We start from the raw sequence: 114,734 nt of genomic DNA on the forward strand, positions 1-114,734 counted from the left end.
TGTTGTTGGCACATAGCTTAACAAAGTCTTCTGTGAAATTTTTCTCAAGTGAGCTCAAAACAGCCATGCAAAGTACAGCTGTGTGTGTTATAAGTTTAACCCCTTAACATTTTTATGTCCCGCCGGCGGGATATTGCATACTTCAGGGCAAATCTGGGGTTTTCCTCAGCCCCCCTTTATATGTTATATACTGTTGGAAAGCTAAGGGTCTTGCGATTCCAATGATGTATGTATTTTAAGAAAAGATACAACTCCAACAAAAACGGTCCAGATACGTTGGTAAGGGTCCAGTAAATGTGCTCAAGTAAAATAGTTAGTCTACAACAAGTCTTTCGCCCACAAAGACACAAAGTCTGCAGCGAAAAACTGCCTTTTGAAATGTAATAATTTGTGTGCAGGACATATTTTGATACGATTTTTAACTGTCCTTTTAGGTACATGGGGGGAGTTGACCTTTCAGATGGTCTGATAAGATACTTGAAGGTCTTGCACAAAACACAGAAGTAGACTTTCTTGTTCCACTTCATGGGCATTGCTTTTGTGCATGCATCTTGCACAAAGAACATGGTGGAAGCAGAGGTGAGGTTCCTTTGCACCAGAAGGCATTCAGGGAGACCTTAGCCTTGGAGTTGGCAGAGACGGGGTCTACCACCTCAGTTGAGCCTGGGCCATTTCTTGCCAGTCATCACAAACCTGTGAACATATCAGGATGCAGCACAGCTGGATACTTGAGGTGCAGACACTGCCAGACAAAGACTCCTGTGAAGTGTGCCACATGTGATGTGCCTCTATGCTTTGTGCCAGGCAGAGACTGCTACAATGATTAGCATGTTGTCAACAGGAAAAAATGTCAATACAAATTGTAAATACTGTTCAGTGTGGTTTGCTATGTCATTATTTATCTATATAAACTAATTGCATTTAGACCATACTATTTGTTTGGACTTTTATTGTATGCACAAAGCTCCGGTTGTAGACCAAATGTGTTTGTGCTTCCGTAGCTCTTTGTCAGTAATTCTCACAGAGGATCTGGATGTGGGATAAGACAGTCCCAAGTGTAACCTTTCATTAGAGCCCAAGATCATGACTGTATGTTGAAGCGTTCAGGAATGGCAGCCTTTTTTCCCAAAGGCACTTCAAATGGCACAGCTTTGGCACAGCTTTGGCACAGCTTTGGCACGCCTGGTCATATCCTTAGAAAAACCTGTACAAAATACTTTTGTTGTATTACAGTCAAATTTAAAAGTGGACTAGGTAAGACTTCAGGCTGTAGTCCCATTGTGTTTTTCAGTCCGCAGCCCTATGCTAAAGTCACTTTTAAGACACATACTTAGGAAGAAAAATTGGTAGACATAAAAATCCATCTCTTTCACTGTATTCAAGCTCATATTACTCTGTGACAGTAGCATGTACCGAGATTCTGACTGTTGTAGATGAAAATTCAGAGTGTTCTCTTTCAAAAGAGACCTCAACCAGCCCTCTACTCCAAGTGGTTCAAGTACAGCTTTCAATTTACTTTGGGTATGCTTTTTTTAGGAGTTACAGGCAAAAATTGCCCACCTGTTAAGGGGTTAATCACATTGTGTTTGTCTATGATTGTTTTCTATATGAATAATTATTGTAGATTATCCTCTATGCTGATGGGTTGATGATGTACGCATCATCCTAGCAGCCTCATTACAGAATGTGTTACTTTTTTGCAGCTGTGTCCGTATTATTCATTGTCACCGCTACAATTTTACATAATACATTTATCAAATTAATCTGGACAGGCATGGATGTTAACTGCAATTTGACTTGTAGGGGAATACAATGGTAAGGAGATAATAAGCTGACCATGCACTCACTATACAATTTCACTGACAGCAGAAAAGATGCTCTGCATTTTATTTTCTATCAAATAATCACTAAAAGAGGGTTGAAAATAAAATCAGGTTGTATCAGGAAGCTCATATGTGTCACAGCCAAACTTAAAATGCAATAAGGAAATGTGTTTCACATTTCCTGCATGATTACTTTCCCTGTTTCCTGTTTCTGAAATGAATTCAGTACAACATGGATGAAAATGGGGGCAAAATTAAGCAAACAAAACATTGGGAGAATTAAGTTGAAAGCATTAAGACATACACAGATTCAGGCCCCAAACCACAATCCATGGCGTTGAAATATTTGAAAGTCAAATAAAAAGCTCTCCATCCCATTCCTACAATACCAGCGAGAATTCGAGGCAAACATGTGGTTCCGGGGAAGGTTGGAGGGCGAGGTCTGAAAGAGGGAGTTTTGGGACTATGTTATGATTAAATGTTTCATGACATGAACCATGACCTGGACCTGGCTACAGCACGAAGAAAGTGATCCAATTGTTATTTCAAAAGTTTTCCCTATGACTCTCAAGATACACTACCGCACAGTGTCAGTGTTCAAAATGGAGGCAGATTTCTTTCAAAATATACCAACGTGGCTTCCAGGGCCCGAAATGTCTTTATAATATCCAAGTTGGGATCATATCTATGGAAATCTTTACACCTCTGACAAATGAGTGCAATAATTAAGGCTTGAACCTCCCTATTGTTGAGCCCCAAGAAAGTCAAGAGTGTTAGCTCAGGCATGTGATGACTGGCTTTCACTAGCAGGGCGATGAGATCCAGATGTCTGGTGTTTCTGCTGCCTGAATGGAAGAGGGCACTCCAGCTCTTATGTGTGGGTAAGTTCTGTCTCGCACACCCCAGAAGTCCAATAATCAGCTCTTCTAAAACAGTAGTTAAAGCCAAAACAAATCAGTGAACAGGAGGGAATCTGACAGCACCTCTTCAAGCAGTCATGTGAGATTTGTATTTGAAAATAAACTACCGCATATCAGGACCTGGACTCTGGCAGATTTATAAGGATTTGATATAGACAAACTTCTCTGCGTGACTACTATGTTCTTTTTTGCTTTTAAGCTTCATGCTTCTTGGAATATTTATCAGGTTTCAAGTATCATCTAATCAGAGCTTGTATGCAGGTTAGAGTGTCTTTCATCAACTGCAATGAGAATGGATAAATAGATATAAAAACATATATAAATAGATATATATCTACTGTATATATATATATATATATATATATAAGCTTGTGCGGCATTGGCTATGACGGTTACACAATAGACAATGAACACCATACTGATATTACTACAAGAAGAATGAAAAGATAATGAAAGGTAATTTTAAGCTCTAAAAAAAGGCCGTATTGATGGCAATGGCTACCTGGTAAGGTCAGATCATGTCATTAATGGTAAGTGGTTTCACTTTGTGTGTTCATCTGAAACTCGCAATATTAGGTAACTGAGAAATTTGGAATTTCATTTGGAAGCAGTCAGTTCAGAAGAAACAGAGGTGTTGGTGTAAACATTAATACATTTTCATATCCCTGATGTTTCAATTAATATTATTGATGGGTCTAAAAGTTAACCCTTTTTTTTTCATGATCGTCAACTCGTTTTTAATACTTTGTTAATCAGATATTTCTTTTGAAAAACTTTTTTGCCTATTTGTCTATTTATTTATTCAATCATTTGTATTTCTTTAATAAAGTTGTGATTATATGGAACATATTAAAGATTATTTTCTGGGGAATCCAAACCTCCACTGATGAGGGAAAACTGTTGAGTCTCTACATCTAATCATATTGTTTTTTCCTGAGGTTATGCAGCATCCTTTCAAACATACAGGTGAATGTAGATTTGGGGTGAGCAAGACTCCTAAGTTTCAAAAGCTTGACATTCATGGGTCTAAGGTCTCTTAATATGACATTAAATCCAGAAAAACACAAATGTTAGATGTCAAAATTAATGATACCCTTTTCACAGAGGCAGATCCAATGCTTCTAATGATGCCACTGCAGCTCTGCTCACCTCACAGACACCATTAGACTCTGTTGTTGTTATGCACATAAATGCTTGTTCTAAATCTTGACGCCAAACTGTAAGGATGTTTTGGTTCTCAGGGGAAAACACAAAATGAGACCAAAGTGTGTTTTCCTTTAGCTTTTAGGTCAAGGGAGATGTAGCATATCATAGACAGTCACAGAGGAAAGAATGGTCAGAGCATTGTCATTTATCACCAGACAACTAAGTAGCTCAGCAGCTGAAATTGTTTAATGGCTAAGTTATTCAGCTAAATTGTCACCAGATGTTTAAAAGCATGGCTACATTGATTATAAATTTGTTACCTATGTTGAAATGAATGTGCTGTATTATGTAAACAATAACCATGCACACATACAATGTCAATTAGGGATATTAGGGTACACTATGAAACAAGAGTCAATATCTTTCTTGAACTGTTGAATAAAGATGTAAATCATTTACAATGAAAATGAGACTCACATGTCATTGGATTTTGAATCTAGGGTCCATATACCTTCGTTAGAAATAAAGGATGTGACTTCTGAGTTCTGACTAATAAAGTTTGTGCGTGCGCAATCTGCCCGTAGCTGAATTTTGATTCCCCTGGAGAACACAAAAACAGTCTTTCATCAGAATGAGGGACGAATACTGAATATCATTCGTGAATCAACCTTTGTAAAGTTAATGAAATGGTGTATAGAGAAAAAAAAAAAAAAACATGATCTGCCTGGCTACAGATTAATTTGTGGTAAAACAGTGACCCCTGCAGGAGGAATTCTCACAAACAGGCTGTTGGTTTATTTAAAACATGAGATACAAATGAATGAAATCTTACTAGTTACACTATTGACGTAACAACAAATGACAACACCTGTCAGTCTGCAAATTAAATTGAACCTTCCTAACAAACTGGCTGCAGCAAGATTGGAATAAACAACGTCAGCAGGTCTGAGCTCATGTCGGAAAGTAAAGGATTTATTCAATCATTTCTTATCAAATGTATTTATCATGCCAACGCAAAAGGAAACGAATGGAAACAAATAAAGCAGAAAGAAAGAACGTAAGTACAACACATTGCCAGTTCACAGGGGGCCGCACTGTGTAACATCTGCCCAAATACAACAAATCCTTTTGGTTTACATTAGATAGCAGAAACTGATATTGTGAACAAATATCAGGACAGGCAGCAGGAACAATAAACATCAGAAGAAAAAGGTAGTATGGTATCATTTCATTTGACATCGAGCTGCAATGAGCAGACAATTGTCGTTAAATCATGATTAAAACTGAGGCTGTAAGACCCCTCATAATTGCCTCTACTCACTTTCAACTACAGGATCATCAAGACCTTCTGTAGTTTTTCTCATTTGCTTGAACACAGTTGATAATCTTGGCATTCTCTGAAAGTTTTACCTGATACTGAAGAATGATATTTCGTATTTTAAAGATAAAATAACCACATCATTCATTTGAATGTCTTTAGAACATATCACCTGGATGGACAATACTATAATGATACTATAGTGAGACTGTTGAAGATGGTTTATTGTTCAGTGATGAAATGTAAAAGGTTGGTGGAAAATGGATTAAGTGTCACTGGAATTCCATGATCAGATTTAACAGAATGACAAACAATAACGAGCCTAGACAACTTTTCAAAAGATATGCTGCTGTACATTGGCAGTAATCACTAGTTTAGAAGTTACATTGTATTGCTTTAAGACAAGAAAAATGCAAACAAAACAATTCAGTAAACCAGTCAAACTTACTTACGTCACCATGTTTTTGAATAGCTAATTAGATTGGATTAATTATTTATGTAATTATGTTGAAATATATACTAAAACTCATAGTTAGTACAATAAAGTAATCTAATAATAAAATGTTTTTTGAGTTAGTATTTTTTTCTTTCCAGTTTAGGTTTTGCAACAAAAGGAAAAAAATCTGATTTACGGTCCCCTCGTTTTGGTTTTGCAAATTAGTTATGGATTATTAGCCCATTAACAACCGTACTTTGGTCATACTTTACAGCACAGGTCACGCATACACTGTGCATAGACCTAACAGGAAGTTATTGTTGAGTTGACCAATCACACGAAGAACAGTCCGGTAGGACGGAGTCGACAGAGAGAGGAGCAGGAAAGAGGGACTCTTTTTACTAGCATCTCTTCAGCCTGTAGCCACGTTAGCCCTGTCATTAAATTAATATAGTTGACCAACTTTGTTACAGCCTGCTGGACGCACAGAGACAACGGATATCTGTTATTTTCACTACGATACAAAGCAGACAGGAAATTAAGAAAAGTTTCATGTAGAAGATATCAGGGGAAATGTGTAATAAGCTGCACTGGACACCAAGGACCTCCCTGGCTGCCAGTCTGTCGACTGACAGCTGTCACCTAGCTGCTTAGCTTGCTAGCTAGCTGGGTGAGTTCACGGCTAACAGGGGATTTTTTTTTCTTTTAAGCTCACAGCCTGGCTAATTTAGTCAGCCAGTGTTGTCACGGTGTAGAGAGGAAAACTGCAACTTCCGAGTAGCATTTGACTCCGCCTGTGGTTCAAATTATGAGTTAGCCGGGGAGCGTCTGGCAGCGGTATTTGTGATATTTTGAGGACTAGCTAGTTTAGCTAGCTTTTAGCTTAAAGCTAGCTCACTGCTTTCATTCAATTATTGGGGAAACAAGGCTAAAAACGCCGAAGCTGCAGCACCAGCACCTCGGTGATTAGGGGTTAACTATACCAAACTACAGTCATTTCGAAACTGATAGATACATTTTGGACACGGGCCTGGTTGGTATAACATCTTGGAAAATGAAGAAATTTTTTGATTCGCGTCGGGAGTTTGCGGGGTCCGGGCCTGGTTCTGGAGCCGGTGGAGGAGTCGCTGGTTCCGGCGGCGGTGGCAGCTTCATCGGACGGGTCTTCAGCATTGGACGACATCAAGTGACCGTTGAGGAAATAATCGCGGAAGGTAAACTACCTGTCTCTCCTCTCTGTGGATTGCACACTTGACATACAGTACATCTGATAAAGTGCTCCACACAATTGTAAGGGCAGAAAGTCGAGTAACCTTAGTTTAACGCTTGGGCCTACTATTGTTTTGCTTTTGGCCCTACTAGAATAACCGTGTGGCATTACAGGCGTATCTAAGAGGTTTTTGAGAGGAGTGGCATCGGCATTGAGTTATTGGCATATAGACTTTATCGTTATCAGCTTCGAACACCTTTTCTTGTCATGTTAGCAGTTATCAAATGCTTAGATATTTTCCTATGTGCATTTTTTCAGTCTTTACCTGAAGGCTGGGAGGAACAGAGCAGAACTCGATTTTCCAGTGTATAATAATAGACTAAAGAAGCCATGCTGACTCATCTCTCTATATATTCAGAGGGGGAGTGACAAATCAAATGTGCATTTCTGAGGCTCTGATGAAGACATAAGGAATGTTAAGTGGCTGTACAGAGAGCAAGTGATCTTCTATCAAGGCAGTCACATTAATTGTCTGGATTGCAAACTATCGGGGCCCACAATTTTCCCATATTTAAAACATTTTGTCTGTTGCTTGACTTCATGTTAATCCAAATAAACAATGAGACTGGAAAAGGATTTGTAGAAACTGATTGTAACTTAAAAAGTTGACTTTACCAGAACAAAGTTAACCAGGCTTTTAGCACGTTCCCTGTGGTCATTCGTCTTTGCAATGAGAGTCTGCCATGCTCTGTTAGCTAAGCGGGCCCTTTACTAAATAATTGATGAAAAAAGACTGATTAATTTATCAGTACTATCCAGTAGATGTGCCCTGTCTTTTTTGTCATACTGTCACTATAAGTGAGTGACATATCTGACTTTAGACATACACCGTACTGATAGTTCAGTGGAAATGGCTCTGCCTTTTACCTTTACTATGGACTGTATAGGTTTTCCTGTGTTGATATAGTTACAGCTGGTAAGATTAGTACGCCCAGTTCCTACCGCGATGTTGGTGTGTGTCATTCCCTCGTTCTTAAACGGTAAATTGTCCTTGTGGTTCATGAAAAGTCCATGTTACTTTTATCTTGAGCACAATGGATCTATGTTGCTATTTGCAGCTGTCATTCCAGTGTTGTGTACTTGTTTGTAAACAACATAGTAGTTGTAGGGACATGTGCATTGTTTTAGTCCAAAGCCAATATTTCTGTTATGTAAGATCCATTAGACTGGTGACAAATTGAGACCGAGGACAACCAGATGAGGAATAAGGGCCCAGAAGGACTTTACCACTGCAGTAATTCACAGCGCTTTTCAACACGATGTCTTAAATGTATTTTTTATGTGATTTTGCTTGAGCGTGTATGCATGAGCTAGTGGTATAATCCTGACAATCAGTGACGTCAGGAGGCAGTGGCTATTTGTAGATGTACTTAGTCATTTGGTCACACCGTCTCCTGAGATTGTAGACCTTTGCTAAATGTTGCTTAAGAAAGCTGCTAATCCTTCTAATTTCTCACATGCATCTCAGATTAGACTGCAAGACAGCAGTGGCTCAGCTGTCTACTCTGATGGGCCAAACACACACAAGGCTAACCCCTGCTCTGTATTCTGACTCAGTACCAGGCTCCAGCTTGTTCTTTGTATTTGAAACTGAACGTCCCATCTCAAGTCTTCAGGTTCCCTTATGTGTTAAGACAACACTAATTACTCAGCGCAGTGCTCTGCTGTTTCCCCTTTTTTTGTGGCTGCTGAGCTTGAGTTTTTTTTTTTTTTTTTTTTTCCGTCCTTCTTGTTAAATTTCCAGTCGTATATCATCACTGATCACATGAAAGTGTCCTTGGCTTAATTATGTCTGTTAGATGAGTCAGTGTGATGCATGGCATTAGCACAAGCCGTGTGAGGAAAAACCGTGAAAAGAAGAGCTGCCATAACAGCAAGACTTATGCTTTAGGGGCATACGTTTCCCAGCTCTGCGCTTTTTATGTGTGTGGTGGTTGGTTGTTTTACTTTCTGTGGATGCGTCATCTTTTGTTTTTTCTTTTATGTCTGGGTCTCTGTGAACAACGGTGGGATGATGAATCCTCATTTCCCTTATCCTGTGTAATTAGCTGTTTTTTCTTTTTCTTTTTTATAACTGCTGACTCACACAAGTGTTGTTTCAACCTCCAAGTGTGCCAGTCACCCAAATATCCCCTGGTTACGTACAGCGTTCACCATAAGCTCCCCTTTCCTTACCTCTTGATTCACAGTAATGTGACGTAAATATATAAACTTGTTTAACAGAAACCAATAATAAATTGTAATCCTTCAACTGCCTGATTAGCTGTTGAAAAGTTCAGTTAACAAGTTTCCCACACAACTGTTAATTATTTTTCTGTTTTCCCTTTGGGATTAAAGTATTATTAATTTTAATTCAGTTACGTTTTAGAGCATATGATATGTTATCAGCCACAGTAGCTGAAATAAAATTTAAAAAAGCACTGAAACAGCATGTTTTCAGATAGTAAGTTTGTGTGAGAGTGATATTATTTTGATGTTTTTATTATTCATTTTGAGCTCACTTCACCATTCTTATGTTTAGGAGGTTTTGCCATAGTTTTTCTGGTGCGGACTCATCAAGGCCAACGCTGCGCACTAAAAAGAATGTACGTCAACAATGAACACGATCTGCAGATCTGCAATCTTGAGATACAGATTATGGTGAGTAAGAACCAATCACTGCTGAGTACAGTAGTAGAACCAGTAGGGGTGGTCCTGTAAAAGTGGAGGGTTTATTGTCTTAGATTCATGTTAAGGGTCAAATTTATGGCATCTATAGCTGAGTTGTAGAGGTGAAATACAGAACCAACACAAAAAGAAGTATTGAAATGAAAACATTGACACGTATCGTAAAATAACCCTCCACCTAATGGTGATAAAAGAGAGGAGCTCAGGGTGCAGATTGTAGTTGGGGCCCTTTGGACCCACATGGAACTCTGTTCAAAATGTTGCCATCTGAGCTCACTTGCTTCTCTGTTTCCTAGCTGGAGGCCTTCACTGTATGTGAAAATAACCAGTTCCTGCAGCCACACCCTGCATGACCATTACTGGATTGTTATCACTATCTTTTCAAGACTTATCAGCAACTAAAATTACACTGAATAGTTCATATGTGAATGGATTGTATAATTGGCACGCTGTGAATGTTATTTTGTCATTGTTGCTTTATTTTCCTTTGTTTACACAGAGAGACCTAGTGGGCAACAAAAACATAGTTGGTTTCCTGGACTCCAGTATAACTGCAGTTGGGACTGGTGATGTGTGGGAAGTCCTAATTTTAATGGACTTCTGTCGAGGTAAACCTGCCAGGCTGGCATGATGTGTTGGGCTGTGCGTCTTTACTTCTCACAGATTTTTTTTTATTGACCTAATTGTTTTACGTAGGTGGGCAGGTGGTAAACCTAATGAACCAGCGGTTACAGACCGGCTTCACTGAAGCTGAAGCATTACAGATCTTTTGTGACACATGTGAGGCTGTCAGTCGTCTCCACCAGTGCAAGACCCCCATCGTCCATCGAGATCTCAAGGTGAGCTGGTCTCATTTTATACGCATCACTTCTCACTGCAAGTTAATCATAGTGACACTACTATTAATTCTGACAAGGCTCTTCTCTTGTTTAGGTGGAAAACGTTCTTCTGCATGACCGGGGACACTACGTACTCTGTGATTTTGGAAGTGCCACAAACTGCTTTCAGAACCCTCAGACAGAAGGAGTTGCAGTCGTGGAGGAGGAGATTAAAAAGTGAGTTTTTGTTTTGTTATCAGCACTAAATGCCTTCTTTCCTCTGTGCAAAGTTCAGGACTTCAGCGTTGTGTTCTGAACTACAGATACACTACCCTGTCATACCGTGCTCCAGAGATGGTCAACCTCTATGGTGGAAAAGTCATCACAACAAAGGCAGATATTTGGGTGAGTCTGAAGTTTTCAGAAACTCTACAGCTATTAAACCATATGTTGACTGTATGATTGGATTAATTCGTAGTTATGATGAAATGTAGAAATAATAAGTAACATGTTTCGTGCATGTATAGGCTTTGGGTTGTCTACTCTATAAGCTGTGCTTCTTCACACTTCCTTTCGGCGAGAGCCAAGTGGCTATTTGTGATGGCAGTTTCACCATCCCAGACAATTCCCGCTACTCCCAGGAAATGCATTGTCTCATGAGTGAGTAACCTTGTTTCTCAGTGTTCTACCTAATACATAATCATTCTATATATTTGAATTTGAGTTTGACTGAATTTCCATGGGACTGACTCAAAATAAATATGCCATGTTTGTTAATGTCTCAGGATATATGCTGGAACCTGACCCAGATAAGAGACCAGACATCTACCAAGTATCCTACTTTGCCTTTAAACTGGCTCGGCGAGAGTGTCCAGTCCCAAATATACATGTAAGTTGACCTAAATGGAGGAGTGTGTGATGAGAACACATTTTGGAGTTTACAGGTTAAAGGCTCAGTGAGTTATTTTATCAAAGAAAACTTGTTCATCTTACCTTTGGTGTTTTATTTTGGTGCTTTTCAGAGAAACAAAAATTCAGGACAAACTGAAAGTAGAGCTTGGTTATGCTTTGTTACTTTAGTCATTTGGCAAAAACATTAGGTGTTCATGGAAGATGCACCACAATAATGAGGTGTAGTGATGACACTTGTATCTTAGAAAACTTGTAAACACTCGTAAACGGCTGGGTTTCATTTAAAACCTTCTTACTGTTGTAGAATTCACCCATTCCTGCAAAACTTCCTGAGCCTATCAGAGCTAGTGAAGCAGTGGCCAAAAAGAGTCAAACCAAAGCCAGGTAAGTGGGAGGTAAAAAAGTTGAGGGTTATCTTTTTAAGAAATTTTGCCACTACTTTGCTGCTCTTTCTTTTCCTCCCCATCAGGCTCACAGACCCAGTCCCCACAACAGAAACCTCAATTGCACCTCGACAACGTCCCAAAGCTGGCCAGGCACAGCCCCAGCCTATATCGGGCATTCTTCCCATACAGCCAGCTCTCACCCCACGCAAGAGGCCCAACGTGGCTACAGGAACATCATCAGCCATAGGTACAAGTAGAGAGACTGTCAGTGAGCCTGGCATTTATGGCCACAATATTATAATCAAAAGAACATCCTGTACCGGACTTACGAATTTAGATATGCAGCCTCTGACACAGTCATCCATCACTGGTCTTCCTTCAAAGACTGAATAGATTGAGGCATGCTGACACATTATTTACAACAGCATACGTATTGTTATTTCTGGCTCTTTTCCAGGGTCTCCGTCTGAGTAGTATTTGTTGTAAAATCTCTACTAATTAATTCATTAATGGATATCGGAAACTCTCTTTGTATTTTTTAGTAAAATGTTTTCTTTGTGATTTAAGTTCACAGGATCATCCAAGAACCTGTGCAACAAGAATCAGTCTCGCTCATTCTTTGCATTTTCTCCCCTCCAGGTGTTGGTATCAGCGTCCCATCTTCAGCTGTCCAACCTGCTCAACATGCTCCTGCTGCACAGGCTGATCCGCAGTCAGTACAGACGGCCAACATCCAGCCACATCTTACACCTCAGCATCAGCAGCTCCTCATGAAGCAGCAGCAAGTCTCAGCCTTCTTAAGCCCGCAGAGTACCCAGCAGGTAGGAATCCTCCCAGAACACAAACTGAAATACTGGTCAGCTGCATTGTTTGTTGTTAAATCTAATGGATTATATTTGATTATTTTAGGCTGTAGGATGGTTAATTTGTTTGATCATGTTCTCAGTTAACCATATGGATTTCCATGAATGTTTGAACTGGGCTGCTCCTAGTCTGATATGTAATATGTACTTTTTCTTCCACGTGTTACTATCACAAGCACTAAATCATAATTTTAAAAAATGTACTGAGCCTTGCTCATAATTGGCTGTGTGGTATTTCAATGTAGCATCAACTAGAGAACCTCCACCAACAAACACCTTTTCAAGCATCTTCTGTGCTGCAGTCCAAAGCTAAACCTGTTTCTGCAGTTGTTACCCTGCAACATCATCAGCAGCATGTAGTCCATGAAACAGCAACGCCTCACCTCACACCCATCCCCGAGTCCACAGTCATTGGTCCTGAAGCTGGCCCAGAGGTTGTGGTAACATCGTACTCCTGCTGCTTTCTGCAGCTCTTTGGGTCGGGGCTGATTGTTAGCTCGTCTCTTAGCGAATCGTACTCAGACTTTTACTCTTCTTCTTTGGGAGTGATGAGCAGGAATGGTCAACGGATAAATGTGTTAAAACCTTGAAAAACTGCTTTCAGTATTGTCCTCTTCCTCTTTTGAAAACCATTGTTTTTTTTCTCAAACAAAGATCTTGTATAAATTCAAAGAAAAGATTTCTATCTTCCTCTGTGAATGTGCTTTCAATTAACCCACTCTAAATGTTTTAATCGCATGATTCCTCTTTTAGTTGATTGTTTTTTTCCCCATTTGATTCGACTCTGTCTTGTGTTTGGGGTTGGTTATTTTTTTATATTGTTATTGGAGAGAATATGTGTTAGTATGTGTATAGCACATATTCTTTCACAAGCCATGTGTTTTTCAAATCTCTCCCTATGTGTCTTCTCATTACAGACTGCTGGCAGAGTGATTCACAAAGCGGGCTCCTTGACACCCCCCTCGTCGCCAAAAATGGCCCAGAAGAGCGGCCACAGACGAATCCTAAGCGATGTCACGCACAGTGCCGTGTTCGGGGTCCCAGTCAGTAAATCCACCCTGCTACTTCAGGCAGCCGCAGCTGAGGCCAGCCTCAACAAGTCCAAGTGAGTCAAATTAACTCCCTTCAGTGATGAGGATGAACTGTCCTTTCATGACACAGAATGAAGCCGGAAGGCCAATAGAAAGTCCATTCATATGGCACAACACAGAACTAGGACAAACAACCCTTTAACATTCCAAAGAATCCAGCTTGAGAAGAATCATTCAGCTCAGTCTTTAAATAATTCTTTTCATTCACTCTTATTTGCATACATCGGTAGAACAGTGCACACAGACTTCTTACTTCTCTCCATTTCCACTATACGCTCTTTACTACTGTTTATTTACCCATACTTGCGCTGCAGATCAGCCAGCACCACTCCTTCTGGTTCCCCCTGCTCATCCCAACAGAGTGTGTATCATCCAGGGGCTGTTGACACACCGTCAGGTTTTACTGCATTGAACACTCAGCCCAGCTGGAACCCCTTTGGAGATGATAACTTCTCCAAGCTAACAGCAGAGGAGCTGCTCAACAAAGACTTTGCGAGGCTAGCTGAAAGTAAGTTGCCCACTGCATATTTACACTTGCAGAATGAGTAAATATTTTAAGGGTGTGATCTTAAAGAATACATTGTTTGTTCACAGCTGCTGCAGCAGGAGAAATAGCCACAGGTCCCAGTGAAAGTCTAATTCAAGAGCTCGGTGCTTTTCCAGGTAAGGCTTTGGTTAATTCTTCTCAGTGGGCTTTCTGTTTTCTTTACATAAGGCAATTCCTGAGAGTCTTCTCTTTCAGTTACACTGATGCCTCTCTCAGTAGCTGTGTGTAATGTTTTTATATTTAGAGGGGGGAAGTTTAGGTGTTTTTCTGGATTGTGGGCTCCTTCTGTTGCTATCTTCAGGAATTATTCGAGTTGTCGTAAAGGTTTTCTGTGTGTTCCTTGCCTTCTTGTGCTACCCTTGGTCTTTTTCTGTAGTTATTTGTTCTCTTCCATTTGTATTCACTTTGCAAAATTAAGCAGAAAGATCTGCAGACATCTTGAGCACTGGTTCAGCTTTGTTGAGTGTCCCGGACACTTTTACTATCCTCTCACTGTCTAACACAGCAGGTCATTTTCTTGTCACATTATGATGCATAGAAAGTCGAGCATTTGATTACTTTAGGCCTTGGGCTCGGAGACATATCCCAATAAACTATGAGTCAGTTTGTATTTTGAGGTAGTTTCCTGGATATCACACCACCCACATGTCATTTTATGAGTGCCAGTTTTGTGACTTGGATTTGTACAAGGGCCTATCTTGTTTACATAGCAAGCAGCCACACAGTGGCTTCTTGTCAGTGTCCATGAATAGACACCTTAGCTTCAGATAGAGAGTATCTTACTTGCAGATCAGTGCTTTCGCTGTTGCCTAGTAACGCAAAGGACAAATTCTACTTGTTAATTGGATTGCTCTACTGCTTGAGGAGCCTCTGTACAAGTGCCACTAAGAGCAAGAGAAAGTTAAGCATGCTGTCTTGTTCAAATGATGGCCTACCAATGAATATTCCCTTCAGATTAACTTGCAGCCTTTGGAAGAGTATGCGTCCTAGCAGTGTTACCTACTGTGTGTAACTGCTGTTTAAAGTTTGTTCTGAGAGGATAAAAATCTTGAGGCTATTATCTAATCAGGGTGTGGTTAATTTTCCCTACCCTGCCTAAGTTGCCTGTTTGACTCACTCTATCACTCATTCAGATACAATAAGCACAAGCAACCACAAGCAACCACAGTCTTGATTGTTGTTAATAGAACAGGAAAATCTCCTGTGATCAGCCTTGTTGGAATTGATTTTAAAGATTTACATCCTCTTACACGCATTTTAATACACCATATGTTTATTGATTTTTAAGAATTAGCATTTTTTAAATTTAAGGACTTTTGGAAATCTTCATCAGTTTTGGCCTCTTTCCAGTAGTGAAGGGGGCAAAAGGTCACATCTGCTGTGCCATTTTCTGAGCCAACACATTCCTCGTCTAAGATCCCCTCCACACCCCAATTTGCCCCATAGCAGTTTTCTTGTGAGTATGAGCAGCAGTTGGTCATCAGGTTATTTGTGCATGGAGTGTATTTCAACTTCCCTATTTGTTTAACAGTATAACTATGGTGCTCCATTTTGGTGAGTTACGTTGAAGCCAATTTAACAAAAGTTGTTTTCAGTGACTGTTGTAAAGAGTCCCACTGATTGTTCTAATTGTATTTGTGTAATTAAATGGTAGGTGTTGACATTTGTACTTACAGAGCCTGAGTAATGGTTTGATGCCACAATGAAGGCTAGTGTTAAAATTTGAATGCATGGGATTAACCAACTGGTCTTGGTGTGTGGATGTATTTGATTTAAAAAAAAAACAAAAAAACAAAAAAAAAAACTAATTTTCCAACAAATCATGCAATAATTATTTACTTTTATTATTATTTCACTGATGTTGCAATAAATCATATATATTTATTTATTCCTGCAGAATAAAAGATGCAGGCTAAAAAGATGTCCATGTATCGTACTGGACATGCTGATGTAGTTTGAATATCTCTAATAGAACCAGACTGATACTGGAATTAGCAGGACGATACTATTTTTAAGAGCCCCCTATTGAAGACCACTGTAATCTGCACCAGTGTTCACTGTGTACTCTGTCACACGTTCTGCAGACGGTACTGAATATGTTGCAGTTGTTTCCCCAACTATTTCATGACAGATTACTACTGTAAAAATAGGCTATCATTAATCTGAAGTTATCTTTGTTGTTTATGTCATTACACATCATCATTAAAATTGAATAATGCTTTCTGTTTACTGCTCCTTTGCTCCCTCGTTGGCTTTTTCAGTGCATCTGTTGCCATCTGTCCATGTTGCATTACTTGTCCCCTTTTTTCTTTCTCTGGCTAACTCATTGAGGAACTGAAGTCCTCTAAAATCCCTCTCCTGCTTTGTGACCTCTTAAATTTGCTGACTCCTTCAATACTTCTGCCTATAGCTCCACTAATGGTCTATTCCCGTCTTGTGGACTTACCCAGAAATTCCTCCTGTGCGCTGCATGTGTGTTTCTTGTCCTCTTTCTCCTTCCCCGCTCTCACCTGGTCAAGAAGCATTCAGACTGTGTGGGAAAGGAGCAAAGATGTCCATCAATTTTAACTCCACTGAAGGGATGTGCGTTTATGTATATTACTAACAACTATTCTGTTTTTTTTTACTCTCTGTCTATTAAGCAATGGCAGAGATGTGTGTGGATTCGCTGATTCCGGGTCTGGAAGCTCCCCAGGCTCAGCAACATTCAGGCCAGCCGGAGCTCATCCCTGCCAGCATGCCAGGTCAGCTGAATAGGACATTTGAACACAGTTCCTTGTAGAACTTACTGATTCCAGGCTGAGTCACGGTTGCTTTGCTAGCTCCAGCTGCTCTGGTTAAAAAAGACAGTCATGACAGCCCATTTTGGCCTTTGACTCTGACGGGAACAGTTGCAGTAGTGTAGCACAGTGGTATAAATAATACCCCAAGGGTTCCCAAGGTGTGAGGTTTACTTTTCAGTGATGACTTTTATCAACATCATTACTGCCTTTTCCCTATGCAGCTCATATTCTACATTCCTCAGTACTGATTGTTATTGGCTGAGGCCAGCTTGAAGGCTTAATTACCGCTGTGTAGCCCCTTTTGGTTAAGATAAGATTTAAAACTGTGAGCTGTCTTACTAACAGAATGCATCTTCCTGTGCTCCGTAGGCTAACAGTCTAATTTTTACTCTGACCTAGGGCTGCACAATTAATCGAATTTTAATCAAAATCGCGATTTTGGCCGCGACGATTATGAAAAATGAAAATCGCGATTTTAAATTTTTTAAATCGAACATGGACCTATTCGTTACGCCGCCTAACTGATCCACAAGTAAGTTAAGCGCGCAGCTCCTCACTAGTGCAGCCAGCAGTGGTGTCAAGTTCAAGTGGTGAGAGCAGAGTAGTAGTGATATAAGGGAAGACAAAACTGGTGGTGAGGATGATATAAATGACCGAGAGCCAAGCTGAAGCTGCGGCAGAAGGTAAGCCCACAGCCGGTCTCTCTGGTGAGAAGGACGAGCTCGTCCCTCGAAGGGGCTCAATTTCGGCTGTGTGGAGCTACTTCGGATTCAGGGCTAGCGATGTCCAACAAAAACAGGTGTTGTGCAAAGACTGTGCAATAATGATTGCATTTCAGTTTTATTTTGTTTATTCCTTACATAGTACATTCTTAGCTAGATTTCATTTCGTGATTTTAAATTACATTCTGCAATGAAAATTGTTTTTTTTTTGGAAAGAAGTGCAATAAAATTCAGTTGTTTATCGTTGTTCCATAATCGTGATTAATAATCGTGATTTCAATTATGATCCAAATAATCGTGATTATGATTTTTTTCCATAATCGTGCAGCCCTACTCTGACTACTTGTTCTTCTGGCTGTGCTTCATTCTGTCTCAGACTCTTTCACTGGGGAGGACCCTCTGCTGAGTTGCGATCTGTTATCTCACACTTCTCGAGGAAACCAGTCGGTTTCTGCTCTTCCTTCTTCTTCCTCCTCCTACTCCTCTGCTCCTCCTGGCTGTGGCTCTGGATCCTGTCTGGAGGAGGTGCCACCTGTTCAGGCTTCTTCTGGTAAGACCTCCCCTTTATGTGTACTGGGTGTTTCGGAGACCACAGACCAACCTCAAAACAGAAAGGCCTGTTCATAGAAAAGAAAAATGGGAAAGAAAAAAACCCAGTAACATGGAACAGTTGTATGAAAATTCAGTTAGGCTGTAAATGGCAGCCTCTGCAGATCCTTGACTTATTTGTACAAGAGCCAAAAGCCGCGCAACATTAATGGCTTTTAAATGCTGGGGCTGCCCTTGCCCTACCTATTTTTAATCTGCTCGCATCCTCCCTTCGTTTTTGCTCTTTTTCTTTTGCTGAATAAACTCCTTCCCCCTTCCGCCATTACTTCACTTCCTCTTCCTTCACCGCAGACTCTGCTTTCCTCATGTCGTGTGGGGAGAAGGGCAATGATGACGAGTTTGACCCTATTCCTGTGCTCATCTCCAAAAACTCAAATCAAGGTAAGGCTAAGAAAATTCTGAGATGAGCATTTACACTTGCTGAAGCCCAGATGCTGAGCCACAAAGATTATTGACTTAGCTCCTAGTTTAGTCACCATCTCTCCTTCCTGTGATTGCTGATGTGAGAAATCTTGTATGGGAGTGCTTGTCATATCGAGGCTTTTTATCCCATCAAGCTCTCACATTAGTCGTCTTTCTCTCCTACGTGCCTAATGTTAGACTGCAGGTGCTTCTCCATTTGAAGGTGTTTGGCTCTTTATAGTTTTTCTTGAAAGTCTTCCCAAGTTAGAATGGCATTCCCTTTCTCTCTCCATATAATGATGCAGCTGTATAAAGATGATCCCAGCTCACTCTCTGCCTCTTTGTCTTTCTGCCCATATTCATGCATCTTTCTACTCTGCCATGATTTCCCCTCATCCTCATCATCTCTTTACTCTTAATTTCTCCATACCATCCCCGTTGACTTATTCTTTTGCTTGTTTTTCACAACCTCCCTCGGCTCCTCCATGTCCATCTCTATCTCCTTTCTCTCTTTCTCTCTGGCACCTTTCAGGTGGTCACTCGCGCAGCAACAGTGGCAGTTCAGAGTCCAGCATCCCCAACTTGGCCCGCTCCCTTCTGCTGGTGGATCAGCTCATCGACCTCTAGAGGGGGTGGGAGAGGTCGAAGGGGCAGTGTGCAATCCTAACAAAGGGTGGGGGAGGTGGGAGGCTTAGAGATGGGCAAGCAGAGGCACTTAACGTAGCACCTTATGAAAGGAGGGGAGTCAGAATGGTTTGGTTCAATGGAACCATTCTCTTTATGTGTCTCCTTGGCCTCAACTCCATCTCTAGTTGCCTGATAAGCTGGTTTCATGCATCTCTGCTGGCTGTTGACATTTGCGTGCTGGTAAAAACATCTTTTCAGTAATGCCTGAGCATATCGTCTGCTTCTGTCCTGGCTACACTATGCTTTCCTCATACTTGCATTTCTATCCCTCATCAAGTGCACGGCCATTGTGATCAACCCTCATCGTATGCACTGCTCGATCACAACTACATTGTGTTCACTTTGTGTACTTGTCAGGGTTGAAGCTGTAGTGAACCACGCCACCCTCGGGCATGGTCACATGTGTCAGGGTTCTAATAGAAGACTGAGGACTGACATTAATGCAGACCTTCAGGGTAATTTGATGTGCAGCCCTGTGAAAGCTATTAACTAAACTAGTGACCAAACAAAGATGCAGCTTGAATGAACCACTCCAAGTCAAAACCAGTAAGGAAAACAGCGAAGACCAAATGTCAGCTTTGGGTCATTATGACAGATTTGTCTACATGTTGTGGTTCGCTGTTGTGGAAGGAGAACTGAAATGTCCTGTTCAGACATTTTGCTTGGATGTAACTGCAATGCACATAGTGTCTGGAAGTCAACTCTGCCACAGTTTGTGCTCCAATACCATATAGAGTAGATCAGGAGTACTAAATGAGTACATTGACCAGCTTCAAATCCTTCAGTATTTTGAATGTTAAGAATTATTATTATTATTTTTTTGTTAACTTATACTGGTGAGGATGTTCTGAAATGATAAAACTTGCAAAGTCAGCATTAGAAATATAGCTGAATAATTTGAATTAATCCACAGAAAGACATGTCCAATGACAACATTATCTTCAACTTTCATAACACCTGTGAATAGAGCGAGGGCATTTTCAAATGCATTTCTTTGAACATTCATTCAATCTTACATCCTTGACCTGCTGTCAGGAAGAGCACAGGGACATTGAATTACTTGAGCTGCAGCGATGCCAAAGCTGAGAAAGATTTTTGCAATCATGCTGTTTGCCATGTGTTGTTCAGCTCTCAGGGTTGGTACGAATCAGCAGATTTTTCACACAGCACTCTACTGCTACCCAGAGGGAGGTATAATTCAGATGCCCTTCAGTATTTTTCCTGTGTGAACGATTATCAAATAAGTTTTATGCAAAAATCTCTCTCTTATTTAGCCTCTCCCTTATTACCACATACCTTGAAATCCATTGGCCATTTGGACATTCATTTCAGCCATAGGAGAAATAAAACATTTTTTTAAAAGGTTCTCCATTATGTACATGAAATTATTATTTTTGTCCCAGTTTTGATCGTGTCAGCACTGATAAATGCAGATATGGAGAGTAATATTTAAAGCCATTTCTTCTCATGATGTGACTCGATGCAAGACTTTTATTGACAGTGATTTAGGGTGAACGTATAAATGAAGTACCTTTTATGGAATATATACAAACTTTATAAGACATAAAGTATATATAACTGACAACATATTTATGTATAAAGCTGTATCTATAAATGTTGACCTCCTTCCCTGGCCAAAGTCCCACGATATTTCCTCTCTGTTCATGTTAGTGATTTAGCAAGAGCTTTTGTTTTCAATGTCTTTTGAACATGAATCAAAGCTCTTCCGACTTGTCTGACAGGATCGTAATTCTAACGCTGTTGCAGTTCTTTACACCTTATTGTTACATGTATATTACTGCATATAAGTGGGATCATTTGTCCTCAAGCATGGGGGATAACAGAGCTAATGAAGGAAGTTACTTCCTGATAACTCTGGAATACGTTTCACGTCTGACAGTCCTCTCTCATTTGATGAAACGATGAGAAAAGTTGGAATGACACCTGTGTAAAGGTTACATTACATGTGGTCACGATCACTATAGATAAACATAGTGCTACATGTTAAATGTTTTACCCCCGCAAAGTATTCATTTGCATTTAGGCTTTTCCCTATGTGGAGGGAGTTTTAGTGCTGTTACACGTCTCTTTTTCTACAGTACATATCACTTTGCATATGTATGAAGAACTAAATACTGCTCATTTCCCTGTTGATATGCCACTGCTACATAATTAAAATTTTAGAAGGAAGTCGTTATCATCTCACTCCCCTGTTTGTTGTAACAGTGATTAATGTTGCTTGGTTAAAAATTGGCATAGGTAAATGGTGCCCCCCCCATCTCCATCAATGTTCAATTAACGCATTTGCATTTATCTATGCAATCCCATGATAACCCTTCCTGACCCAACAGTGCTGTATCCTGTAGACTTCTAGCCTTTGCTGTAGACATTTACTTGTGTTGCTGTGTGGAACTAATGTGCTTACCGTGCTGTTTGGGTTGGAATGGTTGCAGTTGAAATAATTACTCAGTAATGCCTGAATGTTGGCATCGGCAACAGATGCTTGTATGTCAGAGCAGGATCATTAACATGTGTTCTTGTATTTTTTATGAATTAAGGGTTGAAAAGGAGAGACGTACAGTAGTGGGATAATAAAACTCACAAATGTAACTGCAAATCGATTGTCTGTTGTTCACATTATTGACTTTCACTCAAAGAAAAAAGGAGCAAGCCCAAAACACCTTTAACTGTATTGACTTTAGTAATGGACAGATTATTTTGCCTTCAAGGAATTCAATTAGATTAAAAATACTTTTATCCTCTAAGATCTTTCTGGCTCAGACCTCAGATTGAACCCATTGTTTTTAGCGTATTCTTTTACATCATGGTACAAGCTTCATCAGGCTTTCATCTGACAAATTGAACTCATTTTTAAGAGTTAAACTCTTCTCCTAAAATATGAGAATTTAATGGAGACTAGTGTTTTTTTTTTAAGTTATGCATTATTAATGTCGACCGCTTATCTTTTTGATATACTTAGACGTCGGTTTTAAAACTACATGTGATTCCAGGCCAGACACTTCAAGAAATTGAAAGCTGTTATTCCACTCAATTACTAGAGCAGTCTCGCTGCCTCTTGTTTTGGTAGTCGGCTCTGAAAAGCAGCAAAATCTATACTTCTTTTTTTCTTATGTTAATTAACTCCAGCCGCAGTGTGGTATATGGTTGTGGGAATAATAAACTAGACAAGCGATGAGAGAACTCTCCTGTGAAGTAAAACAAAACAGCTGGTGTTTTCCTTTAATGGCTGCAACTAACATCTCTGCAAGAACTGCAAGCTAACAGCTTCTGTCAACACGGCTGAGGTAAGACTGATCTGTCTCTGCTAATCTGTGCAAACCTGTCTAATTTCACTTACGCCATGAAGACTCTTTCCCCCTTGTTTCCACAGAACTACTGACTTTCTCTAAACTCCTTCCACCTTAACTCAATCACTTCAAACTAAAAGTTTAAACTGCTTTCCCCTAACATGAGGCACTGCTTTAAAAAGTTGAGTTGAGGACCAAGCAGCTGCAGCTAAGTTGTGGAAACAAGGTTATTTGATGTTGCAATAGTTGAGGTGCTGCTCTCATCTGTCCCGTGTGACTTGTTCAAGACACCCTTTGTATTGTTGTAGTCTTGTACTGGTTCCTCATTGTTAAGCCATTCTCATAGATCCATGGTTGAAAGATATGAGAGATGATCCTTTGGTCATATGTAAGTCAAGAGTGTGACAGTGTGGATGGTCTGACAGATAAATGGCCGAACAGACTCGCAGGTGGTTAAGAATTCTTCCTGACATTCTTATGTAATGGTTTTGGTCACCCATTTTCTGTCTCTGCTCTCTTGTACAGATCTGCAAGGGGATAGTAACGTCTATGCAGTGCTTGAGGAGGGACAAGAGACTGAAGCTCTTGCAGAAAATGTCCAAAACGATGGCTGCGAGCACTCCAGCGACGAAGACGAGGACAAAGAAGTACATGGGGCGGAGCAGCAAGATGGGGGAGCAGTAGAAAGTAATGTAGGAGCCCTTGACTGCAGCGGCTCTAGACCTCTGCTGATGGATTCCGACGATGAAGAAGAGCATGGACCTCAGTTAGTCCTTAATCCCGACACTATACCAGTACAATCATCTGACAGCCTTCATCCATCTATGCTGAGCACCACTGATCAGAATCACTCCTCGCATGTGCCCGAGCCAGCAAAGGGAACAGATGCTTCTGCAGATGTCTTCTCTCAAGCCCCCTTTCCGACTGTGCAAGAGGACTCGGCTGATGTGTTTGCCAATGCTCCATTTCTGCGTGCCCCCCCGGGAGCTCAGCCGCAGCTCGACGTGTTTTCACAGGCTCCTTTTGGAAAAAGGAAGGAGTCCGCAGCAACGCATCCAAAGACCTCCTACACCCCAGCAGCTGGAGCTCAGGCTCTAACCTCTGACCAAGGTGTGCTGGGACAGGTTGCCCAACAACCATTCCGCCCTCAAGCTCTAGCCAAATATTCTCGACACTATGAGGGACCTGTTCCCCAGCAGCCGGTTGCATCTCACAGAGTAATGTCCAATGTTGGCATGCAAGCTTCCATGGCATCAGTCCCTGTTGGACCTCATCACTCCTGGACCTCAGACGCAAACACTGTAGACCCCTTTGTCTCTGCACCCTTTCACCTAAAGGCCCCGCAGGAAAAACCCTAAACACACTCTCAGAAGACAAGTCAGTGGGAATCTACGACACTGAATTATGCAACCTGCAACAGGCACACTGCATGCTGTCACCAGCGCTGCAGCTGGACTGCAGGCCCGCATGGATCTCATTCTTAACCGGCTCAAATTAGATCTGATCGTGTAAGGTCATCACGTTCACAATTGTCGTCTCTTGTTATTTGTCCTCATGTCTTCTGGCCCACATCTACACAAAGACATTGTGGTGGTCAAGTATACGTTTTCCTGCCTACCTCAGTTAGTATCTGTGAGGGAGTTCATACAGTAGATTGCCTGAAGCTTTACCAGAATCATTTCCTGTTTATCTCAGCTTAAATGTAAAAAAAAAAAAAAAACTGTGATCTGGTAATGCCTCATACTGCATCTTTTTGGCATCATAACACCAGAGAAGCTCAAAACATACTGAAAAGCACCATCACAGAGTGAAACATTCTGTTTATTTGGATTTTGCCAAACAGGAGAGAAAAAAAAGTGTAAATCACATCAGAATCAGTACTTTTGGGCTCTTTGGTTATGTTGTTTGACAGTATGTTATAAAGTGGATGCTGGATAAAGGTGCAAAGAAATTTCAAGGATGATAATTATTGACTTGAAATGTAACCTTTTTTGTGTGTTTGTTTGTTTCCATCTAAAACTTTTGCATTTGTTTGCATGTGTGTTATGTTTTTGATCACCATCCTCTGACGAAAATGAAATATGTGTTTGCTCCTTGTAACGGACGAACCTCGTATACACGTTAGGCACAGAAAATGCATTGTAGTCGTTCTTATGTTATTTAAATGTCGAATATTCTATGTTCTCCGAAGCCTTACACTCATCTAGTACTTACCTACCCCAGGAAACAGCACACGACATTGGCCTTTTGCCGCCTCCTCACAAAACTGCTGCTTTTACATTGTTAAATGCACTCGCATTGATTGCTACCCGCAGCGCAAACTCGACACCGCACTGCAACTGTGTCGTAAGCATTTCTCTGAAATCCAAAATGTGCACCAGCTGTGACACTCTGTCATGAATAACTGAAGTGCAAACACTGACTCGTATCCACAGCGCTTAAACTTGGCAGTTCCAGTCAGGGACTGTGATAGTTGGTTGTGCGAGATCTTTGGTAGTGTCTCACGGATGACATGTGTTTTGAATTTATTTCCATTGCCATTTTGGAAATATTTTTTTAATCGTCTTTGTACTTTGTAAAATCACGGAACACTAATCGGTTCCTGTCATGGCACTTTTAAGGAGGAGGATCCAGTCTGTTTCAACCCAAAGTTTAAATTGTTTTTCCTCCGCTGCAATGGAAAATCATGTTGTTTTTTGTCGAAGTGTATAATCTTTTTTTTTTTTTTTTTTTTTTTTTAAATAAGCGTTGATTTTCCTCTCTGAACCTGCATACGTGAAAATTGCACATAAACTGACACAGAGTCAGGGTTCTCCACGAATGTGTTTCTTCAGCTGTAAAATGTGTTTCGAGCGCTGTTTGGAGGAACCGCAGCAGACGACACTGTTGGACAAGAAAGCACTCAAAATACTTAATATGCTGCACAGCCTGCCTTTCAAAGCTATGTAAGTCATGAAACTATTAAATGAATGTAAATCAAATTTTGTGCAGTCTTTATTGTCTTCAGTTTCCATAGTATTTTGAAGATCGTTCTGTTGATTTATTTTCAATTACATTTCAGGAGGAAATACTTGATGGAGTCATAAGCTACACATGACTACAGCAGACAAATACTGCATAAATGTTAATGTAATCAAGAAAATGGTGTTAGAAATGAGCCGCATTGCTGCACAATGCCATCTGATAATTTTCACTTTAGCTGCTGTGAATGCGTTCTTGGTCCTCCAAGCCCTTACATTTTTGTACATTTTTATGGATTATTACATGCTATAAAATGTTAAACTGAAATTCTATAGGAAGTTAATATGCACATGTGTTTCTCCGAAATGTCGCAGAAGAAATAAAAACAGTGGTAGAAAGGTATCTGGACCCAAATACATCATGATAAAAGTATTTATTTAGTTTTAAGTGTAAGGTGTGTAGGAACAATTGTACTTCAACTAACAGTGGTCCGTTTCATGTAGCAGGTTTAGTGAAAACTCTGAGTTGATTAACCCTGAAATGAGGGAAACCCTGAGTTTTCCGTTTCACAAAGGGAGGTAACTCAACCCCGAGAAAGAGGGGTAACTCTAGCCTGTTTCACAAAGAGAGGTAACTTAACCTCTCGGTCAGTTACCGTAGTAACAGACTCTCTGAACCTAACCTGGTCGGGACCAGGTTTATTCAAGAAACCTTGAGTTTCTTTCTGTCTTCTTTCATTTGACATTCTTGTTGCATTTCTTTTTTTTCTTTTCTTTTTTTTTCTTTACCACCTTCAGTTCTATTTAGGCACATAGTCCTTGAACCAGGCAGGAGGGTTAGTAACTCTCCCAGATCTCTTGGGGGTGGTAGGTGGTAGGCTTTGGGACACAGTGGGACCAGGAGTGACAGGCCCCACGGCAGGAAGGGAAGGGGAGCCCGGGTCACAGGACCTGGCCTGGCTCTGGTCACTAGTCTCTGATGCAGTGACCTTTTCTGATGCCCCCGGCACTTCCTGGATGTGTCTGCGGTTCCGGCGGGCGAGTGTCCCATGGTCTGTTTGGATGTAGTAGGACCTGGGCTCAGGTGCCTGCGCGATGACTTTTGCTGGAGTCTTCCAGCCTTTCTCTCCATCCAACTTGATGTTGACGTGTTGACCTGACTGTAGCACAGGTAAGGGACGTGCTGAGTGCCGTCTGTTGTAAAAGAAACGATAGGCACTTTTGGCTTGTTGGTCTTTAATCTTCACAGCATCGTTGTCAACAGGACTCGGAGCAAGCTGTGCAGGTAGCACGGGAACTGTTGTCCTGATCTGTCGTCCGATGGCGAGTTGTGCTGGACTCTGACCTGTTGCGATGATTGGAGTAGCCCTGTAGCTCATAAGGACTAGGTGAGGGTCTGGCTGCCGCAGGATACGCTTAGCTGTGGCAACACTCCGCTCTGCTGCTCCATTGGCTTGTGGATAATGGGGACTGGACTTTGTGTGTGTGAAGTTGTACTGCTCACTGAACGCTTGAAACTCAGCTGAAGTGAACTGGGTACCATTATCTGATACCAGCTCGAGGGGAATGCCCCACCTGACAAACATGCTTTTCAGGCGAGCAATCACTTGCTGACTGGTTGTGGTAGTCAGCTGTGCTATTTCAATGTCACGTGAGTAATAGTCCACAACAATGAGGTACTGCTTACCATCTTGTTCACAGAGATCAGCGGCAATTCTTTGCCACGGACCACCGGGCAGGGGCGTGGTCATCAGTGGCTCACGCCTCTGCGTAGGCTTGTTCTTAAGGCAAAATCCACATTTTCTCACTGTTTCGGTGATGGCGTGGCCAATCCCTGGCCACCACACCGACATGCTGGCCCTTCTGCGACACTTTGTAAGCCCCTGATGGCCATCATGTAGCTGGGACAGTATATCTGCTTGCATAGAGCGAGGAATGACAATTCTGTCATCATACAAGAGAAGTCCTTCTGCTTCTGACAAGTGTGCCCTGGCAGCATGGAATCCGTGTAGTGAATGTGGAGTGCGTGCTAACTCACCTGGCCAGCCGGCTCTGGTGTAGCGAATGACAGTTTGGAGATCAGTGTCCCGGCCAGTGGCTGACCTGATCGCGTCCAGTCTGTCCCCTGTGATTGGTCTTGTTCCGATCACAGCTTGTACGTAGGCCTTGACCTTGTCCTCCCTGTCAGACATGTCTCTGTCTGGCAGAGGATTGCGTGACAATGTGTCTGCCACGACAAGTTGCTTCCCTGGGACATGCACGGCGTCAGCGTTGAATTTCATGAGACGCATCAGCAGCCGCTGGCATCTCACAGGTGCCTTGTCGAGGTCGTAAGAGTTTATGAGAGGGACGAGCGTCTTGTGATCAGTTTGTAAACAGAATTTCTCCATTCCCTGCAGATACCTGGTGAACCGCTCACATGCCCATACACTGGCGAGACACTCTTTCTCGATCTGGGAATACCGTCGCTCGGCTTCCGTCAGCATTCTGGAACAGAAGGCCACTGGTCTGAGTCCGCTCCCCTGCTCCTGTAGCAACGCAGCCCCCAGACCGTAGCTGCTGGCATCAGCACTGACTACGGTAGGTCTGGATGCATCGTAGTACGCCAGCACTGGTGTGGAGGTCAGCATTTTCTTTACCTCCTTGAACGCTTCCTCCTGTGCCTCTTCCCAAACCCAAGCAGTGTCCTTTTTCAGCAGGCTGTTGATGGGGTGCATGACAGATGAGAGGGCAGGGAGGAATTTCCCCAAGTAGTTGATCATTCCAATGGTCTGGCGTAACTCTGCCGTGTTGGTGGGGCTCGGTAGCTCTGTTATTGCTCTAACTTTGCTCACGTCCGGCCTAATGCCGTCTTTCCCTATCACATGGCCAAAGTACTGGATCTCAGATTTTCCGAACTGGCACTTACTCCGGTTGAGCTTCAGTCCAGACGCTCTGATGGTCTCCAGCACCTTCCGCAGATTCTTGTCGTGGTCCTGTCTGTCCTTGCCGAAGATCAGGACATCATCCATGACCACCACGGTGCCTTCATGGTCTCTCAGGAGGGCACTCATCTTCTGCTGGAAAATTTCCGGGGCCGAGGTTATGCCAAATGGCCGCCTCCGGAAACAGAAACGACCCACCGGCGTGATGAATGTCGTGAGCCTCCTGCTATTGGCATCCATTGGTATTTGCCAAAATCCACTGGAAGCGTCGACAGTGGAAAACACAGTGGCGCCTGAGAGCTTTGGTGCGATGTCTTCAAGCGTGGGCAGGATGAACCGCTCTCTTTTCACTGCTTTGTTTAGTTTTTTCAAGTCCACACATATTCTGGGCTTTTTGTTCTTTTTGATCACCGGCACCATGGGAGCGCACCAGTCTGTGGCTTCGTGCACCTCCTCTATGATGCCCAAAGACTGCATGCGCTTCAGCTCCTCTTCCACCTAAGGCAGGATCGGGAAGGGAACGCGGCGGGGTGTGGCGAGGCTATAATGAGTGGCATTGGGCTGGAGCTTAATTTTTACAGGTTCACACTTCAAAAGTCCAATATCTCCAGACATCCTCAAAACTTTCGATTCCATCCACTCTGCGAATCAGCCCCATTTCAGAAGCTATTCTCCTACCCAGCAGGTTGGTGGTGAATGGGCCCCTCATCACATATATCCAGAAATTGTGGTTCACGCCATGTTTCTCAGTCTCTGCTAAGAAATTGCCTTTGCAGCCGAGCTTCCCACCAGGGCTAGTGAAAACTGCATTTGTTTCTTTCAAAACAGGGCGCTGGGGCAGGCTGAGCAATGTCTGTTCTGAAATCACAGTAATATCTGCGCCTGTGTCAATCCTAAATTGCACGGTAGTCCCTTTAATTTGCAGATCTACGAGCCACTTGTCCTCGTCGACATCGTTGTTCTCAGTAACGGCTCCTAAGAACCAAGAGCTGCCCTCGTCACTATCACTATTAGCCGCTGCCACTGCCACTGCCACTGCTCGCACTGCTTTTGTTTTGCACATAGCTTCAAAGTGTCCGTTTTTACTGCATTTCTGGCACTGTTTGCCGTTTGCTGGACACGCCCCGAACTCGTGCACTCTGCCACATCTCTGACATCCATTTCCTTGTTTCAGTTGCCCACTTTTAGCTTTAGCAAAACTTTGTTTTCTTTCTGTATGTTTGAATTGTTTTGGCTTACGTGTGACTGCGCTGACTTCACTCTCTGGGGATCGGGCGGTGAGGCTTTGTGCCTTGATGAGCTCTGACTGACGTGCCATGTTGATGGCTTTCTCTAAAGTCAAGTCCGGCTCCAGCTGTAGTTTTTGCGATATCTCCATGTCCACTAATCCGATGACAATACGATCCCGTATCTGTTCGTCTTTAGTCACCCCGAAGTCGCAATACTCCGCCAATTCATACAAGTGTCTCACGAACGCCTCCACGCTCTCACCATGCCTCTGCGAGCGTCTGTGAAAGCATGCCCGCTCGTGGATAATATTCCGTTTGGGAACAATGTGTTCGTCCAACTTTTTCATTGTTTCCCATAGTAATCCTTGACATCTTCCGGAAAAGCAAACATACTGAATATTGCCTCAGACTCCTCCTTAGAAGTCTGTGTTAGTTTAAATAGGCTTAATTATTTAACAGAACATGATATAGATGATTACTCTAAATTGTCCTTAGGAGTGAGTGTGAGTGTGCATGGTTGTTTGTCTCGTTTGTCTCTATGTGGCCCTGTGATGGACTGGCGGCCTGTCCAGGGTGTACCCCGCCTCTTGCCCATTGACTGCTGGGATAGGCTCCAGCCCGCCCGCGACCCGATCGACGGATTCAGCGGTATAGATAATGGATGGATGGATGGATGGAACAATGTGTTCGTCCAACTTTTTCATTGTTTCCCATAGTAATCCTTGACATCTTCCGGAAAAGCAAACATACTGAATATTGCCTCAGACTCCTCCTTAGAAGTCTGTGTTAGTTTAAATAGGCTTAATTATTTAACAGAACATGATATAGATGATTACTCTAAATTGTCCTTAGGAGTGAGTGTGAGTGTGCATGGTTGTTTGTCTCGTTTGTCTCTATGTGGCCCTGTGATGGACTGGCGGCCTGTCCAGGGTGTACCCCGCCTCTTGCCCATTGACCGCTGGGATAGGCTCCAGCCCCCCCGCGACCCGACTGACGGATTCAGCGGTATAGATAATGGATGGATGGATGATATAGATGAGAAGACATAGTTTATGTGTGTGAAAACAGCATTATATTGGGAATAAAATAACTGCACAGTGAAATAGCCACTTAATATTTACTTTACAGTGTAAAACATGATCAAAATGAGGTACCTCCATGCCGAGGTCTCACCTGTTTGAACAATGTTTTTATATTTCATCTTAAACTGCTGCCAAGTGCGCTTCTCCCCTGCGGGATTGCACCTAAATGAAATAAATGAATGGGCTACCATTCAAGCAGTTTCCCTGTAATATTATTGGGATTGCAAAGGACTACATTTAAACTTACAGTTTTGCTGCTGCAACGGTGTTGCACTTTTTTCTAAAAACGTATTGAAACTCGCCGTATGAGCGCATTAAGATTTCCAATTCTAGGTTGGTGAAAAACGTAGCCCCTCCTCTTCCCCGTTGCCAAGGTGACTCGTCGAATCGGGGCTCCATTGATGCTGGCTTTTTAAAGTTGTGGTGCACGCGCTAAACTCAAGGTGAACTTACTCAGAGTTGATTAACCTCACTCAAATCAGCGTTTCTGGAACCGAAAACTCAGGGTTTTCTTTCTCAGAGTAGATCAACTCAGAGATCAGGAATAGACTCAGAGTTGGTTGAACCTGCTTTGTGAAACGGACCCCAGGAGTTAAAGGGGAAGTTCGTTTTTGTTAGTTTTTTTTAAACCTGGACCTTATTTGTGGCATAAAATCTGTTCATCTACTCACCGATAACAGTTTGGTGAAAGCCTGCGTCCTTCGGGAGATATTTATCACTGGAGATCAGTGTATAACGGGAGAGAACGAGGCATTGACAATATGGCCTCTAAATCAGGCATTATCTGTCTTTATTTCACCAATACTTTAAGACAAATGAATGAATGAGTGTACTAGCACTGTTAGCTCAGAGCTGCCGGTGTTGTTGATATTGGGGGCTATGGGGGGCTTTCTACACACACATCTGGTGGGATGACCTCATCGAAGCGTGTCGCTGCAGCAGTTTATTTACTCCGTGCTCTGTGACGGTCGGCTATCTTCACATGGAGTTAGCTACTGCTAGGTTTGGCAGAATATTTATCAGATTTTGACGACGTGGACGATGACTTTGTGTATGATGGAGTGAATTAGCTGACGCCATACCACCAGACACAAGGGTTAAGGCGAAGTTAAAGAATAGAAGTAAAGTAAGAGTTTAATCCCTTTGACTAAAACACTGTAAGGCATCATTTGATTATTGAAGCTGCGAACGGCTACGAAACTTGCACCAATTTATATATTATCAAAGAAATGTACAACAATGAAAGTGAGAAAGTCTGTTTTGTTGTTTAGTAAACCATATTAATGTCGCCATTTGTGGTGCTGTTAATAACCAATAGACGTCTGAAATGTGACCCAGACTTTACACGACTTTCTGTGAGGTCGTCTGGTGCGTTTTCACTAGCTCGGCTCGGCTCGCTATTTGCGTGTTTCCACTAGCATGCAGTACCTGCAACCGGGTACACTTTTGGTATCACCTCAGCCCTGGTTCCAAGCGAGCCGAAGGGTTACTAAAACGTGACGTCAGCCGACTGCCTTCCACTGATTGGCCGATGAGTGTCGTCACTGGAAGCGTCATAACCGCGCGATGACCGACTAGAAATGGTAAATAAATACAACTCAAGACAAGACTCCACATTTTACTGTTTCAGTTTGTACTGCTACAAGATGGCTTCGCACAGGAAATCCACTCCTTGGTCGGTCGAAGATGGTAAGTGAAGTGTGTATATATCAATCTTGAAAACAACTGGTTACGTATCCCGTTGGTGTAAAACTCACTGATATTATTTACTCGTGTAGCAGTTGCATTGTTGTTTAGTGAGCTATCGATAGCATGCTAATATCAAGTTAATCTCCGTCCTCTGCTTTTTCTTGTTGTTGCCATTATGGGTTGTGCTTCTACTTATAGTTGGTGTGTTATTTCTTGTTTGAGAAACCACAAGCGAGGAAATTACTTCTCCCAGCGACGACCCCTCACGTTCCCCTGCACCAACCCCAGCACCAGCAGCAGCACCAGCAGCAGCCTCGACGCCAGCAGAGGCAACAAGCAACACACAACTTGTGGTCAGAAGTAAGAGGAGACCTGTTTTAAATCTTGTGCCCAAATTGTATGTCCCTAGAATATTTTAAAAGCCTGCTTTGGTTGCTATTGGCCTGTTGTTTATACTTTTCTTCTTTGTATTGTTGTGCAGGAAAGAGGAAAGGGAGCCTCTTCGAGCAGGACACTGCAGCTTTGCTGAGGGAGCTCCACAAAGACGATGTAGTGCAACAAGAACGGGACCGGGCTCAGCGAGAGAGCCACTTCCAGTTGCTCTTGGCAGATTCACGCGAGGCAAGAGAAGTTAATTTATGGTTGGTGACGCAAGATGCAACGCAAGACGCAACGCAAGACGCAACGCAAGCCCTTGCGGGGTTGCAAGCCCCCCATTGCGTGCATGCATGTGTCACCTCAATTTTCTAAACTTCACGCAAGACGTGAGCGCAAGCCACTATCTACATCACACCCGGCAGCGTGTTCATCTTCCGGTTTCATCCCCTAATAAAAGACCGCTGTTCAGAGTACCGTCTTGACTTTGCAAACACAAACCATTCAAATACTATTTACATAGTATGAAGCTGGCTGTATGAACACCTGTTGACCAACAGAGCTGCTACTGTTGTGATAAATGAATTGATGCAAGACTTTGGTACCATTGCAAAATAACAATGTGACCCCAGATGAGCCATTAACAGCCTGATGAGCACATTCATAGCAATATAAAGACTTGCAAATAATTCCTAAACTGTTTCTAGACCTATTGTTGCTAGACTTTGTGCCTTTTGCCAGAGAATTGCATCAATCAGGGAGTGGTACCAGGGCAGACAATGATGGCCTGATGATCTTACTTGGCTGCTATGCTGATATTTAGCAATGTAAATAGAATTGGAAAAAGAACCCCAGCTGTTTCAAATGCTATTTTAATAAACAAGAACAGTACAAATGGTGCAAAAAAGGAAAACAACAGTGCAAACACTCCAAACAAAATATACAGAACATACATACATTCACAGATGTGTGTAGTTCTGTGTCTTGCGCCGTTTCAGGTCGTGGATCATGGTGTGCACAGTGTGGAAGGTGTCATTAATGTCCTCTGTAGGAAAAGTCCTCAACAGTTCAACCATAGTGTCACCAAATCGTGTGTACATGTCCGAATCCAACTGCCTCTCCATCCTTGAGAAGCACCCATTCAGCTCCAAAATCCTCAATTCATCCCGCTCATTCTCCTCCCTCCGCCTTTTCTTCTGGCTTGAGCGGGACCGAGGAGATGGCCGCACACTGGAAGTAGGGGTGGAAGGGGTGGACAGAGCAAATGCCTCGGATAAGGACGCCTCGGATGAGGAGGTGGATGGTGAAGGACTGGCCACAGGCATGGAGATGGATGGTGAAGGACTGGCCACAGGCATGGAGATGGATGGTGAAGGACTGGCCACAGGCATGGAGGTGGATGGTGACGGTCCTTTGTCCTTGCTGCATGGGGAGGGCTGCTTAATAGAAAGAACAGATAGTTGGTTAACAATCTGCAAATCACATATGGCTTGGATATGGACTAGATTACAAACGGCAACAACGACATAGAAAACATACGTAGCGATAGGAAAACCTCTACAAAGGAAAAGGTTTCAGGCAGTTGTTCACATACAGGGCTGGCTCATTTACCACTCTTTAACCCCGTTAGCGATATGTCAACATGTCTATTTGCAGTGGGCTCTCCCACTCTGATTGCACTGCTAGCGTGCTAGCTCAAACCAAAGAGGCTGTATATTATAACTGTGAATTAGATCTTTATATTTACCTTGTCATAGTTCGACGACGTCTGTCGGTGTTTTATGTGATGTCCCAGCCACGACAGTTGGAGGAAGAAAGCAGGGACTTTCTGCCCCCCTGCATCACCACTACTGCCCTTCATCATCTTCTTCTGTCGAACATACTTGTCCCGGATTTTCCGCCACAGCTTCAAACAGTCCGGGACCGGCATGTCGAGGTTGCCGGAGATCTCGGTCCACGAATTGGCACTCATCTGAACGTCCTTGTATTCCGCCAAGGACGGGTTGTAAAGATGTTCGTACCTGCGGACCTCTTCGGCAAGTCTCTCTTCGAGTGGATTCATGCTTCTTCTTCTTCTTCTTCTTCGCTTTCTACCTTGGCGTTTGAAAACAGCGGTCTCTGAAGAGTATCTGAAGTGCATGTCTTCATCCATCTGCCTCAGAGGGAGTACAAGAGATGCATATTCGCCCGTGCTCGGCTTTGATTGATTCAGTGGACGTACAGACCACCTCCGTCTTTTATCTTGTTCTTGCCGTCTTCGTATTCTCCTTCGCAATATTATAATCTCCTCTTCAATTAGCAACATCTGCATCAGCCTCAAACGTCTGTCTCTTGCGCTTGGCATGGTTCACAATGTGTGTGTACAGAACAAGAGGACTGGGTAAATAAACATGCAAACTGCCACGCCCACATATGTCAACGTAGTAGGCTTCTCTAAGGTCGTCATTGAAAAAAAACATTGCTCCACCTACTACCTACCATCCTTAAAGGTATGCATGCAGCCCCAACCTTCACCTACACACCTTTAAGGATGATAATCAGAGAGTACAATAGGCTGAATGTGCAAACACTTCATATTGTAATCAATTACCCTATCACCCCAATTTGATACTTGGAGATGGAAATGTTCAGGAGTTGTGGTGTACAGGTAAAGGTTGGGGGCTCATGCATACCTTTAAGGATGGTAATCAGAGAGTACAATAGGTTGAATGTGCAAACACTATTGGAATCAATTTCCCTATCACCCCAACTTGCCCTGCATCAACAATAAGCATGTGTGAATTCAGAATGCCACCAGCAAGGAGAGATCCTTGTTATAGTGTACAGGATGTTGTTAAAATTGGCTTTATTAAAAGTACTTTTCCATGATGGACACGAGACATGACCTTAACTGAGACCTTAACTGATCCAGATAATGAAGACAAAACAGGGAAAGCCTGGGAAACCAGGTGCAGAGGCACACACACATTATTTGGGTTATTCAGAGACATTAGTTGGCTTATTCAGAGAATATGACGAAGCATGTTGAACCTACTCATATCCAATCATATTTGATCAATAAGGGGTCCAACCTATGGGAAACAATGAAGCATATAAATACAAAATGTTTCCGGAAATCGAGGCTCTGTCTGACGGATTTCCTGCGAGAGTTCTGTCATACTGAGTCCAGCGCTGATATACTCCATTTATTGCCAGAAATAAAGACTTCATTTAACTTGAGATTACTCCGGCTTGTTCTTGAGCTTCCAATGAAAGAATCGATCTAACAATTTGATAGCTATAGTGAACTTCTAATTACATTTAATAAATATAATAAATAAAAGTGGAGACATATTTGCAAAACTGAAAAGGTTTATTGTTGTTATAAAGTTGAAAACCTCAAAAAGGCACCTTTTTATTTGGGGAAATGACTTGCCTGAAGAAGAGTTATCTGTAGAGGGCGGTAATACACCAGTGCATCAGATGTGACTTCCTTCAAAATTAAAGAGGAAGACGAAGCAACCTCGGGGCTTCATAACACAGCGTTATTGTTTTCAAAGCATGCATTGATAAGAAGAAAGTGGTAAGTGTAGCGGAGTTTCTTTTACAAATACCATTTTAGATATATGAAAGCTACATTAGGTGGGAGTTTCTGCGTCCGTTTCTGTCCAGAGAGCGCGCGCCTTTTCAGGCTAGCTGGTTGCACGCTCGTGAACGTTTGAAACGTTAACATTTCCCAGCTGAATCGTTTTTCTGTCTGTAAAAACTAGTTTGAACGGGTAACGTGAAGGTTTGTGGCTTCCTGATCATCATGACTACCCAGAGAGTGCTTCCTCAGAGCAAAGAGACTCTGCTGCAGAGCTACAACAAGAGGCTCAAAGACGATACCAAGTCCATCATGGACAACTTCACAGAAATTATCAAATTAGCAAAGGTAACACGTTTTCTGTGCCCAACTTCTCGTTTCTCAGTTATTTGACCACGTTCTTTGTTCTTTTCGTTGCAGAAATCATTATTGTACTCTTATTTTTCCCTCTCAATCGCTGAGTGTCTCAGTGGTAATATGACACTTCTTTCATTGTCCAGATAGAAGATGAGACTCAGGTTGCCCGGGCAACCCAAGCAGAGCAGGACCATTATGAGATGCATGTGAGAGCAGCAAATATTGTAAGTGTGACACAAAGCAATAATCAGCTTTTATTTTTTATGTTACACATCAATGATGTACCCCGCTGCTAAGTAATTCACTCTGGGAAGAAATAAGGCGGAAGGACAGGGTGAAATTAGAGCTAAAATGTGGGTTTTATTACATCCTTCAAAATGTTTTTTTGTGGACTAAATGTGGTTCAGTTTGAACACTGTTCCACTGTTTTGTTTTGGTTCTTTCTGAACGTTTTTTGGCAATTCTCTTTATGCAGATGCAAAACTCTGCTGAGTGCATAGAAAAAGTAGAAAAGTCCCTGCTCCTGATTTTCTAACCAGCCTGACCTCCTCTGTGCTGCTGTGTCAGGTTCGAGCTGGCGAGTCCCTCATGAAGCTGGTGTCGGATCTGAAGCAGTTCCTGATTCTGAACGACTTTCCCTCCGTGAACGATGCCATTAGTCTGCAGAACCAGCAGCTCCGGGCGCTCCAGGAGGAGTGTGACAAGAAGCTCACGTCGCTTCGGGATGAGATCGCCGTCGACCTGTATGAGCTAGAGGAAGAATATTACTCCTCCAGGTACAAATAGGCTCATACCTGCCCCCATCCCACAAGTCCTCTGTTGTTCCATGCCCAGCACTGTGTTCTGATGCCCCCTATTACCATTCACTGCTGAACCCAAGGAAGGATTTAGCTCCCACTTCTAAACCTGACATCTTTTGGTTTATATTTATCTCATTTTCACATCCAACAGAACCATTCATCAACACAGCGCATTGTGGTGGACCTCATCTCACTAAGTGCCTTTACATTCTCACTGTTGAGCAAGTGCCTTGACCTTTTCTTTGATTGTTTTGTGATTGGCGAAAGCACAGTACTTCATGGGGCAAACCACTAAATATCCGCTGTATCCGTGCATGCAGCTTTCGAACTACAAATCGGCCTGTTTTTCGAGGAATTTAATGCAGTTTACAGTTGCGTTATGAAGGTTTTTCTGTTGACTGGGAAGAATTTTACATCTGAACCAAAGGCACTGGTGTGTATTTACTGCAAGTTTAAAATGGTTCTAAATAATGAGCACGCTTTTAGGCTTTTCTGCTCTGCAGCCTCCAGTGAAGTTTTGTCATTACAACAAATATCGCCAGACACATGCCAGATTAGTATTTGAATGGATTGTGAGAAATAAGCCTGTTTACAACAACAATATTTTAAATGTAAATAAGGACCATGAATTTCAACTGATGAATGGGCTATTTTAAACATTGATGAATTATTGGAAGGCTTCAAGGAGTTGCAACGCAAAGATTTGCATGTGAAAACAGGAAAAAAAAAACAGATATTGAAAGAAGTAAAACTATATCAGAATAATGTCTCTTGTATCAATGTATCATCTAAAGTATTTATCTGTAATATTTAAATCTTAGATAATGGTGGCCTTCGTGAAAAGATTTAAGGAATGGACTGTACAATTAGATCTAACTCTCTGCTGTTATTTATTTGATAATGTCACATCTAAAGTTACTAAGAATTTCTTTAGTAGATGTTTTCTGTAAATTGAGAGATTGAATTTGACTGATTCCGTCCTACCGACCAGAATCCGTACCTCTGTAAGCAGTCAGTGGCCCTTGGTGCAGTTGTACCTTTCTGTCAGCTCTTCCAGTCGACCCAGAATGATGGAGAAATAAAGTAGAGACAAAACGCCGCAGTAATTTGTCTTGTGTTCTTTAAGCAAGTTAAAAAGCAGTGTCTCTTGGTCATGCTTGGAGTGTGCTGGGTGTGAATTTGGCTTCTTTTGCTGCACTCGCTCTGCTTTCTCCATCGGCAACTAATCCCACTCTTGCTGATCTTATATCAACAGTTGGTCAATCACACCTGCAAATCAAAAGCCACCCTATGTTTGTTTCCAGTGCTTTTGCATAACCACCCCATTCTTCTATCGAATCCGTGCTTTCATATGTCCTTCTGTGTATGAGTCTGTTTATTCTGACCTCCCGCTCTTGTCTGCTCCTCTCTTTCTGCGCTGCACTGACTCTTTGCCTCCTACTGGTTTCTGCTCTGCAAAGCTACAGTCAGTGGGACAGCACTGAACTGCCTCTATGTGAGGCCTACCGCCGGCGAGACAGTTGGGCCTCCCCAAACAGCAGCTGCAGTTCCACCCAGGAAGACAGAGAGGACACCGACGGTCCGCCCCCACAGGAGACAAGTGCTCAACATCACCTGAACGGACACGGAGCTGCCGCCGTGGAGAAACCATAGGAGGGCGGCGGGGGACTGATTAGAACTCAGAACACTCGTCCTCAGTCTGGATATTTTTGTTTTCACCTGTGTAGGGTTTTGATTTGGAATGGCAAAGTATAGTTTTGTAGACTTGAAAATGAACTAAGACTTTGAATTGAGGATTTATTTAGCATTTACAGTCATTACAGGGTAAGAGTAGAGCAAACTGCACTGAACAAAAACCCCAGAAGCTCATCAGTATCAGAATAGCCCTCACAGCTTAGCAACATTCCCCTCAGTTCAATCTGAAAAACTGCTGTTACCTACACTACATTAATATACAGCAGTCAACTTTGTGTTTTCAGTTTACCTTTAAAAGCACTGAGGTATAAATATATTCTTTGCACACACTATATATATATATATATATATATATATACACACACACACACACTTGTAGTTATACTCTAAAACTTTGCTTTTGTAAGATGTCATTTCTGTTTTTTTTTTGTTTTTTTTTTACATAAAGAAAATCAAATTAAAAACGAATTTTTGGGTTGTTTTTTCTTCTTTAAATTGAATCCATTTCTGAAAAGCTTAAAAAAAAACAAAAAAAAAACAAACACACAAATCTACACTAAAAGTGGACTGAAAACCAAAGCCTTAAAAGGCTCAGGAGAATCACCGCCTGCAAGCCTCTCACCGGATCGGCCTGAGGGAGGATCTGCCCGACGGAAAGTGTTTTTCTGGTCATTCAGAAAAAGTTCCACAGCAACACGAATCAGCTGTGGACTTGGATAAATAATATTGTTTTTTATTGATTAAGTATTCTGGATGTTGCTGCTGGAAGATCGCTTAAGTCATTTAAAAATAACTTTTCACCCCTGAATAAAAGCATAAATGGTTTAAAAACGACACGTGTTAAAATGTTAAAAATAACAAGATATTAAGATGACACCATTACTACCTAAAGCCCAAAATCATGAAAGAATAAGCAGAAACATTAAAACAAAACTTTTCGAGCATTTATAAAGCTGGTTTTTAGCAATGTTTAATGTCTTGGCTTCATGTTGATTTACAACTTGACCCCTTAAATCAAAACTCAAGCAATAAACACGTGTCTCTCATGTGTAAATGAAATTGAATTAGAATTAAATAACATTTTACCCTGAAATGAAGTGGAATAGAATCTGAAGAATCAATAACTGAACAGAGGTTTTGAGGATCTTTGTTTACTTTATGGTCTCAAAAGGATTCATTCAGAAATTAGTTTAAAAACCAGAGCAACTCTCTGGCTGATCCAGTCCGGCACCAAAATTCATGGCGATTCCCATCTACTCTCTGTATTCTGCGACACATTCTTGTCTAGTATTTAAAGCCAAATGATCTAACAACACATTGCAGAGCTAATGCACTGAATACAGATAACCACTGAAAGCTTTATACAATAATTACAAGGTGTAACATTGTCACGGAAGTTCTGCCATTTTTAGTTTTAGGGAAACCAGTCCACAACGCGCCAAGAGGGCTCAGCGCCTATAAAGATGACATAATTTTGACTTACAAACTAAAAGGATGCAGCTTGTTAATATCTTCGATTCATCTTCTTGAACTTCTCGTAGTGGTAGTCGTCTGTGGCCTTCTCGTTGTTTGGACGTTTGCGATGGTTCGGTGGTGACGGAGCTGCAGATTTTCAAAGATGTCGTTCAGATTATTGAGGGTTTCGAAAAGAATATTTTGTAAACACCATTTGTTCAAAAAGGAAGTCTTAAGCTACAAGAAAAGTCCACATCATTGTCTAGCAAACGTGAATGTGTTTGGGTAAAGCTGTGTTCCAAATATAAGCTAAAATGCTCCTCTTGCTATCACAGAGCTTAGAACAGAATTCTAACATCTGTTGATAAACGATTCCTTGATAAAGAACCCTGTGTGTGACAGTGAGACGCTTCGTACCCTCTGGACCTGGTTTCTCTGTGTCGCCCACTCGCAGCGGTCTCGCTTTGGGCTCTTCTCTGTGTCTGTGGTGCCTCTGTGGTGCATTAACATCCTCGTGATAGACTGAAAGAGACAATGGACACCTTTAGCAAACCATCCAACGCTCGTCACCATGACAAATCAATTGTAGGGCTGTTTACGCCCCAACACGTGCAGACTGCATGAACTCACAGCGGTTGTGTTGGACATAATTAACAGCGATGTTTGTGGGAACAAATGATGTGCCAAGGTCTTTTTTCTTGTTCCTTTGTTCTGCCAGAAGTTTGGCTTTCGCCTCCTCTGTAAAGATGATGTTTTTTATCTTTGCACTGGGGCAGAAATCACATGAACAGGATATTAGTTTTACCGCCACATTTCAGTACACACTGTTATCCACGTGAAAAGACACCTCTCGAACATTCTAAACGTAAACAAATGAATGAACAGGATCATCTGGAGAATGCTCTGGACTCACTCAATGCCAAGATCGACCTCAGGGATCCCGCTCAGCATCTGGTTGGACAACATCTCCTCCGTCTTCTTGGCAGAGTTTACTCGGATGCTCTCGGGCAGTTCGTACAGGTGGTCTTCTGCATTCTTCACCTTAACTTTCTGCTCCTCAGCCTCCACCAAGCCCTTCTTCTTTTTTAACTCAGTCTCAATATATTTCATCCTGTGAGGAAGAATTTGAGAATTATTTTTTATGAGGAAATTATTTCTAATAACTAAAATGGCCAAAGCAAAGAGAAGCACAATGGGCTGCCACACTGATAAATCAGGTGTTCATTATCACTGTGTTGGATACATTCATGAAAACTAAGGAAATAATAAGAAGTCAGTTGGTTGAGGTTTTGGATTGGGATGGAGGCATTTGCCCGTTTTGAAGTTTATCATTTTCTATGCCTGCAAGTTTTTCCTCTTCCAAAACTACCACTGAGTTACCAGAAATACCTCACTTAGCTAATTGAATTGCCAATTCACATATTCGTTTAATGCCTTCCCAGCAAGCTAATTTTTGCCCAATCAAAACAAATCTTCCTTTGGTTGCAATTTTAGCTCACATGATGGTTAACAAGAACTGCTGGTAATCTAAAGGGAATAAAAAAGACTGGTTGACCAGTAGTTGTTTTCCAGGAATACTGACTGACAAGGGTATTACTACGGTGGCCGACACGTGCAAACGCGCTGCAAACGGAAAAACACATGCAAGAGAGAAACGCGCTGCAAACTCCAAAACACATGCAAGAGAGAAGCGTGCTGCCCCTTTAATTAGTAACAACATAGTAATTCTCAAACTAAACTAGAGATGCTGTGATGGATCTAAAATTTGCAGCCTCACACATGACTTTGATGAAAAAATATTTTTAAAAACTAAAACATGGGAACCCATTAAATGAAAATAAAATTGTGAAAGGCCAATACTCCAAGAGTATGTTTTAGTGGGTATATATTTATGCAATTTGTGAGTAAAAGCATCCTTACATGTCTGCATCCTCATCCCTTCTGTTGGTCTCGGCTGAGAATGACGTGCCAAGGTTGAGGTCCGTCTCATCCTCTGTCCTGTATGAGGATCAATTAGACACATGAGAGACACGTGTTTATTGCTTTTGTAAACAGACTAAGGCACATCATCTGGTGATTACACCAAAATCAGTTAGGCCTAAGCAGTTTCGGATCCACTCACATGTCTCTATTCCTGTCTTTCACTTTCTTCATGTCAACAACTCCACCAGTCTTCATTTTAAAAGGGTCATTCTGCAAGAAAGTGTAGTAATAATAAAAAGAAATTACAAAGATGTCCATCAAGCATATGCATTATGGTTCAAAAAGGAGACTTACGTCAATTTCATCTTCTGGTGGCAGTTTCTCTCCAACCAATAATGCGGTCACACTGAAAAAGAGATAAATATGAATGGGTTCTCCAATGTGTTTCATCATGCTGTACCTCAGTGGGAACTGACTGACAGAGGGTTATGTCGTAAAAGCAACCAACACGGATGCTACGTTCATATTACCTGACTCCGCTCTGTCGTTTCCTCAAACTTTGAAGCTCTTTTGCCTCCTCTACCTTCGATCTAAACGAACATGAAAGGAACAAACAAACAAAAACAACATTGAATTACACTGATAAGCTAGGTTGTCAGGTTCTGACTCAAATCAACACCGTGTAACTTTTTCAATGTGATGCACGGCGCAGCAGCTGGCTAGCTAACGCGTTACCATAAACGCTATTTTTGTTCATGTGTTTTATTACCTGACTTCCTTAGTTGTCTCAACCTCCTCCTCATCTTCTGACGAGTTCCTTCTCCTCCTGAAGTTTTTACCATTCGGCATTTTTTTTTTCTTCGTTTGATTGGTATTTCTGAGCTCTCGAAAACAACGCGCTTTACGTCTGCTGGTAGTTTGCTACAGCAGGGGGGACGACTTTAACAAACGCGCAATAATACTTCGTCACTTCCGCATTTGCAGCGACTACTTCCGTCTCCTTTAGGTAACCATAACAATCATGGCGACTTACAGACAGGTCGGCAGGTTGTTGGGTGTTTTAGGAAGACCTTTGTGGCCGTAAGTGAAGCCTTTGCAAGTTGTGAGCATGAACTGCCTCCCAGTTTAGCTTGTTTAGGATGTTTAAGAATGTACTGACCTGAATAACCAGGGTGCAGCTGTGGCTAACGAGCAGGCTAGCGTGCTGGTTAAACCGTGGAATGACGCTTTTATCAGAGTATTTGTCGGGAAAGAAGGACTTAATAGCCATCTCTTATTCGTTGTATTGCTCATAATTCCTCCATTCACAGTCAATTACTAACAATCTCCATATGGCTCATATGTCATGCTAAGTAAATCTCTATAAATTGGAACAAGATGGCTGTGCACACAAACGCAGCCTTTTCAAACTGAAATCTAATTGTTGACTTTAAGAGGAGTTAACTGCTTGATCTTGTCATGTTTCATACTTAATCATTTGCAAGATAGAAAAGATCGTTCTAGTTCTGAGACTGAAAAAAATCTGCCAAAAAATCCTGACTGGACTGAATATTGATTGTGACTATAATTTCTGATGAAACGTGGTTATGTGTTTTTAGGTAAAAAAGCCTGCTCATAAATGCAACCTTATTTAATGATATATCTAATTCATATGTTTTCTTATGATTTAAATGTGCATTAATCCAAATGTGTTGTATTAATACAATAATTACTCTTACATTTGTTGGGAATTTGTGTAAAATGTCCTTTAACTCGTCCAGAAAAAAAACGTGCATTTAACTCAAAAAAAGAAGTCATTTAGAGCATCTCCCGACATACAGCTCCACTTGTGCACAGCCCCATTTTTTCTTTTTTTTTAGGCGTAAAGTTAGAACGTGCAAATAATAACAAAAGTCAAGACATTACGAAGCACATTTTTGTGTCTGCATTCCTTAGTGATAGTAATGATTCGGTTTTTCATGACTAGAGACATGCTTCAAAAGAGTTTCCATATGAATTTACAGAACTAGGTTTATGACATGAGTACTTACTTAGAAGTCGGAGCCCTTTATTGTATTACATGTGCAGTGTGTATTATTTAAGTTTCTTATTTACAGTCCTTCTCTTCTAAGACTAATTTTAATTCCCATTTACAACAAGATAGATGCTAGTGTGACTATCTGCAAGCAACAGGAGCTACTGATAGCGGGCATGAAACATCAGAAAACATTGTCCTGCTGTGTTGGTGTTAAGATAAAAGATAAAGATGATTGTTAGAAGAGGAACTGCAGCCTACTTGTCACTCTCAATCCAAGGGTTCTGAGAACTGTGGTGGGGAAAAAAAAAAGTGAATATTATCCAAGCACTGTTAAAGGAGAATTCCGGCATTTTTACAAACATATCCCATCTGTTGGAGACCAAGGAAAGTTGGCCAAAGGGAAAAACGCGAGAAAGTTTCATGCCTGCTGCGCAAAGTTGTCCGATTGCGCTGATTTCCATGAAAGCGGGCTCTATCGGGCAAGCTTTTAACCTTTCCTGAGGCTCTTAACGTGTATCAAAAACTTTTTACCGAATTGGCCGTGGTGTCAGTAGCAATACAATTCAACCCAGGGGCTAACCATACCATTAGCTAGCACAGACATTATACATTTTGAGATTTCAAAAACAGCGTACCTACCTCTCTCAGCTTCCGTGTTCCACAGGCGTGCGCACAAATTAATCGATCGCCGAAGTCATACACTATAGTATTCCAAAATTGTCTTTTTGTCCACCAAAAACGACCCTCGGGAACCGAACTACACATTGCCATGTTTGTTATTGTTTCCTATCGAACAACTGACTCGTTTCAACACCCATATTCGCCGTGATGTCATGACGTGTCACATGACTGCTTGAAAGAGCGCACCTTCGCCCATTATTCAGCTGCGGGAGATAAGAACCCTCGGGATTTTATTGGAAGCAATTTTGAGATGGATAGTTTGTCAGATTCTGATGTTGGAATGGAAGAGTTTGACGAGTTTGATGGTCGGGGTTATCTTTTTGAACCAGAATACACTGATGAAGAGTTGTTGGCACAAGATGCAGCGAGGATGGCTCAAACCGGTGATCCAGAAACAGGAGCTGCTGCTAGGTCACGCATTGGGGAGACATGGTGGTGCAGATGTGGACATTGTACTGCACTGACCACAGAGGAAGACAGTACTTTGGAATACTATAGTGTATGACTTCGGCGATCGATTAATTTGTGCGCACGCCTGTGGAACACGCAAGCTGAGAAAGGTAAGTACGCTGTTTTTGAAATCTCAAAATGCATAATGTCTGTGCTAGCTAATGGTATGGTTAGCCCCTGGGTTGAATTGTATTGCTACTGACACCACGGCCAATTCGGTCAAAAGTATTTTGATACAGGTTAAGAGCCTCAGGAAAGGTTAAAAGCTTGCCCGATAGAGCCCGCTTTCATGGAAATCAGCGCAACTGGACAACTTTGCGCAGCGGGCATGAAAATTTCACGCGTTTTTCCCTTTGGCCAACTTTCCTTGGTCTCCAACAGATGGGATACGTTTGTAAAAATGCCGGAATTCTCCTTTAAGGTGAAAAGCACTCAGGCAGGTTTATTGAATAGTTCTTGTACAATAGAGAGCAAGACTTCAACACAGAACACCTGTGTCAGAGTGTAGCTCTGACTTACAATTTCAGTGCATGTGTTATTATACCTGAGCACAGGAGAAGGAAAAAATCTCCATGTATCAGACTATGCAAGCTAACTGCTTCTTATCTCTTGATGAACCTCGATGAGCTGGACGGCCTTGCAGAGTGCGCAAAACAGAAGGAACAATGAAACAAAGACATGTTTGATCGGAAACATCTTATGCCTGGGAAAAGAAGACCAAGTCTCACAAGAACAAAATAAATATTTTACTGGAACATCTTGTGCATCTTGTAGCTGGGAAAAGAACACCAAGTCTCACAAGTGATTTAAACATGATGAGACACAAGCATAAGGCTGAATAAAAAAAATTCCATTACAGAAATTTACCCACTCCCAAAGAGAAACCTAACTAAATAACAATTGGCTTACAAAATCAAATTAAGAACTTTGCTATTATTAAACTTGCTTAAGTTTATAAGTTTAAGGCTATACCCCAACCAGGATTTGTTTTGTGATGCCTTCTAATATTAAATTAGCTATTTTAACGTATATATGGTTGCTTGGTAATTTTGTTACCTTAGTAACCTTTTTTCTTTTTTTCTCTTATACGTACTATTTCAGTCTTGCTGGCAGCGGGTGTCAGAGGACTGGTTTCCAGTGGCCCTGTCATGCCACGGGAGTCTCGAACAGATGGCCACAAAGCCCTCTCTGGGTTGTTCCTGGTGTGTATTCCTGCCTGATCCTGTAATATTCATATGTTTGATTATGTTCATACACAAGTACTCATCTTGAATGTCACTCTTAATACACTGGTAGCAGGTGCTTCCAGTTTGTGCCAAATAAATGTCTTTCTGAACAGAATAAAGCAGTGCTGTGTCAATAAATTAAAAAGAACACTGTTATGAGATATCTTTTATCGGTACATGCAGTACTATAACAAGACTTGGGGTTCTCTAACACCTGATGTTCTCTACTTGTGTTTTGTCTATTTCAGGAAGGACCATGTTTGTGCAGACACAGGACACACCAAATCCAAACAGTCTGAAGTTTCTCCCTGGTCGGGCGGTTCTCGAAGAGGGAACTATGAATTTCGCCGGCCCTCGGGAAGCATTCAGCTCCCCCTTAGCCAGGTTTGTAGATTTGTAAAGGGAAGTTCTCTAAAAGTAATGGTTCAAAGAGGCATTTTGATGTGCAGCTATAAGTATAAATGTGGCACCTTTGCAGACTGGGTTCTTGTATTTCACACTGTGGTGGATTATAAACCCCTACTTTAATAAACTCAAGTTTCATCAGCCACCTCAGAAGCCTTTTCTTTCTTTCTTTCTTTCTTTTCTAGGATAAAAAAGTGAATGCTCTTTAAAGCCGAATAAACTACTGATTCTGATTCTGCTACTTAATTTACACCTTATATGTCTTATAGAGGTTTAACAGATGTACTGAAAAAAACTTTTTTTTCAAATTCCAAATTGCACAGCTGTGTTGAAGCATTTGGATGTATGGATGGAATTTGTATTTGCGTTGTATCTTTTTGTTTTAAGCAAAATACTCGTAGGATTCACTTTTCTTTCTTACTTTTCGTTGTACATCCTTATTTTAAAACATATTCATTTAAAATGCACTTAACAATTAGTTGTAGATAGAATAAACCTCGGTAATGTTCTGTGTTGTCTGCAGACAGCTGTTCAGGATCGATGGAGTCAAGAGTGTCTTCCTGGGCCCCGATTTTATCACCATCACAAAGGTAAAACCACGTTCCAAATGTTTAAAGCATTTTTTAACATTCACGCTTGCAATAACTTTCATCACTTTTTTCTTACTCAGTCTGATGAGAATATGGAATGGAAAGTAATCAAGCCAGATGTTTTTGCTGCCATTATGGACTTCTTTACCTCAGGACTTCCTGTTGTAAATGAGGACAGCAAGCCAAGTGCAGATACAGGTAAGGTCATCTGTCTTCTGTGTGAGGCCGACAGCCAACTCCACAGAAATTTTAAATGAAGCTGCTATCAAATACCAACGCTCTCCAACCTCCACTTCTGTCTTCAGCACCATCAGATGATGATGACGAAGTAGTTTCTATGATCAAAGAGTTGCTGGATACTCGCATAAGGTAATGAGGATGAGAATGAGGATGCACTCTGACATCACAGGCTGTGGTCTTTAACTGGGGCTTAATGTCCTTCTGTCGCTCTCTGTGGATGTTCTTGCTCGCCAGGCCAACGGTGCAGGAAGACGGAGGAGATGTTCTGTATCGAGGATTCGAGGACGGCATTGTTAAGCTGAAACTGCAAGGCGCCTGCACCAGTTGCCCCAGTTCCATGGTTACCCTGAAGAGTGGAATCCAAAATATGCTGCAGTTTTACGTACCTGAAGTTGAATCGGTGGAGGAGGTGCGTTTTCTTTCTCTTACTGTAAAAACTATTTACAAACCCAATTCTAAAGACGTTTGGATGCCATGTAAAATACAAATAGGACTGCAATGACTTACAAGAACAAAGGAACCATTCCAAAAAAGTTTCACAATGCATAAACTGCATTTAGTGATGAACCAAATATTTTCAATTAGTGAAAAATCTGGACTGAAGTTAGACCAGTCCAGCACTCTTCTTCTATGAAGCCTTCTGCTATTAAGCCTTTTGCTATGAAGCCTTCTGCTATTAAGCCTTTTGCTATGAAGCCTTCTGCTAAGAAGCCTTCTGCTATGAAGCCTTCTGCTATGAAGCCTTCTGCTATGAAGCCTCCTGCTATGAAGCCTTCTGCTATTATGTCATGCGATATCAAAGCTAGTTTTGCATTGAAAACAAGTTATTTGTGTCATCTGTCAATTGCATGATTTGTTTTGTTGTGATGATGGATACATTTATGTCGTTATCTTGAGATAACAAGATTTATTTTCTCAAGATGAGAAGTTGATATATTAAGGCTAGCGTTTCGTTAGTTTGACCCTCGTGCAAAAATTAGCTTTCTGTCGAGATAACAGAATGAGCAATTTGCAGTCTTAAGAAAACTGAAACCTGGCAAACAAGGCTGCTCTCGGCTTCCATGCAAAATGTCAAGAAATACGACAACTTTAAAATTTTAACCTGTCGTAAATTCTGTCTCACAGGTGAAGGATGAGGAGGAGGAGGCAGCTCAAGTTTGAACTACTGAAACTACATTTGCACATTCCTCCCTCTCCCAGCCGCCCGCTTTAATTCAGTCATGGATGCAATAAAATAACCCGTTTTATAGCACATGTGCGTGTAAAAGAACTCATTATCGTTGTTCATTTAGATGTTATCATTGATTTTTGGTAGCTCTGTTCTCTTCAGTGGCAATAATTCACCATATGTAGGTCAGAATTGCTCAGTTACAGGAAAAGATTGTACAGCTACAAAAATAATGATGTATATTCTTTCATATCGTAGCACATTTTTTAGTTGAAATACCCTTTGGACTGAAAATACATACTGTATAGTGTATCTACATAAATAAAGTTTGATGAAATACGTTGTTCCTGTGTTTCTCTTTTATCTCATCCACAAATGTGCATGGTCTCACCATATTTCCTTGTACCTTTTTCCTTTTTCTTATATGTACAATGGAATTTATGAAAGATAATGTAATTACATTACCCAACAAGCTTCTTCCATTGCAAAAATACAGTAATGTCAGTAAATGGCACAATCAGCTGTTTTTAATTCGGCTGAACATTTTCAGTTTTGATTTTAAAAGTATTTGATTTAGTATTATCCACCAGAATGACGTGTCTTGAACTGTATAGTTGTTTATACAATAGCGTGTATAGAAAAAAAACTAATGTAGAAAAATTTAATCTGAGATGCTTGAAATCTTCTCGACATCTTAAATGGTCTCTAATGAAACTTTAAAAACCGCGTGTGGATTTTCGCTGGAGGTCTTTGAATTACTTTCTAAACATTACACATACAAATAAAGAAAGAATCTTTCATTTGTTTATCAGATTTCCTATTCACTGGCTACTCCAGGAAGTACACAGGCCTGTAATTGTGTAGTGATGTTCATTTACGTCATGCTGAAAGGCCGCAGCCGGATCTACGGGCTGCTCTGCATCCTGATGCCACGTCAGAAGTGCGTCCTTCTTGAGGGTGCAACCTGATTGACAGGTCTCTCGGCCAATCAGAAGGTGCCTTGGAGGCGACGGTTGGTCAGGGAACTGAGAGGAGGGCTTGGCTTCCTGACAGGCGTCCCCAGCTACCCCGAGAATTGAGTAGCTGTATCTGGCAACCGAGCTGAAGACATGTGTGGTAAGTGATGTGTTTATTGTGTCTTTATATTTTTCTGTTCTTAATTTAGGTTATTACCTTTCAGCCAGAATTGAAAGTAAATTAAAATAAAAACAACTGTTATATCACAGTTTTTGACCAAAGCCTAGCTGTGGTGGCTAACTTGAGTCTGGTTAGCGAACATGAGCTGTTGTTGCTGATGCTGCTAATCAGCTAAATATAAAACGGTGTTTAATATTACTGTAATCGCTCTGTTTGCGAATTATGAGTTACTTTTGTTTGTCTCAAACGGCAAGTCTATATATGAATGTAAGATTAAATTGATTATTTTTCTTCCTGTTAACGTCAGGGAGCTAATGTAACTGACGTTTACAGTACGCCCATCGCGTAACTTTCCACTAGCTAATTTTTTGTTGCCAATTGTTTGTCTAAATGAGTGGGAATTTCTATACATCTGTAACTCCATAGTGTCGTTATGCTTTAACAGGAGTATTAAAAAGGAAACATAAGCAGAGGTCCTTTAAGGTTGTGTATAACACTTGTACAAAGCTTCAATTTGAACTTAGCGATCCACTTTAATGCCTCATATGATTGATTTAGTTACCTTGGAGATGAAGTTGAGATGTTTAGCCAGTGTATGTCACTGTCCTTTGTTACACTTCTTACACTGATAGATGACGAATCCCTGTCTCCCATCACTGTATTCACAATCTGACAACACCACTCAGACCAGATAAACTAGTTGGTTTACCCCCAAACACACACACACACACACACACACACTGCCTCCCTCCATCTTGTGCTGCTCTGAATGAATGCCCCATTTACTGGCTGTCCACTGGTTCTGTTTGCATTTATCCGGCAGAGCCCAGCTGAGTAACAGGCTGCATCTCATGCTCAGCTCTGGTCTCCCTCCCTTCAGTGTGGGGGGCCAGTAGTTGGACTGGGTTGCAGATGTTTGTGAAAGTACCCATTATTTTATGGAATTTGGAACATGAAATTGACAAGTCTGTATTTAAGTGGGCCTTCAGCATGATCGTTTTTTTTAAGTTTGCTCTGCAATCATAGTAAAAGGAATCTAATTGCTTTCCTTGTGGTTTCAGCAGCCAACTGAACATGTTCATTGTCAATAATAGACCTGAGTTCAGCCATATAGCCCAGCTGTAGTTATGTTGGTCTTTTAAATCCACATGCAGTATGCAGTGAGTTAGTTGTAAAACATTACTCAATAACAGTTATCACTGCCACACACCGTATCACTTAACTCATACTCCTACATGTAGCTGCACCTCTATAAAGATTTATAAATCTGGGTAGAATTTCTTTATGAACAGAAACCCATCCCTTATTCTTTTTTCTCTCTCTTTCTACCCTTTTCCAGGAATCTTTGCTTATCTCAACTATCATGTGCCAAGGACTCGCCGTGACATCCTTGAGATCCTCCTCAAAGGTCTACGACGTCTGGAATACAGAGGCTACGACTCAGCTGGTGAGAAAGATGGGAGAGGCGCATCAGCATTACATTTTTTATTAAAGTTTTTTTTTTCCTCACCGTGTCCTTATAAGATATTGTTTGCATGATGCTACTAAATGAGCTGTGATTTAACTGTTTTGTATGCCATTAATTCAGTATAGAAGTCATTTCAGGGGCTGTCACTCTGGAAACAAAGCAGTCGTTTACTAATCAGTAGCTATTTTCTTTTATCAGCTGCAGCTTATCAGCGACAAAAAAAAAAAATAATAGACATCTTTGTTTACCCACTGCCATTCGTCCAGAGGCGACTCCTCCATTGTGTGCTTACACACATCAAACCAGAATCACAGAATCCGCTGAGTGACGCCAGCGTCATTGGTTAGAGTGACGGGTTCCACAATGCCGGGTTGCCTTTGCACACATAGTCTGTTTTCGCCTCTGCTACTACCTCCCTTGCGGGCTCAGAGGCGTAACAGCAGGTGGATTAACTTCGACCCCTCGTGATGCCTCTAAACTTTCATGCATGAAACCAATGTGCAACTAAGGCACATCTGTCCTGGCTTGAAAGGCATGTGTGAGGCCTTGTGGTTCGATCCTCATCCTGCCCAGTCTATACGTCAGAGAATCCACATGCGAAGCTCCACTAATGCCCCTGGTGTATCATCAATGTATCAGAGTCTGGGATAAAATGGTGTGTTTAGCTTCCATATTAAAGAGTGTTCTGTGGGTGTGTGGTGTACCACACTTTGAAAAGTAAACAAGACAAGAATAAAAAAAAAAAAGGTTGAGTACAGGGAATTTACTGTGAGATTGTCACACTTGACGTTCAGTGTCAACTCTCTTTTCTGCTCTTGTTAAGGTGTGGGAATAGATGGAGGCAACGGAAAAGACTGGGAGTCCAATGCCAGGTCTATCCAGCTGATCAAGCAACGTGGAAAAGTGAAAGCCCTTGATGAGGAAATCAACAGTAAGCTGAAATTGAGACTTTTCCAGAATTGATCATTTATGAAATGGTTGATTTGTCATCCCGTTTGCTGTAATGCAGTTTGAATGCTAAAGATGTTTGGATTGTGTTTGTTTCCTCTTTAGAACAGCAAGATATTGACTTGGATGTGGAGTTCGATGTTCACCTTGGCATTGCTCACACCCGCTGGGCGACCCACGGTGTGCCCAGCCCAGTCAACAGTCATCCACACAGATCCGACAAGACCAACGGTCAGTTGGTTAAACATGCTAAACTAAACAGCTCAGCCAGTTTCTCTGACCTGTGTGCAGCTGTCCGGGAGTCTTAAAGTTTGTGCTAATTCTTTTGGTTTGCAGAGTTCATCGTCATTCACAATGGAATCATCACCAACTACAAGGACCTGAGAAAATTCTTGGTGAGCAAGTGTTTTTCTTGAATTGTTGTCGACATTGTTTCATCTCTCTGATATATAGATAGGAGTGATAAGATTACTTTTATCTCTACAGGAGAGCAAAGGCTATGAGTTTGAGTCAGAAACTGATACAGAGACCATTGCCAAGCTGGTGAAGTACATGTACGACAACAGGGAGGATGATGACATCAGTTTTGCCACATTGGTTGAGCGTGTAACTCAGCAGTTGGTAAGGATATGCCAATGCACAGCATTGCTATGATGAGGTTGATAAGAGATTTTTAAAAAGTCTCCTAAACTTGTTTATTCCTCCGCCTCTCAGGAGGGAGCCTTTGCACTGGTTTTCAAGAGTGTCCACTATCCTGGAGAGGCAGTTGGCACAAGGTATGCTCACACTGCTGCTTTCAAAGGGTTATTAGAAAGAGATTTTACTAAAGTAATGACCATAGTCTGTTTAAAATGGATATGAACAATACAGTGCGTAATGTACAATATGTTATATACTGAAATAACTTCTGGAACATTTTCTTTTGTGTTTTGTACAGGAGGGGAAGTCCACTACTGATCGGAGTGCGCAGTGATCACAAGCTGTCCGCCGATCACATTCCTGTGCTTTACCGCTCCTGTAATTACGCATTTCTGTTTCCATTCAGATATAAAGGCATTTCATTGGATACATGAGACTGAGGCCCTGTTTTTTTATTTTTTTTACTTCCCAGCTGGTAAAGACAAGAAGAGCGGCGGTGGACTTCCCAGGACGGACCAGGACACCTGCCTGTTCCCTCTGGATGAAAAAGCCGTGGAGTACTACTTTGCCTCTGATGCTAGGTAAGAAGATTTTTGTGTCTTTGCATCAGACAGGAAAATTGTTCCCCATTTCCAGATATTTCTGCCTTTTCTATGGAGCATGAATCAGATCTTTATTGTTGATCTCTTGTGTCGCCACAGCGCTGTGATCGAGCACACAAACCGAGTGATCTTCCTGGAGGACGATGATGTGGCTGCTGTGATGGACGGCCGACTGTCCATCCACAGGATAAAGCGCAGGGCAGGAGACTACCCAGCCCGCGCCATCCAGACGCTGCAGATGGAGCTACAGCAGATTATGAAAGGTCAGTGGAGGGTCTGCCTCCCCACTATTTAGTTCTGCCGCTCACATTTGCAAATAAATCATTTGTATGCTACATTTGCCATAGTCAAGTCAAGTCAAGTTATTTATATAGCGCATTTCAGACACAAGTGCAATTCAATGTGCTTCACATTAAAAACCCATTGGCGCCTAAAGCACCTGCAAAAAAGGCTGCTTAATGCCTAAGCCAGTTTTTAGAAAAGGTCCCCAATGCCTGAGGGTTTTTTGAACTAAAAACAATTAATTGAAAACACCTAAGAAAAATTCAATAGTCTCAGCCTCTGAAACACATAAAGACATGAAATAAGTTGCATTTTAAAGGTTAAATTATCTGCTTTTATTCCGTCATGTTCATTCAGCATTAACACCAACACATTTTCATTAAAAAAAATGAAAAAGATGAGTCAATACACACACAAACACACACACAGACACACACACCCATTTTATTCACACACACACACACATGCCCACTACTACACAACACTACTTTCTCTGAGCGTGGTGCATGAAGCACTCGCGGTGCAGGGGGATATTGCACTGCCTGCATCCCATCAGTGTAGTCCCTGGGTGCTTGGTGTTCTCTTTGGCACACTCCCTGCAGGTCTTTCTCTTTTCACTGATCTTGGCCAGATCATGCCCAGCTGAAGCTGTAGATGTAGATGCAGGATCAGTGTTGTCTTGGAGATGTAGATATCTAAAAATATGAGTGAATATGAGCTGTTAGAGCAATAACGAAGCTGTTTAAGAGCTGTAACACTTTTTTATTTACATTATTAACTATTTACATTAACAACCAGTAGGTGTCGCAATTCAATGTTATCAATGCTGTCTTTTAATGTCTGAGCCTGGCAAAGCATTATTACTTTTTTTTTTTTTTTGGGGGAACGTTGGCAAGGCGGCAGTGCGAGTTCGCTAAGGCGGCCGCCTTAACTATAATACGCTGCGGGAAACACTGTATTTATTATACTACTATTACTATACTATAACTAATCATCATTACTATTATTATCATCATTATTATTAGTAGTAGTAGTAGTAGTAGTAGGCACCACTTCAGCTACATTACTGGCCATGATAGAGACGTCATTGCAAAATAATAATATCAGCAATAATAATGAATGATAAAAAAAAACCTGCAATATATCTTGCATTGTGCAGTTATACTGTAAACTTCAGTGACACGACTTCTAAAACATCATAGTTGTCATACTGCAGTAATTCGCACCGGGCTCTCTTTTTTTTTACATAAAGGCAACGCCACTCAAATAAGAATGAGAAGTCGTCAGAATGAAGCGCAAGAATAAATAATTACCTCCAGATCATGTCGAAACGATCTCGTGCCATCACTCGGGCAACATTTGTCTGATACAGCCACTTGCTCTGCCTCCAGTAATCCCGGCGAGTTGGTAGTTTGATTATTCCAAAAGTTAGGCAGAGACCGTTGAAAGATTTCATCTCCTGCTTTGACACAGGGCTCCACTTCGAGTTGGATGGTGTGTGGCCGCGCGCCTGATCCGCATATAAGTTTGTCTGTGTCACCAACATATCCCAAACTTCGTCAGTGAAAATATGCGAGAACACATCTAAAGGACTTGCATCTTCAGATATTGGCACCTTCAGCCCCGGTGTACGAGTAAACTTTTGTTGACGTCGGGGGCGAAATCCAGCGGACTGCCAGTCTACTTGAAAGCCAACAAATTCCTCGTCCTCGTCCTCATCCTCTTCAAACAAATACCAATCATTGTGCATTACATGCGTCTTGAAAATAATGATAAATGAACAATGTTGCGCTACGCAACAACCGGCGTCAATGGGTTAAAGATTTTAAAAAAATGTGCAATGCCTTAAAATCAATTCTGTAGCTCACTGGGAGCCAGTGCAGCGATCTCAAAACTGGTGTCATGTGGTCAAACTTCTTTGTTCTCGTAAGAACCCTTGCTGCAGCATTTTGGATTAATTGAAGCAGCTTTATGGTCTTTTTGGAGAGACCTGTAAAAAGGCTATTACAGTAATCGATCCTACTAGTAATAAAGGCATGGATTAGCTTCTCCAGATCATGATATGACATGAGGCCTCTGAGCTGAGTGATGTTTTTTAGATGGTAGAATGCAGACTTAGTAATGGCCTTCATATGACTATTAAAGTTTAGGTCACTGTCAATAATGGCACCGAGGTTTTTAACTGAGTCCTTAGCCTTCAGCCCCTTTGTTTCAAGGACAGTAGCGATCTTTAGTCTCTCCTCCCTTTTTCCAAATATAATTACTTCAGTTTTATTCTTGTTCAGCTGGAGGAAGCTGTGTGACATCCAGTTGTTTATTTGGTCAATGCAGTGATATAGTGAGTTCAGATGGGCGTAGTCATTGGGGGATATAGATAAATAGAGTTGGGTGTCGTCAGCATAACTATGGTAATTTATTGAGTTATTGCTGATAATTTGTCCGAGTGGCAACATGTAGAGGTTAAACAATAGTAATTCAGGTAACATTGTAATTTTACCTGAAACCCCATTATTACCCTGTGTCGGAAGTAATGAGTGATTAGCTGTTGCTAGAACCTTGGGTGCCATGATTGATGACCAGCTGACCTTTAAAGAGCATGTTACCTCCGTCGCTCGATCGTGCCGCCTCGTATTGTTAAACATAAAAAAGATCAGGCCGTACCTAACCCAACACGCCACCCAGCTCCTGGTGCACTCTATGCTCATCTCCCGCCTTGATTACTGACTACCCTGCTAACTGCTCTCCCAGCCTGTGCTGTGAAACCTCTGCATGGATCTCATGCATCCAGAACGCGGCGGCGCGTCTGGTCTTCGAACAGCCCAAAAGAGCACACGTCACCCCTCTGTTTGTTGAACTCCACTGGCTACCTTAGCTGCCAGCATCAAATTCAAGTCACTGGTGTTAGCCTATAAAGTCCTTAATGGAACGGCTCCCATCTACTTTAATGCTCTCGCAAAGGTTTATGTCACAACTCGGTCACTCCGGTCGTCACAGAATTGTCGTCTAGCAGTGCCTACACCACGCTCAAGACAATCCAGACTTTTCATGTGTCGTTCCACGATGGTGGAATGACCTACCGAGCGCTACCAGAACGGGGGCGTCCCTGAATATCTTCAAGAAACTCCTGAAGACCCAGCTCTTCAAAGAGCATCTCCTATCCTAGCACTTACCCTGTACTTCCCTACCCCCTCTTCTACACTACCTCTTTGGGCAGCCGTGGCTCAGTGGTTAGAGTCGGTCGTCCAATAACTGTAAGGTTTAGCTGTTCGATTCCCACTCTCGCCACTCAAAAAGATTGGTGAAACTGACAGCTGGAGGGGTGTCAGTCTACCTCCTTGCCCTTGAGCAAGGCACCGTACCCCCATGCTCCCCGGGCGCTGTGAATGACTGCCCACCGCTCCAGGTTGGCATCTGTCTATGATGTGTGATCCTAAAAAAGAAAAGCGGAGGACAAATTTCATATGTATGCATGACCAATAAATCTGATCTTAATCTTAACTCTTTCTGTACTTCCCTCTATGTTTGCACTCTATCTCTACGCTGTGAACTCTGAAAGATTCTGACTAGTGGTTTTCCTTCTATTAGCTTATTGTTAGCTTTGATGTTAGCTGCTTTGTTATATCCTCATTTGTAAGTCACTTTGGATAAAAGCGTCTACCAAATGCATAAATATTCCCTGTCTGTGCCTGTTCTGACATATTTTGTCCTCGGTATGTCGCATGATAATGTGCATTATTTTTAGTTGAGACCAGTTGGTGGTTAATTTAGTGAAATTATAAGAAACCTTCTAAAAACCAAATAACGTTCGACAGAACTAGCAGCAAACAGGAGATATCTGTTTTTTGTTTTTGTTTTTAATGGAATAAATGATGGAAAAATTAATTGTTGAAATAGTTAGGTCCCTGTTCCAATGATATTCTGATTTCTGCCTCTCTGAATGGAGGCAAAATATATTGTCAAAGATTTGGTTCCGTATTCACGCTGCTATGTCCTTAAATTAGGGAACAGTATATTAAAAAGGTGCCATGCCCGTCTCTGGTCACACAATATGAGTGTTCACATTCATGTTAAAGCAACACTTTAAACTCATAGTCAATGATTTATGGCAATTCAGTATGCTGCCGCACAGATCCTAAAGCTATATTTTATGAATGGTAAGGCTGTGATTACTTAAGGTTTCTTCTTTTTGACTCACATTTCCCCTGTTGTCCAGCAGAGGGCAGAGAGGACCTGATGTTGGCTTCACTCCGCATTCCTTTGTGGTCTTGTCATTACTCAGCCTCTCTCCTCTATCTCATTTTCTGGAGCCTTTCTGCTAAATAACCTTATTTACATGACCCAAATTACAGCTGCAGGCAGGCTGAAAAACGCTTTCAATTTTGACTACCATGCTTGTTAATGATAGAACAACAGTATCTCCCTGATGTCCCATGTTTGGATTAATGTGACCTCTCTCTAGCAACCTCTTTATATAAAGTCTCTCACTGTGCTTAAGAGGCCTTAGCCTCTTTTTTTTTTATTACTAGTGCTGGAAATGTTCCACTGATATCTTATCCTCACATCACAGGCAACTACAGCTCCTTCATGCAGAAGGAGATCTTCGAGCAGCCAGAGTCTGTGGTAAACACCATGAGAGGGAGAGTCAACTTCGACAACAACACAGGTTAGTTTCTCAGTGGAACATTGATGCTTTCCCTATTTCTACATCCTCTTAACTCTGAGATTGCCAAGATTTATATTGTTGCTCAAAGTTTTAGCTGTATTAGTTTCTGTCCTAGTTTTTATCTTTATGCAGTTTTGCTGACATGCATGACATTTAGTTCAGAACTGAAAAGCTCAGAAGAACATTGTTTCCATTGCCTTCATACCAGTCCATTTCACTACTAATTGAAATTTAAAATTCTCACTAAAATGAATTGAGATGATTATTCTTTCTGATTGGGAATGAATACAATCAGCAGTAACATGCATGTAATAAAGCAAAACGTGCATATGTGTCTTGTCAGTCATCATCTAGGATCCTGTGCACTTCTTTAATGAATTGAAAAATAATGAAGCAGAAAGTCGAGATAAGCTGTTTGGTTTTGCTTTTCAGTGACGCTGGGTGGACTGAAAGACCACATCAAAGAAATCCAGAGGTGTCGGAGACTTATCCTTATTGCCTGTGGCACCAGCTACCATGCTGGAGTAGCAGTAAGTAGTGCTTAACCAGCCACCTTTTGTCTTTGATTTGTCTGCAGAGAATCTATCAGCCTACCCGGTTATGTGAGGTCTGTATTATGACCATAGGTGTGAGGTTTATTTCCTGGCACATTCTCTGCTCTGAGCTAGGCTGGCTTTTATTTAAGAGAATGACACTGAGCTGTCCTCTGTCACTTTCCAGACCCGCCAAGTCCTGGAGGAGCTAACCGAGCTGCCCGTCATGGTGGAGCTGGCCAGTGACTTCCTGGACAGGAACACACCAGTCTTCCGAGACGATGTCTGCTTCTTTATCAGCCAGTCAGGTGTGGACACTGGTGCCATCTGGGTGTGATCTAGTCCACTTTCTATTGACATTAGACTTTAGAGGAACTTCTTTGGCATTTTTGTTATCTGTTTTTATCTCTTCTAGTGTGTGTGACATTTCTATAGGGTGCCGTTTAGTCTTTCCTCAAATCAACTCACATTTGATGCCAAAGCAGTTTCCTAAGACACTGATAAGTCTTTCTGCTAACCCTGCAGGAGAGACTGCTGACAGCCTCATGGCCCTGCGCTACAGTAAGGAGAGAGGGGCTCTGACTGTGGGCGTCACCAACACAGTGGGCAGCTCCATCTCTAGGGAGACTGACTGTGGAGTCCACATCAATGCTGGGCCAGAGATTGGAGTTGCTAGCACAAAGGTAGGTGGGAAAACTGCAGCACCGATGACCCTTCTGCAGCTGAAGAGCTTTCGCTTCCGTGGAAATGTTTTAAAGTTATGATCACATACAGCAGTATAGTCAGTGACTCATGCAGTACAATTTTCTATCACTCTTACAATCATGTCACTTAAGTGAGCCTGATAGATGCACCAAATGTATTTTCAGCTTTTTTGTTGCAGTCTTATGTTGGGTAAAAAATAAACATTATCTGCTGTAGTAGTGGACACAAATCTACAAAATATCTGATTTAGTACTGAGAAATCTTTGCCAGTATATTTGGAAAAGACATTCCTGTTAATGACCCGTTAGTAGCAGTTCAATTAGGAACTTTTTTCATACGTCGATGAGAGCTTCAATATTTCCCTTTGAGTATAGAAGACTGCCTCATTTTGAATTGCACCAAAAAATGTTAGAAGGAACCTGAGTTCATTATTTTGAGTGAAATGGCCCTTTGAAACTCAGCTTGAGGTAACTGTACGCCCGTTTGTAGCATTATCTCACAGATGAACTCAATGCCCACTGAATGAAACCCAGATGAAAACTCCATTCCAGATCTGGTCCCGCCTTTTGGAAGCTGACATTGTCCTCCACTCTAATCCTACAGGGACTCAAAAAAGCCTGATATTATCATCTCATGTAGAGCTAGAATACTTGGTTTTAAAGCCTCTCCCCCTTCTCACTCTCATAACCAAAAGGATTTTCCAGCTGAGGAATAAAAGCCTCAGCTAGTGCGCGCAGAGAGAGTGTGGAGCAGGTCCTTCCCTGCTCCAGGCTTTGGGCTTGGCTCAGCGACTCTTGTGCGGCTCCAAAGCCCCAGAGCACGCCTCAGAGACGCCATCGTTTACAGCTTGGCTGACTTGGACACACACCCACCTTCACCAAACAGTGCACATTTACAAACCAGCTCATCATATCACTGGACAACATGTATCACACTGAACTGTCTAATGACTTCATCTGCTTGGTCTTCATTTTCTTTGGTTTGTGTAATTTAACTCTTTTTTTTTGTTTGTTTTTGTTCAGTGAAAAAGATCATATAGTCTTATTCAAGATTTGTGAATTAAGTTGAGACTTAAGGACAAAATACTTTGATGCTCTCATAAGGCAGATCCCTTTGGCAGATCAGATGACAGTGCTTGGCAAAGGTCTGCTGCATGAGTTATATAACAGTATCCATTGGGAATATGCAGGGTCATGAAGTTTGTTCTCTGGTTCACCACTGTTACACTTTGCACTGCTTCATGTTTAAGCTGTCTAAATAGTGTTTAAGGGTCCTCATCTCTGCAGGGAAAAAGTTGTTGTGGTCTGCTTTAGAAAAACAAAGAAAAGTTGGTGACATGAATGCAGAAGAGTAGCACATTTTACAGCAAGGATATATTGTTACATCTGAGCCGACACCAAGGACTGTCAGAGTTCTGAGGGATTGTGGCTCGCGTGCTGTCAAGGGAGAAAACAGTGAAAAGGTTTTACTGCTATTTTCTTGGCCCTACACGTTGGTATTTCTGAGTCCTGTGGGTCCTGTGAATTTACTTGGCTTCACTCAAACTCTGATTAAACCTCCCAAATGGGCATGGAAGGCTTCCAAACATGCTGAGAGATGGAGCAGAGAGGGAGTGGGCGGCGATGACGACAGGCACTTAGTCTCAAATGTGTGTGAGGGTATGAGCGGTGACATTTTCAGATTTATCGGAAAGTGTGCTCCTGAATTTGATGTTAATCCAGCTTTAGCTTGACTGGGCTCATATGCGTGCATGCATGCATGATGATGAAACTGCTCGCTGGCTCTTGCTGTAAACTGTGCTTTCCAAACAAGAAGCACACAACCCCACAAACAGCATGTCAGGATCTGGTTGATTCTCCTCAGGTGAATCGGTGCTGCAAAACAAGAAAAACTACAATAATCAGGTCACAAAGGATTATTTCAATTATTTCACAGTTCACTCATGACCGTGTTCACCTTCAGCACACATCACTGATTAATCCCTGTCTTTATTCATCCGTGAAGCCATGAGATATGACAAGGTGATTTAAAGATTAAGCAGCGCCCCCATCAGTGTAGTTAATAACATCTACACTGTCTTTACTTTTTTCTTTGCAGGCCTACACCAGTCAGTTTGTGGCCCTGATCATGTTTGCTCTCTTGATGTGCGATGACAGGATTTCCATGCAGCCCCGACGCCGTGAGATAATCCAGGGCCTGAGGGTGCTTCCAGGTAAATCCAGAGAATTGTTTCAGCCAGTGAAATCCTGGGCCCATGTGAGGATAAAACTTTTAAAAATAGAATCCCACCTCTCAGATTAAAGATTGATGATATGCAAAGCCTTTTTTTAAATGTATTCATTATATCAAACGAGCCCTTGTAAAAGAAAGCTAAGTGACAAGAGTTCAGATTAACAGAAGGAGCAGGAGCAGGAGTGGAAGAGGACTTGGCGTCATTTTTTGGGGGGGGGGCCCTGGGCCGCTGCATGCTCCTCTGGATCTAAGTAATATGTTGGATTACTAATGGTAAACTAATAAGGAAGGTCTTTGTATTCTCAGTCACCACCTAACATTATAAACAAACTGTGTCCTGTACAATCACTACAGTTTTGTACAAGATCATGCATAGAATTTTTAAATAGCCCTCTCTCACCAAAAAAGAATACATATAGGATTTTCTGCTATGTTTTTAGATCTGATTAAGGAGGTCCTCAGTTTGGACGATGAAATCCAGAAATTGGCGACAGAGTTGTACGAGCAAAAGAGCGTCCTGATCATGGGCAGAGGCTACCATTATGCAACCTGCTTGGAAGGAGCCCTGGTGAGCACAGCACTGGTTAAACAGCTTTACCTGATTGTATTGATTTAAAAGACTGAAGAAAGCTCAGTCAAATCTCGAAGTGTAGCTTGGCTGAAGATTGATGTTTGGAAATGACAGCAACGCTTTTCCTCCTCTGTAGAAAATCAAGGAAATCACATACATGCACTCAGAGGGTATCCTGGCCGGAGAGCTGAAACACGGTCCGCTGGCCCTGGTGGATAAAGTCATGCCAGTTATCATGATCATCATGAGAGACCACACCTACATTAAATGTCAGAATGCTCTGCAGCAAGTTGTCGCCCGCCAGGTACGAGCTACACATGCCCGATGTTGATATATGTAAGAAATCTTGAAGAGAAATGAGAAACGCACTCTTTCATTAAGAATTAACAGGACATGTGAAGTTCACACCTACAATTCAGTCCCATCTGTGCCAAACTTGTGATCCCTCTCCTCAGCTAACACAAGGCAGGGGCTGATTCAGCATGACATCAGCGCTCTCAGTAATCTGAGAACAGATGTGGCTTTAAGAGATGCGAAAGTCAACTGGGGAGGAGGATGTGTTTTCAAGCTTTTTGTGATAGATATTTGGGTTACATTTGAACCCCGTTTGATCCACAGGGCCGTCCCATTTTGATTTGTGACAAAGATGACCACGAGACCATGAAAAACTCTAGCCGCTCCATCAAAGTGCCTCACTGTGTGGACTGCCTGCAGGGCATCCTGAGCGTCATCCCGCTGCAGCTGCTGTCCTTCCACCTGGCTGTCCTCAGAGGTTACGATGTAAGTGTTGCCTCCTCGGGCGAAGTGTTTGCTAGTTGAGACGTGCATTACCTACTTCATACAGCTCTTTAAACACACAGAAAAGAAAAAAAAATTGTGCAAAGCTAGTGCCCCTTAAACTCTGCATCTGCAGCCATCACTCAAGCTGATGGGATTTTTACATAAAGTGAACCATTAATAAAACACTATAAAGTAGATGTGTTGCAGATTGTGCTTTTTCCGGTTCGCCTGTCTAGACTTCTTTGAGGTTAAACATACCAAAGAACCCCCATCAGAAATAAACATGCCATGTTTACAGAGAGCACAGCCTTTCCATCTCACTCAAACAAGAAGAGAAGGTTGTGTTGAAGGTTTTAATCTAAAAGTTAGGTGGGCTGTCAAAAGAAGCGTAAAGTAAACCTTTCTAAAAGTGCCGAAGATTAGACCTGATCATTCAGGTTGTAAATTAAAAAAATGTAAAAAAAATTGCTGTGTTCGTAAATGCTAAAGGTCCAAGTAAACAAGTAGAGTAAATATATTGGTGTAAATATTGTTGGTGTCGAAGCTGCTTTTGAAGCCATCAGGGCAGATTTCCGGACAGCAAGATCCCCCATAGACTCAAACATTTCCGTGCACACAGCTCCACCACATGCCCGCCGTCCGTTTTTCTAACTTTGTCCAAGAGAAGCCGGAAAGACGAGAAAGTGCTCCTGCGAGGAATTTGGAAATTCTGAGAGCAGTCCTGATGAGCTGCCATATCGCTGGCCCCCACATAAAAGTGTGTTTTCGTTAGGGTTTTGGTCAATTATCTGTAATAGTTTGACAGCAGCATTTAGTCCTCTCTTACTTGCTGTTCATTTTTATAAAGTTGCCAAGAAGAGGTTCATGGCGTAACCTCTTCTTGTTTAAATTCAGGTGGACTGTCCAAGAAACCTGGCCAAGTCTGTGACCGTGGAGTAAACCTCACCTTTCATCGGCTGGCAGACGCACATTCAAACACTGACATCAAAGGAGCATCTGTATGAAGAAAAGAAGACAATGTCCTGTTTGTGTGTCTCGTGTCGTTGCTCTTTTTAATGCAATCTTTCGATCAATACTTGTGTGTATCACTGTTGCATCTCACTGTTTCATTTCTCTCGAAACCTTTGGCACCATTGTTACCATAATTAGTGTAGCTTTTTCTGTGGTGGCAGGGACTGGGCTGGCATCTTCAATCTGTTTTTACTTTTGGAACGCGTGTTTTTTTTAAGTTTTGTGGACCTGTAGCGCCTGTCGGTGACCATACAGGATTATTTACACTCTTGCTCAAAAGTTGTGAGCAAGCCCTCTGTGTCTGTGTTTGTGAAGTTCTGCTTTGAAGATCATTTTCTCTTTTTGTGCAATGATTTATAGGTTAGTTGGGGTATTTTTCTTTGGCAGCTAATGATTCAAAGTGTTTTTACTCCACAGTTGAAGTAAACCGAAGTCTTAAATCATTCCAAACCACAGGTCATCAGTGTTTTGTAATTGCAGCTCAATTTGCCAGTTTTGACTCTGGTCCCATCTTGGACTTTCTTCTGAGGACGTGCAGTGTACCGCAGGAGCAGCATCACAAGTCAGGTCACGAAAAAGAAAAGGAAGTTAGCCAATACACTACTGTGTAAAATCATCCTTGTTACCCTATCTCTCCTGTCGTCCTCTCTGTACAATTACATTCTGATTTCTATTGTTTAATGGAGAGCTTGTTGCTTATCTCTGGTTTGTAGATTACATTTGAACTAACTCAAGTAAGTTAAGTGAGAAAATAGTTACTAATCCGAAGTAGAAGTTGCACTCAGCTGCCAGCCCTCACCCTGCCTCCATCTCTGCTGCCATTGCAATACAGGGACCATTTGTGGCGTGTTTCCTCCTATTTAGATTTTTTTTTCTATTAAATGAATTTTATATTTGTAGAAATTACTTCTTTTGTTTGGAAAGTGAATGTTACTCTCATTTGAAATGTCAAACCAAAATTTTCTCTGGTGTCTTTGGTAGTTGTGAACCAAAACATATATATAATGTATATGTTCATTATTTTTCATTTGTAGCCAAACTGTACTGATGCTGGTAGATGGTGATGGATGAAGGCATTTTGAGCAAAGGGAGTATATACACTGGTAACATTTCCCTGTGTCATACTGAAAGTCTTTAGTGGGGTAGAAAGTCTGTCATCCCGGCCGTTTGTTTTCTTCAAAAGCCAAGGAAAAGATCATGTGCATACGCTATAGCAGAACAACAAAGTTTCCTTTAAGAAAAAAATAATAAAAAAATGTTTTTGGTTAGAAGTTGTTAATCACTTTTGCAATCAAGCCTTTATTTAGGCTTTTCCTCTTTTCCCAAACATTAAGCTGCTTCTGAGCCTGTAAAAGGAATAGAAAACTGGACAATGTTGTTGCAGATAACTTTTGTAACCCCCCCATTCTTTATCCTTCCCCCCCTTCCCTTTTCAACCTGATGCATTGACAAAAGACATTGCACCAAATACTTCCACCATCTGTCAGAAGCATGGGTTAGTGGTAGTGGGACACTATTTATGAGTGGATCTGATGCAATAAAGAGTCATATGCTTCTCTTTTGAAGTGTCTGGAGTCATTTCATGAGAAGGTGCAGCAGTTCATATTCATCACAGACACACACATCCATAAATGTCAGCAAAGAGGCTGAAGATTTGGCTTGAGTCCTCTGGAAATATACCACAAATATTTTATTAAGATTTAAAAAAAAAAAAAAAAAAAAAAGATAAACATACTACATTTGGACAGCTATTAAAAGCTAACTTTTTTTTTGTTTACTGTATAAAATATACAAAAGAGTTCAGGCAGAGGACATGCAGGGGCTTTTTACACGTCCACAGATTGGAAATTAAGCCAAGTGTTCGAGCGGTTCACACAAATGGTCTGGCGCAGCCCCCCGAAACCATGATGGCGGAGACAAGAGGCCTGCAGTAGCAGCACAGAGCTGTCAACACGGAGTGGCCGAGGAACAGGATGCTAACACAAACGGACAGCGAGTGTTGGCAGATTGCAGGCAACACGCACATCGCCGCCCGGACTGACTTGCACCACCGCGCGGCTCTCCTTCCCCCACAGCAAAGAGAAGAGCAGCTGCTGTTTCCGGGCCTCTGGGATGAGGGCCGGGTGGAACAGCTGGAGCAGCTGGAGCACGCGCCTTGGTCCGAGTCCTCCAGTGAGGAGAGCACACCTGCCGTCATCAGCCTGAGGAATGCGTTGAGCTTCAGCATGATCGACAGGTAAAGAGCTAAGCTCTTGGTGAAAACCAGGGCAGCTTTCAGGAGGATTTCATTGCACAGAGTTATAACAATGATGGCTTCACATGCAGCTGCGGAGTAGTGACTGAAGGTAGCCGCGGCCCCTAACAAGAACCGTCTCCATTCGGCAACCACGGGGAGCTCTGTGGGTATTCTTTGATGGAGAAAGAGCATCATGCGAAGCATTTCAGGCAACTTCCTCTGTGCAGCAGCCACGCCTCCCATCAGCCTGTGCAGCCCAAAGCAGCATCTATGCAAAGCAGCCCGGCAGATTTTATTGAGGTGCCTTGGGTAGGATTAAGTAACTGCTAACAGGTGGTGTGACCAATGTGACCTGGATTTAATAAAGTTGTATGGTTTGAATTAGGTTTGCCAAAAAATGAGAGAGTGGGTTTCTGTTCAGCTGTGAAATATTTTCTTATATATATAAAAATATAAATATATAAAAAAATATAGAAATTATATATATACAGTACAGACCAAAAGTTTGGACACACCTTCTCATTCAATGAGTTTCCTTTCTTTTCATGACTATTGACATTGTAGATTCACACTGAAGGCATCAAAACTATGAATTAACACATGTGGAAATATGTACTTAACAAAAAAGTGTAAAACAACTGAAAAGACGCCTTATATTCTAGTTTCTTCAAAGTAGCCACCATTTGCTGTGATTACTGCTTCGCACACTCTCTGCATTCTCTTGACGAGCTTCAAGAGGTAGTCACCTGAAACGGTTTTCACTTTACAGGTGTGCCCTGTCAGGTTTAATAAGTGGGATTTCTTGCCTTATAAATGGGGTTTGGACCATCAGTTGTGTTGTTCAGAAGTCAGGTGGATACACAGCTGATAGTCCCACTGAATAGACTGTTAGAATTTGTATTATGGCAAGAAAAAAGCAGCTAAGTAAAAAAAAACGAGTGGCCATCATTACTTTAAGAAATGAAGGTCAGTCAGTCCGAAAAATTGGGAAAACTTTGACAGTGTCCCCAAGTGCAGTCGCAAAAACCATCAAGCGCTACAAAGAAACTGGCTCACATGAGGACCGCCCCAGGAAAGGAAGACCAAGAGTCACATCTGCTGCGGAGGATAAGTTCATCCGAGTCACCAGCCTCAGAAATCGCAGGTTAACAGCAGCTCAGATTAGAGACCATGTCAATGCCACACAGAGTTCTAGCAGCAGACACATCTCTAGAACAACTGTTAAGAGCAGACTGTGTGAATCTGGCCTTCATGGTGGTATAGCTGCTAGGAAAGCACTGCTAAGGACAGGCAAGACTTGTTTGGCCTAAAGAACACAAGGAATGGACATTAGACCAGTGGAAATTTGTGCTTTGGTCTGATGAGTCCAAATTTGAGATCTTTGGTTCCAACCACCATGTCTTTATGCGACGCAGAAAAGGTGAACGGATGGACTCTACATGCCTGGTTCCCACCGTGAAGCATGGAGGAGGAGGAGGAGGTGTGATGGTGTGGGGGTGCTTTGCTGGTGACACTGTGGGGATTTATTCAAAATTGAAGGCATACTGAACCAGCATGGCTAGCACAGCATCTTGCAGCGACATGCTATTCCATCCGGTTTGCGTTTTGTTGGACCATCATTTATTTTCCAACAGGACAATGACCCCAAACACACCTCCAGGCTGTGTAAGGGCTATTTGACCAAGAAGGAGAGTGATGGGGTGCTGCGTCAGATGACCTGGCCTCCACAGTCACCGGACCTGAACCCAATCAAGATGGTTTGGGGTGAGCTGGACCGCAGAGTGAAGGCAAAAGGGCCAACAAGTGCTAAGCATCTCTGGGAACTCCTTCAAGACTGTTGGAAGACCATTTCAGGTGACTACCTCTTGAAGCTCATCAAGAGAATGCCAAGAGTGTGCGAAGCAGTAATCAAAGCAAAAGGTGGCTACTTTGAAGAACCTAGAATATAAGACATATTTTCAGTTGTTTCACACTTTTTTGTTAAGTATATAATTCCACATGTGTTAATTCATAGTTTTGATGCCATAAGTGTGAATCTACAATCTTCATAGTCATGAAAATAAAGAAAACTCTTTGAATGAGAAGGTGTGTCCAAACTTTTGGTCTGTACTGTGTATATATATATATATATATATATATACCTTTTTATAATTCATATTTTTTTAAAATTGTGTTTTTATATCAGTGTAATATGGACATGCGATGCACTATTTGTATATGTTGAACGCCTGTGTTGTCACATGGAAACAACCTGTATGCTGAGTCAAGGCATCTTGTGATCAGTTTATCTGGCGTGGAAAAGCCACAGAAAATGGCTCAGTACTGCAATGTCTTTGCACATTTTCAACTTAAAAAAAACTAACTTTAGAACTGTAAAACTCCCCTCGCCCTTCGCCTGCAGCTGACTCTGAATTATGTCATTAACAATCAGCATCAGCGCGCCTTTTCTACAGCTTGTCCACATTTCCTGATGGTTAGCTGGTGTCTAATATTTTCCAACATAGATCATTCCATTCCTGCATGTGACATAATGCAACATATCTACATCTGGATTTGGTTGGCCATGCACTGCATATTCTTTTCTCTTTTCTTCCAAGACAAGGATTGATTCTGTGCTCATTGCAAACAGCATCTCTACAAAGTGCAAGTGTACTTTGTCTATAAATTATAATTAGTTAAACGAAAATGGGACTGTTGTGCTTTCAGTTATGTGGAGAGATCCTTTTTACATCCTGACACGCTGGAAAATAGAAGGCATGTCAGGGAATTTCAAATGGAGGAGAGGGACATAATAAATATGAAGTTAAACCCATCAGTCACTACAGGTTTTTTCTGTGAAATAAGAGAACTATGAGTGTCACCATGACACAACTGGCTGTTTAGTGGCTGTTTTCACCTTGTAAAGAAGAACATTTCAATGGGTTGCAGCTCAGAATATGTATACAAATTACTTGTACCTGTACTTAAAATGACAGAAAAGCAGAGTCCAGTTTTATTCTCTCAAATTGTTTACTTGCATTTGGAATCAAGTTGACACAGATCTATAGATACTGTACTAACTGAAACTTCATACTGTCTTTTCAGTTGGGACTTCTTATGGAAACGTCTGTGCTTTCTGACAGCTAATCATGAACCTGAAGTTTGCTTTGCATCCGGCAGAGTCCTCTGATCACCACCAAAGAACATTTCGATATTGATAACTGGGGTGATAAAAATGGTTGTGAAATGGTAAAGGCAGCCATGTTGGAACACCATACTTGTTTATTTTTGGACACGCACACAGGCAGACTGATATTTAAACATACATGATTACATTATTTACATAAAACTTTGCTAGAAGCTGTGGGTGGTTGAGACAAATGGTGTGCAAAGCATTTCCCTGATTCTGAGACTCCTTTTCTCATCTTAATAGAGTACATACTAGCTTTAGTTGCGAGTAAACTCAACGTGAGTTGAGTTTTAGCCGTTGGGCTAATGAAGCCAAGCAAATTTCAATGTATTGTTTACTCTGAGCACAAAGAACACTGCAGCTATGACTGTCTTTGGGCTGGTTGCATATGCAAATCCGAAGAAGTCCAGATATTTTGCATTGCTGTCTCAATAAGCTTAGTTAGTCTCCTGTGTAACTTTGAACTCACAACCCATTTCCAAAAACAGTTGTAAAATAAAATCAGGCTGCAATGATTTGCAAGTCACTAAAACCCTACGTTTCAATGAAAATAATACAAACGCACATTTTTGGCTTTTTGAAAACCTGTCTGCTAATTTTGCATGCCAGCAAGAAAAAACTTGACAGACGGTGTGATGCTTAAAGACCTGGTTGAATATCTCGTATCTACATTGGTTATTTTTAAGGTAAATGATGGGCCAGAAACGTATGTGTGGGTTGTGTTCGTGATTTCATGTGGACTAAAAAATGTGCTGCTCACATCAAATAGAAATTTTGGATATATTATTCAGAAAATAATATCATTTCATCTCATGTTATTTTTGTGCTACTTTCAGTTCCATATAAGGTTAAAATGATCTGAAAATTATTGCACTCTTTATTTACATTTTAAGGTTAAAATGATCTGAAAATTATGTGTTCCAACATTTTTTAGAAAATAGATTGTAAAACAATTGTTTTCCCAACAATGAAAATACAAAATTAAAAAAAGTACTTGCATTTAATGAAAAAGTGAAAGAAAAAAAAAAAAAAAAAAGAGATCACTCAAGTATTATTGCATGCAGTTTTTTAACAATCAAGAATTCAAAAACAGGGATTTTCAGATTTCTCTAAATCTGCTTCATGTGGAACATTTGCAAATCGAGTCTCATCCCAAGTGTTGCAATGTGCGTGCATGTATTTTAGTGTGGTGACCATTCTGAGTGCATCTGTACTTCTGTGCATTAGTACAATATGTTGTTTTCCTGCTTGGTCGGGCTTCATCCAATCTTGTGTGCTCATGGAGGGGTCAGCAGGCACCACCGAGGACCATGGACACAAATGGTTTTGAGATGGTGTGCAAGACCTCATGCATATGGAATGTCCTTGGAGTGAAATTCAAGCATCTGAGTAATTGCACTGTTGGGCTAGATGTGTACAAAAGTCACTGTAGACAAATAGCTGGAAATAAGTCCTCACCGCTCCTCTTCACAAGGCAAAAAGGCCAGAGCTTGCTGAGCTTGGCATATGGCACTCACATGTCCTCGCTTGCAGTCACAATCAAAGATGGCTGAGCTGAACGCTGTTGACAGTCTGCGTTGCCTTTAAGAGTTTTGTATGACAATCCTGTCGCCTGCATGAGCTCTACAAACCAGGGCGAGGTGGTGGACGGGCAGGTGGAGGGGCTCGTCCAGGGGGAGGTCCCTGTGGGAGAGGGGGCAGAGGGCCACCTGGCGAGGCACTGGGTGGAGGGGTGGGCGGGAGCTCTGGCGGAGCAGGTATGCAAAGGATGGGCGGAGGAAGAGCCCGGTTGGGAGGTGGCGTGTAAGGGGGAGGAGTGATGGGAGGAGAAGGAGTGGTGCAAATGGAAGACGTCGAAGCCAGCGATGGAAGCGTGGAGAAGGAAAATGATAGTGGGCTGCTGGGAGTCGGGGGCAGGGTGCCCTGGGGTGGTGGAGGACTCCTGCTGGAAGGGTTGTAGATGGGAGGTGAGTGATGGTTGAAGTGCGGGTAGTGTCGAGGAAGAGATTTTATACGAGTGAAGTTCATACATCTACCCTGAAAATTAAAAACAGACCAAATTTTGTTAGCAAAAGTGTGACATTTTCAGCGCTATTTTGTGTGGGAAAATAATTAGGTCATTCAAATGAAATGGCTGACCCTAAACTCTTTAAAAGAGTATAATTAAAAAAGCCAGATAAACTAATTTGGAAGAGCAATACCACTTAAGTGTCACAAGGCACTAGCGCTAAACCGATCGGATCAAATGGTCTTTTCTGCGTAGGAATGAATTTTCCTAAAAGCCATGAGAAGAGCTGATCGAATTCTTCAAATTCTAAGGAAAGGAGTTTCAGGTCTTCGTTTTTCATTGCCTTTAACACAGGAAACACTGAACCATCTTATACCAAAGAAAGGAGATCATTTCATTTTGCACTTCCTTGCAGCTCCAAGTGTCCAAACGGTGCTTGATTTGATTCATTCAGTCCTTAACTGTGATTTGTGTGGATAAATATGAGAACAAGAAGGTGAGTGAGCAGCCTGCAACAACAAAAGCCCTTTTTTTTTTTTCTTTTAAAGTTGAACCTCGATATTAACATATATTTCTTGTTATACTAATATAATATAGTCTACAATGTGATGAGACTGCATTAGACAAAGTATTTAAATCACTTTTTGGATAACGTTCGTATTTGTAGTTCCACTGTTCCGGATCCACACCACTGCTTTGTGCAGGAGTCGTCAGATTATCGTTACACCATAGTTGTCTTTTCCTGCCTTAAGACTTTCTCCTATAATCCTTCATTAACCACGTGTTTCCCAATTTGTTTGCCAAATTCAAGGAAAATAACTTTGACATAATAAGAGGTCAATTTCTTTTTGGATTATTTGACTGGACACCATCCCTGGCTCCAGTAGACTCCCATCCTTTACTTTATCCATGAAATGGACACAAAAAGAAAAATTGATTGTCCCACATGTTTATATAATTCAATCGGCTAAACTCACTTCTGATCATGTTTAAGAACACAGTAGGTCTCAAAGCTGGGTGTATGAAGGAGCCTGACTGGCTTAATTCACATGAATGGTAGACTATAGGAGTGGCTAAACTATTCTGGGCAAGAGAGGCTAATAGGTTCCTTCACTGGTGAACTTGAGTTGCTGGTACATTGTTTTGACTTATGATAGTTGTTTTTTTTCTTCCTCCACATATGGGGCTTATTGTTTTGTTGTGTGTGTTGGCTTTTTTTAAGATCCATTTTCAATTCAGTGTAACTATGGCTTTTTCTATGAACTGGTCTAACAGACTCTACGGGGCGTGACAATAAAAATAGATGTTTATTTTCTTAATGGTTTCCAGTTTTAATTCACTTTTGAGGCAATAAAATCAGTGTGCACAATGCACCTCAAATATTGACCCTTTGGGTGTTTTAACATTACATCGGAAGACAATTAGCATCTTATTTTAAAAGTTAGTTAATCTGGAATGTGGATGCCGCTGCCATGATAACCTCACAGTAACATACTGTAGTTCATAGAAGTGGTAAGGAACTATGCAAGTTACTCAGCTGTACAAGTTAGCCTTCTTTACTCAAAGTGAGGTCATGCAAGAGAGAGCAGACCACATTGCCAAAACAAGCTACACCCCTGGAGCAGCTGCACTGAGTGGACCTGAGAGTTGCAATGGGTTGATAAGGAATGACAGTTTAGCCTCGCATTCAATGCCATGGCTAAATTAAATTTGAAACTAAACCAGGCCAGCTGATTACCATTTGCATTCTGCACAGATGAAATGGGAGAAACCTTTTTTTAGGAATATCGATCCAAATGGAATCCTGCACTGTTCTTATAGCTAAATTCCCACTGAAGATGATGTGCACACGATAGCTTGCTTATCTGTTTCATTCAAAGGAATCACTATAAATACAATACTGTTTTTAGGCTCAGATGTACATGACACCATACATAGCCCTGAGATGGGTTTCTTCTTGGCAAGCAGCTGGAAAAAATGGTGTCCTTTCTCCCACCGCTAAATTAATTTGGGTTACAGGAACAAAAGCAAGGCTTCAAAAGAGGATTCCTAATTGCAGTCAAAGCTAACTTGTTTACTGCTTTACGGAAACCAGAACAAAGAGGGTGAACAGCTTTTATAGGGAGGAAGATTTGCTTGTACACTTCTAATTAAAGTTGTGAGTTGGCTGTAAAGGAAAAAGCAGGGAACATGAGGGAACAGAGTGTTGCGATGGAAGCTAGTCAACCATAACAATCACCCTAAAGCAGAACTTAATATTTTTAAATAAACAATAGAAAAACATTTCTTATTTTGCTGAAACTCTTACTAATACATGAGAGAATCTATGAAAAAAAATCTGGTTCCTATGGCTCCATCTGTTGCTTCTAATGCGATTTACAGGAATCTACCATGCCTAACCTGAGAGAATCACTATTACTTCTATAGTTACCATAGATTCCAGCTTGTGTCTGCGTGACAACCATCTTTTGCAGGGAAGACTGAAGCATATAGCTGTCAGGGAGCAGTAGTGACCAGCACGTTGTTTTCTTTTCAAGGTTACAAGGTTCTGCTTTAGAGGCAGATTACTTTCCCGTGGTCATCAGATGTAGTTTCCCATTTATAACCTGAGCGTATAGCTGGATGTCAGGGCATTTTTCAAGTGACCACAGCATAACTGCTGTTACTTGGTTGCAAGATGAAGTCGCTCTGCTGACTGAAGAATCAAGGGTTTATTGGATCAAAGCAGAAAATGAACCATAGCTTATCTCATTGCCAAGTCATACTTTTTGTAATGTAACACCAGAACATGCTATTTTTTTTTTTTTTTTTACAAATTCTATACATTCAACATGACTACTAATCATTTCCCAAAGCATAAACCCAATGTTTTGCATCTGATAATGAAATGAACAAGGAGCGCCCCAAAATGGGCATCTTTTTAATTTAATTTTGTATCTAATAGTATGCACGTTCTCTGTAATCAGCCACAACATTAAAACCACCAGCCTAATAATATGTAGGTTCCCCCCAATACCATCTGAACACCAACGCCAAATCCTGTGGGCCCTGAGGGTTGTGGGATGAGGTGTCCGTGGACTGAGGAATTTTGAAAGCTAGGTAAGTACCATGAACCGTTTAAACATCTTACTCAACTTTTTGGATTGTCAATTTGTCTGAAAAAGATACTTTTAAAATAAACTTCCGTAAAGATTTGAAGCAATATGATATTTGTGGTTGCACCATTACATCAGATGGAACCAATTTACATTATTGCATCGTGTGATACACATTTCCATGCTATCGGCCAGACATACTGTGTCTGGTGTCTTCAAAACCAGTTTAAAAAAAAAATCACACCTGGAAACCTATCTCCTAATATTTCTTTTCTACAGCAGCAGCAGCAGTGCTAGAGATGATCTCATCCCTAAGTCATGGTCACATGGGCATCGTTTCATCTGTATAGTCAGCTGTATATTCTTCAAAGACTTAACTGTCAACACAGCTGCGTGCTACTCTATATAGCTCAGTAAAAACAAGGGGAACAGATCCTCCCTAGAATGTACGTCAATATCTGTGTTTAAGCAGCACACCCTGTCAGGGTTGGGTTGTTTTTTGTTTTTTTTGTATCTACTGCAGAAATGGACTTATTATGTTGTAGATTACTCAGAAACAGTAAAGTAACCTGACTGAGAAGTTATTCTAAATAACTGTCAAGATGTGCAAATGGCAAAATAGAGGAGTGAATTTACAACAATGTAATAGCATAGACTTAGACCCACACAGTTCTCTGTCTCACTCTGATATGTGAGGCATTATATAAACTGTTGCAGTGAGGGATTATCATATACAGAGTTTCTGTATACATGTTTTTTCTCTTGTAGATCTTGGTCTTGGAACATATATCAGCTGCCAACTGTAGATTTTATTACACTGTTACCTTCCCACTACAGCTGGTCTCTAAGGAATTGATATTGGCCTCTTTAAAATAATTCATCAGACGTCTTTATGTTGCAGTGCGCTGTAGCCAGACGCTGTGCTCTAAATCCTAACTCACCGCACGTTTTCCCTTGTGGCTGTCTGTTCACATTTCATTGGCGACAGATGGTCCATTTTCTTAATATTTTCAGATGCAAAAAAAATCGCCCCAAATGCACAGCCAAGTACTTATGTTAGTTCATGAAAAACAGGCTAATTAATGACTCATGTTTAGCTTTTATGTTCTTACCTTGTCACCTGGATGAGGTCTCATTACAGATACACGATCATAGCCTTTTCTCAAAAGGACCCACAATGCATCCAATTTGCTCTGTGGAAAAAGAAAAGAAACCAAATCATTGACAGAATTATTAAATACTAAAGAGAGGTCTTTATGACCATAAGTAAAAAAGCAACAGATTGCTGTTAAAAACCCTTCCTCTCGGCACTGAAAAGCACAGTTCTACACACATAACATAAAATGACCTGTTTTCTCATTCCTACTGCCATTTTCAAAGCGACTAACAGAAATGCAAAAAGACTATTGTTAATTGACTCTTCATAGTTTTTAAAAACAGCAAATACTTTGAGGATAAATTCAGAAAACACAGCTGTTTTTCCTCAAACTGCTGGCTGTGCAGTTCTTCTCCCCGGAGGTCAGTCCAACAAGAGTCTGGCTTCTATTAAAAATCCCCTGCTGACTGGGGAGGCTTCATTCAGTGAACCCCATTCTGGCCTTGGAGGGACAGGCTGTTTGCCAGCAGTCACCTAAGCAATATTACCTGAACTCATCTCCTGCCACTTTCTCTGTGACATTTTAATAACACTATTACATATCCTTAGCTGGGTTAGTGTGGAGTAATTTACAACAGATGTTGTACATAATGCAGCACAAATGCAAACAGCTGGAAAGAAAGTGCTCCCGCAGAGCTATATCCCACTTATGAATGCTTTCGTATTATTTTGCTATAGATGATGCATAACCACTACAAATAACTCTCAAATCCTCGTAGATGTCTTGTCTTTTATGTTCATTCGAAATTCCTAAATCCTACATCTTATGAAATGTACTTATTGTCAACAATGCATTTGCAGACTAATCCCTTTCCCCAGGCAGTTTCCTCCTGTCTGCTAGCTCTGGTACCTTGATGGGTGAGTACCACTTCCGTGGCCCTGGAGGTTTGTGCATTCCATTGTTGAGAACCCGAGCGGGAGGCAGCACAAACTCCTGCTCAGGCATCTTCACTTTTGCATTTTTGGCCTTTTCCAGCTTTGCTCCTTCTTCAGTGGAACCTTTCTCACCCCAGCGAACCTAATAACAGAGTTTGGTCAGCTATTCAATGTACCACCACACTCAACATTTAATAGATTCTTTGTCAGAGAGGCTTTTTAGCAGTGCCAGTAGTAAATGTGTTACATCTTAGCACCAACTCACCTCCATCCTTTTGATTCCTCCCACTCCTCTTCCTCCATAGTAAGAGGCATCTACAGTTGGCCATTTCTTCTTAGGCATGTCAAAGTCCTCATCATCCTGCGGAGGAAAGCAACAGGAAACAGGTTTATCTATTTGATAATAATAATCCATTCGAATTTTAGTAAATGTCAATTGGCAACAAAATACTAAATGATATTGATGCCCTTGAAGAGGAAATCTGGCTATTCATTTAAAGGGGAACTCCGGGGCATTTGAAGCGCAATCCCATTGCTAGAGGTTGTCAAATACTGACGGTAGGACACAGACAGGTGCAAATCGGCGCTCCCTGTGCGGAGATTGCGCTGTTTGCGCAGCCTGTCATGCTAGCCAAATACGTGGTGGCCAAGGGGCAAGTGCTAACCCTTCCACGTAAAACAACAACTTGCACACTGCAGAAACGTCACACCACTTTATAAACCATCCGACAATAAAGTCACAAGCCTTACCATCAAAACCATATGCATGGTTCTCACAGTACTGGCATGGGAACGTTACAAAACAACTTTATAAACAGCATGTCACTTACCTGTTGTTGGTATGCTCGCGCATGTGAAAGCCCAAAAGAGTCAATGGACGATAAACGATATTTAAAACAATTATCTTCTCTAGAAAAACTGCGTTCAAGTATTTAAAACATTACAACAATATTACTGGGCATGTATTGTTGTAATGTTTTAAATACTTGAACGCAGTTTTTCTAGAGAAGATAATTGTTTTGTATTTGGGAGTATCGTCCATTGACTGTTTTGGGCTTTCACATGCGCGCGCATACAAACAACCGGTAAGTGACATGCTGTTTATAAAGTTGTTTTGTAACGTCCCCATGCCAGTAATGTGAGAACCATGCATAAACCATGTAAAAGTCAGGATTTCACTTCAGATTTAATGAATTACCAAACCAGTGAGGAGAATTTTAAGTTTGAGTGAATGATGATGCATGGTCACTGAGGTTCAAACTGTTAAAGCAAGCTCAGCAATTACACAGTTTAAACTCTGGCAGCTGCTGAAATCTTAAATCATGAGTGCTCTCTTCTTGTTTTTTTTCCCAAGTCGTAAGAGACAGATAGGAGGTGCAGCTCCTACCGAACTATCCTCCACAGCTGGCGGGGGAGGTTCATGGATGATCTGAACAAAAAGAAAGGAACTCTTGTTATCATCAGAAGGCAACAGAAGTGAATAACACATTTGCCAAAAACAGTATTTTTATATAATGTGCATGTTGCATGTTTACAACATGAGATGATTACACAACAACACATTGCTGAGGAATTGTATCTCCCTCTTAGTCTCTTGTACTTACAAGAACTATGACCTAGAAACCTGCCATCCAGATTTTTTGGCCTGATCAGGAGGTAAGAAGACCAACAGACTCACGAATACAGTAATAAGTCCTTCATTCGTCATCTATTAAACAATGTTACCCATAAATGTTTTATGGGATTTTTACCTTTTGGTTCTCCTAATTATCTGACACAAACACTTAATTCATGTTTTACTGAACAAGCTGCATGACACAAGAGGCCTACTTTAGAATGCTGATTAGTGTTTTATACTCTGTGTCTTAAATTGATTCAAGGTTATCAAATGAATCTGATTCTTATTTGTGACTTTTTTTCTTTTTTTTTCTTTTATGCTTGCTTCTCCAAATCCAGAATCACACAATGATTCTCTGTGGTAACCTAGCATCGTTCTCCAAACAAAATTGCTGTCCAGACTTTAATTTGGAAGTCAATGGGCAAGAACAGGAAGTGTGAAAGGAGAACAAAACCATGCTGTGAGAGGTGACATCTCTCCCTGGCAATTCTGAACTCATCTGTTTCAAGTGGTGGAAACATAGAATAAGATTTTGCGAAGGCATCATGATTTTCATTTGAAGAGGAAATGTACGCATTTTAATGGTGGGCTACTGCTAAGGAAAGATTTTTCTTTTTTTTCTTTTTGAATATTTGTTACGCCAGAAGTTTGACCAGAGTCTAAATAATAGCAGACATCTTTTCCCCCAAAGTATATCCTCGACTATATCAAGAGCAGATGATATTCATAAAAAATCTTGTAATGAAACTTTTGGTGAGCTATCTTTCCTTTAAAATTGCATTATCGCGTATAAACATATAAAAAAGCTAAAACAAAAAGATGTCAGTAAATGGGGGTTCTTGTTTTCATATTGCTTGCTGGAAATTCACTTTACTCGTAGGTGCTGTTTGAAAAACTTGTCTTAGTTTATCTGGTGAATACACAGGAGGCGGAAAAACTTGGAGGTCACCTCGCCGTGACCTCTGAAAAACCTAATTATTTCAACAGCAGCATAATTATTTAAACACCTGTTCACCTATTGACCTTGACCTTCTCTGGCTGAAGACTAAATTCGGCTTCAGGGGTCTTTATTGACTCTCAGGCTCTAACCTTCTCACCATGGGAGTGTCGTTAGGGTCAATAAAATGCCTAAGGGGGCATTATCCTGACAAGAAGGACCTGAAAAAGACATTTCTTTCCATCATACCGTTTTGCTAACAACATTACTGCATTCAGAAAGTGAGTGAGGCCCTCTGAAACCTGAAGAGTGGGCCTGAAATGATGTACAACAGTGTTTCCACATTTTCTATGAGATTTAGTTAAAGAAGACATCCAGAATTGATATTCAGGTATATTTTATTACATTTTGTCCTTTGGATCTTTATGTAAATCACCTCAAATTTTTTTCACTAATTTGCTTTTTTAAACAAACAACCAGAAAACTTGTAATCCAAGAAATAATTGTTGCATTGTGAATTATTGTCTGGTTTCATGTTGATGTCCATTAAGTTTTCTTTTAAACCAGTAAACAATGCTGTTCTACATTATAGCAAAAGTCTACAGTACAGCATCTTGAGTGTTTTCACAAAGGGTTTTATTCACATTCATTGCCATCACCATTACATTTCAATTTTGTAAAATTAGGCAAAAACACATTCTGCGTGTATTTTTCTATTTAAGGAGTCTAAGGATCGCTTAAAAAATAGTGTTCTAATATATACAGTACATTTTATATATATATCTATATATACAGTATATATAGATATATATATACACAAACAAAGCATTTTGAATCTGGTTTTATCCAAATCCAAATTGTGAACAACAACAACAAAAAAAAGTTCTTGAGAGAACTCACCACGGTGCAGCAGAGAGGCCAGAACCACCACAGGAGAGCCAAGACAAGGAGAAGCATGAGGATGAGCAGAGCTATGGCCAGGATAGTCCCATCAGACTATAACGGAGACAGACTGATCAACACAGATTCCTGAATATGCAGAGCGTTACATGAACCACTTCCCCTTGGCTTAATGCTTTGTACTGGGAAGAAGCTCTTTTGGTTTTCTTTTCCACGGAGTTGATACTTCAAAGCTGTGATTCTGCCGAAATATTTGAATTAATTTCCAACTATCAATTAGACATCTGAAGGACGAATTGCACTGTTTGGATTAGTCTTTTTGTTTTATCTCTTGTTAGTTTTGGGTTTGGAGTACACCCTGGTACCCACCGCTTCTCGTGCTGGTCAAGTAAATTATACTCACACAGCTCACAGTGGTGATGGTGACTGAACTGGAGATGAAACTGAGACCCTCGTTCATACTGACATAGAGGTTTGCAGCCCTGCAGAAGAAAAAATATGTCAGCGTTCACTTCTACTATGTGGTCCCTTTTTTTTTTTTTTTTTTTGTTAAAAAAAGCAAAGTAGACTGTGTCTTGTGAAACCCCACATTGAATAAATTCTAGGACTTACATCCCCTCATCCTGAAGCACTGGTGCGGGGCAGAGAAGATATGTATCTTCCACAATCAAAGGCTTCATCACTAGAGAGGCAGAATGAAAAGGGTCATCAGAAATGCTAAAGCGGTCCCAACTTACCTCTCGGTAACAGTCAGTAATAACTGACACCCAAAGCTCCTGAACCGAGAGGTCATAACCAGAGTCACCTTTCAGATTGTATCATGGTTTAGCCTGATTATAGTTCAATTGTGACTGATCAGTGTCATGACTTCATTCTAATTCATGAATACAAGACAGGGGAAGCCAGCTACAAGTTCACAGAAGTTAAATGATGTCACATTGTTCACTGTAATGTTATTAACAAACTGAGAGAAGAAAGCTTCGTTATCTGCCATCAAAAGACATATGTATCCTTCTTTGGATTGCCAGTGCAAACCCTTGCAACCACTATTTTTGTATTCCAGGCAAAATCTAAGTCTTCTCCAAGTCCAGCTGGCTGTTGGGAAACATGGCTCCAACAAGCATCGTCACCCAAGCTCAGTGCTTATCCTGGCAGGGGAAAGCATACCCCAGTTCTTAGGAAATCAACATAAGCGTCTGCCCTCCCCTACAGACACAAAACAGGATGGAGGGGAGGTGGGTGATGGGGATGGAATTGGCCAGTGTTGCCAAAAGAAAGGGCTTCATGCCAGGACAAACAAGGCCAGATATTAAAGTGTATCTCTGCACTGTCCATGCCTGTAAAATGCACATTTAAAGCAAAGAACAAAATAGAAAAATCTTAGTGAAGAGCTGATGGGACTTAATTTGCTGCATTCTGTACATTTCCTTAAGATCCTTTGAAGATAAAGATACTGGCAAACATTATTAGTCCATGTCTTGTTGTTTTATTGGAGTGTTTACTCCACAGCCAGCAAGACAGGTCACGTTTTACTATGAGCGACTGACAGAGGTCTGCTTCAACCAGCAAATTAGGCTAAATTAGGTAATGGTAGATGTGAAGACTGATTCCTCAAATTAAGGTACAACCAGAAGAGTTGCTCATCATGAAGACTTAAAACAAGTAGCGTGGCTCTGTCCAGGAATAACAAAAATCTAGCAACAAAGTTATCTTTATTTGTTTTATCATACAGATAATAAACCATATCAATTAAAAAATGTTGATTCTTATTAGTTGTGTAGAGCTTGAGATGGACTTTTTTTATTATTATTGTTATTATGTAGACCTGTAAGACCTTAAAGAGAACATTAAATAATGATTAGCTAAGCTTTAGAGATGTCAGGTAGATTTGTTTTAACAGAGCCAGAGAAGCTGCAACTTTATGTCTATCACACCAACAAAAGAATTGTATCATGGATAGTGATATCTGATGCTTCGCAAGAAAGCAGAAACAGAACATTTCTTCGAGTCTTGTCTCACATAGCACCCAGTTGTCCGCTGCAACATCTGTCACATAACAGTGAATAGCTCAGGACGAGACTTGCCAAATCCCTGTGCGCCTGAATATATTTGCAGCTACTTTTTCCAGGAGACACAAACTCAAACACCGATTCATCTGCTTAACACATGTAGTTGCATCGGACTGCTTTCCTGCTTATCATTTGACCATATCTGCAAAGTATGCAGAGGGCTGGGGCAGAGGAGTTGGCTGGGCAAATAAGGTTGTGCAACAAGAATTGATTTTTTTTTATAGACAATCATGCATTCATCTCCAGGAAACCAAAATACGGCTCTATTATTTTTCATTTAAAGTGTAGCCTTGATAGGAAGTAAACAGATTCCAGAGGATTGTGTATAAAAAGTCTCAAAAAGTCTCAAAAAGTGAACGACTCTGGAGGAGAATGCTGATAGTGGACCTTAAAGAAGGAGATAGTTTTACTAACATAGCTTCCATGTCCTCTGGATGTTGTTTCACGAAGGAGCAACTGAGAAACTGATTGCAACCGGAGATTGATTCTGTTTTTTGTTAACCTAACTTGCATATCTAATATACTGTACATGAATTCATGCGGTTTGAAAATTTAATACAGTTGAAACTATGCTTGACCATCATGGGACACGGTGACAAACAGAAAAGCTCTCTTTCTAAAAAAGAAATACAGTAAGAAATAAGTAACACTCTAAATTTCATTCTTTCAACATTGATAAAATGATACTTTCGACATTGCTTTAAAGAGTCGGACATTCTATTTGTGCTTCAGTGCTGGCGAGTGGCTTACTTTGTACCACCGGGGGCCACTGTGGCTGGATAGAGCATTAAAGCAGTATGCTTGTAAAGAGCAGGGGGGATTTGGTTGGACCTCTCTCTGCCTTATGTGGTGCTGCCTCTCTTTTATCTCTTAGTTTTACGTGCTAAGCTAAGGAACAATGCAATGTGTTGCTTGTAAAGACCATAATACTAGTAGCGCCACCGTGGCTGCTTGTTTGATCAAAGAAGATTCCAACTGTGCAGCTGACTTTATTCACTCAACTGTGATAATTGAGTGATCGGCTCTGATACTCTTAGTTTGAGTGCACTCGGTTAAAATACTGATGTCTTTAGAAACATTTTGTCACTTACTCTTAGTTAAGGTGTCATTAATTCGGAAGCTGCACAAGACTCGGTCAACATTTCGGGCATGAAGGAATCCATTTCCTCTCACCACCACCTGGAAGGACTCTGGTTGGAGGGAAACAAGTACAGTATGTCAACTCAAAAACATAAGCTAACTTAGAAATAATTTAGGTTATTTTGAGAACTTTCACAATCAACACAGAGCTCCCCACCAGCCTGATATACAACTCTTGCAACAGCCATTACTGTTTCAGGTAGAAGCAATTCAATGTTTGATAGGTGGCTGACAAGTTAGTAAATCTTTCCAAGGACAGTTGTATTTCACAAGCCCTATAATTGTCCATCCATCCATCCATTATCTTCCGCTGGTCCGGGGATCGGGTCGCGGGGGCAGCAGCTTGAGCAAAGAGACCCAGACGTCCCTGTCCCCGGCCACTTCCTCCAGCTCTTCTGGGGGGACCCCGAGGCGTTCCCAGGCCAGCCGAGAGACATAGTCTCTCCAACGTGTCCTGGGTCTTCCCCGGGGTCTCCTCCCAGTGGGACGGGCCCGGAACACCTCACCGGGGAGGCGTCCAGGAGGCATTCTCACCAGATGCCCGAGCCACCTCATCTGACTCCTCTCGATGCGGAGGAGCAGCGGTTCTACTCCGAGCCCCTCCCGGATGACCGAGCTTCTCACCCTATCTCTAAGCGAGAGCCCAGACACCCTGCGGAGGAAACTCATTTCGGCCGCTTGTATTCGCGATCTCGTTCTTTCGGTCACTACCCACAGCTCGTGACCATAGGTGAGGGTAGGAACATAGATTGACCGGTAAATCGAGAGCTTCGCCTTCTGGCTCAGCTCCTTCTTCACCACGACGGGCCGGTGCAGAACCCGCATCACTGCAGACGCCGCACCAATCCGTCTGTCAATCTCCTGTTCCATTCGTCCCTCACTCGTGAACAAGACCCCGAGATACTTGAACTCCTCCACTTGGGGAAGGATCTCATTCCCGACCCGGAGAGAGCATTCCACCCTTTTCCGGCCGAAGACTTGTAACTATAATTGTGACTTGTCCAAACAGTATGTTTTATGGAACAGTAAGCCTCTCTAACAAGCAGTTTGACCTCTGAGGTCTAATTAATCCTAAACACAACTGACATTAGTCTGTTTGCTTTAACGATTTCCTATGTAACTAGAAGATAATTAACTATGTTTTTATTTGTTATAGGATAAGACTGATTAAAAGACGTTTTTAAACTTTGTCACCTTCCAACAACAAATGTGCAAACTCAGTTTGTCAAAAATTGTAGGGTAACAGCTTTACATTTACACTTACATTTAGTCATTTAGCAGATACTTCTATCTAACTTACAAATGAGAAAACAACATTTAAGCTTTAGTGCATTTAGAAACCTGTGGTCTATACATTGAATGCTGAATCCAAATAAATGTTTCAGTAGAACAAGCTGGCTATGTGCGTTAGTTGTGTTAGAAGTGTTCATACACAAAGTTTTCTCTGAGGAGATGAGTCTTCAAGAAATACTTGAAAGTAGAGAGGGAGGCTCTTGCTCTAATATATCTTGGTAACTCGTTCCACCATTGTGGCACCAAAAATGAGAACAGTCTGGATTTAGAGTGCCTTGTGCAAACGGATGGCAGTACCAGACACTGGGCCTCATGCAAGAACATTTTCATATTTTATTCTAAATTTTTCTTACTTTTTTCGTAAGGTCTCGTACGAACACGCCACGTCAGATTCAACAAACGCTTTAAACTTCGGAAAAAGTGTGTAAACGACTTGTGTAAATGATGAATGCCATCCGTGCGTATTTAAGTGCACGAGGATACTAAATTTGCATACTTCACGCCAAACGTTATACCATATAAGGCAGTGCTCCCTCTCTCCTGTGCCAGGAAGTGTTGAGTGTTGAGTCATGAGAATGGCATCAAGGCACAAAAATAACAACTTTACGGGCTCTGAGACTGAAGTTCTGCTTTCAGAGATCCAAGAAGGAAAATCTGTCATTTTTAGCATGTCAGCAGTGGAATTACGGGACCTGCTAAAGCCAAGAAATGGGAAGTTATTACGAGTGCTGTTAATTCCATGTCACCTGTAGTTCGTAATGTCACCGAGATAAAGAAGAAATGGTTTGATATGAAAATGACTTAAAAATGCGTTCGATGACTGCAACTAAAGCCGTGCAATCAGTTGTTGCCTCATCATGATGGCTCTTTGATGGGGTGGTCCATGAGGGGGGTCTTCTGGCACCACACCTTCTGGTCTGTGTGGCATGCCTTCTCTGGGTTATAGAGCAGTTTGCCCCACGCTGTATTGAGATACGCCCACCTGGCCTTCAGCTCACCAATAGTGTGCTCCACAACAGCACGGGTGCTTTGATGCGTATATGTGTGCAGTCTATTTGCTCCGATTATGTTTGGCAGTTCAACCAGGGCACGAAAGTCCCTCTTAATTTGTATTTGTTCGACAGCGGTTTAATGGGAATTTGATGTATCATGGGTGATAAACTGATGAGAGTTTTGATGACAAAGGGGAGCGCATGACTCCAATCTCGCTCTGAAAGGTTCCCATGGCCAAAAATCCAAGGGTAGTGATGACCTGGACGTGTGGTGGAATTGGGTTTGATCAGCGTGTTTCTCTCTGGACTTGTGGCTCTAACAAGCTGCATATTTGCAGCAGCACAGTCCTTGGCAGTCTTAATCGCGATGTCAGCCATTTGTCTGTCTACACCAGGGATGTCCAAAGTCGGTCCTCGAGGGCCGCTGTCCTGCAGGTTTTAGATGTTGCCCTGCTTCAACACACCTGATTCAGATCAAGACATCATTAACAGGCTTGTGCAGAACTTAACAATCTGTTGAAGTGATCCATTTAATCTGTATCATGTGTGTTGAAGCAGGGCAACATCCAAAACCTGCAGGACAGCGGACCTCGAGGACCGACTTTGGACATCCCTGGTCTACACGATCTCGGAGCACACGTGCGCTAAGGCATCCAAAAGTAGCAAGTCAGCCGCTGGCTACACTTCCCATTGACCTTGTTATATACAGAGTCAAATTAACCTTCAATTAGTGCATAATTTAAGTTAAACAGAATAATGTCAGCATAATTATGGGGTATAATGTATATATTTATTTATTTTTGCTTCAAAGTAATTAAATGTACAATCCATTAGTCAAGCAAACTTGATTGGAATAACAGCGGACTATTTTACGAAACTCCTACGACAGCTCTGGATCACTCGTAAATTCTGTTCGTACCTGAAAGAAAACGTAAAATACGAAAAGATTGGTGAATGTGCAAATTCTCTTAAATCACTCATACGCACCATTTAAGAACAAATCTGTGCGAACGGACGGTCGTTGCATGAGGCCAATGTTCCTAAGAGGAATGGAATGCTAGAGGGAGCATAAGCCTGTATGACTAAAATTAAATAGCTGATTGCAGACTCCACAGACTCATGTCGTAGGCAAGCGTTAGTAACTTGAATTTGATTCAGGCAGCCATGGGATGCCTGTGGAGTTCAATGAATAACAGAGAGATGTGAACTTTTTGGTTAATTAAGCACCAGAAGTGCTGCCACGGTCTAGACTATTTGTAGCCTTTAGCAGGGGACCTGCTAAAGGGGCATTGGAGTAGTCAAGGTGGGAGATAATCATGACCTGTACCAAGAGTCAACTGATAGGCCACTTGTAAAGCCAGACTGATTTGAATCCAAGAGTTTGCTTTGTGAGAGGAAATCCAAGACCTGTTTCAGAGTAGCTCTTGATATCCTTAGATAAGAATGGAAATTGTGAGACTGGTATCGACCAGCTCTCGACTTGACAATTGTTCAGAGTAGGCTTTTTAAGCGAATATAATGTCCAAGCCGCTTTTAATGCAGTTGGAAACATGTCTGAGGCCAGCAAAGCATTTATCATATATGTGAATGTTTGCTACAATGGTAAAAGAGATGGCTTGGGAGGATTTTTGTGGGAACTTAGTCTAACTGATATGTTGTAGCATGACTGCATGTCAGGAGTGTACATGTATGGCTAGTGGGTGTTGTATATTTAACAAAGGAAGGGTGGCATTCACTGAATTAATCAGGGAAGTGACTGCTGATTCTCATTACTATTCAGTATAAAACTTGGCAAAGTTTTCAGCAGAGGGGTTTGTGGCTAGAGGAGGATTGGATAACGCTTTGAAAGTGGAAAATGGTTTTCGAGTATCTGAAATGGTGCCAATCTTATCATTGTGAAAGACAGTTTTAGAAAGAAACTGACACTGAATGTGAAGGAGGATAGGAGAAATTGACAGATCGACTGGATTGCCAGATTTGCTTCATTTTCTCTCCATAGCTCTGAGATTGGTATGCAACTTTCAAAGGATATTGGTCAGCCATTGGTAAGATTGGTTTAGGGTGGATAGAGGACCACATTCAAACATGAGATCGGTTAAGAGTTGGGAGACTCAGTGATATCATGAACTTTTAGTGAGGAAAATAAGCAAAGAGAGCTGTGGAAAAATTGTCTAGGAGACAGAGTTTGGAAGTGGTGTTGGAATGAAACAACAGGTGGTACAATGGTAGCGATTGCAGTTAGGCAAACCTTGAAATATATGAAGTCGTGGTCAAAGACCTGAAGATATGTGTCCATTTGAAACAAATGAAATTAAAAAATATTTTATTCATCCACAAGGGAAATTATATCGTTGCAGAAATTTTTTCAACAATCAAATTATAAGCTTGTATTATGCATGTATTCCTGCCAGGAATGACCTCCAGCATTATTCTATGATACAGCATAGTTGAAGAAGCCTCATACTAAACACACTCTGTTCTTTAAACATTGGATTTTGAGTCATAAATAGTCTAATTATGAGATACACAATATGCAAATTGTTTTGATGCACTGCAGTGGTCACAGGAGGTTGAACAAGAAAAAGAATCTTTGTCATCTTACCTCCTGCACAGATGCTTGAAGGCTCTGCTGCCAGGATCTCAATACAGGACTTCTTAAGGATCTGAAGAGGCAATGAGAAAAGCATCACAATTTGTGTCTTGACAGGAATAATTTGGTGCTGTCCAACCTATTCTTATATTGTGAATGTTTGTCTATTATGCTTATCTATTTTACCTAGCTTTGATGCCTAGTTTCAGCCATGAAACACATTTAGTCGCTTATGAGTTATCCTCTCGTCTCTTAAAGATTTCCTCCCATTTGTGCTCTGTAAATGCGTTGCTCTAAGCATTTTTTGCTGTCTAGGAACACACTTACAGTGGCCCTGAAACAGGAAGAAGACTGATTCATGACCCACTGCCACACTCACGTGAGTAAGAAGCAACACCTTTCACTTTGCTCTTAATCTTTTCCAGATGCCTGCAGCTGCCTGACCTTTACCTTTTTCAACAAACCACATATGTCAGTGCTTCATTTACCTTATTTTTGTGTGGTATTAGTTTAGAGCTTCAATGTGGAGTGATTGGAAAACTATTAATGAAGTCAGTTCAATCAACATGATTTCTGTGGCCCTTTCCTTGATAACATAATCTGTGTTGTATAAACTTATTGGCACAAATGAACACTTACTGAATCAATGACCCCTTGCAAAGCCTCAAATCCATCATTTACAGGGAAGACGTGGTCTTTGCTATCCGCAATCTTGGCCAGCTAGAAAGGAAACGCATTATTACTGTCACAAGTGACAAGTGGGACTGATAAATGGTTATCTGAAAATAGTTAACATGAAATAAATTGCTTAAATATCTTGTTTAACAGTTGTAACACAGTGTAAACAGTGACTAGAAATATGCCACCAGTCCTGACATATTGTAGTGATTGTACTACCAAACGTGGATAATGTTGAGAAAAAAGAGAAAGCATTTCACGTCTTTGTTGGAACACATAACTCACTACAAAACAACTGCTTCTGCTGCAAGAAACCGTTACTTCAACTTTGATTTTCAGAGCTTTTTTTAGATTTACAATACGACTTTTACTCTCAAGCTTAGATATTGTGAGTGTAAAACTTCAAAAACACACACCTGTGTCTCATTGAAGTCCTTCACCCCTACGCAGTAAACCGAGGCACCCAGACTTCTGGAGCGATAGGCCTGTCAGGTATGCACACAGATTCACAGCAAAAACAGGAAGAAGCTCAACACCTGGATTCAATTACACTTCTGCCTTTTCCGACATCGTCACAAAAAAACAAACAAAAAAAAAAGGTTAGAAGAAAATTTTAAAAAGTTGGGTAACAACACATTCTAACTGAATAATATTATTCAGATGTCGTTTCACAATAGAAATGTTACACAAATGTCTGAGTGGCAAAAACAATACACAAGCCCATTTCTTTTTTTCCAAGTAATAATACCCGCAGAGTGTGGTGATGACACTGAATGGCATTAGACCTCCCACAATTTCCAAGGAAAAGCTACCAGCTCCCAATAACCTCACTCACACTTAATCTCTGCTGTCAGCGTGTGTCTTAGACTGTTAAAAGCTGGGCTTTCAGGCCCTGCTTCACATCCAGTGCCTGAATAGTCTGAGGAGCAGATAAATTATTACATCCCAGCGACAGACCTTCATCCTTTAGAACGAAAATCAAAGTGATGATGTCTCATGTGACAGCGTTTCATCTGCTTCATCAGATGTTCAGTCACATGTTTCACCTGGTCGTAGCCTCTATTTTTCTCTCTCACCTCCCTCTCAGCATAGTAGAAAAGATTTTCATGCAGCTCTCCATCTGTCAGAGCGATGATAACACTGGCAGTGCGATAACCTGCAGATAGAAAGAATTTTCCGTCACTTACGTCCTAAATTCCAGTTGAGTTGAGTTGATTCCAAATCAACTCAAGATTCTAGACATTTTTTTGGCACACGACGCAAAATCTAATCTAACGGCTCAAAGTTTATTTGAAATAAGAAAATTTGGCAGGACTTTGATATCCACCTTCAACCTTTTTACTCCTGAATTGTACGAAACGAAAATAAAATTAAAAAAAGTAATTTTGCTTAAAATGTTGAATATAATGCTTCACCTAAGTGTAACAGAAATTTTAACCAGGGGCTCTCATACTTTTGCAAGCCACTGTGGTTGTGAGAAAAACATGTTTTGGGCTTGGCCAGGTGGTTTAATGTAGAAGGGCTGTTGACTTGAAGTGGTCAAAAAAATGCTTCACATTGTGACCCCCTTAGATGTCCTGCATGCTAGGAGCTAACAGAAACAGATAAAATCACTAATACATTCATAAAAGTTTTGAATATTCCTACAGATTTCTCTAAATGTTTACTATGTTTGCCTGTTAGGTACAGGTAATACACACCTTCTGTGTTTCCGTAGTAAATCTGCTCATTAGCCTGCGGAAAAAGAAAGGCTAGGTTGAAATAGTGTTCTCTCAGGCTGGTAGCATTCAATGAATGAAATAACTCCGTCTTGCTCTAACACAGCAGCCATTCAGTACTCTGGAATGTGTGGCTCGTGTTCTGGAGCCAAAGTAGAGACAAAGCAGGTGTGAGCTTAGAGTTGGATGCAGGTCTCTTACCCTCAGGATGCCCTCGTGCATGAAAGTGTCTCCCCCTGGACGAACTGCATGGAGCTCCTCCAGACCTTTACGAATACGCTCCCTGTGCAGACATGCCAACCAAAAGAAAAGCCACAGTGCTGACAATCCTATCTGATCAAAATATTTACTTTGTCCGATGCATTTACGAACACACTTTTGTATCCAAAGCAGACACAGTGAGGTGTGGTAATAGAATAATAGTTTCCATAAGGGCAATATTTTCAGAAAACAGAGGCAATGTGAAACAGATGAATAAACTGAAAAAGTATCACATTAGCATATTGGCTCGCAAACAATGTCACAGAGATAGACAGGAAACAAGCTCTTTGTAGACAAAGATATGAAGGAAGTACTGAAACCGTGAAAACTTTTTCACAGGAAAGACAGTTCCATAAACTTCCCACAATCTGTCGAAAACCACATGATTAAGTAGTTGTCCAGGCGGACGACACTATAGACAGATCCCAGCAAGGGAAAGTATCTGTCTGGATTCTTTTCTTGGCCATAAAAATCATGGATTATAACTTTGTGTGACCGCTGTCCCAATCTGTTATTACAGTCATTCTTTTCAGATGGATGATAGGGAAAGGAAAGGATTAAAAGCTGCTTTAAAAGATCTGCACCCACCTGTCTTCTGTCAGGCTCATCAAGATCTGTCCCTCAGTGGAGAACACAATGAAGGACATCCGCAACTGTGGGCTGGGGTAAGGAGAGAATAAAAAATACACTCTTTTAGATAAGTAATCATTTTTTATACATGATATTCCCACTCATCTTATGCATTTACCTTGTGAATTTATGTGCAAGATGTTCAACAAACTGGTAGATTTCATTCCAGTGGTTCTGTACACTCCCAGATCTGACAAGAGAAGAGACAAATTAACTCTAAACTACATTTAAACTACAAAAGCATGTTGAATGACAGAGGATCATATGGAACATAATAAGCCTCCACCCCTCTGAGACAGAAGCAATCTGAAAGAGACACAAAGCAGAGCAAAGTAGCACTTTGTAGTCTTTTATGTTTTTGTTTTGTGATAGTTTCATCTATCACATACTTATTCTTATTTATTTTATCTCATTATTTATCTTTTATTTTTTTCTGTCATTGCCCTGGACCCTTTTGGCCTTTGAGCCTGTGTTCAACAGGCCCTTCATGGAATACGACTGCTTAGAAATGAATAGAGCTACTGAATAGAAAAAGCCTTCAGAATAGCACTGTATGGGGGAAAGCTTTGGGCACCAAGGTGTAGCAATGATGTCATACTCCTCGAATTACAGTTCAGTTCCTCTCAATGCACCTAAAATATTTCAGAATGTAATCAGGACGTAGCCTCATTGATGCAGCCAGCTGTGTAATCACACCTCTCTCTGGATATTTTTTGACATGCACTCTCTTGCCTCATTTCTAACTAATTTCTCACTTGTTGCTTGTCACAGTCTTTAACTTGATGTTTCATTCAACTGCATAGCAATAGTGACAAAGCTCACTCTTTCCTGCTCTGCTGGGAGAAAAGCCTCAGTTTGTGAGCTTTTGTGTTTTTTAATTCTTATCAAAATGTCTTTCAATTAAACTGTGTTTTCATAAGTCCCTCATTTCTCAAACACATATTTTTCCATCGTTACCATGACACAAGTCCCACCACAAACAGCTCAGCCAAGAGGCTGAAACATTGGAACATCTGGCCCAAATGGAGAAAGGCAGTGCAGACTTGGAGAGGAGAGATCAGGCAGATACTGCGAGAAGACAGAAGGGGCATGTGAAGGACATTGCTGCTAAAAGGCAGTGTAAGGTTCTGTCTAACAAAAAGGCTGGAAAAGAAAGTAAAATAAGCAGCAAACTGATGCCTGACTATAAATGCTGTCAGAAGTCAGAAGTCTGCATATCTAAAACACAGTTAAAATAAACATTTACTCTCTATTATACACAGTTGCTTAATTTTTTCCTCCTAGAAACAGCAGTGTGCCTGGAATTGGCATCGGCATGTTTACTGAAGGACAACTGGAAAATATGTGTCCATCTCTGGAGGTACAAACTCTTTCTGTAGTCAAGCTTCAGAAAAATCCTCCAATCACATCCCTCAAACAAGAAAACTAATGAGATAATTGTATCAATACATTTATTTGTGAGCTAGTTGGCGGTCAAGCTTTTTCAGTCCAAAAGCAACAGCCAGTACTGGAGAAACCTTAAGATTATTTTCCTACAATATAAAGATACTTACTGGCCCTAGTTGATCGTACTCCACTGAGTTTACTAATGAGATTGCTCACTTTCTATTGATAGAGCATTATAGATACATAAGATATTAAAAATGAAAAAAAATAATGTTATATCATGCCCCATCCAAAAAGAAAGACCCCTTTATTTGGTTAAGTAAAGGCTGTAAACAAAGCATTGGCCTACATTTGAGCAGCTGCTGATGTTGCATTGCTGAAAGAAACCACAAAGATGACTCAAACCCAAGTTAGATAAATAGGGATGCATGACCAAAGCAATAAAATTACTTAGCTCCCAATTGCGATACACAGACTATATTGATAGAGAAAAAAGACGCGTTTTTAACATGTTGAATGACAAATAAATAAACCTTTAACCTTGATAAGCAAACATTCAGAAAATGCCTTCAGTTAAAATAAAGATAAAAGCTCCCATGTGGATGAAAAGCAAATGCAGCAGTCTATGGCAGTGGTTACAGTCTGAGCATTCTGCAGCTGACCTCTGAATGGGGGGAGCACCTAAGACACCACTAATCATTGCCATATATACACCGTGCTAATATGTAGACTAATCCGATTAGGACATTGCTTTGTCATTCCATTCATTTTCCTGCATGACATGATACAGGACGGGTTATGATATCAGAATATGTAGTTGCATCATCAACACATAAAGGTAAACCATCAAGTTTGCTGGGAGAAACGCAACAGCAGCCCAGCAGCAAGTAGATTAATGCATTTTTACAGTGGAATGCTTTCATGATAATGCATAGAGCTTTTTGTTATATCTTTGTAACATCATCAACAGGTTAGAGTTTAGTGGAATATTCAAATACTCAGTAGGTGAAGCTAAATTCAGGATAATACACATGAAATTTGAAAATAATACATTGTTCACATGCATCTTTCTCATATATTTAAACACGAATGCTTCCCCTATGTCAACAGAACTCATCATAGTCATCCCTTCCCTGTAACAGTGTCAGGTATTTTGTGTTAGGTAACTTACTTGTCCAAAACAAAGTAGAGGTCGAATCCTCCAATGCATGAGGACGACGGAGCCTGCCTCCTGTCCTGGTTTGGCCCAGCATTAACAGCAGTGAGAACAACCAGCGTGGCACCAAAAACAACTGGGAACCAGAGGCTTCTGCTCCAGCACAGAGTCATTACTCCAGCTAAAACAGATTTCAAACCGATCACACGATGGAGACAACCACCTTAAGTCAAAGAAGATGTATCAAAAAAGGTTAACCCCTTGCAGATTCTTCTTTCAATCCTCTTAAGATGTTTCCAAGAGCAAAAAGCAGTAATCCTTGGGAGAGCTATGAGTGTACCTCTGGGTTTGAAGAGGAGGGGTGAGACAAAGCCGGAGTGTTAATGGCACCCTCTCATCACTCAGTCCAACACTGCATGCACAAAGATGAGCTTCAAACCCTCCCTCTGATGCTGCTTTTTGCTGCTTTTTGTTTATGTCAGTGCCATGCAGCAAAATGATCCTCAAACCGTGGATGTATTTGCAAAACTTTTCTTGGCTTTTCAATTCTCTCTCTCTCCTCCTCTGAGTACAAAGAGTGATGAAAATGGTATAGTAAAAACTGCAAAATGCTCTGACTCCTCCTGCCACCTAGTGGTGGTGAAAGGCTGCTCTTGAACTTTGAATCACTTTGTGGAATTCAAAATTGCAACAAATACAAGCTTTGTGACTCATTTTTTAATTGTTAGTGCGCAGGATTGCTATAAATACTGCATTGGCAGCAGTTAATTGAAAACACACTGCACCAGATACTTTGCATGCCTTTGTTCTTGTTTGACAGAAAAAGTTTGATTATTAACATACTGCAAACACAAAAAGAAAACAAAATTATCACTGAGGGACATTTCTGCTCAACTATTTTTAGAATATGTTTATTACATAAATCACATAACCCGAATCAGGGAAATATTCAAAAACAATGTTGTTCTGTAACAGATACTGTGCAATCAAACCTCTGTGTATTGACAGAACTGGTAGATCTATTTCCAGTACGATGCTATTTTCTTTCACTCCTTTATGATTTTAGCTTCCTGGTAAAGTATTTTTTTACGGTTTTGTTTCAGATTTACTTACATATATGCATCCCAGGTTGTCCTACCTCCTCTTTCTGTATATTATCCCTCCAGTTTTATGCATCACTTATGTTCAGTCATGGAAGCAGTCTCAACAACACACACACACCTTGCTTTTCTTCATTCATTTGCCAGATTTTACATGCAGCCGCTGCACCCCTGCATTTCAGCCTTTCTCACATTTTTGCTCCCAGTGTTTTCATGGTGGGTCTTTGAATTTTTCCATGTGTATTTTTTCGTCTGAATTTGTTTTTGCTTCCTAATTCTTGTCGCAGTGAATGCCTGTCCCAAAATAATAATAATAATAATAATAATAATAATGACTTGGTTTTATATAGCGCCTTTCAAGTAACCCAAGGTCGCTTTACAAAAAGGAGATGGGGCTAGGGAATAGAGGAAAGAAGAGGGGAGGGGGTAGAAATGGGGATGGGGCCAAGGTGATTAAGGACCATAGGCCTCAGTGAATAAGTGGGATTTGATGTGCTTTTTGAACGTTTCCAGTGTGGGAGCTTGGCGGATATGGAGAGGTAGACTGTTCCAAAGGGTGGGGGCAGCAACACAGAAGGCTCGGTCTCCAAAGGTCCGTAGTCTGCAGCGGGGAGTGACGAGCTGGTTCTTGCCAGAGGACCTCAGGGACCTTGGTTGGGAGTGTTGCTGGATGAGATCGGAGAGGTACTGGGGAGCAAGAGTGTGGAGGGATTTGTATGTGAGGAGTAGGAGTTTGTAGGTGATGCGTGACTTCACTGGGAGCCAGTGAAGGTGTTTGAGTGTGGGGGTAATGTGTTGCCACTGCTTTGTGTGGCAACACACAAAGCAGTGGCAAAAGGATGATTGGTTTTCAAATAAAGATTTGCATTTATCCCTGGTTACCTTTGTCCTTAGATAGCCTCCCTTTTGGAAGTTGTCACACGGCTTTAGAAGTTGTGTTCGCGGTATATTTAGAGCTAGAGCTAAATAATCAAATTAAATAAAATAAAATTTATTTGTATAGCACATTTCATGTACAAAACATTTCAAAGTGCTATACATAAAAGCATTGCAGAGAAACAAATAAAATAATTTAAATGAATTTAAAAACAAGCAACAGTCCAGATAAATTAAAAGATATCGTGCAGATTTCATGCATAGACACATGAGAAAAGAAATGTCTTTAACCTGGATTTAAAAATGTCTACATTTGGTGAAAGTTTAATCTCCACTGGCAGTTTGTTCCACTTGTTTGCAGCATAACAGCTAAATGCTGCTTCTCCATGTTTAGTCTGGACTCTGGACTGGACCAGCTGACCTGAGTCCTTGGATCTAAGAGCTCTGCTGGGTTTATATTCTCTGAACATATCACAGATGTATTTTGGGCCTAAACCGTTCTGGGATTTGTAAACCATCAGCAGGCTTTTAAAATCTATTCTGTGACTGACTGGAAGCCAGAGTAAAGATTTTAAAACTGGTGTGATGTGTTCAGATCTTTTAGTCCGGGTTAAAACTCTAGCAGCAGCGTTCTGGATGAGCTGCAGACGTTTAATGCTCTTTTTGGGAAGTCCATTTAAAAGAGCATTACAGTAATCGAGTCTACTGGAGATGAATGCATGGATGAGTTTCTCCTGGTCTTTTTGGGAGAGGAAACCTTTAATTCTGTTGATGTTTCTGAGGTGGTAAAAAGCTGCCTTGGTGACAGCTTCGATGTGGCTGCTGAAAGTCAGATCTGAGTCTATCAACACTCCGAGGTAACGAACTTGGTCAGTGATTGTAAGGGCCCGAGTCTCAAGATATTTACCAACGCTGACCCTCTTCAGTGGTGTATCATCAAGTACAGCAGCTTTAGAAGTATCTTTAGAACCTGATTTGTATTTAGACGGCTTTAGTTGATCTCTCTGAACTAACAACAGCAATAGTCTTTTCTAAACCATCAACTTGTGTTTTAGACCCAATCCCAACCAGACTGTTCAAGGAGGTTTTCCCATTAATTGACACTTCCATATTGGATTTGATCAATCTGTCTTTGTTGACAGGATATGTACCTCAGCTTTTTAAGGTTGCTGTTATTAAAACTTTACTTAAAAAACCTACTCTTGATTCAGAGGTGTTAGCTCATTATAGACCTATATCCAATCTCCCTTTTATGTCTAAAGTTCTTGAAAAAATAGTTGCAGCTCAGCTTTGTGATCACTTACACAGAAATAATCTGTTTGAAGAGTTCCAGTCAGGATTCAGAGTGCATCATAGCACAGAAACTGCACTGCTGAAAGTTACCAATGATCTCCTCTTAGCCTCTGATAGCGGACTTGTGTCTGTGTTTGTCCTGTTGGATCTCAGTGCTGCATTTGATACGGTCGATCACAGTATCTTATTAAAGAGACTTGAACATGTAATTGGGATTGAAGGAACTGCATTAGGCTGGTTGTTTAAAGCCCAATTCGCACGGGATAAGTATTACCTATGGATCACTGGTAATTCACAACTACCCCCGCACCTCTGTAATTTTTTGTGGCGCATTCGGACGGGACAAGCAAAAGTCTGTAATTGACTGAAATCACAGACATCATGAGCGGATATTCCGTAATTGTCGTAACTTCCTGTTTTGCCCCGTTGTACCTGGTTGTACACATAGGTTAAACACACAGGTGTGCGTTCAGACGGGACTTAAATTACCACAGGACGTCTGTGTTTTGCCGAAATACAGTAGGTAATTCGCGGCGGAATTATTACCCCACAAATCACGGACATGGCGCATTCGCACAGGACTAAGAACTCAGACATTCTCCGCAATTATTCCGAATTACGGGGGGTCCATAGGTAATACTTATCCCGTGCGAATTGGGCTTAAGTCATGTTTATCTGATAGATTTCAGTTTGTTCTTGTAAATGAAAAGTCTTCCTCACACACCAGAGTAAGTCATGGAGTTCCTCAGGGTTCTGTGCTTGGACCGATTATTTTCACTTTATACATGCTTCCATTAGGTAACATTATTAGACAGCATGGCATAAATTTCCATTGCTATGCTGATGATACTCAGTTGTACTTATCTATAAAACCAGATGAACCCAATAGGTTGGTCAGACTACAAGCATGTCTTAAAGACATAAAGACCTGGATGACTCAGAACTGTCTGCTTCTAAATTCAGACAAAACTGAAGTCGTTATCCTTGGACCTGAGCACTCTAGGGAGAAATTGTCTAGCTTATATAGTTACTCTAGATCAGACCTGGGCATTTTATGGCCCGCGGGCCAGATACGGCCCTTTGCCCGTCCCTGTCCGGCCCGCGCCCCCCTGCCCCCTCCAGTCAAAAATAAAAACGGATTTTGGTGTGCATGCGATGCAGCTGTCTTTTATTTTGAAAGGGCCTGACGCATTGTTTATGAATGCAGCACGCATAAGTGACAGTGATAAGTGACAGGTGGCTAGCATCCGAATCCCTGATCCACACAAAATGTCGTCTCACGGTAAAAAAAAGAAAAGTTGATTCAGAATGCCACGTTTTCAACAAGGCATGGACAGCGAAATATTTGTTTACAGAGGTAAAAGTGTCAGTGGCTGTGTTAAAGGAGTATAATATCCACTAGGGTTGCCAACTCCCTGAAAAATAAATAAGGGACACCTCATTAGAAGGGCCGGCCGAAACCGATTGCCTTCACCCTTCCTGGCCTGGTGAATTTTTTAGCCCCTTTTTTTGTGAGTGAAACAATTTTTTAACTATTTGACTCGAACCTAATTTGAATTAGATGCATATTTTTGAGTGACATGAACACCTGGAAAACTAATTATTATCCAGCAATTCACTTTAATATAAAATAACAAAATTAACAGAATAAAATAAGTATCTTTCTTAAAGGAGAAGTTCGTTTTGGTTTTTTTTAACCTGGACCTGTGTCTTTATTTCACCAATACTTTAAGACGAATGAATGAAAAAATATTTTTCCTTGTTTGAGTAAAAGTACTATTGTACTGTTAGCTCATAGTTGCTGTGTTGTTGTTATTTTGTAGCAGAGTGGTGCAAAAGCTCTACATGTCTGTTCATCATTAAGTGGTTTCAGAGTTACATGGTTCTGTAAAAGCATTCAGAAAACAATACAGCAATGTAGGGGAGAGTGGGGTAATGTGAGACACCGGGTAATGTGAGACACACCCTTTATCTAGGCAACGGAACACATTTGTGGTCATTTGACCGTTATATTTTCAAGCCCCTCCCATTTCCCCTTGGCCATGAAGGAGAGATACGGGACAGGTGCTTTTGTTTCTAAATACGGGACGATTCCGTTTTTCAAGGGACGGTTGGCAACCCTAATATCCACCGTCACTACGTGACTAAACATGGGGAGAAATACGATAACTTTTCAGAAAAAGAGCGCGCAGCTGAGTTGTCTGTGTTGCTCACCAAGCTGCAATCTCAACAAACACTTTTTACAAAACGTTTGACATCCAGAGGTGCTGCAGTCAAGACAAGTTTTGTTATTTCGCACAAGATTGCTAGAAAGAGCTAGGGCTGTAGTACTCGAGTCCGGTCTTGGACTCGAGTCCGGACTCGAGACCGTTTTTTTATGGTCTCGGACTTGTCTCGGACTCGCTGGTATTTGACTTGGACTTGTCTCGGTCTCGGCCACTGGTCTTGCCAAATATGGTTCTTGGTCTTGACCGAGTCCAGGCGTCTTTATTTTGTTACAATATTCAAGGGAAAACAAGTAACCACTTGATAACCAATCACACACCAGTTTATTTTCGCGCGCCCTGCATCTGAGCCTTGCCAACGTTCTTATCCTTCACACACACAGTGAGAAGATGTCGGCCAATTCCGCTATCGTAAAATTTGGTTTCACTAATCATAAAGAATTTCTCAGCTCAGCACTTAAGAAAAAACACAGGGCAGATTGCAGATTCTGCAAATCGACAATCTCGGAGACATCTGGCACAACATCAAACTTCGTGAGACACCTGCAGAGGCATCATTCATCTCGGTAAGTTAACTGCAGAGCTAGGCGGTGCTTAGCCTCATCGGCTAGGCTATGTGTTAGCTAACATAGCGGAAGATAAGCCAAGGTAATGTGTTTTTGGACATAGTTATCATCACTTACTGTACGTCTGGTATTACTGGTTTCATGAGATATAAAGAATCAAACGATTGTGAATGTGGAATAAGCGATTGGTTGTCGTGAATTACATTTGTGGTTGTGTGATGCTGTACTTGTGTTAGAAAGGGTAGCAGCTACACAAACGCTCGAGCGTTTACGTTAACGTTAACTAGGGTAAAGTAAATGTTGCATCAGGTTAAAGTGATGGTTCGGAGTAGATTCACCCTAGGGTTATTTGAACCGTGACATCCAGCCAAGTAGCCCACCCGAAGTTTTTCCGATCTTGGCCGAACATCAGCCGAGTTACTGAGTTATCCCGAATAGCTTGACAACAAAGCAAGGCTGCTCAATTTCTCCATTGATAAAATAAATTCACAACTCTAAAAAATCATGTAGAATATAGCATATACTTTGTTGTCTACAGTAGTAGATCAACCCTCATCTTACTTTGAAGCTCCCAGATCAAGGAAGTGACGTCGACGCAGCTTTAGCAGCAGAGAAGCTATTAGGCTTATGTTGATAATAATAAACTCCTGGACTATGTACAAACTTCCAAATGCATCGTTTTGTGAGTACAGACCATATTTGTACTACTGTAGAAGTTTGGTGTCATGGCATGTGATTTTAGTGTGGTAATTTTGGAGATACTGCCAGCGCTTGTACTAAGCTATTCGGGATAACTCAGTAACTCGGCTGATGTTCAGCCAATATCGAAAAAACTTCGGGTGGGCTACTTGGCTGGATGTCATGGTTCAAATGACCCTAGGGTGAATCTACTCCGAACTTTAAGTCAGCCCTAAAGTTATAAGTTCGATACTGTATGGTGGTAGCTGTGTGTGTGTCATATTTGCATGAAAGGTGGTTCATTTTGGTAATGTTAATAATATCTGTCTGACATTGGCGATGATTTCCTCAGTTTTAGATTGAGAGGCTTAGCAACAGCCAGCTACTGACATTACTCTAACTAGCAGGAGGCGCAAGCATGCCCTGGCTGGACGTCTCTGAAAATGAAACGGAGCAAAGTTAATATATATTGCCGAGTTGCTTGTTAATTTATATAACTGAGTATGTAACATAACTTTGTTGTTAACATGTTATACTGTGTGATTGATCGTAATAAACTGTATGTCAGACCACATGCATTTAATAGAATTTGACTTTTGAGGGAGTGAGAGTGGCTACGATCTCAATTGAAAGACTACCTAAGGGCGCCGCAAATAACATTTTCGAGTACATGCTATATTTAAGATAAAAATAATCATCTCGCCCACAAAATTCTAGCAATTATATTTTAATTTAAAACTTATGTCTGGTATATTTTCTGTGTGTGCAGAATTTCCTCTGTAAGATAACAGACATTTTTTAATACGTCCAGTCAGAAAAAAGTCTACTGTAACCTTTTTTGAGACAGACTTAAGATAAACACTAAAATATTGCTGCAAATATGGCTCTCCCTTCATGTCAGTGTCTGGACACAGCTTTGAATGCCCTCTCAGTTTCTTAAAACATTTAATAAACAAAGAAAGCCATTTACTAGGCTAATAGTTTGACAATTCAGACAGAACTTTATTTAGTTTTTCTCAGTATGGACATGTATAAATGATTCGGGATACAGATTTCACTTATCTTTAAATAAAGCTTATAATATCTGCCTTTTATTCTGTTCCACCACCAAACTTAAAGATGCTTTTGTATTTCCATCTCCAGGCTGGAGGAGTATCGCCAAGGACTTCAACAGGGGGATTCACAGCCAAGGATTGATTCATTTCAGCAGCGACCATCGCAAGTTCAAGTTTACAATCCTTGTTCATCAAGGCAGCAGGCTATCAACCAAACAATCATCCAAGACCTGATCATCGGCTGCTGTCTACCTCTATCAATCGTGGAAAATAAACATTTCCGACATTTTCTACACACCATGGATCAAAGGTACACCCCAATCTCCAGAGCAACCATAACTAGCAAAGAGATACCTCAACTGGTGATGAGAGTGAAAGAGTGCATCAAGTCCAGTCTGGTAGAGCAGAAATCCATCTCTGTTACTGCTGATATATGGTCAGACCGCACAATGAGATCTTACCTGGGAGTCACAGCTCATGTTCTCGACTCTTCAGCCAGTGGGTACACTCTGAAGGCCTACCTGCTCGACTGCAGAAGATTCAAAGGGCGTCACAGCTCTGAAAACATTTCAGCTGCCTTTGATGAGATACTGGATGACTACAATATCAGTGACAAGGTAGATTTTATCATCACTGACAATGCAGTGAACATGAAAAAGGCATTCAAGGTCATCATGGTAGACCACTCAGATGACAGTGAGGATGACAGTGAGGATGAGGAGGACATGGTTGGGGAACAGCTGGACTTTCTTCTTGGTTCCCGTCAACGGCTATCCTGCTTTGCCCACAGTCTTCAACTGGTTATCGGGGATGGGATGAAGGAAGTAAAAGCGATGTCCCGGGCACTCTCAAAAATAGCCAAACTTGCCAGTCTGCTGCATAGTAGCACGGTCTTTAAGGATCGGTTTGAGGCTGTTTTTGGAAATGGTAAGAGCATTCCAGTCTCAAATGTCACAAGGTGGAATTCGCAATTCAGACAATTACAAGCAGTCATTGAATTGGATCATACTGCACTAATTCAGATGTGCTCAGTGGACTTTGAGAATGTTGTCCTTAGCTCACGTGAATGGGCCCAGTGTAGAGAACTTACACAGATTCTTAGACCGTTTGCTGAGGCCACTGAGTTGACGGAGGGTGACAAAATAATTACCATCAGCATGGTTGTCCCTACTGTCCTCGAGCTACATTCTCACTTAACAGAAATGGATAGTGAAAAGAGGCTATGTAGGCCATTGACCAGGGCCCTCAGAGCTTCACTGAAAAAAAGATTTGCCGGCATCTTTGTTGGATTACAAATGGCAGAAGATCCTGGCCTTGATTTGCCATTCAGCCATCATATATACATGCAGGGAGCGATGCTGGGCCCCCAGTTCGGGTTGAACTGGGTTGAGTTGGATGTCAGGACCAGTGGCACTGCTACCACCATACAAAGTACAAAGAAGGAACTGCAGAAGTCGCTAACAGGTATATATTTCAAAATCTCCGTTTAAAGTACAGTGTAGTTGCAAGGTTATTGAAGTGGAAGAAGAAGTGAGTCAATTTATTTCTGTTTTCTTTTTTCCAGACAGCTTGATTGCTCAGGCTCAGAGAGTGGAACTGGACATCTGTGAGGAACTCCCAGAACCAACTTAGGATTCTCCCCCAAACCCCAAAATTCCAAGGCTCCTGGGTAAATATAAAGCTAAAAAAAAGAACCATTCCTCCCATGGGTATCCAAGCATCAACAGTGAAGTGAACGTATACCTGGAGGACATTCAGAGCTGTTCAGCAGAGGAGGATGCCCTTGTGTTTTGGTTAAAAAACAAGGACAAATACCGTCATTTGCATGCCCTGGCTGTCAAAATGCTGTCTGTACCTGCCTCTTCAGCACCAGTTGAACGAGTGTTTAGTGCTGGAGGGCTCATTATGAGGCCCCATAGAGCCAGTCTAGGAGCAGAAATGCTCTCCTCCCTCATATTTCTGAAATGTAACAAACCACTTTTGTAAAACTGAGTAGTTACACATTTATGTAAACGTTTGTTGATCATTTACACAATTTGTTTTTCTTGTTCACAAGACATTCATTAGTAGTTTTACTTACCTCACAAGGAAATCAAACCACTTTTGCAAAACTGAGTAGTTACACATTTATGTAAACGTTTGTTGATCATTTACACAATTAGTTTTTCTTGTTCACAAACATTCATTAGTAGTTTTACTTACCTCACTTACAAGAAAAACAAATCTGAGTAAATTATCCACAAACTTTTAGTTGCAAACAGAATGCTACACTCTAAAATTTGTTGATGATTTACTCAGATTTGTTTTTCTTGTGAGGTAAGTAAAACTCACAAGACATTCACATTAGTAGTTTTACTTACCTCACTTATAAGAAAAACAAATCTGAGTTAATCATCAACAAATTTTAGAGTATTGCATTCTGTTTGCAACTAAAAGTTTGTCGATAATTTACTCAGATTTGTTTTTCTTGTTAGACTTTGTATTGAAGCTTCAAGGTATTGAAGTATACCACTGTTAAAATTGATTTTACTCTTTGAGTGCAATCTGTGTGTGTGTCCTCCGTAAACAACTTCTGCACTTTGTTCGGAAATAAAAATAACATATTTTAAATTGCACTCTGTTTATTGTTATTTAACCAAACTTTAATGTTTTCTGAAAATAGATGTCTTTCTCATTAGCACACATCTAAATAACAAAATGATACAATATTGTTTTTCCAGGGAAGGCATAAACCAACCATAGGAGTACACTGGTAATACTGGTCATTCTTGTCTATGTCTGGAGTGAAGCTATATTGTAATTTAGTTGCTCAAATGCTCAGTACTAGTACCTAGCAGTGGAAATAGTAGTGGGTTGGTGTTTGTATCAGTTAACTATAGGCATCACCTTATATCATTCTGTTTTCTTTAGATTAGATTATGTGATATCAAGGGGAATGGTTATACTTACAAATCCTGGGTGTTGTGACACTATTTTTGCTTTTAGATCAACAAATAATAATCCAAAATGATTGACTTTATACTGTCATGCATACAACTTGTTCTTTTCTGTCCTGGACTCGGTCTTGACTCGGACTCGAGTCTTTTGGACTCGGTCTCGTCTTGGACTTGAACCTATTTGGACTCGGTCTTGACTTGGTCTCGACCGGTCCTGGTCTTGGACTTGTCTTGGACTCGACAAAGGTGGTCTTGACTACAGCCCAGGAAAGAGCAAACCCTTCTCTGATGGAGAGTTCATTAAGGAGTGTTTGGTGGACTCGTCTGCGCTAATATGTCCCGAGAAAAAAGACGCTTTTGAGTACGTCTCCCTCTCCCGCCGCACCGTAACGAGGAGAATTGAGGACATCGTGAAAAACCTGGTGCTACAACTGAAAGACAGCGTGAATGACTTTGAGTACTTTTCCCTGGCTTTGGATGAGAGCTGTGATATACGGGGCACTGCCCAGCTGCTCATCTTCATGCGCGGGATCAATGCAGACTTCAGAATCACGGAGGAGCTGGCAGACATGCGGTCAATGAAAGGGACAACAACGGGGAGTGATCTCTTAGCTGAGGTAAATGCATGTCTCAAAAGCTTGGGGCTGAAATGGGACAAACTGGTGAGCATGACAACAGATGGGTGTCCAAATCTCACAGGAAAAAAAGTTGGTCTATTAAAGCGAATCCAGGACAAAGTGGCAGAAATTAACTCTGAGCAGAAATTTGCTTTTTTTCCATTGTATTATACATCAGGAAGTGTTGTGCAAGTCAGTGTTACAAGTGAATCACGTTGTTGATGTTGTAACTAAGGTGCCATTTATACTAATCTGTTTCTATATCGTTTCTATCGCGGATGCACTGTCATTTACTTTAAAATACTGGAATACGACTTCATAGGTGGAAGGATTCAAAGACGCCGGAGCCCACGTAAGCATTGATCCTTCCCTCAGAAACAATGCTGATTTTAGCAGTTGTAAACGGGGAGAAACGAGGATCCGCAGTGCTGAGCTCTATACTGCGGACGTACTCCTCCCTGATTCGCTAGGCTGGTATCGTTGGTCATGTGACTTGAGTGCTGGGAAACTAAAAACAAACAGGCGTGCTTCACTTCAGTTACACACTTCCTTTCTATTCGTGTCATCGAGAAGAATATGGAAATCATGGACAACCACAATCAGCATGGGAGCCTGCTCCATGTCCTGCTGCTGGTAGTACGCTGTGCACAACAATACGTGGCAAGGAGGCGCCAGATTCAACAAGCTTTTATGATGAGAACCCAGCCACTGCAGCAACGCAAGCCGTACGGAGCGCCGCTTTTGGGTTAGACCGGGAAGAAGCAGCGCATGGTGGGACAATTTCGTGGACCAAGTTGTTGTCACCGAAGAATAAATAATGAAGAATAAATAATAAAGCATAATAAATAATAAAGCAAGGGCGATCATGTGATGTGATGGCTGATTAGTCATGTGACTAGCGAATCAGCCGATCCCCGTTTCAGCAACTTTGTGTGTAAATGTAAATAGTTTGCAAGACGCCGACATGAAGAAATGGTGAAATTAATTAATGTAAACAGAGCCTAAGGCTACGGCTACACGAAAACGTTTTTCACTGTAAACGATACTTTTGCTTATCGTTTTGCTGTCGCGGCCACACGGAGCCGGCGTTCCCACTACCCCAAAACGATAGTTTTGGAGAAGGGGTTCCAGAGTGGGAAGATCTGAGAACGGCGTTGTTTCTTTTCCATTGTTACAGCCAAAATGGATTTGTTTACATCTGCGTCACAGCCACATGGCCAACGCCAGTGACGTATTGTTGTGTTCTCATCAACAAAGTAGACAGGAAAAGCGGCGTGCAATTTAGGTAACTTTACTGACTTCTTGAAAACAGTCAAAACTGATACAGCATTCATTTCCGGTACCTATATAGTGTATCACAACGCGCAGTGCGAGGCTCATTACTACACAGAAAGTAGTTCCTATGAACATAACACGTATACACATACTTCAGTGACCAGAACAAAAAGCGGCTTTCATTCAAAATCCAGAAGAAGCAGACAACACAACAAGGTCAGACAGCGATCATCATGGACCCTAGCCTGGAAAACCAGCGCCAACTGCTGGACGGCAAAATATTTTGCCTGCGGTTGGGTCTGGCTTCGAACCACTTTTCATTTTGAAAATACTGCCCTGAATCTGGCAGATGGCAACTAAACCAATCACAACGCAGAGATGTGTTTTGAATCAACGCGGGCGGGGCAGAGGGTCAGAGCGTTGGCCTATAGGCACAGACACGGTTTGAAAGACAACGGGTTGTGCTCATCAACAATGTTCCGTTGTATCCATTCATCGGAGCCAGACTAAATTAGACATCCAATCCATTTAGGCTGGTTTATCAGGCTACATGGACCCCACAACATTGATAGCAGCACTGCTGCAGACACTGCTAACTACAGCGGCGTTGTTGAAGGAACAACGTCAGCTTCGCGCTGGTAGAAGTAGGGGCGTACAGGCATGCGCATTGCTTCTTCTATTGTTCTGGTGTAACCGGTGGGGGTGGCTTACAGCGCACCTAGAGGTGTTTCGTGTGTACTGCATCGTTTTCAGCAAGCGTCGCGTTTCCATGTGGACACAGAAGCTTCCCTGTGTGGTCGCAATCATTTTCGTACCCGTTTTCAAAAAAAAACCTTGTTTCGTTTTCGTGTAGCCGTAGCCTGAATCATATAGACAGTTCGTTTCACTTTTAGAAGAAACTAAGGCTCTGTTTACATTAATTCATTTCACCATTTCTTCGTGTCGGCGTCTTGCAAACTATTTACATTTACACACAAACGTGGATCGGCTGATTCGCACATGACTAATCAGCCATCACATCACATGATCGCTCTTGCTTTATTATTTACTATGCTTTATTATTTATTCTTTATTATTTATTCTTCGGCGACAACAACTTGGTCCACGAAATTGTCCCACCATGCGCTGCTTCTTCCCGGTCTAACCCAAAAGCGGCGCTCCGTACGGCTTGTGTTGCTGCAGTGGCTGGGTTCTCATCATAAAAGCTTGTTGAATCTGGCGCCTCCTTGCCACGTAGGCTATTGTTGTGCACAGCGTACTACCAGCAGCAGGACATGGAGCAGGCTCCCATGCTGATCGTGGTTGTCCATGATTTCCATATTCTTCTCGATGACACGAATAGAAAGGAAGTGTGTAACTGAAGTGAAGCACGCCTGTTTGTTTTTAGTTTCCCAGCACTCAAGTCACATGACCAACGATACCAGCCTAGCGAATCAGGGAGGAGTACGTCCGCAGTATAGAGCTCAGCACTGCGGATCCCCGTTTCTCACCGTTTACAACTGCTAAAATCAGCATCGTATGCGAATGCTTACGTGGGCTCCGGCGTCTTTGAATCCTTCCACCTATGAAGTCGTATTCCAGTATTTTAATGTAAATGGACAGTGCATCCGCGATAGAAACGATATAGAAACAGATTAGTATAAATGGCACCTGAGACTGACCATCGTGACCTAAGCTACCACACAGCCGACAGGTGGCTGAGTCTGGGGAAAGTGCTGAAAAGCTTCTGGGACCTGAGAGAGGAGATTCAGGAGTTCTGTGTGAGGAAGGGACATGCCACCCCTCAGCTTTCAGAGGCAGACTGGCTGGCATATCTTGCTTTTACTGTTGATGTGACTGCTCAGATGGATGAACTAAATGTTAAACTGCAACTGTTATTAACTATTAATTTGATAGAATTAGTATTAATTCTCACTTCAACCTAAACCACAATTCATGTTTATAAATATTTAAATATTCTTTTTTATTAACAAAATAATCTGATTTAAATATTTTAATATAAAAAGAAATATAATGAGAAAACAAGTCAATATTAAATTTGAGTCATTGCTGGTTCGGCCCTCCAACACATTTCAGATTTTTCATGCGGCCCCCTGAAGAAATTAATTGCCCACCCCTGCTCTAGATGGTATTTCCTTGGCTTCTAGTTCTACAGTGAGGAACCTTGGAGTTATTTTTGACCAGAACTTATCATTTGACTCGCATATAAAACAGGTTTCTAGGACTGCCTTCTTTCATCTTCGTAATATTGTTAAAATCAGGAACATCTTGCCTCAGAGTGATGCAGAAAAACTAGTCCATGCATTTGTTCAAGATTGGACTACTGTAATTCTTTATTATTGGGCTGTCCCACATATTCTCTGAAAAGCCTTCAGCTGATCCAAAATGCTGCAGCCAGAGTTCTGATGAGAACTAACAGGAGAGATCATATTTCTCCAGTTTTAGCTTCTCTTCATTGGCTCCCTGTTAAATTCAGAATAGAATTTAAGATTCTTCTCCTCACATATAAAGCTCTTAATGACCGAGCTTCATCATATCTTAAAGATCTTATTATAAGATATTTTCCTAACAGAGCACTTTGTTCCCAAACTGCAGGTTTACTTGAGGTTCCCAGAGTTTCCAAAAGTAGAATGGGAGGCAGAGCCTTCAGTTATCAGGCCCCTCTATTGTGGAATAAGCTGCCAGTAAATGTCCGGGAAGCAGACACCCTTTCCACTTTTAAGACCAGGCTTAAAACTTTCCTTTTTGATAAAGCTTATAGTTAGGGATGGCTCAGGTGATCCTGAAACATCCCATAGTTTAGCAGCTTTAGGCCTAGACTGCTGGAGAAGCTCATCTGTTACACCTTTCCTCACTTTACCTTTACTTTTCTCAAATGATATTATGTACATGTGACATTATTGTGGTCATTAACTCGTGTTTCCCTGTTCCAACAGATATCCTTTGAATGGTGTTACAGTGGTTTTTTTCCCCCCTTTTCTGTCTTCTCAAACCCCAGCTGGTCGAGGCGGATAGCCACCCTTCCTGAGTCTGGTTCTGCCAGAGGTTTCTTCCTGTTAAAAGGGAGTCGTTCCTTTCCACAGTCGCCTCAGGCACGCTCAGGACGGGAGATTGGACTGAAGACAAGTCGGTGCAATCTGTTGGTTTCCTTAGCTAGGAAATTGTTTTTGAATTGGCTCTATATGAACGAATTGGATTATTTTATAAATAATTATGATTACAATTAATTGAATTCCAATTGGCTTGAATTGGACGATATTATTTAAGTGCCTTGAGATGACATTTGTTGTATTTGGCGCTATTTAAATAAAAATTAATTGAATTGAATTGAATTCTATTTGCTACCAACCAGAATGATCTCAGTTTTGTCTTCATTTAATTATAGAAAATTCTCTCTCATCCAGGTGTTTACTTCCTCCAGACACTGACACAGTACGTCTGCTGGGCTGCAGTCGTCCGGTGACAGAGACACAAAAAGTTGTGTATCGTCTGCATAACTGTGATAATTGATGTTAAAGTTCTGCAATATCTGACCCAAAGGGAGCATATACAAGTTAAACAGAAGAGGTCCAAGAATTGACCCCTGGGGGACTCCACAAGTCATGGCCACTCGCTCAGATTCATAGCTGCCAATTGTGACAAAATAACTCCGGTCTTCTAAGTAGGACCTGAACCAGTTAAGGACCGCTCCAGAAAGTCCAACCCAGTTTTCCAGCCTGTGCAACAGGATTCTGTGATCTACAGTATCAAACGCAGCGCTGAGGTCCAACAGAACCAGGACTGAAACATTACCAGAATCAGTATTCAACCTGATGTCGTTTAACACTTTGACCAGAGCTGTTTCAGTGCTGTGATGACGTCTGAAGCCTGATTGAAAGTTATCAAGACTTCCACTTTCATTCAGAAAGTCGTTGAGCTGGTTAAATACAACTTTCTCAATAATCTTGGATATAAAAGAGAGATTAGAGACAGGTCTGTAGTTGTTCATCATAGAGGCGTCTAGAGTTCTCTTCTTTAGGAGTGGCTTAATGGCAGCTGTCTTTAGTGACTTGGGAAAAATGCCTGACGCCAGTGAGCTGTTAACTATTCGTAGGAGATCACATTCTACTGAGGTAAAAACAGTTTTTAAAAAGTCGGATGGTATTATGTCCAGAGTGCAAGTGGTTGATTTCAGATGCCGAACTGTTTCCTCTAGGATTTTTTAATAAACAATATGCATGAGCCAATTGTTTAATAATTGCTAATATTGTACAACATCAATGCAATGTTAACAACAAGTCAATTGTCGGTGCTTGCTTTAAACATAACAGAACTCCCCCACCTATACTGCCCACAGACCCCACTGTAAACTGAGCATAGCCATCCTTCTTGTACACATATCAACAAACACAAACTCGGGGGATTTAATTCACATATCTTTGCAATGGTGAGGAAATCCTGTTACAAACCTCAGCTCAAGGTTTGTGAATTCAAAATGTGCCTGCAGGCATAGAGGGCCACAACTTATTAGAAAAATAGATCTGAAGATCATGCGAATAAGAATTGTTTGATCTCATTTAGTAGCTCAAACTAACCAGAAAAACAAAACATATTTGCACTCTATGAATTTAATTCTGAATGAAAGATTTGGGGGTGAATCACCAGGAACAATGATGCAAAATATAGATTTGAATATAGGAATGGAAAACAGTGATATACTGTGGGCCTGGAGCCGAAATCCAAACGTCAAATGAATTATAAATGAGCTTCAACTTACTCTACAGCAGCAGACATAGAAATGTAAGAAGAACTGTGAGCTACAGAGCAGTGTGAGCTCTTATCTTTCAGGTCAGGGAGTTTGTATAGTCTACTGTCTTGCCACTGCTAAACTGAGCTTCCTGTGAAGGCCTATTCTTACCAGGGAGATCCCTACAGTCATAATAATAATAATAATAATGACTTGGTTTTATATAGCGCCTTTCAAGTAACCCAAGGTCGCTTTACAAAAAGGAGATGGGGCTAGGGAATAGAGGAAAGAAGAGGGGAGGGGGTAGAAATGGGGATGGGGCCAAGGTGATTAAGGACCATAGGCCTCAGTGAATAAGTGGGATAATAGCTAATAGTCATAGCTGTGAAGATAAAGAAAATGAGTCACTGTTCAGTTTGTAGTTCATCTCAGGCCTTTTTTCCAGATGTGTGATATCAGGCTTTTAAAAGAAATAAAAAAATAAATCTGAAGTTTTGACCAATACCAGCAGAATAGAAATCAACAAAATCACCAGAAAGCTGAGTAAGCTTTTTGTTCTAAATAACACGTTAGCAACACTTGGAATGTAAGTTTTTGGAAATTAAATTGGAAGTATGCACCAAATTAAAATCACTGTAATTGTCCCGATTGGCATGAAATGCGCTTTTTTGAAAATCAAAGACAGCCAGACTGTGATGTAGTGATGGGAAATTTCTTTAATGTCTGCCCTACATTTTGTATATTTTTACAGAGGTGAAGCAGAAAAGGGAGGTTTGTAGTTTATTATGCCTATACCTAACATATCTGTTAACGAAAGTAATAGTAAACAGAAAGTGAAAACAAAAAGCCAAGTGTGGACACCTTTTGAACTTATAATCAAAGGGTAGAGTTTTATTGTATACAAACAAGTTCTGATTACTTTCAGTGTTACTTGTCAAAAAAAAGTGTGCATTCCTCAGGTCAAGCAGACAGGTGAGATGTGTTTCCTTTCTCCTCTATGGTATTAGATATCCACTGTGATCTTTATTAACATTTTTATGGGGAAAAAAAGGAATGAAGCACTCAGGCATTATTCAAGATTCAGAGAACCCATGACAATGACTCCGTCACTTCCCTACTGCACCAAAAACTGGACAGAGCTCAGATGGGTTATTTTTCTTATGCACAATGTATTCGCATGCCTTCGAGTCAAACACCGACACACAGTCGTTAGGGAAGCTCCGTGGAGTGATGTACCTGCGGTCACACAGTAAACACATACAATAGAAGATGTCAAAGAAATAAGGCTCTTTTTTCATATTGACATTGTAATGTAGTGATCTGAGTACTTACGCAGAACAGCATTCCCCGCAACCACAATCCATACAGGCACTGTTTCTCCACTTAGACCCCACTGCATGCCATGTTTTATCCACGGGGTCTTGGCAATGGGTCTGGCCTGCAGGTGCAACAAAAAAAGGTCAGTCTGAATAATAATGCAACTTTTATTATTTTTAACAAAGAAAAATAGTATGGTTGAACAGCAGAAATGCACTTGATTTGTGTGTGTGTCTGTGATTTATTTTACCTGGGTTTAACACCCATCGGGAACATGTAGCATTTGCCAGTGACAGCAAAGTGTAGAGCAGCAAAGCCAGAGCCAAATATTTCTTTCAAAGAAAACGGGGACAAACACTGTAGTTACCACATTCAGTCAACATAAGCATTTCGAGTCCAGATGTGTTCCAGAGTTCATTTGGCAAAATATGTCTACACTCCAACAGTTACAATGCTGTATTATCTTTGTTTTCCAATAAAAATAACTTTAAAACATAAAAAAATAAATAAAATCATTTCATTACCTTTATTCTGTCAAGAACATAAAACAACACTTACAAACAACTCTCAACACAAGGTCACAAAATAAACTATATTACCGGAAAATTAACAATATCAAAACTTACCATTGTGGCAATGTGACTTTTCAGTGTCCAGGAAGAATGCTAAAGTTATGTTGTAATTGTACTTGAGCCCTGTTTCTTTTATATAGTGTGTGTGTGTGTGTGTGTGTGTGCGTGTGTGTGTGTGTGTGTGCGTGTGTGTGTGCGTGTGTGTGTGTGTGTGTAGGAACCTTTAGCATCAAACATCAGGGAGGACAGGAGGAGTGGTAACCTAACCCAGTGGACCAGGTAAAAGTCCAAAAATATCTGTATCCGTTAAAGTCCCCCTCTGCTAAAAATCAACATTTCCCCTTGTAAAGATGTTCATGTGGCGTTTTTTATCCGTTTCAAGACATATCACAAGCAAAATCAACTGTCAACACAACAAGTACAGTTGACCTTGGAAATTTCTAAAACATAAAACATCTATTGGTCTACTTTTTTTTGTTG

The 114,734-nt window shown here is 41.2% G+C and overlaps 7 protein-coding genes across 15 annotated transcripts; 4 read left to right on the top strand and 3 right to left on the bottom strand.

Annotated features, from left to right (window-relative positions):
- The first annotated feature begins 5,968 nt into the window (after nucleotides 1–5,968).
- aak1a (AP2 associated kinase 1a) lies at nucleotides 5,969–25,689 on the top strand. 6 transcript variants are annotated; one of them, XM_075468655.1, is made up of 20 exons: nucleotides 5,969–6,857; nucleotides 9,435–9,553; nucleotides 10,080–10,188; nucleotides 10,277–10,419; nucleotides 10,514–10,635; nucleotides 10,722–10,803; nucleotides 10,926–11,058; nucleotides 11,184–11,287; nucleotides 11,615–11,694; nucleotides 11,780–11,943; nucleotides 12,336–12,517; nucleotides 12,805–12,993; nucleotides 13,477–13,664; nucleotides 13,965–14,158; nucleotides 14,245–14,313; nucleotides 16,840–16,941; nucleotides 18,079–18,252; nucleotides 18,603–18,692; nucleotides 19,246–19,345; nucleotides 23,234–23,316. In XM_075468655.1, the coding sequence occupies exons 1-19, from the start codon at nucleotides 6,698–6,700 to the stop codon at nucleotides 19,338–19,340; spliced, it is 2,499 nt and encodes an 832-aa protein (XP_075324770.1). In that variant the 5' UTR covers nucleotides 5,969–6,697; the 3' UTR covers nucleotides 19,341–19,345; nucleotides 23,234–23,316. The 6 variants fall into 6 exon arrangements, with proteins under 6 accessions (XP_075324770.1, XP_075324765.1, XP_075324766.1 ...); XM_075468650.1 differs by lacking the exon at nucleotides 19,246–19,345 and having other exon boundaries at nucleotides 5,971–6,857; nucleotides 23,234–25,689; XM_075468651.1 differs by lacking the exons at nucleotides 18,603–18,692; nucleotides 19,246–19,345 and having other exon boundaries at nucleotides 5,971–6,857; nucleotides 23,234–25,689.
- An 8,134-nt stretch (nucleotides 25,690–33,823) lies between these two features.
- On the bottom strand, nucleotides 33,824–35,331 carry LOC142383005 (uncharacterized). 2 transcript variants are annotated; one of them, XM_075469126.1, is made up of 2 exons: nucleotides 34,715–35,331; nucleotides 33,824–34,403 (listed from the first exon to the last, which is right to left on the bottom strand). In XM_075469126.1, the coding sequence occupies exons 1-2, from the start codon at nucleotides 35,309–35,311 to the stop codon at nucleotides 33,927–33,929; spliced, it is 1,074 nt and encodes a 357-aa protein (XP_075325241.1). In that variant the 5' UTR covers nucleotides 35,312–35,331; the 3' UTR covers nucleotides 33,824–33,926. The 2 variants fall into 2 exon arrangements, with proteins under 2 accessions (XP_075325241.1, XP_075325240.1); XM_075469125.1 differs by having other exon boundaries at nucleotides 33,824–34,406.
- Nucleotides 35,332–36,439: 1,108 nt separating this feature from the next.
- On the top strand, nucleotides 36,440–39,792 carry med22 (mediator complex subunit 22). 3 transcript variants are annotated; one of them, XM_075468658.1, is made up of 5 exons: nucleotides 36,440–36,529; nucleotides 36,717–36,880; nucleotides 37,033–37,113; nucleotides 37,457–37,665; nucleotides 39,150–39,792. In XM_075468658.1, the coding sequence occupies exons 2-5, from the start codon at nucleotides 36,758–36,760 to the stop codon at nucleotides 39,340–39,342; spliced, it is 606 nt and encodes a 201-aa protein (XP_075324773.1). In that variant the 5' UTR covers nucleotides 36,440–36,529; nucleotides 36,717–36,757; the 3' UTR covers nucleotides 39,343–39,792. The 3 variants fall into 3 exon arrangements, with proteins under 3 accessions (XP_075324773.1, XP_075324775.1, XP_075324776.1); XM_075468660.1 differs by lacking the exon at nucleotides 39,150–39,792 and adding an exon at nucleotides 37,841–38,791; XM_075468661.1 differs by lacking the exon at nucleotides 39,150–39,792 and having other exon boundaries at nucleotides 37,457–38,791.
- On the bottom strand, nucleotides 39,473–43,724 carry c6h9orf78 (chromosome 6 C9orf78 homolog). Its single transcript, XM_075468656.1, has 9 exons — nucleotides 43,532–43,724; nucleotides 43,293–43,352; nucleotides 43,117–43,168; nucleotides 42,962–43,032; nucleotides 42,760–42,837; nucleotides 41,753–41,950; nucleotides 41,470–41,606; nucleotides 41,257–41,361; nucleotides 39,473–40,986 (listed from the first exon to the last, which is right to left on the bottom strand). Exons 1-9 carry the CDS (start codon nucleotides 43,609–43,611, stop codon nucleotides 40,889–40,891), a joined length of 879 nt encoding a protein of 292 aa, XP_075324771.1. The 5' UTR covers nucleotides 43,612–43,724; the 3' UTR covers nucleotides 39,473–40,888.
- A 17-nt stretch (nucleotides 43,725–43,741) lies between these two features.
- nfu1 (NFU1 iron-sulfur cluster scaffold homolog (S. cerevisiae)) lies at nucleotides 43,742–49,883 on the top strand. Its single transcript, XM_075468657.1, has 8 exons — nucleotides 43,742–43,842; nucleotides 47,012–47,112; nucleotides 47,385–47,520; nucleotides 48,065–48,131; nucleotides 48,212–48,329; nucleotides 48,437–48,500; nucleotides 48,606–48,780; nucleotides 49,497–49,883. The coding sequence occupies exons 1-8, from the start codon at nucleotides 43,784–43,786 to the stop codon at nucleotides 49,530–49,532; spliced, it is 756 nt and encodes a 251-aa protein (XP_075324772.1). The 5' UTR covers nucleotides 43,742–43,783; the 3' UTR covers nucleotides 49,533–49,883.
- A 674-nt stretch (nucleotides 49,884–50,557) lies between these two features.
- LOC142382610 (glutamine--fructose-6-phosphate aminotransferase [isomerizing] 1) lies at nucleotides 50,558–66,675 on the top strand. Its single transcript, XM_075468662.1, has 19 exons — nucleotides 50,558–50,655; nucleotides 52,016–52,123; nucleotides 52,968–53,075; nucleotides 53,198–53,323; nucleotides 53,429–53,487; nucleotides 53,579–53,713; nucleotides 53,807–53,868; nucleotides 54,030–54,109; nucleotides 54,204–54,312; nucleotides 54,433–54,596; nucleotides 59,183–59,278; nucleotides 59,711–59,808; nucleotides 59,999–60,119; nucleotides 60,337–60,494; nucleotides 62,614–62,728; nucleotides 63,189–63,316; nucleotides 63,456–63,623; nucleotides 63,938–64,099; nucleotides 64,994–66,675. The coding sequence occupies exons 1-19, from the start codon at nucleotides 50,649–50,651 to the stop codon at nucleotides 65,036–65,038; spliced, it is 2,049 nt and encodes a 682-aa protein (XP_075324777.1). The 5' UTR covers nucleotides 50,558–50,648; the 3' UTR covers nucleotides 65,039–66,675.
- A 4,875-nt stretch (nucleotides 66,676–71,550) lies between these two features.
- Nucleotides 71,551–95,311, bottom strand: antxr1a (ANTXR cell adhesion molecule 1a). The gene is made up of 18 exons (XM_075469127.1): nucleotides 95,034–95,311; nucleotides 92,595–92,666; nucleotides 92,435–92,506; nucleotides 91,787–91,868; nucleotides 91,568–91,601; nucleotides 90,944–91,023; nucleotides 90,284–90,352; nucleotides 89,829–89,909; nucleotides 89,202–89,262; nucleotides 84,266–84,364; nucleotides 81,718–81,787; nucleotides 81,509–81,587; nucleotides 81,106–81,201; nucleotides 79,038–79,079; nucleotides 77,916–78,011; nucleotides 77,625–77,792; nucleotides 76,731–76,811; nucleotides 71,551–72,552 (listed from the first exon to the last, which is right to left on the bottom strand). The coding sequence occupies exons 1-18, from the start codon at nucleotides 95,189–95,191 to the stop codon at nucleotides 72,139–72,141; spliced, it is 1,854 nt and encodes a 617-aa protein (XP_075325242.1). The 5' UTR covers nucleotides 95,192–95,311; the 3' UTR covers nucleotides 71,551–72,138.
- Between the last annotated feature and the right edge of the window lie 19,423 nt (nucleotides 95,312–114,734).

The sequence above is a fragment of the Odontesthes bonariensis genome, chromosome 6, assembly GCF_027942865.1.
Source record: "Odontesthes bonariensis isolate fOdoBon6 chromosome 6, fOdoBon6.hap1, whole genome shotgun sequence".
NCBI lineage: Eukaryota > Metazoa > Chordata > Actinopteri > Atheriniformes > Atherinopsidae > Odontesthes > Odontesthes bonariensis.

Coding starts and splice junctions, on each gene's coding strand:
- med22 (XM_075468658.1), top strand. CDS start 36,758: ATGACTACCCAGAGAGTGCTTCCTCAGAGCAAAGAGACTCTGCTGCAG. Junction 37,114..37,456: donor ATGTGAGAGCAGCAAATATT/GTAAGTGTGACA, acceptor CTGCTGTGTCAG/GTTCGAGCTGGCGAGTCCCT. Junction 37,666..39,149: donor GAAGAATATTACTCCTCCAG/GTACAAATAGGC, acceptor TGCTCTGCAAAG/CTACAGTCAGTGGGACAGCA.
- LOC142382610 (XM_075468662.1), top strand. Junction 53,714..53,806: donor AGCGTGTAACTCAGCAGTTG/GTAAGGATATGC, acceptor TCCGCCTCTCAG/GAGGGAGCCTTTGCACTGGT. Junction 59,279..59,710: donor CAACTTCGACAACAACACAG/GTTAGTTTCTCA, acceptor TTTGCTTTTCAG/TGACGCTGGGTGGACTGAAA.
- nfu1 (XM_075468657.1), top strand. CDS start 43,784: ATGGCGACTTACAGACAGGTCGGCAGGTTGTTGGGTGTTTTAGGAAGA. Junction 43,843..47,011: donor TTAGGAAGACCTTTGTGGCC/GTAAGTGAAGCC, acceptor GTACTATTTCAG/TCTTGCTGGCAGCGGGTGTC. Junction 48,330..48,436: donor CAAGCCAAGTGCAGATACAG/GTAAGGTCATCT, acceptor TTCTGTCTTCAG/CACCATCAGATGATGATGAC.
- LOC142383005 (XM_075469125.1), bottom strand. CDS start 35,311: ATGCCAAGCGCAAGAGACAGACGTTTGAGGCTGATGCAGATGTTGCTA. Junction 34,407..34,714: donor CGTCGTCGAACTATGACAAG/GTAAATATAAAG, acceptor CTTTCTATTAAG/CAGCCCTCCCCATGCAGCAA.
- aak1a (XM_075468650.1), top strand. CDS start 6,698: ATGAAGAAATTTTTTGATTCGCGTCGGGAGTTTGCGGGGTCCGGGCCT. Junction 11,288..11,614: donor GTCCAGTCCCAAATATACAT/GTAAGTTGACCT, acceptor TTACTGTTGTAG/AATTCACCCATTCCTGCAAA. Junction 11,944..12,335: donor AGGAACATCATCAGCCATAG/GTACAAGTAGAG, acceptor TCTCCCCTCCAG/GTGTTGGTATCAGCGTCCCA.
- c6h9orf78 (XM_075468656.1), bottom strand. CDS start 43,611: ATGCCGAATGGTAAAAACTTCAGGAGGAGAAGGAACTCGTCAGAAGAT. Junction 43,169..43,292: donor AAACGACAGAGCGGAGTCAG/GTAATATGAACG, acceptor TCTCTTTTTCAG/TGTGACCGCATTATTGGTTG. Junction 43,033..43,116: donor CACCAGAAGATGAAATTGAC/GTAAGTCTCCTT, acceptor ACTTTCTTGCAG/AATGACCCTTTTAAAATGAA.
- antxr1a (XM_075469127.1), bottom strand. CDS start 95,191: ATGACTCTGTGCTGGAGCAGAAGCCTCTGGTTCCCAGTTGTTTTTGGT. Junction 89,263..89,828: donor TGCAAGGGGTCATTGATTCA/GTAAGTGTTCAT, acceptor TTGCCTCTTCAG/ATCCTTAAGAAGTCCTGTAT. Junction 79,080..81,105: donor GGCCTCTCTGCTGCACCGTG/GTGAGTTCTCTC, acceptor CTTTTTGTTCAG/ATCATCCATGAACCTCCCCC.